Raw genomic sequence first — 144179 nt, forward strand, 5'->3', positions numbered from 1 at the left:
ACTCTAAAAATCCAGACTAACTGTTTATTTTGTTTTGGTTTGTAGTCTTTATATTCTTTTTCCCCAAAGATTTTGCAATGTATACATCTGTCAGGGAAACATGAGATCTAGTAGAAATCACAAAACTCGATTCTACTCCAAGAAAATTAGAGAATAGATGGAAAAAGATCACACTAGAAAGATAAAGGATCAAACAATCAAAACTGAGCAAAAATGGTAGAGAAATTAGAAAATAAGCATTAGCCTACTAAACTCGAGTTAAGATAATTGATGGCTTGGATAAATTATTCATTTATTATAATTTGATTGATACATGCATACATTCACACAATTCTGTGTGCACCAATTCGTATGCAAGCACACACATATGTATTTATTCTACTGCAATGAAACTGATGGCAGAGGATAGTTCTGTAAATGTGAAGTTTGAAACATACCCATTAAGTTTAATGTAGTTTATGACTTGCTTCATCTAAATTTGTATTAAACTGGGGTGGCTCAATTAGTTTGCCCATGCTATAACATCAGATGTTTGATGGCTAATCAGATTTATGTAAAGTAAAAATATTTGTTATTGGCTACTAAAAACAGGTTGTTTGCCATTCGCCAATACAAAATATGTTTGAGTCATCTAAGACTATGTCTTTTTATCTACTCCCACTTCTCTTGTTTTTCTATATTTATCTTTTTTTTATTTTTCTCATTTTGGCTGGGCTAAATTATGCTTTTTTGTCTAAGTCATTCTCTATTTGTTTGGTGGTTGTGGCCTAATGTCTCATAAGGGATAGTTAAAACATTTAACAAAACCAACAAGGATTGTTAGAGGTGACATTAATTGTGCATGATGTGGGGGGATGCATGCGATGACTTTGACTATGCGCACGATGTGGGGGGATACACATGAGCTGGGTGAGATGGGGTGGTGTACGTGTTTATATATGTGATAGAAAGTTTATGATTATAATATGTGATTGAAATGAATAATGAGAAACTTGATTATTGTCAATGTGTTCACTTTGATGTGTAATATGGTAGGAATAGATTTTGTGGCATGTGAAAACTCCTTAATTGTCATCTACCTTGAATCTCACTGCAGTGAGAAACTCTTGGGTGGTGGGGGCACAAACCAGCCCTGTTTCTCACTGTAGCAAAAAAGAATTCTTGTTATAGCGAAAATGGATTCTCGTTGCAGCGAGAAACTCTCGGGTAGCTCCAAATTCCTAGTGTAGTGCTTCCACTTTGACAACGATTTTGACCACCTTCCAATCAGAACTGGGCAAAGTGGTAAACATCAACGTTGTAGCCTAGCCTTTTATATTTCTAATGGTCCAAAAATCAGGTCAATTGGACATCTGTAGTAGAAGATATTTTGGAAACACCAAAATATATGCAAATTGAAACTGTTTCTCGCTGTAGCAAGAAACTTGCTGTCTTGCTTATTGCCTTGCTTGATTTAACTTCATGGATTGATCATCGGTTTTTTTAACACTATGGGGTTATTAATCAAAGTTTGAAATGAGGGGTTTTTAGTAAGAAATTAAATCAATTGCATTGTTTCTGAAACAAGTGCATCACGATTTCCAAATTCTCCTTATCGATTGCTTGTTCCTTTCTTATGTTCACTCACTGAGTTTTATACTCATGTTTTTGAACTTCATGTTTTCAGATATGTTGAGACTAATGTTCTGATCACAAACTTGTGATAGAAAGCTAGCTTTGCAAATTGTGGTTTTTATGACCATGAAATATATGGAGGTTACTAATATGTAAGCATACACTCGAAGTTGTATATCTTGTGATTCACATTCATCGCGTGGAAGAAGATATTCCATAAAAGGCCTAATTGGTGATTACATGACTATAAGCTTGGTATGAGATTGAGAATGCCCTAACATGTATGAGAAGTGTGTTGCGAAAAGCTGAAAGTCATTAAGACGAATGATGGGTGAAACATAGATGTTGTTATGACAAGCATAAAATGCTTAAGGATAATTAGTGCAATTATATTAAGTTAGTTTGGTTTGGTCCAAAATAAAAGTAAGGACATCTTGAAAGATCTTAAAATAATGTTCAATGGGGTTAATGAGCTAAATGTTATCGAATATATATTAAATTGTTAAAGTTATGCGTGGCTTTAAAGATAAGCCTTTGATTGTCTAAGCCCTTAACAGAATTCTATTAAAGGATGTGTTTAAGCATTTTGGAAGTGTATTGGAAAACATAAGAATAATATACTAGTTTGACTTGCTATAAGAGGTCGAATTTGGATGGCCATGAGTGGCTTGTGAAGAATCAAGCAGTGTAAAGTATGTGCTCATAAAGAGAGCTATGATTGGTAGATAAGGGTGGAACTTTAGAATTTCATTGTCATAGTTATTAGATTATATTTTGTATTATATGATATAGTGTAGAACATCAATGATGAGATTGTATCTAATGCTTTAGGCCTTGAACTATAAGTTATGGACATGTATCCACCTTGTGAATACCCTGATGAGATAAATTTGAAAGATTTTTCACAATGAGAAAACATAAAAACTCAAAAAGCAAATGGCTATATAGTCAAGTTGGGCTCGTGACTGATATGTCACATAAGTATGAAGATATGATACAAGCATAAGTATACTTGGAAATGCTGGTTTTAGGCAATGATTATCCTACCGTTTTGTGGACCTGATGAGGTTCTGGTCTCGACATAATTGTAGACGCAAGGCATAAATTGTGAAATGTGCTTCCCCCACAAGTTTCAATTTATTTTGAGTAATTATCAAGGTAAAGTGCTTGATAAGGATAGAAAAAGGTTGAATTATGCTTTAAATGTTTAGAGAAGGAGGGTGACATGGTTTGATTAAATGATACTATCCTTGGTAACGGAATAAAAATGTGCTACGAAAATTGTAAAAATCTACTTAGAAAAGATATGATGATTCAAGTATTTATATATGAGTAAAGACTTTGGTAATATGCTACGACCTAGAAGCATGATATTAGAATATGAATTTTGGCTAAGAAAAAAATTGATTTTTAAGACACGTGGTGCTTTGGGGATGGTTCCAATTAATGGTTGATTCTCGTATGAGAAGAGAATATTGGGATCAGCTTTGTATATTCACCACAAATGATGAGCATGATCTAACCAACTATAAGAAGAATTGATTCTAAACTTGATTATTGGTTATTTTAGTTTTACAGATGGCTTATTGTGCTTGATATGCCTAAGGTTACCCGAAGTTATAATTTTTGAAAAAAATATATATGTATGGATATATATGTTGCATATTGGTACAAAAAAAAAACTGATATGGAGTTGGTTATAATTTGATTCGATGATAATATTCGATCAATGGGTATAACACTAGACAATGATTAAGATGATTTATCAGTGATTTTGGCAGTGAACAAGTTGATTATAATGCTGTTAGCTTAAAAGTAAGTGTTTATACTTTTGGTATAAGTTCCTCAATTTTTATTATATCATGATCAAATTTGGTGTTTTGATACAACTTGAGAGGCTTGTCATATGAACTAGCTTAATTGTAAGCTAGAATTTGTTAGGCTGTTATGAAGTACCTAAATAGAGAAGTATGCCATAGATTTAATTCTCTAAAGGCTAATGGAATAGAACGTATAAGTACTAGTATAGCTTCAATATAAGGTTTTGACTTATGGAGATTTGAGTAAAAATTTATAGCTTATGCGTAAAGGTATGCATTTGAATTCTTTTAATTAAAAGTGTAAAATCTGCCTTGATTGGCATAGAGCCCATGATTCAAAATGAAAGATTATGGATTTAATTTTTTAAGGAAAAAGGGCTAAAGAAGTTCATTTCAGAAATATCTTAGTAAATGATTCCTTGATTTTAAAGTACACTTAAGGAGAGGTAAGTGTCAAATTTCATCTTCAGACTGATAAACTAATAAGGTCACAAGATTTAGCATTTGGAGTAAATTTGAAGAATTTCAAGTTAGATATGTTGTATGTGATTAATGATGACCAAATTAGCTACGACATTTGAAATATAGAAACGATTAGTAATCAAGATGAGACTTGGAAAGGAACCTTAAAGGAAAATTTTGAGCAACTTTAACCTTGAGAAGTTGAGTTATTGATTAAAGGGATTGGTTAAGATCATATGAGGTATGTGAATGTCATGATTTATTGAAATGCTTCGTGGTATAAGTTAAGATTTATCTAGTAAGCACTCGATCATGAAAGTACTGGAGTTTTGTTTTTAGGAATATGGTTACTAATAGTTACTAGATTTGAATCCTTCATGATGTTAAATATATCTGAAATAAATAAAGCTTGTTTTGATCCTTACATATTATGAAATGCTCGAATGGAATTTGTATAAAAGTATGTAAAATGGAATAGACATTGGTTGATGATTTAGACCCATAGTCAATGGTGGAATAAATGCTTGAATGTTGGAAGGTTTGATAAAAGGTCGAGGTAGAGGAATTGTGGATGGTTAAGTAAACATGCATAATTGATGATTTAAGGATGATTTGATTGATATGTGACCAGAATTAATAGCACATTTGAATTCTCTTCATAAGATGAAGAATGGTATCTTTTTGATCCAACAAGATTAGTACACATAATTATATATCTTATGTTAAGAATGGCCAACGAAAGTGATGTAAAAGAATTTTAGAATTCTGATTGTTCACCCCACGCTGATTCGAATTCGAGGATGTATTCATTTTAAGTGGGGGAGATTGTAGTACCTCGTATTTTGAGGTGGTGGCTAATAATGTTTACCGATTGCTAATTGAGGTTGATTACCGAGTAAAATGGGTAATTCAGAAGTGAACTTGTGAAACCTCGACCTCTATAGACATTTAACTAGAAGTAGACACGATAAAACGGACTAGGGGTAATTTCATCATTTTTTTTAATGAGCCCTAGAAGTATGCTTTCAAACATTATTAAGGCTTAAGTAGGCCTAAGGCACAAATGAATGATGAAAATAAGGACAAGATGATGAAGGAAATAGAAATAATGATGATTTCCAAGGTAAGGGCAAAATGGTCATTTTAAATCTCGAGTTTAAATTTTTAAGTTTTCGAAAACTCGAGTACTTCTAGACCATTATGGACTTTGCTTCAGTGCATAAAGAGTAAAAAGTTGAACCGAAGGAAAGAAGAAGACAAAGTCACCTTATGAAGGGCATTTCGGTAAATTACATGAAAAATTGGATAAACTTTAGAAATAAATATCTAAAGCTCCAACAATTTCCAGCAGCTTTCAGCCATTTCTTCTTCCCTTCCCATCTCACGTTTCTTCATCTCCATGGGAGCCTCCCTTAAAGCTTCCTTAGCTTTCTCAAATTAACTTCAATTTACATGCTTTGGTGCACTTTTTCATAGAACCTTTGGTGCTCTTTCACTCTCCCACCTTAAAACCCTAAAAAGTCTTTCTTCAGCACTTTCTTTCACTAGTTGGAAGTTTTAGCGAGGGAAAGAGAGACTTGCCATTGTAACTTGAAAACTCTTGAAAAGGAGTTCAACTACAAGTCCACAAGGTGAGAGAAGAGTTAAGGCTGATTTTTGGTGGTTAGAGATGGCTAATAATTAGAATTATGGGCTGTTATAATGTTTATGGTTATATTGTGTATGAGAGGTTCCAACGAGGCCTCACATGTCCGTTTGAAGCAATAATCGAAGTTAGAGTCGATTAAAGATTCAATAAATACTGGTAAGTGAACTTGCATCAAAGTGTTTTTGGGAATTACATATGTGTTAGGATGAAGCATTTAAATGATTTTACTTGGTTTTCATTAAATTATGCATGGGAACAAGCCCTTGATAAAATGTTTTGATGTTGTGAAAATGGATAGTGTAATGAATCCATATGTTTTTGTATAATGTTGATATATATATATATACTATCTCATAAATGGTACCATTGCTTGATAAATGCAACCGTGCATGTGCGGGGTGAGTGTGCACCTGCCGGTGATGACGGTGGTGAGGGAGATGGATGGTGATATTGCCCGTGTGCACGATGTGGGGGGATGTACATGATGCCATTAATTATGCACGATATGGGGGGATACACGCGATGACTCCGACTATGTGCACAATGTGGGGGTATGCACATGAGTTGGGTGAGATGGGGTGGTGTACGTGTTTATATATGTTTATATATGTATATGTCATAGAAAGTTTATGATTATAATATGTGATTGAAATGAATAATGCGAAACTTGATTATTGTCAATGTGTTCACTTTAATGTGCAATATGGTAGGAATGGATTTTGTGGCATGTGAAAACCCCTTAATTGTCATCTATCTTGAATCTCACTATAGCGAGAAACTCTCAGGTGGTGGGGGCACAAACCAACCCTATTTCTCGTTGTAGTAAAAAATAATTCTCGCTATAGTGAAAATGGATTCTCGCTATAGCGAGAAACTCTCAAGTAGTTTCAAATTCCTAGTGCAGTGCTTCCATGTTGACAACTAGTTTGACCACCTTCCAGTCAGAACTGGACAAAGTGGTAAACATCAAAGTTGTAACCCAGCCTCTTAGATTTCTAATCGTCAAAAAATCAGGTCAATTGGACTTCTTTAGTGGGAGATATTCTGGAAAAACCGAAACATATGCAAATTGAGAATGTTTCTCGCTGCAACGAGAAGCTTGTTGTCCTGCTTACTACCTTGCTTGATTTTGACATATTTTTCACCCATTTAACTTCATGGATTGATCATGGGTTTTAAAAAACTATGAGGTTATTAATCAAAGTTCGAAATGAGGGATTTTTAATTAGAAATTAAATCAATTGCATTGTTTTTAAAACAAGTGCATCACGATTTCCAAGTTCTCCTTATCGATTGCTTGTTCCCTTCTTATGTTCACTCACTGAGTTTTATACTCACGTTTTTAAACTTCATGTTTTCAGATTTGGAGGCAGTTGGGACCTAGATTAAGTTGTCCATGTATGCTTGCCTTCTTGGTAGGTACTATGACATCTTAGTAGTTGTACCTTCACCCACGGTCACTCCGCTAACGGTCAGGAGTCTATTATCTATGAACACGTATATGTGATGTAATCCGCTATTATCCATGTTATAAGTCAAATATGTATATTTGATTACTGATGCCACTAGGAGTTGGCAAATAGTTGAATTTATTTTGACATAATAAAATTAGAAGTATTGGGTCACTATAAAATGTTACTAAAATATTTTTAGTAGAGAATTACAATATGTGGTTTTAGAAAGGCTTGCTTGGGCTTAGTGGGCTATGCCCATTGGGCCCATGCACCGTTCATGGCCCCGAATTTGGGTTATGGCATGGCCTTTGGAAGACTTCTAAAACATTTAGAGTCCTGAATGGAAAGGGCTTAAGACTAGAAGTTAGGACAGTGGAGCTTCAGACAAAAAATGCTGGACAGTGCAAGAATGTGTATTCCTGAGCTAGACATCCCCAAATTTAGCTCTCCTTACCTTGAGGTTTTTATTTCCTCTTGTAGTATGTACATTAAGTAAATAAGCTGCATTATGGTTTATTGTTTTTGCTTTTAATATAAAAAATAAACACATTTCCCACAAAAAAAAAAAAGACAACGCAAAAGATGTGCAAAGGTATCCTAATTTGAGTCCAAATTAGTAAAATATTTTGTGATGCTACTTAAAGATAATAATAATATTGGTTATATTTTTCTATATTAATCTGTACAATAGAGGTGTTATATTTATAGACCTCTATCAAATTACAAAATAAAGAGATATTTAAAATGTACAGATAAATAGATTACAAGGTAAGATTTATTTAAAATTGAAATACTAATTATTCTATCTCCTATTCAAGTGCCTTTATTCTTTACATGCCCCTTCAATCTGGTGATACCATTGTAGACACAAAGCTTGGAATGTAATGGACAAAAGGAACAACAAGGGAGAGGTTTAGTCAAGACATCAGCCAATTGATCACGAGAAAATATGTGTGAAACTTTAAGATCTCTTTTCGCAACTTTATCGCGGAAAAAATGAAAATCAATTGCAATATGCTTCTTTTTGGAGTGGAATACTGGATTCACACAAACATATGTAGTCCTAACATTGTTGCAGTACACTGTGGGAGAACATGGAAGTTTTGGGCCAAGTTTTGATAATAGAGATTGCAACTAACTTATTTCAACTACAACAAAAGCAATGGCTCAATATTCTGCCTCATCAGAAGAACGAGCTATTGGCTTTTGTTTGCGAGAACTCCAAGAGACAAGCGAGGAACCAAGATAAATAAGATAAGCTAAAGTAGATTTGTGGTCATCAACATTAGAAGCCCAATTCGAATATGAAAATTTGCATTACGAAAAAGATGAGCTAGGAGTGAGATTGAAGAAAACAACTAACATTAATTTTACTGGAAAAATACTTGAAGGAAATTCAGAGAACTTGAGTAGAAAAAATAGAGAGGAAATTTTGAGCTCAAGATGGTAGATCCAAAAAGCACGGATCCAATTTTCAAATTTGTATTTATACTAAGCAATTACAACTTTTCCTCATAAACCGGATCAAAAAGAAAACCTCACTATAATCAAAGCACAGCTTCAATAGAAAAAAGAAAGCTTACACCGATGATCCTTAGCCTTGAAAACAAGAATGATAAACCAGACTTAAAATGACACTCAAAGGATGTGTACAAGACTTAACTAAAAACAAGACTTAACCAAAACGATAATATAACACTACATATAGCAACGGTAAAATAAAAAACAAGCTAAGCGACACTATGAACCATCATATTGCCCTTAGCTACTTATGTCTCGAATGGCAACGTTTTGTTCTTTGAAAAACTTCTTTAACATTCCAAATTATTACTTCCCGCTAATAACTCCAAGACACTGATTTCATAGATTAAGCATTAATCTTCCACACAACCCCTTAATTCTTAATTTGTTGAACTCCAATACAAGATCTTAGCCACTCAAATCTCTCCTTTCCAAGACTCTTGGTAAAAATATCAGCGAGCTGATCATTAGTAGAACAATGAACTAACTCTATCTCCCCTTCCTTTACAACCTCTCTCAAAGCATGATACTTTACTCTGATATGCTTTGTTCTACCATGTTGAACAGGGTTTTTAGTTATAGTAATAGCTGATAAATTCAATCTAAATCAGAGTTCCCTTATTTTGCTTAAATCCTAGCTCATCTAGTAGCTTCCTCAACCATAGAGCATGATTAGTAACAGTTGCACAAGCAATGTACTTTGCCTCAGTTGTTGATTGAGCTACAACTTGCTACTTCTTGGAACTCTAGGCAAAACAACATTTCCAAAAGAAAAGCAAAAACCTCTTATGCTTTTAGAATCATCCACAGACCTTGCTAAATCACTATAAGAAAATCCCAATAGCTGACTGCTCTCCTGCTTCATGTATACTAATCCAAAATCCATAGTTCCTTTCACATACTTGAATATCTTTTTTACAGCTATAAAGTGAGTCTTAGTAGAATCTTGCAAGAATCTTGACAACAAACTTGTTGCAAACATTATATCAGGCCTTGTAGGTGCTAGGTATAGTAAAGAACCAACAATACTTCTATATAACTGCCCATTTGCCTTCTTAGCACCATCAACTATACTAAACTTAGCACTAATGCACAATGGTGTACTCACTGCCATGCACATACTCATATTGAACTTCTTTAACAGATCCTAAGTATATTTACCTTGATATAGTATGGCTTTATCAGTAGTTTGCACCACTTCCATACTAAGAAAGTATGTCATTTCACCTAAGTCAGTCATTTCAAACACCTTTTTCATCTGAGTTTTAAACTCAATTAGATACTCTCCTTCAAGGATAGTGATAAGAAGATCATCAACATACAGTGCCACAATCAATAAATTAGTGCCATTTCCTCTTTTTACATACATTGTTGACTCATTTTTGCTCCTCTAAAACCCTTGATCTCTAAAATGATCATCAATTTGAGTACAGCAAGCTTTTTGAGCCTGCTTCAAGCCATATAAAGCCTTACAAGCTTGCAAACCTTCTTCTCTGAACCCTGCTGGACATAGCCTTCAAGCTGTTCTATATAAATGTCTTCAATGAGAATGCCATTCAAGAAAGCTGATTTGACATCAAGATGATAAATTCTCCATCCCTCCCTTGATGATAAAGTAGCAAGCATTCTTATTGTATCATGTCGAGCTATTGGAGCAAAAGTCTCCATATAGTCAACCCTATAAACTTGGGCATAGCCTTTAACCACCAATCGAGCTTTATATTTATTTACAGAGCCATCTGGACTAAATTGGTTCTGTAAATCCACTTAACTCTAATAATGTTCTTTTTCGTAGGTTTATCCACAAGAATCCATGTCCTATTCTTAGTTATCATCTGCATTTCAACATCCATAGCTAATTTCTAGTGATTTTCTAATTAAGCTTGCTTGAATGTTACAGGTTCAGCTAAAGCTACATTACATCTGCTGTAAATATCTGTTAAGCTCTTTGTACCTCTTATAGCCTTACTTTCATCCTCCAAATCCAATTCATCATCAATTATAGCCTGTTGTACCACTTTATTAGCTGTAGTAGTGAAATCAAACTGTCCAACACTCATATTAAGCCAATTCTAACTTTGACCCTTATCAAATATCATAACTCTACTAACAAAACCCTTCTTCAGCTCAAGATCACATAACCTGTAGCCTTTTGAGACTTCACTATAGCCAACCAACACTACTGTAACAGACTTTGGGTCAAACTTGGACCTCATAGCATTTGGTACCATAGCATAACAAATGCATCCAAAGGTTTTGAGATGAGACTCTCTTGGTTTATGATCAAACCACATTTCATACGGGATTTTACTACCCCAGACTCTGGTATAAGTCTATTTAGTAGATAATTAGCTGTGTTTACAACTTTTACCCAAAATGCCCTTGGCATATTCATTTGAAATAACAAGCATCTTCCCATCTCAGCTAAAATCCTATTCATCCTCTTAGCCTTACCATTCTGTTGAGGGCTATAAGGAATAGTTAGTTGATATTTAACTCCCAATAACTCGAGATAGTACTCAAATTCAGCTAAAGTATACTCCTTGCCAATTTCAATTCTCAAAGTTTTGACACATTTACCTGAATGATTTTCAGTAGCTACCTTAAACTTCTTGAAGTAGTTTAATGCGTCAGATTTCTTTTTCAAGAAAAAAATCCAACAGAACTTTGTATAATCATCAATAAAGATGATATAGTACCTGTTTCCATTGAGTGAGGCAGTCTTCATTGGACCAGAAATGTCTGTATGCATCAGTTCAAGCTTCTTGGTAGCCTTTCATCCGTTATGTTTATGAAATAGTTTCCTAGTCTGCTTTCCAAGTTGACAAGCTTTACAAAGCTTAGATGGTTTTGCAATTCCAAGTAATCCTTTCGCTAAATGATTTTCTAACATAAAAGACAAAGAACTGTAATTGACATGTCTAAACCTCCTATGCCACATCTTTGATATATCTAGCTCATTATACAAGGCCAAATGTGAAGCAGTATTAGCTAAATTAAAAGGATAACAATTGTTCTTCATTGCAACAGTTTACAATTCATCACCATTTGGATCAATTATTGTACAAACTTCATCTTTAAACAACAAAGTATAGTGATCCCTAGCCAATTGTCCCACACTCTACAAATTATGATTGGTACTTGGTACATAATGCACACTGTTGATGCACTTATCTTTTGAAGTAGTTTTTACATTAAAAGTGTCAACACCAAGTGTATCTAAGTAATTACCATCTTTAATCTTCTCTTTTAACTTAAAACTTGTATCAAGAGTGGAGAAAAGAGACATATTTCCAGTCAAATGATGTGAGCATAAACTGTCTAATAACCATATATTAGTTTTACTTAGACCTTCTTCACTTGTTGCCATAAACAAAACCTCCTCAGTTTCATCTTCTATCTGTTCAGCTACATTAGCTTTTTCTTTTCCGTTGGTATGAGTCTTACACATTTTTTCAACATCCCCTTTTTGACTCCAAGCCCTACATACCACGTTTGGTCTGTACTAACAAAACTTCTTAGTATGATTTGTCTTCTTATAGTATTGACATGTTGAAAACTCTTTCTTTTTCTCTCTCTGTCTCTTCTCTCCATTTTTCTTTCCTTTGTTTTTTCTTTCGACAAAATTACTTTTCAACTTTCTATCATCCTCTTTTTGAGTTTTCATCTTAGCAATCAAGGCAAAGTCAATTACACTCTTTTGCCTAAAAACTCTTTTCTGCTCAAGACCCTCCAAAGCATTAACTAATTCTTTTAAAGTAATCTGAGCCAGATCTTTAGAGTCTTCTAACGATGACACCCTAGATTCATATTTCTCAGGCAAACTCACTAACATCTTACTTACTAAACGTTCTTCAGTAATTTCCCTTCCTAGTAACCTTAATTGATTTACTAGTCCTATCATTTTTCTAGTAAAATCTCTAGTGTTCTCACTATCCACCATTCTAAGCATTTCAAACTTTTAAGTTAAGTTGAAAGCTTGAATCTGCCTAGTTCTTTCACTTCCAAAAAATTCATCCCTCAGATAATCCTAAATTTGCTTAGGAGATCTCAAATGCATAACCCGAGAAAAAATGTCATCAAATAAAGTTGAGTGAAAGCAAGACAGAGCTTTATACCTTTATGCTTTGTCTTCCTCAAATTGATTGATCTGAGCTATAGTCGGATTAGCTCTCCTTTGCACTGGCTCTTCATCTGTTTCCACTACTTCCCACAGCGTAAAGGCTTTGAGATATGACTTCATTTTCACACTCTGGAAAGAATAATTCTCTCCGGTGAACTTTGGTGGAGCTGATGAATTAAATCCAGAAATCATTGTATCACTACCTAGGCCTTTCAGATCGCTCAATGCTCGATACCAATTGAAGGAAACAACTAACATTAATTTTACTGGAAAAATACTTGGAGGAAATTCAGAGAACTTGAGTAGAAAAAACAGAAAAGAAATTTTGAGCTCAAGATGATAAATCCAAAAAGCATCGATCCAATTTTCAAATTTATATTTATACTAAGCAATTACAACCTTTCCTCATAAACCGAATCAAAAAGAAAACTTCACTACGATCAAATCACAGCTTCAATAGAAAAAAGAAAGCTTACACCTATGACCATTAGCCTTGAAAATAGAAATGATAAACTGAACTTAAAACAACACCCAAAGGATGTGTATAGGACTCAACTAAAAACAAGACTTAACCAAAACGACAACATAACACTACATATAGCAACTATAAAATAAAAAACAAGTTAAACGACACTATGAACCATGGTATTGCCCTCAGCTACTTAAGTATTGAACGGCAACGTTTTGTTCTTTGAAAAACTTCTTCAACTTTTAGAACTATTACTTCTCGTCAATAACTCCAAGAAACTGATTTCACAGATTACACATTAATCTTCAACAGAGATGTAGGCTATAAGATATAATACCCTTTAAATAATGCAAAAGACATTTTGTAATGCTCTAATGTTGTTCAGTCGGGGAATGCATGAACTGAGATAGTTTATTAATAGCAAATTCAATATCAAGCCGAGCAAAGCACAAATATTAGAGAGCATCCAACAACTGTCTATATTTTGTGGCATCAGTAACACCTATATGATCACAAGAAGACAAAAAACACTTTGTAGCCATAGGTGTTGAGACTTTTTTTGCACCAGTAATATGAGAGCGATCAAGTATATCATGGATATATTTCTATTGAGACAAAAATAGACCAGTAGTTGTAGGTGAAAGTATTATAATAACCCAAGATCTTTGACAGAAAACTATTGTGAGATAACATTAATGACTTCATCAGTAAAAGAGTTGTTCTTGCTAGTTAGAACAATAGCATCAACATAGATTAAAAGTTAGGCAATAGTGGTACCATCCGATTATATAAACAAGGAAGCATCGGATTTGGATTGAATAAAGCCAAAAAAAATAAAAGGAAGAACGTAGAGCTTTGTACCATTCTCTAGGTGCTTGCTTTTGGCCATAAAGTACTTTGTGTAGCTTGCACACATATGTAGGATGAATGGAGCCAACAAAACCAAGAGGTTGGGCCATGAAAACATCCTCAGATAATGTTCCATGCAAAAATGCATTTGCTTACATCCATTTGTCGAAGTTGCCATTCTCGAGATAATGTAATAGTAAGGATAGTTCAAATTGTTGTAGGCTTAACCATAGGATTAAAAGTTAGTGAAGTCAACTCTAGGTCTTTGGTGAAATCCTTTAATAACTAAACAGGCTTTATATCGTTCAACACTACCATCAAGGCGTCTTTTGATACGAAACACCCATTTACAACCAACAACGTTTTGATTACAATGATGAGGTATTAGTTCCCAAGTGCCATTATGAAGAAGAGCATCAAACTCATCAGACATCGCTTTATGGTAATTAGGATCGTTTAGAGCTTGAGACATAGAAGATGGTTCAAGTGATAGGGAAAGTGGATGCTTAGTGGTAAGGTTATCATGTTTTTGATTTGGTTTAGAAATATTATTTTGGGATCTTGTTGTCATAGGATGAGTCTGAGTAGGAATGGCAGTGAAAGTAGGTTGCAAGGGTGAAGTAGCAGGTTCATGTGATATTTCAGGTAAGATAGTAGAAGAAGAGATAAGATCTGATGAAGAAGTAAAGATCGTAGGAGGAGCTGCACTTGTCAAGGCAAAATCATTAGGAATCGAAGTAAAAGAATTTATGGATGGCACACATGCTTGGTCTTGTGCAGAACTCAAAGGAAAATTAGTATTTGAACTTGTAAATGGCACAGAGAATTTGGGAGGAGATGTAATGATAGATATCCATGAACTAGTAGTGGAAGGTTAGACATGTGAGAGAGTATTATCCAAGTTCTTGTATGGAAACCTACTTTCGCAAAAAACATGGCAAGATACATAAGTTTTAGAAGAGACAGAATCATAGCAAAGATAAGCACTTTGATGTAAAGAATATCCAATAAAAACACACTCTTTCGACTTTGGTTGCATTTTGTTTGTATTATAAGGATGTATCCAAGGATAACATGAGCAACCAAAGGTACAAAGCTTATTGTAATTAGGTAATTTGCCAAATAAAGCTTGAAAAGGAGAAACTGAATTCAAAACTGGAGTAGGCAAGCAATTAATTAAATATACAACAGTTTTAAAGGCAAAAGTTCATAATGATAAAGGCATTAAAGCTTGGTGAAGAAGTGTTAGCCTTATCTCAACAATATGAAGATGTTTTCTCTCAGCTATTCCATTATGTTATGAGGTGTGAGGAGGAGTTTGAAAATGTGAGATACCAAAGGTGTGGAAGTTTGGAAGTAATTTCGTATATTCACCCCCTCCATTTGTATAAATAGACACAATTGAAGTGTTAAAAAATTTTCAACAACATTTTTGAATTTAAGGAACACAGTAGACAAATGAGACTTGCATTACATAGGAAATAACCATGTATAACAAGTGAAGTGATCGACAAAAATTACAACGTATCAAAACTATCAAATGAAAGCATTGGGGCTGGTCCCTAAACATCAGAATAAATTAATTCAAAAGGCCTTTTTTTAGTCAGAGACGAATCATTGAAAGGGAGCCTATGGCTCTTATTACAAGCATAGGAATGACAGATAGAGGATTTAGGTAACTTGTTGGCAAAAGGTAAAGAACATGATTTAAGTAAAAAAATTAAGATGCGTAAAGATGGATGTCTTAAGCGATTGTGCCAATTTACTTGAGAAGTTTTAACACCAATCTAAACCATGGGCGGCTGCGTAGATGTAGAGATTGTAGTTAATTGTGGCCATTCACACACCTTGTGCTTGTTGAGGCCTTTAACAAATGGTGTTCTCCTATATAAATCCTTTACAAGAGAATAATGAGGAAAAAATTCAATGGAAGTGTCATTAGTTTTACAAAATTTGGTGACAAAAAGTAAGCATTTATGAATTGACAAAACATGCAAAATATTAGAAAAAGAAAAGGTTCTCGATGTAGTGTGTAAAGTGGTGATTTCAGTGTGGGTAATTGGCAAACCTGAAACATCTCCAATAACAATTTGATCGGTACCATCATAGTATGACTAGATTGAAAGATTACTCAAGCCACTTGTAACATGATGGGATGCACCTGTGTCAACTAACGAGTTAGATGACTGAGTTAGAGGAGCAGCAGTGAAATTTATCATTATAGGGTCTTGTGAGTGCAAGGCTTGAAATTGCGGACACCCTTTAGCAACATGACCAGGTTGATTACATAATTGGCAGAAAAATTGCTTGAAGTGACGTGATTGTTGTTGCAATGAGCGAAACGATTGCTGCTGCCAAGAATTGTTGTTGCATTTGTAACAGTTTGAATAATTACCTATATAATAATGTGGAGGTTGATTCTTGAATGAAGCTTTGATGTTCCTTTGTTGTAATTATTTCGCCCTTGTTGAGAGCGATTATTAGAGCTAGTGCATCCTCTTTGATTTGAATTATAAGAATGAGATGCAGCATTTGCAGTGATGATGGCAGAACGATTTTCCTCTCACTTAAGATAATCTTCATATTCAACAAGCTTTTCATAAAGTTTTTCAAAAGAAATAGTGGTTTCACGAGCTCGCACAGCAGCAAAAATTTCGCAATACTCAGAACCTATACCATTCAAAACATGAAGAACAAGATCATCATTAGATGTTGGAGTTAATGCTTGCATGTGTCAAGTGGACAAAATGACAAGTGACAGTCCACTTGGATATCCTGCATGTTTGTGTGTGTTTTGCTTAGTGTTGAAGACTACTAAGTGTAGCTATGCATGTCACTATGATAAACATGTTTTACACTTGTTTCTCATGTATCAACAAGTGTTATATCTGTTGATGACTTGTGTTAATAAAGCTGTGTATATATTTGTTGAATATGAATGAAACTAGTGTGGCCTTCTCTCTTTGTCTACTCTGTTTTAGAGATATAAAACAGAGGCTGCATCCAGCAGCCATTTACTGTCTTTCTCCCAAAATTATAACATGGTATCAAAGCACAATTTGAGTTCTTGAGGGACCAAAACTCTAAATATCACCAAAACCCTCCAAACAATAACCCACCGCTGGAGCATGGCAAACAACAGTATCTTCTCTCATCAAGCATCACCATTAAATGAGTTTAAGGTCCTTAAGATGAAGGACAATGAAGTGATGAAGGTCTACAGAGATAAGCTAATGCAAACAACAAATCAGGTGAGATTGTTGGATGAGAATATTCTACGTAAATTGTTGTGAAGAAAGTCTTTGAAAATGCTTTGAGTGCAAAATTCAAAGGCAAAGTCATGTTTGAGACAACACCAAGAAAGGAACATGGTGAATCAAGAGAGAAAGAAAAAAAGGTCATCAACACAACAAGTCTCAACTCAGGAAGAACAAGTTTCAGATTTGTTCACACAAGCAAGGAACAGTAGCACAAACTACTGTTGCAGCTGAGTATATGGTAGCTGTTATAGCTACAAACCAAGCCACATGGATAAGGAAAGTACCCCTCCATTTTGGAATGCCTAAGACAAAACCAACTGAGCTGTTCGTGGTTAATAAATCAACAATTACTGTTGCCAAAAATGCAGTCTTCTATGGAAGAGCAAAACACATCAGTGTCAAGTATTATCTATCGAGTGATACTAAAAAATGTGAGGAAGTGCTCATTCCTCACTTTAGTTTTGAAGAACAGTTCATTGACATGTTGACCAAATCACTGAGCAAGCCAAAGATCAACTAAAGATTCTCCATACAAGCATTAAGGGGGAATGTTGGAGTTAATGCTTGCATGTGTCAAGTGGACAAAATGACAAGTGACAGTCCACTTGGATATCCTGCATGTTTGTGTGTGTTTTGCTTAGTGTTGAAGACTACTACGTGTAGCTATGCATGTCACTATGATAAACATGTTTTACACTTGTTTCTCATGTATTAACAAGTGTTATATTTGTTGATGACTTGTGTTAATGAAGCTGTGTATATATTTGTTGAATATGAATGAAACTAGTGTGGCCTTCTCTCTTTGTCTACTCTGTTTTAAAAATATAAAACAGAGGCTGCATCTAGCAGCCATTTACTCTCTTTCTCCCAAAATTATAACATTAGATACTGATGACCCAATTAATGGAAGTTCATCTGCAATAGTTTTGAGATTTTTCCTATATTCTACAATAGATTTGTTGTCTCTTGGAACATGAAGCTTATCTTTCAATGTCATGACTCTGGATCGAGAGCTGTTAGCATAAAGCTGTGAAAGCTTCTGCCAAGCCTTAGAAGAAGTTTTGGATAAGGCTTTGAAGGGAATTAAGGGCTTTGAATCTGAAGTAACAATGGCATGAAGCAATAATTGATCCTATTGTGACCAATAAAGAAAGGCAGAATTTGATTCCTTCTTGTTATCTTTAGTGATTATTGATGGCGGACAAGGTTTTGAGCCATCAAGAAACCCCATGAGATCGTATCCAAATAAGAGAGAATTAAATTGAACTCTCCATGATGGATAGTTGAATCATGTTATCTGAACTGGTAATTGAGAAGCTACATTTATGGATATCAACGAATTTGAATCATTGAGTAGGAGTAAGTGACAAAGTTTGAGAGTTGTTGGCCATAAAGAACATGCTTGTTAAAGCCTTAAATGCTTTGATACCATAAAAGATAATAATAATATCAGTTGTATTTTTCTATAATCTGTACAGTAGAGGTATTACATTTATAGACTTCTATCAGATTACAAGAAAAAAAGATATTTAAAATGTACAGATAACTAGATTACAAGGTAAGATTTATTTAAAATTGAAATACTGATTATTCCATATTCTATTCAAGTGCCCTTATCCTTTATAGCTACAACACTACCATTCTTATATTTCCTAGACATTCCAAAGAAGTAATAGATCTGGATTTATGCACAATATCTCTTCTAGCAAGAAGAACGGAAATGTAATCCAATAAACAATAGTTTCAAAAGTATTGCTACCATAAATTTTTTGTACAATTTATCTAAAGCCTAAGTCGGGATCTGGAGGCAGAGTTATGTTTGATTTACTACTTCAGTGTTAACACTATTTTACAATATTTGATCATGTGTAAAATTTCTTTTGCATTCGATTTTGTTGGTGAATATTGTTGGGGTGAAAACAGACCACTTGACACTTGACAGCGCATACGCAATGAGCCCAAGATATATGATTGCAACGGAAATTGGACATTACTTGAATGCAAAGCTTTAAGTTTATAGAATTTGAATCCTCCATGGATATATCCCTAATAAATTCTAATGCTTTATGATGTGGGATTGCATACTTGCGTGTGAAGGGCAACCAAAACTCTTTCTACCTGCCCTGTTTTTAACAGAGAGCTACATGCCTGTTTTTTGGCTCAATTTTTTTATTTCCACCAGCATATCCTTCAAAGGGCTACCTCTTCATGTATGTTATTTTCTCCCTAAGGCTAGGATATGTAGAAGCATACTAGTAACAATACTCCTGCAAGTTCCTGAAGTTATCAACTGATTTACAATTGTGCTGTTCTCATTAGGTAGAAATATGTTTAAATGTACGATAAACATGTAAAATGTTACAATACTCCTGCAAGTTCCAGAAGCTATCAACTGATATACAATTGTACTATTCTCATACTATTATGCAGAAATGTGTGATAAAGATGTAAAATGTTATAGATAGCATTATGCCGGAATTTTTTTTCTTTTAATTTCATATTTGCAACAAAGATGTAAAGATGTTACAACTATTAGAATGTTCAAATCTGTTGATAGATGGATATGCGTTCCTTTAGTATCCACATATAGGTCATTTCACTCACTGGTGGGCATTGTGATCCAGAAAAGGCATGAACCAAACTCACATGGGAGACCCTTTAAGAATGGAAACACTTGATATAGGCTCATGCCAAAGCTAGCAAAAGTATGCAAGTAGAATTGAATTTTGTCATTTTATCAGAGTGCTGATTGCTGTACATGTTGAACATGGATTCTTCAACTAATGGTTTTTGGATGAGCTCAGGGAGCGATCTTCAAGCTGATGTAGCAGAATGTTGCTCATTGGGTGAGAATTATTTGGAAAGGTAATGAGCAATTAAGCAGCCCCTTTGGTACTTCAGAGTTTGTGGTGAAGTAAATTGTATGATTCAAATTTAACAAATAATAATGACAACATGAGACTGAAATGGGTTATCTACTCTCTCCTTATTGGAAGGGTGGTCATTGAAGCATTCATGATTCAAACAGTTTTTATTCGCAACTCAGTCACTCACTCTCCTTTGATACATCTATTGTGCTTGTTGATGAAAAAGAGAAGACATACCGCATTTGTTAAAGATATCTAGGTGGATACTATAATTTTCATTTTCTTCATTTGCTTTGTTTTTTTGGGGGGGCACTGCAGTGCACTCCGTAATGTTTGTCTTGTCTTACTGCTTTCTGAAGGCTATTCACTTTGAATTTTGATGTTTGCTGCCCTTATACCTTAAAGACAGTTCTACTATATTCTGTTTTTCCTCACCTGTCTCTTTTTTTCTTTTTCCAAACTCCCATTAATTTTTGTTGTGTTTTATTTCAAATAAATTCCGGTCCATAAGAAAGGTCAATGTGGAAGTTTCAACAACATGAAATTTGAAGGAAAATCATCAAAGTATTGAGTCACCTAATGCGATAGCAGAAAAGCAGCCCTGCAATGGCAGTTGCCCTGGGATGAGCAGTTCTGACATTCAAACATTAGGGCGTGGAGAAATGGTGAAGCACATGGTTTACCAACACTGTCGTTCATCATCCGTGTCAGGTCACATTCTTCACCACATGAAATGCTTCTTTACTTGCTGTTTCATTCGTAATTGTGCATTATCTTGCTGGCAGTCCAGATAAAATGGCTTTTGGGCTCCCCTTCTGGTTGACAAGGCTCCATTTGTTATTTTGTGAAATAATGTATAAGTAAAGAGCATCAAGGGCCTATATGCAACTGTTGATGATGGTGCTTATGTTACTATTCTCTGTAAATGTATGCATCCTTTGAAAGTCGACAAGACTGGTCAGAAGCATTTTTTATGTTCATGAATTTCTTCATCAATATTAGAAAAGGACACTGGCTAGGCAAGATTACCGATTGAACCTGGTTTCTTATTGCTGGATCATGAGCTTAGATAATCCTCTCTTTTCAAAACTTTAGAAAGATTCTTCACTGTTGTTTACTATGAATTGTACTACTCTACCTATGGTCCGTTATTAGAAATATTGAGACAATTTGTTATTTGTCACAGGAAAGGGAATGCCGGGTTTGCAGTTAAGGAAGCTCATTGTTGGGTAAATCTGCCAACATATCATTGTAAAAGGATTAGGTTACTAGATAAGTTCATGCTGTATTCGCTTTTGCATTATGTGGATATGATTAGAATTTCTGCTTGGTGTTTTCTTATACATGTTAGGAATTTGTTAATGGAGCTTGTAATGGAAAATCCACTGGCGTTTTGTCTAATTTATTGATCTTTGACTTTGGCAAGATTTCAGAGTTGTGGAGTACTGCATAATGAATTTGTTGAAGCTATTACTTCCTTTGAATTTAATAATACACCTAAACCAATGGACTGAAAACAGGAAAAATACAAATTTGCGAGAAGGAGAAGAGAAGGATGAGCGAAATAAAATTGCAGGAGATTTTGTTGAATATTTGTCAGCTGTAGATCAAAATAGTTATTATTTAAAACATTAGGTCCAAATTCTTGTGTGTCAAGGGAGGCTAGTTAGTTGTGTCCTTATTTGGTTGCAGCTCGTGCATCCAAATTTCTGTTTCAAATGATTGGACTGAACTACAAAGTTGACATGATTCAAGGGGTGATTATGTCCTTGTCTATACTGAAACTAGTTGATAATGTACTGTGCTTGGATCCCTACCTTGATGATACAAGCGCATGGTCTTTCTCAAATCATTATTGTCCTTTTGGATCCGATAAAACCATTATTAGCTTCAGAAAGTCTTTGATCCTAAATAAACTAGGGTCAGATGCATGCTATATATATATAATTTTCTGAAAACAGTACATTTCCAGAATCTAACTGTTTGTCCTTTCTTTATATTTTGGTTCGTATAGTCTATATCAAGAGCATTTTTCACATAGTAGAAAGTCTAGACATTAAATTGGCTGTCATTAATCTGTTCCAGGTTGGAACCGTATCTTTTGATTTTTCTGTCAGTACTCATTAGAATGCAGATTCAGCTCCCTGTAATTTTAAAATATGCTTGGTTTTCTTAAACAGCATTAATGCAGGCGCTTAAGCTATGCTTTTACACTTGATGCAACAGCTACATTGCATGTCCCCACTACCCTGTTTATATTCATTACGCCTTGCATGTAATGTAACTTCGAAATGAATGATTGGTTCATTATTATCAAACAATTATATATGGCAATGATGAAAAGATATTTGACTCGTGAATATAAACAGAAGATTCGAGTTACCATACACGTATGCGCGCAGGACGTTTAACAAGCTTAGAAGAAAATATAGGTTTACGAACAAGTTCATCCGGGCCTTGATGGGAAAGACACGACTTTCTGTTCTCTGCTTCTTATCTAACTAACTGGGTAAGTAAGGTGATGTACATAATTAACCAACAAAAACTGAACGAAGCTAACCTCTCATGGTCGTGGGTTAAAACATTTGAGTTGTGAAATTTATACAAATACGATGAATTATTAAATTTTATACAGACAAGATGAAGTTGTGAAATTTTTACAAGCAGAGTTGAATAATTATCATATATTTATTGCATAATTAAATAATTTATTCATAATATATCTTAATTATGGACGTGCACCAATTCAAGTATATCTAGTGTATATATATAGTATCACCTTATTCAGAAACTCAAAACTTATTCCCGATGGAAAGAATTTGAGGTGTATACTTGAATATACAGGTTTGGCAACTAGTGGATGCATCAGCGTATCTTGACATATGATTGGCCCAAAACCAATTACTTTTTCCTTGTTAATTCTCTCTTTAATTTTCTTTCCTGTTTTTTTGCTTTTTCATTTACTTGGTAGCTGGTAGACAAAGCAATATTTCATAGCACAATAAAGTTGCGTTCAATGCATGAAAAGGTTTCCCAATTTAGTCGGAAATCTAAAATTGACTCTTGGAACCTGCAGTCTAGCTTCCATTTTACAATTTGAAGTTTTTAATTATCCAAGCCAACAAAAAAACAAGGTATGGAAAGGGAAAGCAGCATTTGGGCCTAGGACAAAGGAAAAAAGTGTCCATATGTTTCTGATCCAAGGCCCTGGAAACTGATCAGTTGGAACTTCCAAAAGTCCCTCCCAACCAAAAAACAGCCCCTCATCAAGATTGAAAATGCTTGTAGCAATCAAAGCATGCACGTGTGCGGCATTCAAATCAGACCCCACGACCTCTTTCTATCTTTCACCCCACGCACATAACGCATTTATATCATCATTTCAATCTCAATCGCAATCTCAATCTCAATCTGCTGCATCTGCGCTAGGCTGTGCTTGTTGGCCTGTTTCGCATATCCCCCAGACGTTAGAAAACGACCTACAAAGTATCCATTTTACATGCATGCACGGCAGTTAGCTATTGTGACACTGACGAAAGCAAGAAGTCAAGCGAACGCCGTGAGGATCAGGCCCCCTCCAGACTACATCTTAAATAATTGACTCCTTGAAGATGATGGATCACTCATCTGTTTGCCTGAGTTTTTTGTTTCCAAACGACGGCTGCCCTTTATTTTCGCTGTGCTGCATAATTTTAATAATTCTCATCAGCACCTGATAAATGCTGAGCAATTTCGAACCACTGAAATTCCATGCATCCCCCCTTGTCTTTTTGATTTCGGTTTATCTCATGTGTTTACCAATTGGCTTTCTTCTCTCACGCTAATTTATTACCTTTTAAAGGAAATATTTTTATTTATTTATTTTTGTTACATATAATTTTAGATTATGAGATAAAAAATAATTCTCTCTTTATTTATAAACTTTTTTTTTGTTTGAAAATTCAAACTCAACAAATATATATAAAATTCTAGTTGTTGGTATAGATTTTTGGACCTTCTTAATATAACCAACCAGTATCATTATCACTTTGCACCAATTTTGTTTACAAAAAATAAAATTGTGTTTTTTTTTTCTTGGTAACCTAATGCCACTGGATTGCGAGGGAAATCAAGCATTGTTACAAAATAATGAGGTAGGTTGAATGAATGGTAAGCATCTATCACTGATTATCAGTACGGGGCGGCAACATGATTCGTGACATGTCGGCCAGTGAACAGAGAGAGTGGTGGGAAAAATGTGTTTGAGAAACAGTTTGAGAACTTTAAGCCTTCAAAAGACTAGTTTTGTTATTTATATGGTGCCAAAGATACCTGGGCTTACCATATAGCCAAAACCTTGAAGTAGAACCGCCATGGCTGGCCCTCTACTTGGATTTTTACCAAAAACGAATGCTCTTTTTGAGGATTAGAGACCCCGTCAGATCCTCAGCGAAGTTTCTAATTTCACAGCTACTATGCCTTATAATCATTTCACTATTTACCCCGTTTGATCAATTAACCTTCCTGATTGAACAATTGAAATTGATTTATTGACTGTTGCATTTTTAGAAAGTTAATTTTCATTGTTTCTGATTTGATCTATGAAATACGAGGGCGGCTCTTATATTTGTCTATTCATCCGAGAAGGATATGCCTTATATTATTATTATTGTTATTATAAAAAGGATACCTCTTTTTCTTTCTTTTAAGGCTTTCCTCCACACAAAAAAAAAGTTGGATAGTGTACCATTGTGACATGTATGGACCACAGATTTGCTGCTAAGTTTGACTGTTTAAAAGAAAAGAGAATTTGTTGCAATTTGCAAAGAATTCAACCAAATTTTGAGTAGTGATGATATTTTTGGAGAAAAACAAATTATAATTTAGGAAAGCAACAATTGTTAACCACAAATAATGGTATTGGATAAAGTAGCTTTGACTTAATTATTCATATTTGCTGCAGTGTGGTCTTTAATATTTTACATATTATAACAAATTTTAAAGACTCAAAAAAATGAACTATATTGCCCTTGTCTGAAAAAGGCCATAAGTATTTCAAAAATGAAGAACTAGAAAGAAACTGATTTGTTTTCCTCTTTAAAATGCGCGCGTACACGCACACACATATATATAATCAATAATGACCAAAGGAAAAAAAAAGTTACACCATTTACTATATTTATCATATTATTAAGCATTTTTTTGTTATACTATATATTTAAGACCATGATGTTGCAAAAGAAATAATATATTCTGGAAGAAAAGAGAGATATTGAGAAAATGCTCTTTATGTATTACTGAAGCAATGCTTGGAATGAAAAATAACTGTGATACAAAATGAGGGTGGGGTGATCCCTTATTTATAGTTGAAGCCCTTAATAGATCAATAGCTATCGAAATCTCGTAATAAGATATATCTCTAAATTATATTATCTTCTTGATAAATCTCACATTATCACTTATATAATATCCACATGTAGATGAATCTTGAAATATCTAGAATGTGACTAATACATTTATCATTTATCAAATTTACTTAATTTGAATTGGTCTAATGTGGTGTGATATGTCCATATTCCATAACACTCCCCCTTAGACAGAGCACCATTGTGGTGGCCTAGTTGGATGTGCTATTACTACCTCGTTAAAAACCTTAAGTTGAAAAAACCCAATGGGACAAAAATGGAACAAAAGGGAAAAAAAGTACAGTGCACTAAGTCCATAATTGCTTCCTTTCAATTGAACCATATTGTCACTTCTAGGGTCTACTGCTTCTGGGTCTTACCACTTTTGGGATAATTGATAGTTTGCCACTCTAGGGGCAAATTAATCTTTGACCGTATTTCAATGCCATATACTAATTTCTCAAATGTTGACGTTGGCAACGACTTGGTAAAAAGATTTGCAAGATTATTGGTGGAGCGAATCTATTTAACGTCAAGTTGTTGACTTTTTTGGAGTTCGTGAGTATAGAAAAATTTCGACGAGATATGCTTGGTCCTATCACATTTATTATAGCCTCCACTAACTTCTGCAACACAAGCAGCACTATCTTCATAAATTAGGGTGGGAGAATTTGCAACTGGTGTTAAACAACAAGAATTATGAACATGCGTTATAACGGATCTCAACCAAACACACTATCTTCTAGCTTCAAATAAAGTGATAATTTCAGAGTGGTTGGAGGATGTAGCTACTAGCCTTTGCTTAGTAAAGTGCCAAGAAATCGCGATGCTGTTATAGCAAAAATAAATAACCAGTTTGAGAGCGAGCCTTGTGCGGATCAAATTTATATCTTGTATCAGTGTATCCAACTAAACTAGAGTTAGTGGAATTCTTAGAGTAGTATAATCCCAAATCTATTGTTCCTTGGAGATAACGGAAGATATGTTTTTTCCTATTCCAGTTTTTTCGAGTTAGCTTAGAACTAAAAGGTGCCAACAAATTTATTGTAAAAACAATATCTAGTCTCCAACATTGTGCCAAGTACATCAAAGTTCTAATTGCATTGAGATATGGTACTTCAAGACCAAGTATCTCCTCATCAGGTTCCCTAAGATGAAACGGGTCCTTTTAGGGATGAAGAGACCTCATAACCATAAGGGTGCTTAATGGGTGACCCATGTCCATGTTAAAATGTCTAAGCAATCTCTAAATGTATGTTGATTGATGGATAAGTATTCCATTTGCTTTGTGCTCACGCTCTAGACCAAGACAAAGTTTGATTTTACCAAAATCTTTAACTTCAAACTCCTTTTTCAAATATTCGGTAGTTTTAGATAATTTTTCTATAGTTCTAATCAGGTTCATATTGTCGACATAAACTACTACCATAACAAATCCGATTTTTGATTTCTTAATAAACACACATGGACAGATAGAATTATTCTTGTACCCTTCCTTAATTTGGTAGTCACTCAAGCGTTGATACCTCATGTGACTGGATTGCTTTAACTCGTATAAAGATTTTTGTAACTTTAGTGAGAATAGGTTGCAAGAAGTGTATGCTTTAGGTATTTTGAACCCCTTGGGAATTATCATATAAGTATCGGAGTCTAATAAACCGTATAGATATGCCATCACAACATCTTTAAGACGCATTTCTAATTTTTCAAAAATAGTTAGGCTAATAAGGAAACAAAAGGTAATCATATCCATCACAGGTGAATACATCTTATCATAATCAATCTCATGTCTTTGAGAGAAGCCTTAGGCTACAAGTTAGGCTTTATACCTTACGATCTTGTTTTTCTTATTTCATTTTGGGACAAAAACCCACTTGTATCCAACAGGCTTTACATTGTCGAAGGTTTGAGCTACATGTTTGAAAACCTCTCATTTAGCTAGGGAAGCCAATTCAACCTAGATTACTTCCTCCCACTTAGGCCAATTTTGTCTTTGACGACATTCGATAATAGATCGCAATTCGTAATCATCGTTCATAATCTCATGAACACTTGAGAGTGAAAAAACATCATCGATAATTATCTCATTTTAATTTCAAATCTCATTACAATATGTAATAGAGATCTCAATATTCTCAAGGTCGTTGATCTTTTCATGGGTTCGTGCCTCTTCAAGAACAATAAGTTCTTTTGGAGCAATCTCAATACCAGGCTCTTCTGGAGCGGATTCCTATTTCTTCCCTTTAGTTTGAGAGGTAATGTCTTTGATCCTATCAATCTTTTACACTTTAGGTGTGGGCCATTTTGATCTATTTCAGCTTGTCCTTCAAGAACAACTATCCTAGCTAGAGCATTCACAGCTTGAATATGAGACTTCGTGACCTTGGCAGTATCATTAAATGCGTCAGGAAGTCTATTAGCAATAACGTATAAATAGATTATACAATGCACCTCATTTTCACATTCAAGATTTCTTGGGTCAAAATGGGATAGATTTTTCTCATTTCATGAGAAGTTCTCAACCGATTTCTACTTTTTAGCCATGGAAGCCTTAGGTATCCTAATTGATGGAAACACTATCTCATCGAAATGACAATCAGCGGATCTGATGTTAAAAGGATCACCCATCATTGGTTCCAAGAGCCTAATAATGGACAGTGAATCAAACCCATCGTAAATGCCCAAACGGTGTTGAGGACCCATTTTAATCCTTTTTGGTTGTGCTATAAGCACCTCATAAAGTAACCAAAGGTGTGTAAATTTGAAATCCCTAGTTCATAGCCTAGAACCAACTGCATGGGAGATTACAGGGTTTTAACGGTGAGACACAATCAATTACTGTTACCGCATGCAAAATAGCAAGACCCCATGTTGAATAGTTGAGCTTTGCCTTCAATAGAAGAGTACAAGCAATAATTTGGATGCGTTTAATCAAGGATTCTACTAATCCGTTCTAAGTATGATTACATGGAATCCAGTGCTCAACCTCGATTCCTAGTGCAGCACAATATATATCAAAGCTCTTTGATGTAAATTCACCAACATTATCCAATCTCATGCTTTTAATTGGATAATCAAGGAAGTGTGCTCAAAGCTTTATAATCTGCGCAAGTAAATGTGCAAAGGTGACGTTGTGCGTAGATAACAGGCAAACATGGGATCATCTATAGGATGTGTCCACTAATATCATAAAATATCAAAATGACCCACTTGCTGGTTGTCTTGGCTCACAAATATCATCTTGAATTCTTTGCAAGAATGAAGAGGATTCAAGATTAATCTTTGTCATTGAAGGTTTAGTAATGAGCTTTCTTTGTGAACAAGTTTTACAAGTATAATCCTTGGACAACAAAAACTTTTTATCCTTTAAAAGGTGTCATCTAGTATTTTGGATTATCCTAAACATCATCGTAGCTCTCAGGTGACCTATGCGATCACCCCAAAGTCCAAACTCATCGGGATTTACTAGTCTCTAAGACATGGTAGCGTAGTATTCAACAACTTTAATAGTGACACAATTGAAGCTTTCAACTTCTCATGGATGGTCTTTTGGCCTATTTTATAAGAGGTGATGTAGATACATATCTTATTTTACTCATAAATTGTCTTAAGATGGTACCCATTACGGCGTACATCTTTGAAGTTAAGTACATTCCTCTTCGATCTACTACTTAGCAATGCATCCTCGATATACAAGGTGGTGCCATTTGGTAGAACAATTGTGGCATTCCCAGAGCCATCAATAATCTCAACAGGACTTGATATTGTATGAACATTTGCCTTACACAAAGTCACACTCGAGAAAAAGTGCTTGCCACAAAGTATGGTATGTGTCTTTGCACTATCAAGAAAACTTACATCTTCCTTTTTCTCAGTGGTTCCCATTTGCATTTGTATTGACAACTTCAGATGTCAAGAATTATAAAAAATTGTAAATTAGTCATTCGATTGAAAATTTCAAATAATAAATATGGAATCCATTTCATAATAATTTTTTTAAATGACCATATTGTTATTCCTTGGGAAGAAACAACCAAGGGTAATACATTTAGGAAAAGAAAAAAAAATGAGGAAAATATTAAAATCCTCAAATCCTATGTCTAGGTTGTCCTCCATCATTTTGATGTCTTATCCTAGCTATTAAGGTCTTCGAAGAAATCAGAGACTTCCAAGGATGTTCTTGCTTCTACAGGAGCAATGAGAGTCATCTTAACAAAGGCATTGTTAGCTTCAACGTTGGTCAAAGTAGTAAAATTCTCAATAGCATGAATCTCAACACGCTTGCCGTTATCTTTTAGGGATGCCTGGTATAGATCAACAAAGTGCTTTAGTATACAACAAGTATGCTACCAGTGTCTAGCCATGCCTCAACAATGGCAAATACTTTCATCATGATCTTTCATGGGCTTCTTGCCTTAGCCATGATTCAGGCCAAGTTGGAATGTCTAAGGTTACTAAATCTTCTGCCACCCTTACGTGGGTTATGCCTTTGCCTACGTTCACAGCCCTTAAATCAACCTGTACTCTTACTAGAGCTAGCATTTGCTTCAAGTAATGCTTTCGAGCCAGTAAATCTAAAATCATGGTTCTTGAGCAGCAGTTCATTAGTCTGCTCTGTAATAAATAGGATAGAAATCAACTTTGAGTATGTCTTAAATTAACATTGCCGGTATTGCTGCTGGAATACAATATTTGAAGCATGGAAGGTGGAAAATTTTTTGTTTAATAGCTTTGATTTAGTGAGCTTAACACCGCATAACTCTAGTTGAGAAACAATATCAAATAAGGTTGAGTTATAGTTGGACATTGATCTGAAGTCTTGTAGCTTAAGATGCTGCCAGTCATACTATGCTTGAGGGAGGATAATTGTCTTGGTACGATCATACCTCTTTCTCAACCTTGTCCACAGGATCTCAAGGTCTTGAGTGGATAAATATTTTCAAGCTTTCATGCAAATGACTGTAAATGAAGATCAGTGCATTCGCCTTATATTTGTCATTTGCTTTCCCATCTATAATAATCGCATTAGCAAAACCTTGCCCTTGGAGATGTATCTTCACATAAAAGCACCAAGATAGAAAATTGCTTCCACTCACTTCTAGGATGTGGAACTTGGGCTTTTTGATATTTGCCATAATTCTACTCATAGAAAAATAGATTCATAAATTAATTGAGACAATTACAAGGATTCTCGGAGGCCCACTGCTGCTTTAGGGGTTGAAGGGATGCTCTAGGTCTGTTGTCGGCTTTAGGTCGACTGGACGGTATACAAAATCAAAATCTAATTGGTTGGTGAAGAACCAAGAAAATTATCTCTTCCTTTGGTGATCGTGTTGATAATGTGCTGTAAAAGAAATAATTGAAATAGGAAGAAAAGAGAGATATTGAAAGAATGCTCTTTATGTATTATTGAAGCAATGCTTGGAATGAAAAATAATTATGATATAGAATGAGGGTGAGTTGACCTCCTATGTATAGTTGAAGTCCCTAATAGATTAATGGCTATCACTATCTCCTACTAAGATATATCTCTATATTATATTATTTTCATGATAAATGTCACATTATCACCTAGAAAATATCCACATGTAGATGAATATTGAAATATTTAGAATGAGGATATTACATTTATCATTTATCAAATTTACTCTAATATGAATTGGTATAATATGGAGTGATATGACCATATTCCATAACACATGATAATTTTTTATTCAATGCATCTTACATTCACACATGGGTGCACGCACACGTGGTGGTGATGGATGTTGGCAATGGCAATATCAGTATAAATTAACGTCCCACCCTTAACCTTTGATAACCCCTCTCCATTCTCTCCACTCTCTCCACTCTCTTATCTTTCTCTCTAGCAGCTGTCCTCTCTCTTTCCTGCACAGGTGCGCGTGAGAATGAGATCAAAGCGTACTCCCCGCTGCAGAAGAAAGGTTTTGCTTATTAGAGGAAGAAAGCTCAGAAGGCAGAGTCTGTCTTCAGCTAACGATAGTTCTGCTGAGTCCGTAAGAACATCCATAGAAAGGAAGCTTCAGCAGCTCCAGAGGATCCTTCCAGCTGCTTGTTCTGAGATTAACATGGAAACCTTGTTTCTAAGGACTGCGGAGTATATCTTTCTTCTTGAAGCCAAAGTGAGTTTGCTTCAGAATTTGTCTACTTTCTATGGAGTCTAGTTGCCAATATTGTCATAAAGGAGCAATCTCGGATGTCGCAAATTGGAATGGCGTTTACTTTGATGATATAATAATATTCTTGTTCGATGTCTAGCCTGCAGATGGAAATGAATCCTTTTAGTCGATGTTGCGAAGAAAGTATTAATGTTTGTACTTCTCTTCTTTAGTAGAATAAAGTTTCCTGTTGACATTCATTTGTGCTTTATGGATATTGAATTCATAATCTTAAGGAAGTGGATATAAAATATATAAGGAGGGTAAAATGAAGAAACTTAATAGAATTATGCACTTCAAGAAATGATATATTCTTTTTTCTTTTCCATCTACTTTACAACCTGAAAAGGTACAAATTGTAATTAGGCTAGGACTATTATGTCATTTTTCAAAATAACAATTACTTGTCCAGACTAAAGAAGTAAAACGTAATTGATATATCCTCAGGGATGTTTCGACCTCTCAATCTATTTTAGCATCTGCTTCCTATGATAATTATGCTGTAATTAACTATATATGTTGGAGGCATTAGATTCTTGGCAGGCACAGTCAACAGGAATTCAGAAACATACACATGCATATGCACCCCAAAGTCAAGCTTCTTACGACCCCAAAGTCAAATTTTGGCAAGTAAAATTGTTATTTTGTGGCCGTGGCATTAAATAACAAACTGTCCATTCCAATGAATATAATTTGTGCTCTTCTTTTCAATTATTGGCCTACCTTATATACTGTAAAATAACTCTTTCTTGTATATCCCTGTACTGCTAATCATCTCACTTACATGTCAAGGTTGGAATTAAAAATTTTCTTTTACTTTGTTTCAATGAAACAAAAAACATATCATGACGACATTGTAAAAGAATATATGTTTGAACCATTAAATTATTCCAGTCAACAATCTTTTACAATTATTAATTGGTAATTTACAATTTTCATGATAAAGTTTTACAATAAAATATTTAGAGAAATTTTATAGATGATGTTTTGAGAAAAAGAGAAGGAAAAAATAAAGGCAATAAACTAGCTGTATTGCTAAGAGCTGGAAAAGTGAGTCTACCATTTGTTTCATCAATCGACTTCAAGTGGCTGCTAGATATTTGTATGTCATAACTAAAATTCTTATCAACGAGATTAATCCAAATGCGTGTATGCACATGCAAACGTCAAATTATTTTAAAAGAATAAGCCTTTTCGTTTCAGTACAAATAATTGCATAATAAGCTTAGAGGTTGAACAAGACTGCTCGAGAATTCTATACCTGCTGTTGTTGATATCATTAATTAAAATTATATGGCTAATCAAATGATTGATTTTGCCAATAGCCTGTTAGGTAGACAGTGCTTTCCGAAAGATTGATGGACATTAGTAATAATATAATCTTGATCTTTCTCTCAGTTACCTATTGAATTAACTCTTCCTTTTTTCTCCCATCCCTCATGGAATTCAATATACCCCTTGAGGTACCATCATGATAAAAAAGTTCATTTTTAACAAAATCCCAATATGAATCCCATGACAGCTCAACTCTAAAAGTAAGTTTCAAAAGAAATACAATCTTCAAGTCAACAACCACCAAATTAATATAGCCTGTGGTAGGCCTATATGCGTATCATTATTTTGCATAATTTTGCTGAATCCATACAAGCTTGCCTCTCCAATTATTCAGTAGACGCATCGAAGTTTGGAGTGAAGAGATCGATAACGAAGTACCTAAAGTGAATTTTGGTCTTCCCGGACCTTCAAAGTCAAAGACACTTTTTTGGTTAGCAAGCACATTGAAACCCTCAACTTCACATGCCGTACACATGGTATATTATTATTTTTTTCTTCAAAGTAGAAGAAAAATAAATAATTCTAACCATTAATCAGAGGCCAAATGGTGATGTGGGATTGGACCTCTTTTACGATTGTGTGTTTTCCAATCGTTTACCAGAAAATCCAGGTAAGACATGACATCCACATATATCATTTTCTGTAACTAACAACCAATTAAGAATGTCCAATGAATTGGATAAGAGCCATGCACTGTTAATGAGGAATCTGGCTATCATGGTCATAACAGCTCATTGTTCAATCATATTCACGTCCAAACAATGCAAGCCTAGCTCCTTTGGTTAGATGGCATTCTCATAGCGGCTCTTTTTGTCATTGTTTGAAACTGTGGATAGGAATTAGCAAATAGGTTTTTCAATAATTTTTTTTGAAAGGTTAGGTTTTTCGATGATAAGCACTTTGATTGAGACCAATAGACAATAGCTAACATGAGGAACCGATTATGAGATTAATGTCAGTGCTTAGAGTGAAAAAAAATAGATTAGAATGGCAAGAACCAGAGTATCAACACCTCTCTTTTGTCCTTTTCCAGAGGCAATGAGCTCTACTTAAGTACTTTGACAACTCCCGCGTGTGTTAATGAAACACCAATTACATACCAACCTTATAAGCTGTTGCCTAGCTAGAAAATTAATACCCAACGGTGAAAGCTTTTAAGAGTTTATATTATATACTAAGTCTTAAGTTCAAGTCTTGCAAAAAGAGGAGAGCTTTATAGGATAAAAGAGACTTAAAAATAACTTTTTTGTTATGACTATTTTTGTGAATATATATTTATACTTTGTATATTTAGATTTTGATGTAAATTAGATTGGATGAAGATTAGGATTTAATCCATCCATCTAATCTCTTAGTATTATCTTCATCTTATAAATTCTATCTACATAAAGAGTTATTAGCCTATAAATAAGCCCCTCACTTCATTTCTATCTATACACTTGAATAAGATCTTCTTACTCCTACTAAAAACTTTTTCTTATGTTTCTTTTATATTTGTTTTCTTAAGATTTATTTCATAACATGTTATTAACATGATCCTCCGATCTCTCAAGTTTTGAAATTATTTTATTTTCATCATCTCCAACTTTAAAAGGATTTCAGTGGTTGGTCTTTAATTTCTAGTTGTAACAAATTAGGTGAGTAAATTGATATCTCTTTAATATTTGAATTCTTTAAAAATCAACCTTAATATGAATTTTGCTATCATGTAGTATATATTTTATTTTGTCTTTTGATTGGAAAATGAATTTACTATTATATAGCTATTAATGAAAAATCATGAATGTTCATTCCTTGAAGTGAATACGACAAATGAGCAACTAATAGAAAATTATAAATCCATCCATTCCATAAAGAGAATGTGACATCATTTAATAATTATGGTCACAGTCATGAATCCATCCATTCCTTGAAGTGAATGCAACATCATTTAATAATTATGATTGCCATAATAATTTACATTATCACTATTTTAATTTTAAGGATAATTTTACTATAACAAGTGGATGGTTGGTTTAACCCACTAACCCACTAAAAATAGATAATCCACTAGAAACGGATAACCCGTCATAAGTGTATCACCCACCAAAAGTGGATAGATACTTGTAATTAATCAAAAGTGGATGAATACTTTCAACCTACCAGAAGTGGATGAATAATGAAAAGACAAAAATGGAAAGAATAAAAGGAATATAGAAAACGTATTGTCATTGATGTGGCATGAAAGACCATTGGTTACGTACCTGTTGTACATCTTGAATTATATCAAGCATCACTGAAAACTTTGTAATGATTTTAACTATAGCCAAGTTGATATAGCACATCAAAATGTTTGTCCACCCTAAAAGAGGAATTGATTATATGATTGGTAACGAAAATATCCATTGTTGATTTTTTTAACCTGAAAAAGGAATTGATCATTTGATTGGTAATGGAAATATCCGATAATGAACTTAATAGTAATTGGTATATTTTAGTATAACTATATTATGAAAATGTTTTAATATGTTCTTATTATATTTAAATGATATGTTCTTATTATATGTTTTAATTATGTATTTAATGTTCTTTCACATTAACTTGTAATTTTCTTATTGTATATATCTTATTTTAGTGAAAAAAAATATGTATATTCATCTTATTAGATCTAAAATCCATGATGTAAATATATGTCTTGCAGATATTGCTACAATGCACACTATATTTAAAGACAAGAAATATTTTTCCTTCTTGACAATGGAAAAAACCTATGTAAATACAATACCTAGTAATACAAGATTAATTGAAGGTTCCGGAAGGGTTAATATTTTACTACCTTAAGGAACAAAGTTTATAATAGAGGAATATTATTTTCAACATCTCAAAGAAATTTATTAAGTTTTAAATATATTCATTTGAATAGATATCATATTGAGACAACAAATGAAAAAAAACACTTAATATCTCTATATTACATCGATTATTTCGAGTAAGAAGTGTGTGTTGAAAAAAAAATTACCCGTTCTGTTCTATAGATTTTATTATATAAATATTAGAATGATTAAAACTTATATTATAATAAACCAGAAGTTTACTAATGATTTAAATGTTTAACATGGTCGATTAGACCATCCCAGATCAATAATGATGTGAAATATTATTGAAAATTAATGTGATTATCCATTGAAAAACTAGAAGATTTTTCAATCTAATGAATTTTCATATGTTGTTTGCTCTGAAGGCAAATTAATTATAAAGCCATCACTAGTTAAAGTTGAGACTGAATCCCCTACATTATTTGAAGCATATTCAAGGTGATATATGTGGATTCATACATTTACCATGTGGACCATTTAGATATTTTATAATTTTAATAAATACATCGACTAAATGGTCACATGTATACTTATTATTAACTCGTAATTTGGCATTTGCAAGATTACTTGCACAAATAATTCGTTTGCAAGCAGATTTTTCTAATTATGTAATCAAGACAATTTATCTTGACAATGTTGGTGAATTTACACCTCAAGCCTTTAATATTGCTATATTAGTTGGAATAATTGCTGAACAGCCTGTTACTTATGTTTATACACAACAGTTTAGCAAAATTATTTATTAAACACTTCCAACTGATTGTATGGCCGTTGTTTATGAAATCAAAACTCTCAATTTCTGTTTGGGGGCACATCATTTTGGATGCAGCAACACTTGTGTGCATAAGGCAAAATGAGTTATTATAAATTCTCATTTATACAATTGGTTTATGGTTAGGAACCAAATATTTTTTATATAAGAATTTTTGGTTGTGTAGTATATGTTTCAATTGCTCCACCACAATGGACAAAGATAGGTCCTCAAAGGAGGTTAGGAAATATATTGAATATGAATCTCCATCTATAATTAAATATCTAGAACCCTCAATAGGAGATTTATTTACTGCAAGGTTTGTTGATTGTCATTTTGATGAAACAATTTTTCCAATATTAGGGGGAAAAAATAAGCAACTGGAAAAAGGAAATTTCTTGGAATGAATTATCATTATCTAGTTTTGATCTTCGCACAAATCAATATGAACTTGAAGTTTCAAAGATAATTTCTTTGCAAAATATAGTAAATCAGTGGCTAGAAGTATTTACACACCTAAAGAAGATAACTAAATCTTATATACCAACTATAAATGCTCCGATTAGCATTAATATCCCTGTAAGACAAGGCACGCCAGAAGTGTGGAGACCAATCGGTTCCAAGATAAAATCCTTTAAAAAGAAAAAGAGCAAATATTCAAGATGGTTAGAAAAAGGAAGTAGAAACTCTAGAAAAGACCCCTAACATAATTGATAAAAATTTCAGAAGAAATTCAGGTACTTGAAATCATTGAAAATGAAGAGATCTCAATCAATTATGTCATATGGGAAAAGATGGAACTAGAATGAAATAAACGTCGGCAATATTTTGTATATAATATATCACTCAATATTATGAAAGAAAATGAAGATCTTGAACTTATATTTATTGAAGAATGTAGACATAGAAATGATTGGCCAATGTGGAATGACGCAATTAAGGAGGAATTGAATTTACTTGCAAAACGTGAAGTTTTTGGACTAGTGGTCCATACACCAAATTGTGTAAAACTAATGGGATATAAATAGGTATTTGTGTGAAAACAAAATGAGAAAAAGAGCTTATGAGATATAAAGCATGGCTTGTCAGACAAAGTTTTACCAAAAAACTTGATATTAAAGAGATATAACTTCTTATGGTGGATGCAATTACAATTCTATATTAATTAGTCTAGTAATAAATGAGAAGATTGAAATGCGTCTAATGAATGTAGCTACAACTTATTTATATGGCTCACTTGATAATGATATCTATATGAAAATCCCTAAAAGATTTAAGTTACCTGAAGTATAAAATTTGAATTCTCAAAAACTTTATTTGATCAAATTAAATAAATCTTTATATGGATTAAAGCAATCCGGACACATGTGTTATAGTCGTCTTAGTGAATATTTGTTGAAAGAAGGCTATAAAAATGACGCTATATGCCCATTTGTTTTTATGAAGATTCGGATTTGAATTTTTGATAATTGTTGCTTATGTTGATAACTTGAACATGATTACATTATTGAAACTCTTGAAGAGTTATTAAAAGCTGTGGATAACTTAAAAAGAGATTTTGAGATGAAAGACCTTAGAAAAATAAAGTTTTGTTTGAGTCTTCAAATTGAACACTTGATAAATGAAATTTTTGTCCATCAATCAAATTATATAGTAAAAGTGACAAAATGATTTTATATGGATAAAGCATGTCCATTAAGTTCACCAATGGTTGTAAAGTCATTAGATATGAAAAAAGACCATTTCCTACCTCTCGAGGATAATGAAGAACTTTTTGGTCTTGAAGTACCATATCTTAGTGTAATTAGAGCACTAATGTATGCCTAATGTATCTTGCTAGGCATACATGACCTGATATATCATTTGTTGTAAATTTATTTGCAAGATATAGTTCTTCTCTGACTCCAAGACATTGGAATGGAATTAAACATGTACTTCGAGGAACAATGGATATATGCTTATATTATTCAAACACATCATAAAAAATTTTAATTGGTTATTCAGATGCAAGATATTTATCTAATCCACATAAGGCTCAATTCTAGACATGTTACTTATTCATATGTGTAGGTATGACAATTTCATGGCATTCTATAAAACAAACTATAGTTGCTACTTCTTCTAACCTTGCAGAAATTTTAGTAATTAATGAGGCAAGTCATGAGTGTGCCTGATTAAGATTTGTAACTCAACATATTCGAAAAATGTGTGGCTTGTCAACCAAGAAGGAAATTTCAACAATGTTATATAAGGACAATATTGCTTGCATAGCACAATTAAAGGACGGATATATTAAGACGATAGGACAATACAAATTTTACCAAAATTCTTCTTCACTTATGATCATCAAGAACATGGTGATATTAGTGTTCAACAAATTCAGTCAAGTGATAATATGGTAGATTTGTTTACCGAAGTCATTCCTCCTGCAACATTTGAAAAGTTGGTACAAATGATTGGAATGCATCATTTTAAAGATTTCTATAATGCAGTTATCATGGGGAGTAAAATACGCACTGCACTTTTTTCCTTCATCAAGGTTTTTCACGCTGGATTTTTCTTGATAAGGTTTTTAATGAGGTAGTATTTCAGAAGTGTATTCTACAAAAAAAAATTATGTACTCTATTTTTTTCACTTGGAGTTTTTCCCATGAGGCTGTTTCCTTGTAAGGTTTTAACGAGGCATATTCTTGATACAATGGATATTCAACGGGGAGTGTTATGAATGTTTTTGTGAATATCCATTTATACTATGTATATCTAGATTTGGATGTAAATTAGATTGGATGAAGATTAGGATTTAATCCATTCATCTAATCTTTTAGTATTATCTTCATCTTGTAATTCTATCTAGATAAAGGGTTATTAGCTTATAAATAAGCCCCTCACTTTATTTGTAAATATACAATTGAATAAGATCTTCTTACTCCCCCTAAATACTTTTTCTTATATTTCTTTTATATTTGTTCTCTTAAGATTTATTTCATAACACCTTTTTTTTAATAATCAAGACCCCATAAATCTCTTCGTGTAAAAAAGAAAATAAATCTAATCCATATCTCAAAATATAGATTATGTGAACTAAACTTGTTCATGTTCGGTTACTCATCCAAGCCAACAAACTTAAACCATTTTGGGCGAGCTTGAACATAAATTTTCAAGCCCAAGCTTTATTTGATCCATGGTCATTATCTTATTGAAAAATCATATATTTTCATTTAATTTTACATCAGATTCATGAACATCTCTAACGTGATTCAAACAAAATATATACTCACTTGTTAGTTAAACTAATATCATCATATCTTTGTTTTAGACTTGTGGCTTCCTTTCTGTCAATAATGACCTAATGGATAGTAGGTTGCTATGGCTATAGAGGGAGAAAGAAAGGGAGTTATAGGATAGGAAGGTATGGAGCTTCAATTAGGGATGTAAATGGGTAGCTATTATTCGAGTATCCGTGTACATTTGACTTGATAACATAAGATTTTGAGTATCCTATAATTGATTATGGGACGAGTTCAAATATGACTTTTAATACCCAATTTGAGTTCGAGTAGGTTTCGAGTATTACCCTTAGTATATCCAAAATCCAAACCTGATTATATTAATTCCTAAGTATTATCGAGTACTCAGTACTCGTACGACTTGATTATGCATAATATTAAAATATTATATGTGATGTTTCAAACTTTTATGAATAATGAGCTTTGAACCTTTATCGTAGCCTTCAACACAATCTTAGCCATCTCAATCAACTTCCTTCTTGTAAACTAATAAATGTAAATATAAATCTAAATCATATTGCAAGGAATATAATTACTATTATATATATTGTAAAGTTTTATAGTTAATATGATAATATAGCAATCAATTATACCTGTATTAAGTATAATAGGTATTTTAATTTCCAAATTATAACAAGCATAATATGCTTTTATATTAAAATCATGAAATATGTAATTATAAGTAATATATTTTAAATGATATAAGTTATATATTGATGTTAATATATGATTATTAGATATCCTACATATTAATAGATTATAATTATTATACCTATATAGTAATGTATTGCGATATAAAATATTTTATATAACTGTATAATTATATATCTATTATATACTTTTAATATAAATATATTTACTTTCTTCTTTGTTAACATTATAAAATTATAACTTATAAAATTATTAGTTTTTTATTTATACTTACGTCAATAGAATATATCAAAGTGTTATTATTAACTATTAAGTAATAATAACTATTAACACAAACATAACAAAGATAACAACTATAGCTTGTAACAAACTTTATTTACATGACTACACTTAAGAACTTTATTAGTTATTATCTTTGTTTATATAACCATATTATAGTTACAAACTTTGTATATATGTATCATTATAATATATAAATTTGTGTTATAACATACATGATAAACTAATATAAAATAATATTATTAATGTTATCACATAATATATATAGTGTGTATATATTTGATATGCTATATAAAATTAATATATAACTTATATATATTGATATATAAGTAATAAATATTATTATATATTAATATAATATATATTATTTTATACATATATAACATATTATGTATAATATGTATAATTTATATAATAAAATTTATTATAAATATGATTTAATGTAATATTTTTTTATTCGTAATTTAGGTTTAGGTTGTTAAATAGGTATCCATATATAAAAAATTTGGCTTGTATAATTAGGTATTTAACAGATTAGGGTTATTAAACGGATATCCATATATTAATAGGGTTCAATTTCGAATAGTATTTCAAAATTTTAGCTAATTTTTAATAGGGTTTGGAAACTTGATATTAAATGTTTTCGGGTTCGTGTTAGTGTAAGCCCTACAAGCCAATCGATTTTGTACTTGTAAAACACTACATTAATTAGTCATATTTCATGTTAAATACATTATGGATATTTTATATAATGTATGAGGTATTTCTTTATCCATGAGAGACTTATGTAGATAAAGTCTTCGGAATATAATGGTCTTGCAAAGAAATTATAAAGGTTATGTAATATCCTGTATTTTGATATGGTGACTAATAAAGCTTATCGGATGCCAATTTAGGTTAATTATAATATTTAAAAGTGATGAAAGATGAAAGGAATAGTTTGGGATAAAATATTCCTTATGCGAGGAAATAATAATAAAATAATAATATTTTTATCGGGGAAGAATTTGCGAGATAAAAAATAAGTGATTTAGAAGTGAATTGAGGAATAATAAGGCATTTTGGGCACTAAGGAGACAAGAGGAGTGTGAGACCTCGACCTTTACAGACCCGAAACTAGCAATAGACGCGATAACACGAACTAGGGCCAATTTCATCATTTCTCATGGTGAGCTTTAAGAAGTAGCTCTCAAATGTTATTAAGGTTTAAATAGACCTAAGAAATAAATGAATGATGGTAAAATAAATGAAAAAGATAGAAATACTGATAGTTTTCAAGGTAGAGGCAAAATGGTCATTTTGCATCTAAAGTATAAATTTTTACGTTTTCGTGAACCCGAGTATTTTTAGACTATTATGGACTTTGTTTCAGTGTCAAAAGAGTAAAAAGGTTGCACAAAGGATGGGAAGAAGACAGAGCCACCATGTTAAGGGCATTTTGGTAAATTCAATGAAAATTTGGATTAACTTAAAGCATAAATATCTAAGTTCCAGCAACTTCCAGCAGCTTCTCCTTCTTCATCCCAACCCTTATCTTCATTTTCTATGGGAGGAAACCTTGAATCCTCCATAACTTCTCATAGAAAGCTCAAAATTTCATGTTTTGCCCACTTTTTCATAGGGTTTTTCATGCTCTTCCACCTCTACACCTCAAGGGCCCTTCCTTAATACTTTCTCTCATTAGCTGGACGTTCTAGAGAAAGAGAGAGAGAGATTTTCTATAATAATTCAAAAGTTCTTGAAAAAGATTTCAACTACAAAAGCCCCAAGGTGAGTAATAAGTTAAGATTTATTTTTTTAAGATGTTGATAATGGCTAACAATGGGATTTGTGAGTGTTTTATTGTTGAGGTTGTTTATTCATTTTTAGGGTGACTAGAGTAGTAAAATAAATAGCCACTTAATGGTGATTGGAAGCTAGTTAGGAATAAATAGCTGAACTTGAGTTAGAAAATAGCTTTTGGAATTATATTAATGCCAATTTGGGTGATTGAGATGCTATTGGGTGTGATAGGTTCCAACGAGATTCCACATCTCCATACCAAGCATTGGTTGAAGTTAGAGTTGATCAAAGCATCAACAAAGACCTGTGAGTGAACTTGCATTTCAAAATGTTTTGGGAAGTGCCTACATGTTTAAATATATATATATATATATGTTATTGAAAGTATATGAAAATATTTGTGATTGTGTTGTATGTTGGTATTGTTAATTGCTCCCAAATTGCTTTTCATTACAACAAGAAAATGGCTTTTTGATGTGACAAGATCCTTTCAACTAAATTACTTTATTTCTAGCTGCAGCAAGATTCATTTTCACTGTAGCGAGAAACTCTTGGTTAGGCAGCCTTAATCCATGCTTTGAATTTTGCTACAGCGAGAAACTCTCGGGTGGTTCCAAAATTCTAGTGTAGTATTTTCACTTCGACAAAGATTTTGACCACCTTCCAATTAGAACTGGGCAAAGTGGTAAACATCAAAGTTGTAGCCCAGCCTCTTAGCTTTCTAACGATCTAAAAATCATGTCAATTGAACTTTTTTAGTGGGAGATATGCTTGGAAAACCGAAACATATGAAAATCAAGAATGCCTTTTCACTACAGCGAGAAAACCCTCTATTTGCTTGTCTTGCTTGGTCATTGCTGAAATTTTCGTTCTATTCAACTTCATGGTTTGTCATGGATCTTGTAACATTAAGGGATTAAACATTCAAAGTTTGAAATGGGGGGTTTTAACCAAAAATTAGTCTAAATTGCATGGTTTTATCGTAAGTGCATCATGTTTTCAAAACATTCCTTATCGTTGCTTGTTCACTTCTTATGTTCACTCACTGAGTTTACACTTACGTTTTCAACTTCATGTTTTTAGATTCAAGGGTGGTTGGGACGTAAATTGAGGTGTTCACATACGTCCATCTTTTGGTAGGTATCTTGGCATTCAGTAGCCATATTCCCCATCTAGAGTCACTCCGCTGACGATCAAGGTCTTTGTATATGCTTAATGTGAATTGCTAAGATACATTTGACAAACTATCTATGTATATTTTGAATTATGATGCTAATGTGAGCATTCATTTGGGTTCTATGAATTGCCTTTGAAGGAATTGACATTTAAACACTATTAAGTATAGATGTTAAAGAAATATGAAAGATAGACGGACTAATATACAAGTGCATATAGAAAGGCTTGCTTGGGCCTAGTGGGCTGTACCTATTGGGTCTTTGCACCGGTCATAGCCCAGGAATTGGGCTGTGACAAAGGTAGTATTAGAGCCCTAGGTTTAGTCGAGTCCTAGGAACTCTTGTGTCAGTTAGCGGAGTTGTCGGAGTTAATGTAGAGTCTTGTTTATGGCTTGTGACTACAACACATGTCATAGACAGAAGGTTATATAAACTCCTATTCTTAGTAACCTACTCTTTTGCTCGCATCATATAAAGGTCATAAGTGGTGTCGTTGCTCAAGTTTGAGATGTCACCAGACATACAAGCTGTTATTGGAAGATTTTAAGTAAACATTCCAAATAAAAGGTTAGTGTTATGGTATATCCCTCCGATTAAGGATGGAGGAAAGTGGAGTTGGATTAATAGGTCTGAAATAACTTGTTCATTTGGTGGAGTTATAGGTTGAGCCCAAGATTGTCAATGGGAAAAATTTGATGACTATGACTTGTATTTGGGGTCAATATGAATGACCACTTGAGATAATGGAAATAAGGGGCGTACTTTGACTGGAATGACTAGTGATTGTTGTAAATGAGGTGTGGTCATCAAGAAAAAGGCTAGTAAACCAAACTACTTTAAAGATGAACTTGAATTTTGCTATGTTTAGTGTGAAGCTAAAAGATTAAAGGATTAGTTGTGGATTTGGTAGCTTGAAGTTAAATGATTTAGAAGCATTGATTTTAGTCTAATTGTTATATGGAGTTCTATGTTTGAGCTTAGTAAACAAGTTGCTTTAAAGATCAATTTAAAAGTTTATATGGTTCAATATACAACGTATGATGTAAATGATTAGTCTTGAATTTGAGTTCTCCAAAGGTAAGAGATTTAGAAAATGTTGACTATTGGATAAGCTCGAAGAGGGAGCTTTTGCATCTTAAGTTTACGAATTTGGAATCTTATGGCCGCCAAGGTGAGATGCAACAATTAAGTGAATTGTCCACCTTACCAATGTTAACGGTTAAGGATTGATGAGTAAAGTTAAACTCGAAACGCGAGGTGATGTAAACTTTGATATTTATGTACCTAAGAGTTATTTAGAGATCATTGCTTAATCAAATTTGCACTAAAGGACGTGGTAATGGTATGTGAATGTTAGTAGTGAAATGTGTCCAAAGGGTGATTTTGACATACCATCAAATGTGGGATAGATATGTTAAGATTAATGTTCCGATTGCGAACTTGTGATAGAAAGTGAGTTTTGCAAATTGTGGATTTCATGATCATGAAATATATGGAGGTTATTAATATGTAGGCATATACTTGGAGTTGTACATCTTGTGATCCCCATGCATCATATGGAAAGAGATATCCCATAGAAGGATTTAGCCTAATTGGTGGTTACATGACCATAAGCTTAGCATGAGATTGAGAATGCCCTAACATGTATGAGGGGTGTGTTGTGAAAGGTCGAAAGTTATCAAGATGAGTGATGGAAGGAAATCAAAGGGACTATAGGTGACACTTTGAATGGTCAACGTGATTAAGTCAAGGATTGTAAACTTAAGAATGGAGGGAATTATAAAATGATGCCATAGCAATATTAAATGATAATCTGACACAAAGATAGCTCATTGGAGGCAAATTATGGAACTTCGGAAAGATGAATTCTTGATTTAATAAAGATTGTGAATGTAGAATGTGGAGAACGATGAACTATTTTTATGGCCATTTATACTGAAAGTTAATAACTATTTGAGTTACTAGACAAGAAAAATAATTAATTATGGATGGTAAGAATTGTGGGATGCCATAAATAATGAATAATTATGTGCGTAGTGATATGAATGTTGTGAATTCATTACACCATATGGAAAGGATATCCTAAGGTGGGACTTAGTGATTAATGATAAGAATTACAAGATAATATGAGTTAAAGTAATCAACTTGGCCTAAAGCATATGATAAGCAAAATGAAGATATACATGTTGATGGAAACTGTGGTTTAGGCTTAAGAGAAAGCTATGCGATTGAGAATTATTAGTGTAGTAACCTTAAAGGCAGAAGAATCAATTTGATAAGGTAAATTCCAGCAGCTGCAACGTCACAGTGCTGACTACCCAACGCTGTTGCGTTAAGACCCTCTCATGGCTGGAAATCATGAGCAAATGGTGAGTGGCATGAAGATAAAACTTGCAAGTTGAACTACGGCCATTGATCTTAATGTTGAGCTTTATCATTGGGAGTTTCAAGTGTGTTGGAAAAGTGTTTGTACGAGTAAATTGAAAAGTTTCCTTATTGCTTGATATGTTGGCATGTCAATAAAAGAGGAATTAGAGAGTTCTTGAGATGGCTATATTGAGGTAAATTACCACGTGAAGTATTAAGACAAAAAAATATAATAATAATAATAATATATGTTGACTAAAGTTAAATCCCAAGAAGTGAAGGAGACAAGAGATTAAGCCTTGTTAAAGGCTGATGAGGAAGTGAGTGAAATGTTAGATGAGTGTATGAGACATCAACAAAAGACGTCAATACCAAGTAATGAAATTGTGAATCAAAGATTTCAAGGGTGGCATAGCAAATGAGTTAACATAAGGTATTACTATAAGCATTCACAAATCTTGTCTTAACTCAGTTGAATGAAGGGGATTAGTAACAACACAAGGCCGATTATGTGGCATGCTAGAAGCCCCTGAAGATAAATTGAATTATGAATAGTTGAGCATGCATCTAAATATTTTGGAGGATAAGTGCATGCCTTTACGAAAATGACATGCTCGGGATGTTAAAAGAGCAAATAAGTGACTTAGTGTTTCAGGAATGCATAAGCACCCTTAAAAAGAAATCACCAATCATACGCAGCCGGTATAATACGTGTGATTTTGAAACTTACTGAGGAGCCTAACAGCTAAACCACAGGTTTGGTGATCATATGTGGTGAGACATAAGTTTAAGATGAGTATCTGCAAGGAAATTCTTAAGAGGAATCTTGTTACGAATCTTGTGAAAACAAGCATTAAGTTATGGAGTTACAAAAAGGAAGCCGTAAGCTGAGAGTGGTACTCACAATTGTTGGTCCCGATAATATGTGCTAGAGGAAGGGTGAATCACACAATTTGGCTCTTGACAATATGAGGAACTAATTTTCAAAACAAAGAAAATAAAGACAGAGTATAAAATGCACAGCAATTTAGAGTGATTCGGTCCAAGACCTACATCCACTACTTTGATTATCCAACCAAGGATTTTCCCACAAATCCACTATGGATCGGTGAAATTCACAAGCTTTGACCAACATTTACAATGACTTTTCTCAAGTTCATCTAAAACCTTTACACTAGTTTTTTACGGGCTCAACTAAAACCCAAAGTGGTTTTCCAAGGCTCAACCACAACCTATAACACTCAAGCTTTCCCAAGCTTGAACAACCCCTTAGAGTGACTCCCTCACTCTAAGTATACAAGAAGAGAAGTTAAAGAAAGTACCTATGATCACAAGTTGATCTGAATGGTACAACATTGAGTGCTAAATACAATGGCAAAGAGTAGGCGTTTAAGTGCAGACAAGTTCAGTGAAGCTTTTTCGGTTCTTCAACTTTTTAAAGCTCAAGTCTCATTCAAGGCTTCAAAACACTTTTTTCTTATTGTTGGAAGACCCTTTTATACTTGAAGATGCAACTCTGATGACAGTTTGGCAGTTTATATCCGTTGGAAACAGTTGAGGATGAGTTCTAGCCGTTAATCTGTCTTGTAGTGCTCTGGTTTAAATTACAGACAAAGAGCTCTTAGTCGACTAACTTGGTTGACTAAGTTGGTTTTGTTTCTGGTTTGCAGATTCTAGCAGAGAGCATTTAGTTGACTGACTTGGTTGACTAAGTTGGTTCTATTTCTCAAACTCTTCAGCCCGCCATTTCTCCAATTTGAAATTTGGTCAACCAATGTTCTTCCTTGTTTCACTAACAAGCTTCCTCCTTGTTATTCAATTACATCTTATTGGTTTTATCCCTATTTTTTTCTTTCAAAAATACTCTTTGAAGAGTTAAGAAATTAATTTCATATATTACTTTCCTGCACACTTAATTAAAGGTATTAGACACAAATAAATGGGAATGTTTTATTATCATCAAAAACTAATAGAGCCAACAATCTCCCCTTTTTTGATGATGACAAAACACTCATTAATTAACAGCATAGTGTCTTTTTACTCTTTTTAGTTTTTTGTAAAAAATAGAGATTGTTCCCCCTAAGTATAAGCTCCCCCTTAGTTTGTGCAAACTTTGCTTACTTTTACTCCAGTCAATTTCATTTTTGTCATAAGAGAGAATGACATTTAACATTTTGAGTATGCATTTGTGCAGAAATTTGGAATGATTTACAGTAATGAAAGTTGATAGATTTTTATAAAAAATTCAGCAAAGTTCTATCAACAGTCATATAATTTTCAGATTTTATCTATTCCCTTCATGATTTAATTGACATTCTATGCACAACATCTATATCTATTGTCAACCAAAAATTATTCACAATACCATAAACAAAAAATCAATTATCAGCATATAATTCAATATCAAAGTAGTAGTAGATTTTGTCAATAGCAGTAAAAATACCAAGGATAGTAGATTTCAATTTCCATCAGTCAAGCATCATAATCATATCAACATCCATTTGTAAAACAACCATATAGATAACAAGATTAAAAACCAAGTGTTCAAGTGCCACCATGGCATAAATAACAATTAACCAACAAGTATTTTGAAACTACCCCTAGACTATTTTTGCTTTCTATCTCCTATTTTTCTATGTTCATTCATCTTTGATTTTGTCTTCTTCCCTTTCCTAGGTTCCTTCCTGATTTCTTTACCCTAACATTTTTTTTAAAATTTTATTCTTCTAGTTCTTAGTTCCTGCACCCATTCTATTCTACTCCCCTTTCTTGTCAGCATCAAAGGGATGGGCTTCTATTCATCTGATGTGTTGGAGGATGAGGATTTAGTGCTGTAGAAAGTAGGAAGAGGAAAAGGAGAGGGTTCTCGGAGAGGAGATGACTTTGTAGGAGAGGATTCTAGAGAAGATTTGTTTGAAACATGAATTGGATTGTGACGAGAAGAGGCTGAAACTGGTGTGGACTTCTTTGCCAATCTAGAAGACTTTCTTCTTTTGAGAAAAGCTGTATTGGTTGCCATAGTCTTCCTTCCCTTGGTTGGTTGTTTTGCCTCAGCTAGTGGTGCTGTGGTGGTTTCTGGTTTCCTCGTTTTTGCCTTTAGTTTGGGAGTTGAAGTAGGTTTCTTTCCTTTTCTTACATTTGCACCATCATTCTAAGTTGCTGTCTTGACAGTGGCTTTTTCAGCTTGTTCCTCTTTGACCATTTGGTGGAAAATGTCCATAATGGAAACTTCCTCTAAATTTGGAGAAAAGGCCTGATGTTTCTCAGTTTCTACACCAGCTACTTCAGTTCCTTGTTTTGAGTCATTTTTGCTTTGAGGTTCAAGGGAGGATGTTTTGGCTAGTTGATCAACTCCTTGTGGGGAGTCCTCAGTTTGCAGAACAAGACTGGAAGACTTGTAGGTAGATCCTTCATTTTGAGTGCTAGAGCTTCCAATATGAGGGGCAAACTTCTCTGCTGGCTCTACTGAACCTTTGCACCTTGCTGTGCAGGTGCAGTGCTGGATGTGGCAGAACTGTTTGCAACCACAGGTTCAAATGCCATGTTTTCCTTCTCCTTCAGCTTGTTTTCCAACTCAGTCATTTTATCTTCCATTTTCTGTAGCTTCACTCCTTGGTCAATAAGCTTACCATCAATCCTCATAAGCAAATTAAAAATCATCTCATTAAAAAATCTGGAAGGAGTTTTTTCAGGTTGAGCAGGCAGACTGTGATATTTTCTTGAGCTAGTTTTGGAAGTTTTGATAAATTTCTTTCCATCGAGTACATACCACATCTTAACCAAGCTGCCATAAGAAACGGCTTTGTTTCTGGTTTTTACCAAGTCCATATCATACCTTTTAGCCCATATTCCTTTCTTCTACACAAAAGATGTAATCACATTCCCATATGGCAGATTGACCTTGTCCAGTTTGCAGGCACTTCTCATTTTCTTAATCATAAATCTCCCCAGATTTATAAACACTCCATTAAAAACATGCTCCATCAGCCAAAAATCCTGGAGGCTGATGTAGCTAAGACTTCCACTCCTCCCTTGAATATTTGCTGTTATAAAGTAATGCAGTATCTTAATCTGTGGATTGATTATCAGACCTGAATTACTTTTAAGGGAGTATTTTTCTTTCCTTCTAGTGATGATCTCCCACAGTGAGGACGGATCATATTTTTCTGAAAGTTCAAATTCACCTATTTCACCCTCTATTTTTAGCAGGTTCCCTAAATCTCTAGCAGTCACAACAAACTCTTTTCCATTCAAATAGACATTCAAGCCATCTTCTACATAGTCATTAGAATCTATTAATTCTTGTTCTTTCAGAGCAATGCTAGAGTAAAATTCTTTAACCAGACTTGGACTATATGACCTATTCTTAAAGGTGCTGTAACCTTTAAGTTTCAGTTCATCAAAATACTTAAATAGACTGGTATGGATTTCTACATTTTCCTCAAAACTCTTCCAATCAATAAACTTTTCACAGGAGATTGGTGCATTTTCTATATTCTTGAATCTATACTTATGCAACTTATTTATAAATTTCGAAGAAGAAGAGGAATTGATACCTTTTTGGTGTGAGGGTTTTGTATCTTTCTTCTTATCAGATTTTTGATTCCTTTCCCTTAGTTTCTCGACCATTCTTTCACTGAAGCAGGCATGATTTTCTATATCTTTTCTGACTTTCTGTTCCAGTTTCTTCCTTCATTGGCCTTTTTCCTTTCTTATTCTCTGATACTTCTTTACTCTGAGATGTTTTAACCATTTTGGTTCTAGAAATTTCTGAAGGTCTGAGTCGATTTTAGAGGCAACAAGGAAGATTTAGGTTTTTGTTTTTAGAGCAACGGGTTGTAAAGGAGAGGGAATAAGAGGTTGGTAGCAGTTATTGCTCAGAAAACTTCTCATCTTCCTTTAAGAACTGTCCTATTTTTATTTCTTCATATTTTCAAATCTCCCTCTAAAATTTTGATTATTTACCTTTGGCAGCTCTGCTCTATTCCTCTTTACAACCGGTAAATCAAATTTTTACCACAATTTACTCCTATTTCTTTAAGCTCACTGAATCTTATTATTTAAGGATGTCAGGCCACTCTTAGTTGACTACAAATTCCTTAGTCGACTGAATGCATTCTGTTTTCAATGTGAGAGCAAAAGATTTTCTTATAATTCCTTCACATTAACCATCCCCAAATTTCTTCAAATCTCACAAAATCTATCTTCATTCAGTGGTTTGGTAAAAATGTCTACTAATTGATGTAGAGTATTCACAAAATCTATTTTAATGTTATTTTTCACTACATGGTCTCTAATAAAATGGTGTTCAATTTCAATGTGCTTTGTCCTAGAATGTTGCACTGGATTTTTTTATATATTGATTGCACTTGTGTTATCACAGTATATCGGTACATTATGCATAATTATTCCATAGTATTTTAATTGTTGCTTGATCCAAAGGATTTGTGCACAGCAACTACCTAATGAAACATATTCAACCTCTGCTGTAGATAGTGCTACTGAGTTGTGCTTTTTGCTGGACCAAGACACAAGCATCCTTCCTAAGAATTGGCATGTTCCACTAGTGTTTTTTCTATCAGTTTTGCTACCAGCAAAGTCAGCACCTGAATATCCACCTAAGATAAGAGTTGAGTCTCTAGAGTACCATATTCCTAGTTCTTGAGTGTCTATGAGGTATCTAAAAATTCTCTTAACAACTGTTAGGTGTGATTCTTTAGGTTGTGATTAGAATCTAGCACACAAGCACACACTAAACTGAATATCTAGTCTACTTGCTATTAAGTAAAGAAGAGAGCCGATCATAGCTCTATAGATCTTTTGATCTACATCTTTTTCTTTTTCATCTATGTCAAGTTTGGTATATGTACTCATTGGTGTGGAAATTGATTTCAGCTTCAGCATATCAAATTTCTTGAGCATATCATGAGTATATCTTGCTTGGTTGATGAAGATTCCTTCCTTACTTTGTTCGATTTGAAGACCAAGGAAATACTTTAACTCTCCCATCATGCTCATCTCAAATTCACCTTGCATTTCCTTTGCAAAGTTCTTGCATAAAGCTTCATTAGTTGCACCAAAAACAATATCACCCACATATATGTGCATAACAATTAAATCATTTAGATATCTTTTTATGAACAATGTAGTATCGATGCTACCTCTATCATACCCTTCCTCAACTAGAAATTTTGAAAGCCTTTCATACCAAGCTCTAGGAGCTTGTTTCAATCCATACAAGGCTTTATGAAGTTTGAAAACATGATCAGATTTTTTTAAAGTCTTCGAAACTAGGTGGTTGTTCTACATAAACTTCCTCTTGAATTAATCCATTTAAGAATGCACTTTTGACATCCATTTGGAACAATTTAAAATTCATGAAACATGCAAAAGCTAGCAATAACCTTTTAGCTTCAATCCTAGCAACCGGAGCAAAAGTTTCATCATGATCTATTCCTTCTTCTTGGTTGTATCCTTTTGTTACCAACTTAGCTTTATTTTTAACTACATTTCCTTGTTCATCTACCTTATTTCTAAACACCCATTTTGTACCAACAATAGGGTGATTTGAAGGTCCAAGTACCAATGACCATACATGACTTCTTATGAATTGATCAAGTTCTTCTTGCATGGGCATTATCCAACTTTCTTCTTTTTCATCTTCTTTAAAGTTTTTGGTTCAATTTGAGATATAAAAGCTGAATATTCACAAGTTTCTCTAGTTGCTTTCCTAGTTCTAACTCCTTGTGAAATGTCACCTATTATTTGGTTTTGTGGCTGATCTCTTACAAATCTCTAACTCCTTGGTAGATCATCATGCTGATTTTTTGCTCTTTGCAGATTTCTAGAAATAGAGTTTCATTTTCTCTTCTAGATGAGCTTTCTTCATTATTTTTATTGTTCTTTAAGCTCATTTCCTCCATTTGTTTTTCTAGGATTTCAATATCATCATCATCATCATGAATTTCATTTTGTAAAGCATTTGACTCATCAAAAACTACATGGACTGATTCTTCAACAGTTAGGGTCCTTTTGTTAAAAACTCTATAGGCCTTTGAGTTTAATGCATATCCTAAAAATATTGCTTCATCACTCTTTGCATCAAACTTCCTTAGGGGCTATTTTCCATTGTTCAATACAAAACATTTACAGCCAAAACTCCTAAGGTGAGACATATTTGGTTTCCTACCTTTGTAAAGTTCATATGAAGTCTTTGAAATCAAGGGTCTTATTGAGACTCTATTAAGAATATAAGTTGCTGTATTTACTGCCTCAGCCCAAAGATATTTCGGTAGGTTGTTCTCACATAACATGGTCCTAGCCATTTCTTTTAATGTTCTGTTTTTCCTCTCCACAACTCCATTTTACTAGGGTGTTTTAGGTGCAAAAAAATTGTGATCCAACCCCTTCTCATTGCAAAATTTTTCAAACTCATCATTCTCAAATTCTCCTCCATGGTCACTCCTTATGCTAACTATGGCTAGTCCTTTTTCATTCTCTACTTTCTTACAATAACTTAAGAATGCTTGTAGAGCATCATTCTTATGAGAAAGGAAGTACACCTAAGTATATCTAGAATAGTCATCAACTATTACAAAGCCATAAGATTTACCTCATCAACTAGTTGTGCTTATTGGACCAAATAGATTAATGTGCAACAATTCAAGAGGTCTCGATGTTGACACTATTTTCTTAGTCTTAAAAGATGTTCTAACTTGTTTTCCTAGTTGGCAAGCGTCACATATCCTATCTTTTTCAAATTTCAATTCTGGCAGTCCAACAACAAGATTTTTTTTTATTAATTTAGACATATTATGCATGCTCACATGTCCTAATCTCCTATGCCATAACCAGTTATCATTCTCAGCATTTGCAACAAGACATACTTCACTATTCACATCAAGGTCTTCAAGAAAAATTACATACATGTTCTTCAACCTTTTTCCTATAAATGAGATTTTATTTGTACTCATATCAATCACTTCACACTTAGTTGAATCAAAACATACTTTAAATCCTTTATCACATAATTGACTAATACTTAGTAGATTATGCTTTAAGCCTTTAACTAGCAGAACATGACTAATTTGAGTTTGGGAACTCTTACCAATTGTACCTATACCATGTATTCTACCATTTGAATCATCTCCAAAGGATACGGTTCCTCCCTTTCTTTTATCCAACTAAGCAAACAACATTTCATGTATTGTCATGTGCCGTGAATAGCCATTATCCAAGTACCAAGGCTGTTTCTTCTTGAGTTGAGCTCTTGAACATGTCTCTTTTAAGTCCAGCTCAACCTACAAAACAGAATTTCAATTTTTCTTTATAGGTACCCATACTTTGATGGGTCATTGAGTGTTAGTTGCAGCAAAGGATCCCTTAGGAACTCAAATTTTCTTAACTTTTTGTACTTTTCTTTTCTTAAAACAGTCATATGACAAATGACCATGTTTACCACAATTATAACATCTAGGTAATGCTTTAGCTAAATATTTATTGTGGTATGCATATCTTTTTTAAGATTCGTTTTTCAAACATTTAAGAGCTGTGTTTTCATCAAGAGTTATTTGCAAGGCTTCAGACTTGTTTTCCAGCTCTTGTTTTAAAAACTCAAATTCTGTTTTTGAGTGTTCTAACTTAACTTGCAAAATATTTCTTTGCTAAAAAACAGAGGTGAACTCTTGTTTGATTTGTTCCAAATCATTTTCAAGTAATACAATCTTTTTCTTCAATGATTTGTATTTTGAAAAAAGTTTTTCAAATTCATCATAAAGACATTCATATTCATCTTATAAATCATCATAAGACTTAATGTAGGGGGATGAGGATATCTTTCATTCATCCTCTTGTGCCATTAAACAGATGTTTGCTCTTTCTTCAGATTTTTCATCATCAGTTTCAGAGCTTGAAGTGTCACTGTCCGACCATGCAACAACCACCATTGCTTTCTTGGATTTCTTAATTTTCTTTGGGGTTTCATCTTTCAGCAATGGACACTCAAACTTGAAGTGACCAAGTTTCTTGCATTCGTAGCAGATCATTTCCTCCTTTTTGTTAGAGTCATTTTTGTTTCTTATTTTCCATAATGCACCTTGGTTTTTCCTAAAACCTCTTCTAGCTATCCTTCGGTTTCTTCTGCCCATTAGCTTTCTGAATTTTCTTGCAACTAGAGCTAATTCATCATCATCATCATCACAAGAAAGCTCTTTCAGCTCTTCTTCAAGGATGTTGGCTTTAAATGCAATACTCTTTTTCTTTTCCTTTGCTTCCCTTCGGTCTTCTTTTTCTTCTTCCTTAAGCTCTAGCTCATGAGTGAGAAGAGAACCACAAATCTCATCGAGAGTGATGATGTTCAGATCTTTAGCCTCTCTAATGGCAGTCACTTTTGGTTTCCAGGATTTTGGTAGGCATCTAAGTAGTCTCTTAACTAATTCATATTCAGGGATAAGCTTGCCTGGCTTACTTAATTTATTTGTAATGTTTGTAAACTTATCAAACATGCTAGTGATGTCTTCACCAGGCTCCAATTTGAACATTTTATAACTATGCGTTAATAAAGCAATTTTGGACTCCTTTACTTGAGAAGTCCCTCCATGAATTATTCTAAGTTTTTCCCACACTTGCTTTGCTATTATACAGCTTGAGACTTTGTTAAATTTAGTGGGGGTCAAGGCACAATGTAATGTGTTGATGGCCATAAAGTTTATTTGAACTTTCTTAGTTTCAGCCTCAGTTGATTCAGACCTTGGCTTGGGCATCAACTCATTTGTCACTACATTCACGGTTGAGGGCATAAAAGGTCCATCAGTTATGACGTCCCACATTTCATAATCTATAGCCTTAATATAGATTGACATTCTAGTGCTCCAATAAGGGTAATTAGAGCCATCAAACAGAAGTGGTCTGTTTGTTGATTGTCCCTCGACAATTGTGGTTTTTTGTTGAGCCATTTGGACCTTTCCAAAGGATATTAAGCCTTAAAAACAAAGAACTAGCTCTGGTAACAATTGTTGGTCCCGATAATATGTGTTACAGGGGGGGTGAATAGCACAATTTGGCTCTTAACAATATGAGGAACTAATTTTCAAAACAAAAAAAATAAAGACAGAGTATAAAATGCACAGTAATTTAGAGTGGTTCGGTCCAAGACCTACATCCATTACCTTGATTATCCAACCAAGGATTTTCCCACAAATCCACTATGGACTAGTGAAATTCACAAGCTTTCACCAAGCTTTACAATGACTTTTCGTAGGCTCAGCCAAAACCTTTACACTAGTTTTTCATGGGCTCAACTAAAACCCAAAGTGGTTTTTCAATGCTCAACCACAACCTATAACATTCAAGCTTTCCCAAGCTTGAACAACCTCTTAAAGTGACTCCCTCACTTTAAGTATACAAGAAGAGAAGTTAAAAAAAGTACCTATGATCACAAGTTGATCTGAATGGTGCAAGATTGAGTGCTAAATACAATGGCAAAGAGTAGGCGTTTAAGTGCAGACAAGTGCAATGAAGCTTTTTTGGTTTTTCAACTTTCTACAGCTCAAATCTCATTCAAGGCTTCAAAAAACTTCTTTCTTATTATTGGAAGACCCTTTTATACTTGAAAATGCAACTCTGATGGCAGTTTGGCAATTTATATTCATTGGAAACAGTTGAGGATGAGTTCTAGCCGTTAATCTGTCTTGTAGTGCTCTGGTTCAAAGAGCAGATAGAGAGCTCTTAGTCGACTAACTTGGTTGACTAAGTTGGTTTTGTTTCTGGTTTGCAGATTTTGGCAGAGAGCACTTAGTCGACTGACTTGGTTGACTAAGTTGGTTATGTTTCTCAAACTCTTCAGCCCACCATTTCTCCAATTTGAAATTTGGTCAACCAATGTTCTTCCTTGTTTCACCAACAAGCTTCCTCCTTGTTATTCGGTTACATCTTGTTGATTTTATCCCTATTTTTTTCTTTCAAAAATACTCTTTGAAGAGTTAAGAAATTAATTTCATATATTAATTTCCTGCACACTCAAGTAAAGGTATTAGACACAAATAAATGGAAATGTTTTATTATCATCAAAAACTAATAGAGCCAACAACAATCACTTTGAAAGGTGCTTGAGAAGAACCTTGTTTCTAGTCTTGTAATTTCAGGTACAAATTATGAATTGACTAATGGAGAATGATGTTGTATCAGTATAAGAGAATAGTACAAAGAATGGTTTAAGGAAATCTCGATAATGAAGTCGAATAATGAAAACCTCCTAATGTATTAGGGGAATTGGAATTCAGAAATGCATTAGCTATGCATGATTTGAATAAGTCTAAGTCTTAAGTGACTGATTAATCACGAATTGCAAAAAAAGATATAATTTATATGTTAGAGGCATGAAAGATAATTGAGAAATAAAGATAACCTTTGGGGATTGTGGTATTGCATAAGATGCAATGATCAAATAAAGATGAATCTTTTAAGGATAAATGAGGTTATAAAGCATATACGCATACTAGATTGCAAGATAATGAAAATGATGTTTAGTTAGTGAAATGTGACTAATGACATTGTGGTGCAAGGATATATAGTACACTGAAACTTAAGTGTGTAATTAGAAATGACAAGAAGGGAGTATAAGCTCGCAAATGATGTGAAGTTATGCGTAGGCATGATGAAAATTCGTATGGATTACATAGGAGATAACTTATGGTAAGACGTAAGTTGAATAGTAATTTAAACATCTAAAAAGGGTAATATGAAATTGATTATACCCCAATGTTTATAGATTAAATATGAGAATTATTATAACAAATCTTGGTTATAGAGGAGAACAAATAAAGGGAAACTTAGTCCGAAGGCACTTGAACAGAAAGATCCCTACACATAATGAAGAATATTGACATTTAGAAGTGCGTGTACATACGAATGTGTGGAATTGATGATGTGGCCAACTAAAATGAAGAACTAGTTTTAGAGATTCGAGATTTGAACTCGATATATTCGATGAGTTGTATGGATAATACAATGATAAGAAATCCCATAAAAAATGGAACTATATTGATATAAGAAATTTTGGAGAAATATCCAAGGAAATGATATCAAGGAAATGTAATCTATGGCGTGGTTAAGCCATATAAGATGGATTAGTATGATTACGAAGATTTAAGTTGCATAAATACCAAATAAACATGAAGAGTGAGGGAATGTTAGAAATATGTGTAGGAATGAATAGGGTGTGGTTATGATGCCATAAGTTATATAATGGTGTATGGGGATAAGGTGAATGAATGATGAGAGGTTTGGCAAAAATCGAGATAAAGGTATGTTTAAATTTAGTAATAGAATTAAAGGCATAGTTGGGATCTTAATGATAAGAAAGAATAATTGAGGAGGGTACCGTGGTTTGGACTCAAAGATGATAATAGATATAAGATACGTACCTTGATCTTGTAATGTGTTCTAGTCAAATTGAAGGTAATGAAGTGCATAAATTGAAATTCCCTATGAAGAAAGAAATGGAATAAAATCATTGAGGGAGATTAACAACCCGACGTTGAGGAAAATTCTAGGACGAATTTTATTTGAATGGGGGAGACTGTAATACCCCGTACTTTGATATGGTGACTAATAAAGCTTGTCAGATGCCAATTTAGGTTAATTATAATGTTTAAAAGTAATGAAAGATGAAAAGAATAGTTTAAGATAAAATATTCCGCAAGTGAGAAAATAATAATATTTTTATCGGGGAAGAATTTGTGAGATAAAAAAAAGGTGATTCAGAAGTGAATTGAGGCATAATAAGGTATTTTGGGCACCAAAGAGACAAGAGGAGTGTTAGACCTCGATCTCTACAGACCCGTAACTAGTAGTAGACGCGATAACACGAACCATTGGCAATTTCGTCACTTCTCATTTATGATGGTGAGCTTCAGGAAGTAGCTCTTAAATGTTATTAAGGTCTAAATAGACCTAAGGAATAAATGAATGATGGTAAAATAAATGAAGAAGATAGAAATATTGATAGTTTTCACGATAGGGGCAAAATGGTCATTTTGCATCTCAGATATAAATTTTTACGTTTTCATGAACTCGAGTATTTCTAGACTATTATAGACTTTGTTTCAATGTAAAAAGAGTAAAAAGGTTGCACAAAGGATGGGAGGAAGACAAAGCCACCATGTTAAGGGCATTTTGGTAAATTCAATGAAAATTTGGATTAACTTGAAGCATAAACATCTAAGTTCCAGCAACTTCCAGTAGCTTATCCTTCTTCATCCCAGCCCTTCTCTTCATTTCACGTTTTCTTCATTTTCTATGGGAGGAAACCTTGAATCCTCCATAACTTCTCATAAAAAGGTCAAAATTTCATGTTTTGCCCATTTTTTCATTGGGTTTTTCATGCTCTTCCACCTCTACACCTCAAGAACCCTCAAGGGCCCTTCCTTAATACTTTCTCTCATTAGCTGGACGTTCTAGAGAAGAGAGAGAGATTTTCTACAATAATTCAAAAGTTCTTGAAAATGATTTCAACTACAAAAGCCCCAGGTGAGTAATAAGTTAAGATTGATTTTTTTAAGATGTTGATAATGGCTAACAATGGGATTTGTGAGTGTTTTATTGTTGAGGTTGTTTATTCATTTTTAGGGTGACTAGAGTAGTGAAATAAATAGCCACTTAATGGTGATTGGAAGCTAGTTAGGAATAACTAGCTGAACTTTAGTTAGGAAATAGCTTTTGGATTTATATTAATGCCAATTTGGGTGATTGAGATGCTATTGGGTGTGATAGGTTCCAACGAGATTCCACATCTCCATACCGAGCATTGGTTGAAGTTAGAGTTGATCAAAGCATCAACAAAGACCGGTGAGTGAATTTGCATTTCAAAATGTTTTGGGAAGTGCCTACATGTTTAAATAAATCATTTGAAAGTTTGATTTGTTTTTGCTTTAAAAATATACCTGGGGAAGAAGCCCTTGATGAAATGTTTCTATCTTGTGAAATGTGCAATATGAATAGTTCATACGTTATCACATTATACTGATATGTATATTATACATTGGATGTTTTTTTTGTGTGGTAATGATAACCCAACTATGTTCGTGTGGGACTGCACATGAGCTGATGATGACCCAACTATGTGCGGTGTGGGAGTGCACATGAGCTCATGATGACCTGACTATATGCGAGTAGGGAGTGCACATGAGCTGAGTGTGGTGAGATGGTATGCATGATGATGTATGTATATATATATATGTTATAGAAAGTTTATGAAAATACTTGTGATTGTGTTGTATGTTGGTATTGTTAATTGCTCCCAAATTGTTTTTCATTTCAGTAAGAAAATTGCTTTTTGATGTGACAAGACCTCTTCAACTAAATTACTCTGTTTCTCACTGCAGCGAGACTCATTTTCACTGCAACATAAAATTCTCGAGTAGGCACCCTTAATCCATGCTCTGAATTTCACTGTAGCGAGAATGGATGCTCGTTGTAGCGAGGAATTTCGCTGCATCGAAAATGGATTTTTGCTGCAGCGAGAAACTCTCTGGTGGTTCAAAAATTCTAGTGCAGTGTTTTCACTTTAACAAAGATTTTGACCACTTTTCGCTTAGAATTGAGCAAAATGGTAAACATAAAAGTTGTAACCCAGCCTTTTATCTTTCTAATGACCTAAAAATCATATCAATGGGACTTTTGTAGTGGGAGATATACTTGAAAAACTAAAACATATGCAAAGCATGAATACCTTTTCGTTGCAGTGAGAAAACCCTCTATTTGTGTGTCTTGCTTGGTCATTGCTAAAATTTCATTCTATTCAACTTCATTGTTTACCATGGATCTTGTAACATTAAGGGATTAAACATTCAAAGTTTGAAATGAGGGGTTTAAACCAAAAATTAGACTAAATTGCATGGTTTTATCGTAAGTGCATCATGTTTTCTAAAACATTACTTATCGTTGCTTGTTCCCTTCTTATGTTCACTCACTGAGTTTATACTCATATTTTCTACTTCATGTTTTCATATTCAGGGGTGGTTGGGATGTAGATTGAGGTGTCCACGTATGTCCATATTTTGGTAGGTATCTTGGCATTCAGTAGCCATATTCCCTATCTAGAGTCACTCCGCTGATGATCAAGGTCTTTGTATATGCTCAATGTGAATTGTTAAGATACATTTGACAAACTATCTATGTATATTTTTAATTATGATGCCAATGTGAGAATTCACTTGGTTTCTTTGAATTGCCTTTCAAAGTATTGACATATGAACACTATTAAGTATAGATGTTAAAGAAATATGAAAGATAGATGGACTAATATACAATTGCATATAGAAAGGCTTGCTTGGGCCTAGTGGGCTGTGCTTATTGGGTCCTTGCGCCAGTCATAGCTCAAGAATTGGGTTGTGACAGGTTATAATTATGAGATTCTTATACATCAAAGCCTTGTTCTTAAATATGTTCTTGGTCATTGTATTGTCAAGAATAAGGACATTGATAATGCTCAAAGGCTGCTACATTCTAAGCCTCTTTACTTTGGAAGTAAGCAACTAATTTCAAAGGTTGAAGTGTGCGAGATACTTGGGGATAGTATGTGGGTGCTTGTTCAAGAACAAGTTCACTAAACATGACCCTTTATAAGAGTTCCATTTGGTATTTTACTCAAGTGTCTATGGAAATACTCTCATGTGTCAGTAGTGTAAGTAATCCTTAGACTTGTGATACCAGGTCATCTTATATGTGAATTGTCATGTTTTGATTTCACCTTTACGGGTCTGAAGGTGACTAGATGCCTAAACAGAGTGCTTTTGGGTATGGCATGAAGCATGCGAATATGAATGAGTAGTCCATAGAGGATTCATTACCCCAAATGATTTGAAGGGGACATATCTCATTTGCTAATGGCTTATATTGACTAAAAGTCCTTGGCCAAGGCAATCTTGATAGATTAATATGAAAGTTGCAAGACTAATATTGACAAGTTAGAAAGTAGACACTGAGCTAGGCTTGCTATCTATCCAAGATATGTGCTAAAAAGAGGGAATTACATTGAGATAATGCACACTGAAAGGTTAGTCAAACCATATTGACTCTCCTGACATTTGAGTGGTCATGATGTATTACTTGATGCCGCTCGTGATCTATAAATATAAATATAAATTCTTAGTTGAATTAATTTATATTTATTACCAATATGTTAGGTACTTAATGGGTCACACAGATAAGGTGAATTATTGAAATTAATTTGAGTTCAATTGGATGTGATCAAATTGATTTTATAAAGGCTTAATCCAATTAGATATTGGGCTATATCAAATATGATTTGATGGGGTATTAAATAAAGGCGTAATTAGCCCAAGACATTTTCTAATCCTTGTTGGATATGAAGTAGGTCAATTCACTCTATAAAAGAATCCTTTAGCCTCATTTTGAACGTATAGAATAGTCTTATTTTATTTTCTCATGTGTTGAGATAGGATCACAGCCCAAAAAAAAAAAAAAGAGAAACACAAGCAAGCTCAAAGTTGAGAGTTTGCTAGCACAAACTTTGGCTTAGGAATTCACACACTTTTAATGAAGAGATTTCGACAAATCACTTTGTGGATTATCATTAAAGGCAGGAAAATCGTGCTGCTATGGTTTGATAAGTCTTAGTTAGTGTACAAAAAGTCAAAACGAAAAGCCAAGGAAGACTTCACCAAAGAAAGCAGACATCAAACTTTTAGGTATGTCGAAATCTTTCTCTTGTAATTTTTTTAGATTGGTTTCAATTAAAGTGATCCATGGCTTAGGGGATTAAAATTTTAATAATATTCCACTGCGTATGATCACCTTAGCATGATTTGAATCCCATTCAATGGTATCAGAGCTTCCTTTAATTAATTTAATAAGTTTTATGTTTAATTGTTGAAGATTACAAAAAACTATTTTTAGTTATATGTCGATTTGATGCAAAGTTTGAAAACTTTTTTAGAACAATTGTGAATGGATTTTTGAAATCTGATTTATGTTTCAAAAGGCCTTTAAAGCCTTGATTTGTGGATTTAAAATCTAGATTTAATAAGTCCTTAAAGATTTTATAGATTTGTTTTAAGTGAATTCAAATATGAAAAATTTGGCAATATAATGTGATCTGTTTAGGAAATTTTTTTGAGGGACTTAGAGAAGGAGTTTGTCAAGCCCAGCTCTACAATATGTTTATTATGCCATTCTTATATAAGAATGCATGTTTGCTTACTTGGGTACCTCAAAAATCGTTAAAGGACGACAATGTACTAAATGGTACAATTAAGTTGAATTAAACCTTGAACTAGTCCAAATAGAGATTTTAAGATGAAATTGAGAATTTTAAAACCTCATAATGACTTAAAATGGTGATTCGGAGTTCGAGGACCGATTTGGAGTCAAATTGGAATTTTCATGACCTAAAGGCAAAATGGTCATTTTGCCACCCGAGGTTAAGATGTGAGTGTTGGATTAAATTTTTGATTAAGATTGATCATTTGGAGTATAATTTGAGTTTGAGAAGTGAAGAATTTTAATTTTGACATTTTTTCAAGCATAAAGGGTACAATAGTCATTTTGTCGCCCAAAGGCAAAATTGTAATTTTACACCACCCAACACTTGTCCAGCACATGGATTTTACCCAATATTATTATGGATAATTGAAGGATTTTATGTGGTGGAGAAAGAAAGCTTAATAGTTAAGAATTTAAAAATGGACCAATGGTAAGGTGACAAGTGTCAAGCTTTTATTTCTTTATTATTTTCCTTATAAATTAGCACAAAACCAGCCCATTTCTCATTCTTATGGCTGGCCAAAGCAAGAACAAAGGAAGAAAAAGGAAGAACAAAACCCTAGGTGGAAAAATTCAAGGGAAAAGTGTGAAAATTCAAGAAAACAAGTGATAAAAGGTAAGATTTTTCAATTCTAGCTTGGGATCTATCTTTCCTATGCATTATTTTGCATTTTCCATGGTTGAATCACATGATTTCATGATGGGTATCTTGTTGGCTGAACACTTAGAGAGAGGTTTTGATGCTTGATTTGGTTAGATTTCAATGTATTTTAGTGTTTTTAGTTGATTGGTGATGTGTAGCATGAAAATCAAGCAAGAAAAATTCATGTTCTTCCATCACCCATCATTGGCCGAATTCTCCATGTTGAATATTAAGGATGATTTTGATTTTATTTCAAGTGAATTGGTTAGGAAATGATGAATGATGGTGAGAAAATCAAGTAGGAGAAATCATAGTGTTGATGCACTCACCATGGCTGAAATTCTCAAGAAGAAATGTGAGGATGATTTTGCTAAATTTTATGCTATTTGACTTGTGTTTGATGGTTTGGAGAATTGGAAAAAATATGGAATTAATTGGAGTTAAATTGGACGTGTTGGCCAATTAATCCGGTGATAGATTGAATTAGGCCAATACCATTTTATTTAGGTACATAATTGAATTTATATTGAACATCGTATTTAGATAGTTACCCGAGTATTTCACATCCCATTTCATGCATTAGTATAAAGCCTAAACTTGTTTTATAACGGTTTAGCACAAATGTAGTAAACGGCTTATTGTGCATTATGTCTAGGTGGTGAGCTTTCTGGCAAAAGTAAAGAGATAGTACCCGAGGATCAAGAATCGAAGTACTCGAAATTCGACTCCCGAAATAGTGAGTAACCTTACTATCGTCTTAATTATCTAAAGTGGATTTTATCCAATTTTTTGATTTTATGGAAAATGAGCTTAAATGGTAAATCTTTATGTTTTATAAGCAAAATGTGATTGAAATGAAATTATTTTATAAATTGTCTTGAAATTGAAAGATGGTTTTGAAAATGGAGTAATTGGAGACTCATTGCTATGTTATAAATCATGTTTTGAATTGAATGGCTTATGATAATATTGGCATGAATGGTTGATTTGGTAAATGTGCTGAAAAAGTATGAACTGTTGATTTGCCTTGAGAGGCTGTAAAATAAAATAATTACCATGTCATGCTATTGCAAAATTTATTGTATGGTGGGTTATATATTGGTCGCTGCAGTGGACGAGTTCCGTGGACTAGCCTATTAAAGGGGCATGGTAACCCTATTATATTCTTACCTCAGTATGAGAGGCGCAGATGGATAACTCCTGAGGTTAACACTTTAGAGTTCACTTCACGCCAAACCACCACGTGAGGGTGAACTCAGCCAACGCCAAGGAACTGCTATGTTTTCAAAATAAAAACATGATTTATGCGTACATAACTTTTTAACAGCCTTGACGAACTCGGTTGGGATAGCCCTCGGCCAAGGTATCCTTGATAACTAAGTATGAGAATGATTTTGGCACGAGCCAAAATTTTAAGAAATTTATAAGCCATGTTGATTACTCGATTTATATAAATTGATTTTATTTGGTTGAAATGAGTTGAAAGGTGATGAATTACAGTATGTTTGTCAAGCCTGACCTTATAAAGTACTTGCCATGTGATTGACAATATGCTTGCATACTTGGAAAGCCCCGAAAAATCGTCAAAAGTCGATATTGTACCAAATGGTACTATTAAGATGAATTAAGCCTCGAAATAGTCTAAATAGAGATCTTAAGATGAAATTGAGAATTAAAACCCTAGAATGACTTAAAATGATGATTTGGAGTTCGAGGGCTGAATTGGAGTCAATTTGGAATTTTCATGTTCTAGGGGTAAAATGGTAATTTTGCCACCCGAGGACAAAATGAGAATTTTTAGAAAAGATTTTGATCACATTTGACTCATTGGAGTATGATTTGAGTTTGAGAGGTGAAAATTTTAAATTCTGACATTTTTGGAGTCTTAGAGGCAAAATGGTAATTTTACGAGTTTACGGGGGCAAAGTTGGAATTTTGGAATTTTACACCACCTAACACTTGTCATGCCCATGGATTTCAGCCATTAACATTTTACATTGTGGATAATTGAAACATTTTATGTGGTGGAGAGAGATTGCTTAATGGATAAGCATTACACATGGACCAATGGAAACATGCCATGTGTCAAGCTTGGATTATTCTAGAATTTCCTTGTAAAATCTATTTAAAACTCTCTTAGTCTCAACCATATGGCTGGCCAAAGCATGAAGTGAAGAGGAAAGGAAAGAACACAAACCCTAGGTGGGAAAATTGAAGAAAAAGTGTGGGATTTCAAGGGATTAAGCTAATAAAGGTAAAATTTTGTGATTTTATCTTGTGATTTACACTACCCATGCTTTCTTTTTCATTTTCCATGCTTAGAACTCAAGTTTGCATGATGAACCCATGTTGGCCGAATTTGAGAGGAGAGGTTTTAAGCATTGATTTTGCTAGATTTCAAGCTAATTAAGTGTTTTTGGTTGTTTGGTAATGGAAAGTATGAAAATCTAGCAAGGAATCACTTTGTTCTTCACAAACCCACAAGAGGCTGAATTTTCTAGGGAGCATATTGAGGCTGAAATTGATGATATTTCATGATATTTTGATGATATTTAATGATTGGTGAGGCTAGAAATTTAATGGGAAATTTTGGCATGAAAATATGAATTTTTACCTAATGTATAGACATGTGCGATTTATGGTTCAGACTGATAAATTGAATCATATTCACAGTCATTGAGGTATTTTAAGTATAATTGGAGTGTAGAAAGTGAAAGAAATCGATTTAGAGTTAAATTGAAGGTTTTAGCCAATTACACCGAGAATAATGCGAATTAGGTCAAATACTGTATTTAAACGGCTATTCGGACATTTTGCATCACATTTCGTGCATTCATATAGATTTATAGAGCTTGAAATAGTTTATGATAAATTGACATAATTTATTGAAATTCATGTCACGTATGATGTATAAGTGGTGAGCTCTCTAATAATGGTAAAGAGATTATGCCCGAAGATTGGGAATAAGAGTATATCGAACTCTTAGTACTGTGAGTAACCTTACTATCGTCTTAATTATCTAAAGTATGTTTTATCCAATTTAGTGAATTTTATGGGAAATGAAGTAAATGATTAATTTTTCGATTTTATAAACAAAATGTGATTTAGTGAAATGATTTCATAAAATTGTTTTAAAATTGAATAATGGCTTTTCAGATAAAGTAATTGGAGACCATTTGATGTGTTGTAAATTCATGGTTTGAATCGAATGGCTTATGATAATATTTGCATGAATGGCTGAATTGGTATTTGTGTTGAAATATATGAACTGTTTATTTAGCCTTGAAAGGCTGTGAATTACAATAATTGCCATATCATGTTATTGAATTTTATTGATTGATGGGATAATTATTAGCTTACTGCAGTGGGTGGGTTCCGTGGACCAACCTATTAGAGGGGCACGATAACCCCGTTATATCTTACCTCAGTATGAGAGGCGCGAGTGGATAACTTTTGAGGTTAACACTTTAGAGTTCACTTCACGCCAAATCACCACGTGAGGGTGAACTCGGCCAAAGCCAAGGAACGACTATGTTTTCAAAATAAAAACATGATTTATGCGTACATAACTTTTTAACAATCTTGGAGAACTCGGTTTGGGATAGCCCTAGGCCATCCCTGATGACTGAGTATGATAATGATTTTTGGCACGAGCCAAACTTTTCAGGAAATCATAAGCCTAGTTGTTTATTTGGTTGAAAGGAGTTGAAAGGTAATGAAATTACAATATGATGACTTATTTTAATTTTCTCCATCTACTCGACTTTAGATGGTTTAGATGGCATCTGTTTACTCACTGGGATTTAATAATCTCACCACCCTCCTTTTCAACCATTTTAGGCCCAAGGTAGCCTGTGGATAGCAAATATCGTCGAGGATTATAGTTGGCTTTACTACTCCAAAAATTGCAAGTTTACTGCCTTTGTGGACTTTTGTTCCTTGTGAGCCCACGAGTCACTGTAAAGTAAATTTCATATCCCGGTTATCTGTATTATAGTAAGTATGAATTTATTTAGCTTTTACATTACAAAAATGATTTACTGATGACTCTATAAATATTGTTTTATAAGAAATTAGAATATTTTATTAAATATTTTTACTTTATTCAAATAGTTGCAATATCATTTTTCATAAATGTTTTAGACACCCAAATTTATTTTAGATCATGAAATATGCGTTTTCCACTCATCTACTACATTTTTTGTCAGTTTCGAAAAATTTTCTAAGAAAAATGTCGAAAACGCTCCTGTGAGGTGAAAATTATTTTTTCACAGTTTTGAAAGGGAAAAAGCTTAAATTTCTTTACAAATGAGGTTTGGCGATGATTACTCACAGGGGAGATGAAAAAAATGGTACTAAAGCCTTGTAGGGTTCCGGTTGGCACTCTGGGTAACGAATGTCTACCGGGACATCACGGCGATTGTCATAGGCTCGAGGGGAGTATCGGGTCATGACAATGTTAAACTATTTTATCTGTCTCCATTTACTCAGCTTTAGATATTTTAGATGGTATTTGTTTACTCACTGGGATTATATAATCTCACCACCCTCTTTTCCACCCATTTCAAGCTTAGGATAGTTAGCAGATAGCTCACTTTTTTGAGGTCTACAGTTAGACTTGCATCCTAAAAAAATTGTAGGTTTACCGCTTTTGATACTTTTGGTCGTTCATAAGCCCACGTGTCATTGTAAATTAAATTTTATACTTTGGTTATCTGTATTACAGTATGTATACATTTATTTAGCTTTTATGCTACAAAAATTATTTACCGGTAACTTTATAAATATTGTTTTATAAGAAAATAGAATATTTTATTGAATATTTTTATTATATTTAAATAGTTATAGTTTCACTTTAAATGAATGTTTTAGACATCTAAACTTATTTTTGATTATGAAATATGTGTTTTCCACTTGCATACTACATTTTTAGCTGGTTTCGAGATTTTTGAGAAAAAATGACCATAATACCCATGTGTAGTTGAAATTTTTCTTTGATTGTTTTTGAATTGAAATTGGTTCATGTCACCTTAAAACATGATTTTAGTAACTAATACTCACAGGGGAAGTGAGAAAAACTGATGTTAAGCCTTGCGAGGTTTCGATTGGTATTTCGGGTAATGAATGTCTATCGGGACGTCGCGGCAGTTGTCACGGGCTCGATGCGAGTTCCGGGTCGTGATAAAGTTTGTGTGTAATTTTTGGTGGGTAGAAGGTTAAGAGGATGATTTAAACCTCTGAAAATTTACAGAATTAAATCAGCTCGTATAAGTCATAATCTGATGATGTTTCTACATAAACAGTTTGCTAGAATTGTATTCTTGTGTGACAAGAACTCTTGCAAAATCATGGCTGCTTGTACTCTAAATTTGCTGAGATTTTGAGAGCTTTTTGGCATGATGTTTGGGGCATGGGATGTCTCTGAATTGGTGCCAAAATCGCAGCAAACAATGAAGGATGGAGCTCCAAAGAATTTGGAACAGCATAAGAGATGCAAACCCAATAAAATTGCACTAGCTTGTGCGATTTCTTCTCTATATAATTAGGGGTTCTACTAATTTGGTTATGACGTGGATTTAGACTCCTAATTGTAGTGAAATATATCCTAAAGAGTTTAGGATTGTCCCAAATCAAATTCTAAAATTAAATTGGTAAAGAAATAGTACTCTTGTTCATAAAGATCTAATTCTATTTGGACTAGGATTGTAAAATTGAGGACAAAAAGGATTAAATTTTTTGATAAGATTAGAAAGCCTAATTGGATTAAGATTCCTTATGAATATTAAATTTCTAATATGATTAGGTCTTCTATTGAGAATAAGGATTAGATTTAAATTCACAATCCTAAAAGTTTTAGGATTACTAAATTTATGCTCAATTGAATTCCTAGTAGGACTAGGGCTTATAAATTAGCACAAAACTTGTAAAAGGATTAAGACATCAAATTATTTAGATTAATATTTTTAAAGGTTGAGTGATATTATTGCCAAATGACCTATAAGATCTTCAATTTGAATTAAACATAAGTTTTATATGTTCATTATATGATTATGAATGTAGAAGGATGATTATTGACTTAGACCACTATAATGTGTTATGGATGGTTATGGTTGAATGCATTTGGTATTTATTTTATAAACAGGGAGTGTGTACTTTGTCTTTCCTTTATTTTATTCAAGAGTTGTAAAATTCTCCTCTTATCTTACTCCCCTTAAATGTAACTTGAGGTTTCTTGACATATATGTAATTAGAATTCATAGGATTAGATTAAGAAAATTTTTTTGTAATTCCAAGAATGAAGGACAAAGGCGCGAAAGGGACATGAAGATTACAAGACTACAAGATATGGTGATATTTGTATGTAATCCCTTAGGATTTGACCAACAAATTTCCTTTGATAGCTCAAGGAAATTAGATTAGATAAAAGTCCATAATCATCCTCGTAGTACGCAAGATAGATTTATTTTATGTAATATTATAAATATTATGTATGCCAAATTCGATAGACCTAAATAACAAGATAAAAGCAACAACAAAAATCCCATATTAAAATATTGAATGACGTGCTTCGCATGGTTAAGTTGCCTTCCATCATATAACAAGATAACCAGGCTACCCTTTTAATTGGTGACTTGTTGAGTCACTCAATGTCAAACTTTTACACAAACACATTTGAGTTATTGGTGGGTCTTACTCAATTAAAACTATAAGGTTCAGATGTGTTACACTTGACCACATGGTCTTAGAGGCAGGGTTAGGCAAAATGCATGTGATGCATTTAGATAATGAGTTGTCACCTAACTAATCTAGGAGTTGCATGAGGATGCAATTGATAAGCTACATTATTTACCCAATTAGGCGTATTGTGATTTGTTGAGTCACTCAAGGTTGCAATAATTCGAAAAAGATCTTTGCCTGCTAGAAATATCTAGTAGAAATTTTTGTAGAATAGTGAAGGCTATTATTGCAAAAAATTAGTGAAAGAATCAATGTAAGATTTAATACTTCATCTTAAATTGGTTAATAACATGAAAGACTAATACAAATACTTGTTCTATATTTATAGGTTGTTAGAATGGGTATAATAATAATTGCTACTTTGCTTGGCATACTTGTTTCCATTAGCCTAAAATGTTTAGACTGGTATATCACTTTGGAAAAATGTTATTAATAAATGGAAAGGTACAATCTTGACAAGTAAAGAGGTAACTTTAAATATGATTGAGCTTAACCTTTTTACTACCAATCATAAATCTTGGATAACAAATTCAGGATGTGGATCACATTTATGTACCGACATAAAAGCTTTAAGGGATAGTAGAAGGCTTGGTAAAAAGAGGTAATCTTAAGAGTGGGCAATGGTGCAAAAATTGTAATAGTTGCCGTTGGGACTTGTGATCTTATTTTACCATCGGACTTAGTGCTAGAGCTAAAAGAATGCTATTGTGTACTAGCATTAACTATAAACATCATTTCAATTTCATACCTAGCTAAGAATGATGATTTCGAATTTAGTATGAAGGGTAATTGTTGCACTATTATTCTAAATGATATCTTTTATGGATCCATAAAATGTCATGGAAGACTTTATGTTATGGTTCTTGATTGCCTAATGCTTAATATGGATGTCAAGAAAGGCTAAACAAGATAATCCAAGTCAAACCTATATCTAGCATTGTAGACTTGGTCATATCAATACGACAAGGATAGCCAAGTTATATAAACAAGGTTATCTAGATCCATTTGATTATGAATCATATGGAACTTGTGAATGCTATCTCCTTGGTAAGATTTTTAAGACTTCTTTTACTGGAAAGGATGAAAAAGTAGGTGTGCTCCTAAAGCTAATACATTCGGATGTATGTGGACCCTTAAACATACCAACAGAGGAAGTTATTCGTATTTTATTACGTTTACAAATGACCATTCTAGATTTGGTTTTGTGTACTTAATGAAGTAAAAGTCGGAAGGTTTTGAAACGTTAAAAAATTTTAAAGCTGAGGTTGAGAAATAAACTAGGAAGAGTATTATCACTCTTAGATCAGATCGAGGAGGATAATATCTTAGCTAGGAGCTTTTGAATTATCTAACAAAACATGGAATTTTGTCGCAATGGACTCCACTTGGAACTCCACAAAGTAATAGAGTATTTGAGAGGAGAAACCGAACCCTGTTGGACATGGTTCATTCCATGTTGAGTAGGGCAGACCTTCTGATATTCGTTTAGGGATATACCTTAGAGATTATTGCTTAACTTTGTAACAAGATTCCAATCAAGTCGGTTGATAAGACACCATATGAGATCTGGTATGGAAAAAGACCAAACTTGTCTTATACAAGAATTTAGGGATGTACAGCTTATATGAAGTGTGCATCGTCAGATAAGCTTGGAGCTCGATCAAATAAATGCAAGTTTGTAGGGTATCCTACATAAACTGTAGGAAGTATTTGTCTCGAAACATGCTGCTTTCTTGGAGAAAGAGTTTTTACTTGAACGGACTAGTGTGAGTAAAATAATTTTTGAAAAGGTTTAAGAACCACAAACTAAAGTCCTTATGGACCCTGAACCAATGGTCAAAGCATTAGATACTCAAACCAACGCTCAAGAAACATAACTGCTCCATAGATCTATGAGACGGAGACAACCTCCAAATAGATATAGATTTATGTTGGAAAGAGATTCTCTACCAATTGGCAAAGACTCTACTACTTATGAGGAAGAAATATTTGATATCGATTTTGATAAGTGGCTAAAGGCCATGAAATCCTAGATGGATGCCATGCATGTCAACCAAGTATGGACTTTGGTTGATGCACCTGAAAGGGTACAACCTATAGAATGCAAATGGATCTTTAAGAGAAAGACTAACATGGTTGGTAATGTACAAACAAACAAGGCTAGGTTGGTTGCTAAAGGTTACAACCAAGTTGAAGGAATCAATTATGAGGAAACTTTCTCACCTGTAGCCATGTTTAGATCCATTAGGATTTTGCTTGCTATTGTTGCATATTATGATTATGAGATATGGAAGATGGATGTAAAGAGAGTATTCCTTAATAGGAATTTGAAAGAAGAAGTGTATATAACATAACCTAAAGGTTTTATATCCAAGGAGAATTTGCATAAACTATGCAAACTCTAAATGTCTAGCGTTTAGGAGTTAGAACATCAAATTTGATGAAACTATTAAAGAATATGATTTCGTCAAGAATCATGATAATCTATGTGGTTACAAGAAGGTAAAAGGACAAGTAGTTGTATTATTAATACTTTATGTTGATGACATACTACTAATAGGAAATGATACACTGATGCTACAAACTGTCAAGATACGGTTATCTAAACAATTCTCCATGAATGATTTGGGAGAAACGACCTATATTATGGGAATAAGGATCTACAGAGTTAAATCAAACAGGCTGCTAGGATTGTCCCAATCCACTTATGTAGATAAGGTGTTAAAGAGGTTTAGCATGACCAAGTCCAAGAAGGGACACTAGCCTATGTCACATGGCATTCATCTCTCAAAGGATATGTGTCCAAAAACACAAGATGAGAGGATGAGGATGGATAGGATACTGTATGCATCGGCTATAGGATCCATCATGTATGTTAAGTAATGTACTAGACTAGATGTGGTGTATGCTCTGAGTGTCATGAGCAAATACCAATCGAATCTAGGTGAGAGTCACTAGATTGTTGTGAAAAATATCCTTAAGTACTTATGAAAAATTGACAATGTTTTCTTGATCTATGAAGAGGCTAAACTCCAAGTTAAAGGATATGGAGATGCTGCATTCCAATCCAATAAGGATGACATCAAATCACAAAGAGGGTTTATGTTTACCTTAAATGACGGTGCTATCAGCTGGAAAAGTTTTAAGTAAGCAACGATGCAGATTCTACAACTGAGGCTAAATACATTTTTGCATTTAAGGCAGTGAAGAAGGGAGTTTGGATCAAGAAGTTCGTAACAGAACTTGGTGTGGTTCCTAACATTGTTGATCCTATAACTTTATACTATGACAACAATGGAGCCATTGCACAAGCGAAAGAACCAAGGTCTCATCAAGGGTCTAAACATGTATTGTAGTGTTATCACCTAATCAAGGAGATAATTGGAAGATGTGTTATTAATATAGAGAAAGTACCCACGGAGGGCAAATTAGCTGACTCTCTCACTAAAGTTTTGTCCCAACAAAAACATGATCGCCACTTAAAGGACTTTGGTATTAGATACATGGGCGATTAGCTTTAGTGCTAATGGAAGATTGTTAATGTAAGCCCTGTAAGCCAATCGATTTTGTGCTTGTAAAACAGTGCACTAATTAGTCATATTTCATGTTAAATACATTATGGATATTTTGTATAATGTATAAAGTAATGCTTTATCCATGAGTTTATTTATAAAGAGTTATGAGAGACTAATGTAGATAAAGTCTTTAGAATAAAATGGCCTTGCAAATAAATTATAAAGATTATAATTAGGAGATTTTTATGCGTCAAAGCTTTTTTCCTAAATATGTTCCTGGTCATTGTATTGTAAAAAATAAGGATATTGACAATGCTCAAAGGATGGTATACGTTAAGCCTCCTTACTTTAGAAGTAAGCAACTGATTTCATAGGTTGAAGTATGCAAGATACTGGGGAATAGTATGTGGGTGCTTGTCACCATCGCAACAAAGTCTTTGACATCACGTTCAATAAGCTTTACCTTGTTTCCAAAACTAGAAGCAGCAATATTGTTATCAAGATTTCTAGAATTCCTAAACTTGCACTACTTGATAAAATGTCCATTCTTTCCACAATGATAACACATTTGATCACTTTTATATTTCTTGGATTTCTTGAAGTCAATTTCTTGACTCTATTTCTTTTCAAATTTCCAAAATCCTTTTCTTTTTCATTGACGAGATTTATATTTGACCTAAGAATGGGTGCATTTCTAGCACAATTTTCTATCTCAATATGCAAACGAGTTTGAAACTCTTCAGTAGTAAAACTTTTTGGAGAGTGTAAAATTTTCTTCCTATATTCATTCCAAGAAAATGAAAGTTTGGATAGAATTGCTCCCACTAGAAGTGAGTAAGGAATTTTGATTTCTAGTTCACTTAATTTAGATGTCAAAATTCGTAATTGATGTACTTGATCCGTAATTGGTTTGGTATCTATTATGGTAAACTCTAAGTATCTCAATGCAAGAAATTTATCAGTACTTTTTTTCTCCTTTTTGTACATTTCCTCAAGTGTAGTCCAGATTTCTTTTGCTCAAGTCTTTTATCTAAAAAGATCATATAATCAATCAGTGAGAGAATTGAAAATGTATCAATGACATATAAACTCGTCATGTTTCCGTTTCTCTATGTTAACATTAGCAATGGTTGCTACAACAATATTTCAGAAGATGTTGCTTCTATTGACGTGATTTCTTTTGGGTTTGATGGTTGATCCGTTTCAAGAACATAATAAATTTTCAATGTGGTTAATAGGAATACCATCTTATCCATCCATCTAGTGAAATTTGTTCCATCAAATCTATCAAGTTTGATCACTTCCTGATTTTGGAAGTGAGCCTTCACACTTGAATCCAACCTAGTCTCCATCATGAAAAAATTGCAAAAATGTTTGAAAAAATACCTAAAGATTGTTAGAAAATTTTAGAAGAAGAAAAAGAAGAATATTTTAAGAAGAAGGAAGATTATGACTATGAGGGCGAGAATTGTCACTTTCCTTTAGGTATTTTTTCAACCTCCAAGATACAACAAAGTCTTTAAAACATTTATCAGAATTGTGAAATTAGCAGTGTAAGAACGTTATTTATATAATAAGCCAACGTATACGTCTTTTAATGAAAAGACGTGTATCCTTTCATAATCTGGCTTTTCAAATTGTACGAAAAGACTTGTTTCTTTTCATAATATAACTCTTCAAATAGTTGTTTCCTTTCATAATACAACTATTCAATAATTATATAAAATAACCTTTCAAAAGTTATATTTTAACAAGGTAATTATTTATAATTCTTTAGTCACAACTTTTCATTAATAAGTCCAACATTAACAAACTATCTAACAATAATTTGATCATTTTCACTTATATTTTAAGAAAATTTGATTAATTCAATTTTTAGAATTTAAAAAAGAAGCTACTATATAATCACCTCTAGACTTAGTCCTTTAACTTATACGTGGTAGGGTACTTGACAATTGAGACCAAGCTTCATGGTCTCTAAAGGGCCTAATTTAGTTTAATTTCGGTTTTTATATCTTTAGGATTGATGGGCACTTTGCTTGAACAGGAAGTAGATGTCCTTTGAGTACCCTAGAAGTGACCAAACCCTTGATTTACGGGCATGAAATTGGTGAAAAGAGCATTAATTATTGTGCTAATCAAATACACAGGATTCCTTATGGACTTTCTGGCTGTAAAGATCATACAAAAACCAAAACTAATATCTTTGAAAATGGGTTGCCCTTCTTAATTAATGCACATAATACATATATGTCTCACAATGACGCCATAGTCTCCCTCGACATGTCACTTTCCAGCCAAATTTTTTGAATGTCAGTTTCATGTAGCATGCATAATCTTAAGTGGAAACAGAGAAGTTTGAAAATGTTTCCAAATTAAAGAGTTAGAGAGAAACTTTGTTCCTCTTTTTTGTTACAATTTTTTTTTTTGTAAAATTGGGCTTGTCATTTTTTCTGAGTCAAGAGTATAATTACGAATTAGATTTTTTATAAAAAAAATTTTAAATTACATAATAAAGTAATGGTCGCCCATCCTATAAATCATATTTCTCTCAACCTAATGACTTGAACTTATAAGATTTCAAAGTTGAAATTTCATATTCTAGTGTTCGAGTGTTTGTAGCAGTTATTTCATGATTATCAATTAAATTATATATATTAATTCTATTCTTAAGGAAACTTTGTGCTTGATGCTTCAATCATCAAAATCAACTTCTTACTCTTTTATTCTCTTCTTTTTCTTTTCTTTTTGTTTTATACATACAAACAAACATATACCATACAACAAACATACAACATAAGTAAAATTTACAAATCCAACAAAGAGATATACCTTCGAAAAATGTATTTATTTCCCAAGAGAAAAATTTAGCAATTATAATTTAGTATTTCAAATTAAAACATTTAAAATGTAAACATAATCTTGTTTTTTTTTTTTTGGACTACAAGGAAAAAAGAAAGGAATAAAAGGGGCTTGATTTGATTCTTTTGGGTGACAATAAATTAAAGCCAATGGGATGCTTTGGTTTGATTGTTTGACAACAATGGGCAAAGGGTTTGACTAACTAGTTTTGCCTGTGGGGAGCATGAGAAAAGGCAAATTCTGGGACGGGGAAGCCCCATGATTCAAGGGTTGCGAGGCTGTAAACCTTTGTTAGAACATCGTGGGTCCCAACCATGTGTGCACATGCCTCTCGCCCCCTTCGTAAATGCCCATCCTATGAGCCCCTTCGCCCCCACAAATTCCTCACAATAGTTTGCTACTCTTTTTTTATTTTTTAAATGGGGTAAGGTAAAGTAGCTTTTTTATATGCGAAAAGATAATCTAAACCCTCCCTTTAAGCGTGGGATATACGCATAGATCATGGAGGAAAGACCCACTTATACGAATTTAAAATTTGTTAAGTTTTATATGATTTATATTTTGCTAATTCAAATTTTGAATTCCATATTCTATTCATAAAGATCATGCATGTCAATTTTTAAATTAATTAAAAATTACTTATTTTGACGATGCTAATAAAATTTGATTGTTTGATATAGTTGAAAAGACAGTAATCTAAATCAATGTGATATTAATACCGATTTGATTTGAAACTTTATGAATATGATGGGCATGAGTATATTGTTAAATCCAGCTGTTGATTTCTAAAATATTAATAGTATGTATACTTGTAGAAAAGTGTAAAACTTAATTAGCTTTACAAGTTTTAACTCCGACTTAACTTAAACCCGTTTATATATGTGTGCCGGTTTGGTCCGGTTAGAGCTTCTTTAAAAAGTGTTATTGGAGTAGAGCTGTTTCAAAAGTGTTGTAAAAAGAAGTTAAAATAGTTTTTAACAAATTTAATGCTGAAGTGTCATAATATCTTAATTTATTTTTGATAAACCAAAAAATGATAAAAACAAAACCATAATTTTAGAATGAACAAAACAAATAAAATAAAAGAATCTTTTAATAATTAAAAATAGTAATATAAATTAAATCAAAAGAAAAAATTTGAGTCAAATAAAAATGAAGTATATAATTTTTCTTATAAATTTATGAATTATTGAAGGATAAGTTGAGAATATAAAAGCGTCTCTTTGCATATAATTTGTTACTAAATATTAGGAATTTTGGAAGAAGTTTTGATATGCAACTTCGCCTAAAAACATAAATAGGCGTCCACGTAGTTCTTCCATACATTGGGCCGATAACCCACATAGTTTTACATGGGATGAAGTCTAGCGAAAAGAATGAGTTTCAAACCTTTAATCTCAGAAAATAAAACAATGAAGGAATGAAGCATATTGAAATGTATAGAAATAGTGTTTCTTACAAAATACAGAATAATTCTTATAAAGTATACAAAAAATTCTTTCCATTGGCTTGTAAGCATAATGTTGTTCAAAAAACACAGTGCAATAATTCTTAACAATAGCACTTGAAAAATCAAACTTGCTTTTTGATAACATTGTGCAAAATCAAAGTGTTTTGTCATAATAGCAAAAACCTGTTTGATAGGAGCCTTAGCCTGGTACACAATGTATAACGATAAATAAACTGCTAGTGTTTCGGGGAGCTCATTAGAAAAGTACACAGTCAACATTGAAACAACGCAAAATTGTTTCCATCAATGTGTAGCATGTTGTCATGAAAACAAAGCAAACTCAAAAATATGCCGGTTGTGTTTTAGACAACATTGCAAACACAATATGCCACATAACATGTAACAAAAACTCAGATAAATGGCAGAAATTTGTTAAGTTTGTTGAAGTAGATTGATTTATATACAGCTAGCACTGCAGTTCAATGAACATAAAATAGTTTAAAAATCAAATGAATAGTTTAGATATAAGTGTTCGGGTTATATGAATGTAAGAAAAGTAAAACTCAGCAAACAGTTCATCCGACATGTTAGCTTTAAAATTATTATAGTTTTGATTATGACAAAATGATTAAATTTGCTTGAACATTATTTGAGTAATCCTTGACAATTTCTTAAAATGATTTAACTTCCATACAATTGTTCTTACATAGACACAAGCTTGACTTTTGAAGTTATTGAACTATATCTATAAGCTTGTATGACTTAGGTGTATGAGTGCTTATGATTCTCATTCATTAATGTTTGATTTAAAGATTAAAGGAAAATCTTGATGCACCCATTAAGGGGGAGTTTTGAATATCTTTTTTAATGATGAAAAAGAAAAAGGAGAGAAGGAAGACTAAGTTAAATAGAGTTTGATAGGTCTTCATGTTTAATTTATGTGTGTGATGCTTAGTTACTTATGACATTCTGCTGTGATAATTGCTGATGGTTAGGATTTGACATTCTGTTGTGATAATTGCTTATGGTTAGGATTTGGATGTTGATAACTTACTTTTGTTATGCTTTTATGTTATCTTTGTTGGCTTGTTAATGACATTTGATTCTAGAATGGATATGGTTTATTGATGATATGCTGATGATGGTATAGATGGTCATAATATTGATAATATCTTGTTACTTATAACTAGTAGCTCTGTAAGCTCATAAGACAATTCATGAATATGCTCTGTCAAATGTCTGAATCAATGCTTGTTATTTTCATTAAGAAATAGATAAAAAATTAGCTAACCTGCTAAGTTGGATAACAAAATAACTTGAAAAGATCATGCATACATTAAGGGGGAGCACACACTCAAGGGGAGAAATTCCGCATCTTGTGCAGAACAAAAAGAACTAATAGACACTATGCTATTAATCAAGGAATGTTTTGTCATCAGAAAAAAAAAAGGAGATTGTTGGCTCCATAAGTTTTTGATGATAATAAAACATTCCCATTCATTTATTTCTAACTCTACTATTTAAGTGTGTAGGACAAAAATGTATGGCAATAATAAATTAATAACTCAAAAATGAAGATGGTTGGCTTAGAAATAGAGACAGCTTAATTAACTAAAAAGCATTATTAGTCGACTAAGATCTTATTGCCAGAAATTGGGTTCAGAAATAGAGATAACTTAATCGACTAAGAAGCATTGTAAGTCGACTAAGAGCTTACTGTCAAAAACTAGGTTCATAGACAGAGATGACTTAATCGACTAACAAGCATAGTTAGTCAACTAAGAGCACACTGTTGAAAAATTTGAATTTTAGCACAAAAGGACAAAATAATGATCAGAAATGGCTAGTTTTAATCTCCAACAGCCAGAATTGATTTTGCAAGTATTTAAAGCCTCTCCAACAATCAAAAACAAGATAAAGAAGCCATCCAAAGTGATTTTGAGCTTAGAAGACTAAAAACCTTTTTTTTTTCACTTGTATTTCACTGCTATCCTTTGAAAAAGTGTTTGAGCTTAGCTTTGTACATCTTAGATTAGTTAGGTGATCAATTGTACTTCATATTCTCTTCATTTTGTATACTTAGAGTGTGCGAGACACTCTAAGGGAATTTATTCAAGCTTGGATTGCTTGATTGAGTATATAAGTTCTAACTTAGCCTAGAAAAATTAGTTGTTGGGTTTTGGTTGATCTCGATAAAAACCATTGTGAAAGGTTTTGACTGAGCCTGGTAAAAGCCATTGTAAAGCTTGGTGAAAGCTTGTGAATTTTGCTGTTCATAGTGATTGGTTTGGAAAATCCTTGGTTGAACAATCAAGGTAGTGGATGTAGGTCTTGGACCGAACCACTATAAATTCTTGTGCGATTGTCTGCTCTGTTTTTAGTTTTTCATTCATCCTTAAATCTTTCTTTTATCATGCATTTGTCCCCAATTAGAAGCAATTTTTGTAAGAGCCAAAAAGTGTTATTCACCCCCCCTCTAGCACATTTACTTGGGACCAACAAGACATGTAGATTTAGATAATCAATTTAGACATAGGTATTTGGGTTGTCAAAATGATTACCGTGACAAAAATTTGTCTAGCATTGTTGACATAAGCCTTTCAAAAGTGTTTGGCCCTGGCGCATACAACATTGAAATGTTAGAAGAAAAGTTTTTTCAAGTTCTTTTATCAATACATATATAATATCAAAAAATATGATAAATATAAGTGAATTAAACAATATATGTTATTGTAAGTTAACATAAATGCGTGAATCAAATCTAAGATGGTATGCAAATTATCAAGGTAGATATCTAATTTCATGATGATAATACGCAACTTCTCAATGGTAAAATGCACATGTTGTGTGCTTTGCTTGTGTGATGTGAAATGTACTCAAAATTAAATGCAAAATATACAAGCAAAGACTACGTGCAAGTGTACGTGATCGTAACAAGTAATACAGTAATAAGTTGAGTTTATCGATTCCTCGAGGAGTTGGTATACTAGTTGTTTCTAATTACTAAAATTAAAACAAGCTAATTTTATCCAAGCACCAAATTTTGAGAAATGATTAAAAAGTAATCTAATTAACTAATTCTAATCTAAGAAGTGCAAATAACAAATTGATGTGGAAGTGAAGGTTTAATAGTCTAGGATTATGGTATCCTTTAATATTTCACTTGGAATGGTGTTTACTTAATTACTTAATCTTAATGTAAATTGATACTTGCCTAGAATCCTAAAGCATGTGTAATTCTCCGTTGAGATATTATACAATTGCCTAACTTAATTGAATTGCTATATGTCTATAGGAAGCAACTACATTAAGTTCTTTAATCCAAGGGTCTAAAAATTGACTATATGTGGCAACTAGGCGTATATCAACCCTAATTGCACATCCAAACACTTAAATTCAATCTTAAGTGTAGTGAATACACATTACCCAAATCAAGGTCTAATTTAGACTCTCTTAAGTATCATCTAAATACCTAGGCACATTTAAATGGTGATTAAGCAAATAAATGGGCAATAAATTCATATTTGAGTAAACATCTATGTTTCCATAGAAAATAAGTAATAAACTAACACAATATCCAAACTACATATTAAAATCCAACATAACCCTAGATTAAGACTTCTAGCTAAACATATTTAAAATGCAAACACAAATCTCAACAAAATGAAGTATTTCTACAAAAAAAGTTAGAGAGAGAAAATCAAATCTAGAGTGAGAAATTCTCTAGAGCAATTTTTTGATCTGTCAATCTCTTGATTTCTTTTCCTTTTTCCTTTTTAGTTCTAGCCTTCTTTTTTCCAAATTAGTGTCTAAATCCTCCTCCCCTTTGAGCCAAAAAAAATTATATTTATACCCTCTTTATTGTCAATTTGATGTAAAATCGAATGGCCCATAATGTGCAAATTCATGTGTTAGCCCCTAGGAGCCCAAGAGCTGATACCTAGGCACCCAAGGTTCTGTCCTTGGCCTTTCCAAGCATTGAGATGTTTGGTGCCTAGGTGCCCAAAGGTTGGGGCCCATGCACCTAAGCTACTGTCCATATTGCATGTAGTCTGTTATAGTCAATCAATTTCCTCTACATTTTTACAATGATCCCTTTTAAATTGGGTAAAGTACTGAACATCAAAGTCATTGCTCTTCCTTTTATCTTTTCATAAATCTAAGAATTGTGTTGATCGGAGTTTTGTAGCTCAAGATATGCTCCAACTATTGTAGCATAGTCTGAGGTCAACTTAAGCAAAAGTGCATGATCCTTTTCAAATTTGACTTCCAAGCTCTTTTGCAATTTCACTAACATATAGCACAATCTATAGAAGGTACAAACAAGAACTAAAAACATGAAAATAAACTCAAATTACTTAATTAAACTACTAAAGCATGCATAAAGTAAATACTAAGACAAATGTGAAAACAATGCCTAAATAAATTAAAAACAAGAGGACATTAGTCATTTTTAAGCTTAAAAGAATGCAAGATAACTCTATAAAATGGAGTTATCAGCACAACAAACAATAACTAATTCAAAACAAATGACATTGCTAACACTGAGTTGATGTACAATATCTAAATGTAAATCAAAGTTCTCATGCAATTTTGTTTCGTATAAGACTTTTGACTATATAAATTCATTTAACATGTGTCATGCACAATCATTGATAACAACGTACATTATGTTGTTAGATACTTGTACTATTGTTGACTAACCATGATACACAAACATAACACCCATAGCACATGACTCAATGTTCAACTATTCATTGAAGGAAGATAATTTGACAAGTTCAATATTCAACTATTCATCTCAATAGTGACAACATCATTTTATGTAAATAAGAAAAAAGGCCTATAAACTAAGTAATTTCGTAAACTCAACATAGTAAAGCATTTATAATGACAATGCAAATAATTAACTTTCAAAAAATCAAACATTCCTCATACAAATCTATTCACATAAGTTATATCAATATTAGAAAACATGAAATGATGTTGGCAGTCATAACACTATTTAATACATTGATAACACATAAGTCACATATTGATGATTATCATAAATTTGTAATCATATTATTTGATGGCATAACTTTAACAAAGTTATTGCAGTAATTTAGTTACTTGATTTTAAGTTTCTTATGGGGTGATTCATTTGGAAAGAGGTCTTGCTAGATTTGTGTGCCTGGTGGGGAAAGAAGGCATTTTTGTATGTTGAGACTTGTCTATGTGCCATGCAATGACAGAGTTCATTTATTAGTAGATGGCTTTCCAATTGCCAATACTAAATTGAGATATTCATTAGGAGGTGAGCAACTTTGAATTTTGAAGCTTAAGTCTCCTGTCTTCAATGATTTTGTGACCAAGGTCACATTGAAGAGCTTTTGTTTGTCAATAAGTTTTGCAATTGGTTTAAGCAACACATATTTATCCAACTAGTTTATCAAAGCATGCTTTGTTATCAATGCACCAACCACTTTTTCACCGTCATCCCAAATACCACAAACGTTGTGCTTCTTGTGTGGTCTTGTACAGTCATGATCAAAGGAAAAAAAAGAGAAACTGTTTTGTCAAATGTTGAAAATTTTTATGTAATGGTTTGTGCTAATCATGCAAACGATAGATATGATGTTTGTTCTTTGTGTTTTAGATTTAGGCACTAAAAGCTATCACCTATCTGCTGTAGTGTTTTCATGCATATTTTGCAGCCATTGTAGTGCCACCCTTCAGTACAATCAAAGTCTTTGATGTGCAACAAAAGTAAAAAGGCTTCTTTGTGGGAGGTTTTTTTCAAAACAAAAGTAAAGTGCTCATAAAAAAAGAAATGAATATAATTGATGTATTCACTATCAATCATTGGAAGATATTGTTACTTGGAGTTTTGAATGATCCATTTGCAAAAATTCCTCAAATGTCATATGATTTTGACTTTGTTGTTCATCAGTCAATATTTGCAGTCAATTTTGGACCTCGAGCAGTAGCACAGGGGCATTTTGTTTGTCAACTTTGAAAATGTATTAAACATGAGACCAAAATAGTTGTGGTTAATTTGAAGTCATACCTGTTTATAATAGAAATGTAAAATAAAAGAAATATAGTACATAAAAAATGTAACTTAAAATTTACTTGTTTATTATCTCAACGACGATAGGTATATCAAAATCCACATACACTTATGAAGTAAAACATGTTAGCTTTGAGTTACATCATGTTTTGATTTGACAAAAATCACATGTTTTCTTAAACTTAATGTCAAGCATTTGAAATTGTCTTAAATACCTTTTCAATCCCTTAAGGTTACATATTTCTTTGAAAAGTCTTACATCATTAGAAAACACCTTATAAGCTTTCAAACAATGCATATTCAGCTAAGAATGCAAAAGCAAACAAGCCTTGAAATGTTATTTGAATGTAAGAATAAGGCAAGAAAGAAATAGCTGGAGAGAAGTGTTAAAAAGCTAAGGAAACCTTAAGACACAAGTCAAGAGTTGATCCTAGAGAAGCTTGAGTCAATCCAAAGGCCAAAAGAGTGCAAAACTTGAAGATTATCAAGCCATAGTCGACCTTGAAGTGTTTATAGTCGACCCTATTCTAGAAAAATCAAGAAAATCAAGTTTTGAATAAACAAAGTTGATCTTGGACTAAGCATTGTCGACCCTGACAAGTCAAAAGTGAGGATAAGTCAACTTTACAAAGACATAGTCAACTATAGAGAAGGTATAGTTGATTATAATAGCTCAATTTTGCAAAATACATGCTCCTGGGAAAATGATTGAGTGGAGGAAGGTTATACTCAACTATAGAGCTCTACTTTGAGAAGTTTGAAGAACATAGTCGACCCTAAGAGCATTGTGGTGGACCCTCAAGCTTGAACAATTGTCAGATTTGATTCAAACTTATGTCTACTAGCTCCACACTTTGCCCCAGCTATAAATAGCAACATTTGAGCTATTTGGAAGCAAGAGAGTATTTGAACCGAAGCTTCAAACCCTAGAAAGACCTCTAAAAGCTCATTGTTACTCACTAGCATCATTTTAGTCTTCCACCAAGCATACAAAGTTGAATATTTGCTTCATTTGAGATGGTTTTTCTTCTCTCACTACACCCAAGCTAAATTCTCTAGCATCCAGCCTTTGTGAGATAAATCTTTACTCTTACTCCTTTGTACACACATCTTGTAAAGGTTTTACCTTAACCTTGAAAGCTATTTATGAGGGTTTGTGGTTGAGCCTTTAAAAACCATTGTTGGTTAGTTATCGCTTCATCTCGTTAAAAAGAAAGAATCCCTTTATGGATTATGTAAGGGTTATCACTTGATCTCGTGAAAACGACATTGTAAGGGTTATCGCTTGATCCCATTAAAAAGTAAGAATCCTTTTGTAGATTGTGTGATGGTTTTCACTTTGTCCCATTAAAAGCAAGAATCCTTGATAGTGAATTGAAATTCCTTGGTTACCAAAGGAGTGGTTGTTAGCATTGAAAAAGTCAAACCACTGTAAACTCTTGATGTCTCTTTTGATTTTCGACATCATTATTCATTGTCTATATTTGCTTGAGGAAAATGATTTTATATTGATTTATTGTTTCACATTTAGGAAAATATTCTTCCTTTTATTTTTCCATAGCTAGCATTTAAATTAGGAAATATATTTTATTTTGACTTATTATTTTTTATGCTTAGTGATTTATTGTTGGAAACTTGATTTTAATGCTAGAAAATATTTTTGGATGAAAAAGCTTTGATTTTTTATACCTAGATTTTCAAGAAATTTTTAATATATCAATTCACCCTCCTATTTTGTTAGTGGAGAAGTCTCAATGAACAATATCAGAATAGTTATTATTTTCTTCCTATACAATTTCTTTTAAAATTTTTAACTCTGAAAATAAATCTAAACCATCAATATCAAAATAGTTATTATATGTTAAGGAACATTCAAGATTAAGGCAATAACCTTTCAAACTATTATCATCTAATAACTTCAATTTTTTACTGCTATATAGAAAACTAAAAAAATAATTGGTTTTATATATAAGAAAAAAATATCTGTTGGAGATGATTAAATATATATAACCGTTAGTTGATTGGAAATAAGATAATATAGTTGAGAATTAATAGCATTCTAGAAATAAGAAAGTGATAGAAAATTGAGATTTATTAGGCATATAATTAGAAAAGTGAGAGAACAAATAATTTTATTAATTATTTTTTACTTTTATATATTGTTTTAATTTTTATATATTTTTAATATAATTAATTATATTATAATTATTATAAAATTATAAATCCTCTCGAAATTTAGGGCCTCCCCAAATTGAGGGCCTAAAACCCTTGCTTGGGTGGCTTCACCCAAGGGCTGACTTTGGTGAAGAGGAAAATGCTAAAAGAACATCTCAAAATCAAAACATGCCAATGATTGTTTGATATATCTTGTATCTCCAAGGCAAGTCATCAAACTCCATAAATTGAAAATAATTTTGTTGAAATTCAATGGTAGATGTTGAAACTTCAAGAATTCTTGTTTTAGGAGTGATCATAATAATAGTGTCAACTGTAATTGCACTGTAACTCCTTTTTGGTTTACAAAGTTTAAAGTCTAAGATTGTATAAATGAGCCTTTTCTTCAGCATTGATTGAAATTCTTTGATCTGCATCTAGTAACTAGTAAATAGTACCTTGAATCACATTTCCCTATGCATATACAACGTAATTAATTCACTTATGACAATTCTAGTATTATGATTTGCAGTAATGGTGAAAAGATAAAATATCAAACATTATGAGATGTTTACAGACCTTGTCATCAATACCAAGAAAATCAAGATTTATGACTTCATTTTGTTGCTTTTATTTGATGCTATGCCGAGTATACACAATGTAGATTTTAATGGTACCACTTACCTTGCCTATTTAAAGTTCAAAGATAGATTGATATGGCATGATTTTATTGAGTGGAGCCTTGTGAAAACTTGAGAAAATGACATAAATATAGTCATTAGTTGATAATAGTAATGAAATTGCAAAATTAGAATAAGTTACAAATAACAAGTGCAATAAATGATAGCGAAAAAGATTAACAACATCAAACATCCACAAATATGTGAATGATGACAGTGATCAAGATCAAAAGAACGTATTATATAACACTAAGCAGCTACATGATTGTACAAAATTATAAAGGATATAATTATTCTATAATATAAAGAAAGAGAAATATGAAATTATTTTCAAATTATGAAGATGTACGATTTGAAGGCATATAATTTTTGATACTTAATATAGGTTGACATTTTAGTTGTTGATTATTAGTTTCTATTTATTTCCACTATATTCATATGCTACAATATTGCAGGCATGGATTTTTTTTTCAAAATTGACATAGTATTTGTTAAACTTTCAAGAATTATGAGAAACTTGATAAAATCTATGAAAAGTATGCATTTTTTTATTGGTATGTAATTAAGATTGACGAGAAGCAGTACATCATGTTTTGATTGAATAGTATAACGTCATCATTCCGTTGCGATGATGCTTATTTTTCAATTTGCTCAATAGCAGAGTTTTTGAAAATTTTTATTATATATATTTATATATTTATATATATATATATATATATAGCCCTTTCAAAATTTTTGAAATTTTTATGTATTATATATTTTTTTAATGGTCTTCTTCAAAATTTATGAAATTATTTATTTATTATATTTTTTTAATGGTTTCCTTAAAATAATTTTTTTATTTAATATTAATACAAATAAAAAATAATAAAATGACCTCATAAACCCTACTTAACTTTATCCTAATTTAAGTTTTTTTACCTCTTTCTCCCTCTTTCTTTTTCTCTTTCTCTTCCCTTTTGTGCTTTTATTTTTACTTTAGTCTTTTCTCTGTAACTCACCATTAAAACACACTTCATTCCTTAAAAGAGATTTTTGAGCTTTTGAGCTTGAACAAGGAATGGCGAGGAGTACTCACCACCATTGCGTCAAATTAAGTGAAGGTAAATTTTTTGTTTTATCTTCTTCTTTCTATTATATTATTTAATTATTTATATATTTAATCATTGTGTGAAACCCTATATATATCATATTTAATTATTTATATTTTATACATTATAATTTTATATTTAGTATTTTAAGTTTAAATAGAAATAAAATAAAAATATTAATCGTTCGCTACACATTAATTAGGATATGGTCTTTGGAATTTTTATGTTAGTTGTCTCATATGTTGCCTTTTTTTTTTGGGCATTTTTGTTGTCTTTGAGCAGCCATCAAGTTTTTCGAGTGGCCTTTTCCGTGTAATTGTATACGTTTTCACACCCATATCGAGTTTAGGAGTCTTTGATCAATTAAAGGTTCTATAAAAAAACTTTTGAAAATAAAAATTCAGGTTTGATTAAAGCATGAGTAAGTTGAAAACAATTGACAAATTCTTTAAAAGAAAATATGCAAGTCATCCAATTTTTCCAACCAATGGTTAAAGTCGAACAGGCTTCAATCCCCAATTTGTTTCTTCCATATTCAATGCAACTAGGTTATGGTCCGATATAGATCGTGGTAGGCATATCTGGTGAATATTGAGGTAGGCTTCCAAAATCTCAATAGAAAGTAAAAAACAATCCAACCTACTGTAGGAATTAGTCTCCTTATTACTCATCAATGTAAAATTCCCACCAGACATTGGCAAATCAGGAAACCCACACTCCTCAATAAACTCAGCAAATTGTTTCCATGGCCTTCTCATTCGTGGTCACCCCTATTCTTTCATCACCTATCTTCACAACATTGTTGTCCCCCTCTATGCATGCAGGGATGTTCTTTTCTCTGAAAAGTCTTCTCAAATCCTTCCGCAGTTGTCTTCTTTCCAAATTTACATTAGGACCATAGGTGTTACCTATTCCACATCTTAAATTGAGACTCTTAACAAAACTCATTATCAAAATGAATCTCTTATCTATGACCATTTTCTTTATAGAAAAGAATGAATTGTCCCAACAACTCAGAAGTTCACTTATTATGCCTATCATTGGTGAAATTGTCCACCTAAACTGCAAATTACCCCACATACTCTCAATTGTCCTTTAGGTAAATTCTTGGCATTTAATCTCTTATAAAAGAATAAATTTAGGCATATGGTTTGAAATTAGATTATGTACAACTTTCTTCTTCTTTAGCCTCCCAATGACTCTATCATTCCATGAAGTAAGCCAATATTAGTAACCAAAAATTTAAACTCGATAGAATTACATACCTCTCCTACACTTTTCTGCCTTCGCATTGTAGCCCTTCATACTCCATGCTTGTGAAGGTCCTGATGACAGTTTGATGGTCCTACTTATAGAGCATCCCTAGCTGGATTCCCATTTCATATGTATCTTTCACTTCTTTCATAATAACTTCATTCTTGTGCTTAATATGATCATCAGTGAGCCATTCCTTCAACATATTGATAACCACCATAAAGCCCTTGCTTGTATTGCCTTTATTAGCTGATTTTACTCTTGTTTTACTACGACCTTGCTTTATACTAATTCTAGCCATCCCAAATCTGACATAGTTGTTATTTTACTTCTTTCGAGTTTCGTTAACTAGCTGTCTACCCCCACCTAGCTCCATGTTTGCCACGTTTGTTTTGTCTTTGTCCCATAACTTCACTTGCTTCTTTTTTTCTTTTTTCCCTTCTTCTTGATTATTAAGATGCCCCAAAGATTGTTCTTCCTCTCCTATGTTGATATTTCTAGCCAATTTTGCCTTAGTCGCCATAACTCTTACCGCATTGACCACCTTTTAAGTCCCGTGATACCCATACCAATGCCTTCTTCTCTTTTTCTATCCCCTACCACTAAATTGGATAATGGTTTGCCACCTCTTCCTTCCATTCACAAGTTAACTAGGTTTTTTCCATTCTCTAAATTGATCAAATCCCAAGACTTGACCTTTTTACAAGGTGTTCTCCCTTAATTAACTCTGCTAGGTTTGATCCATTTTTAGTTTTAATCCCAACCTCATTTGATTAGGCCCATAACCTACATGCCTCTCTATTTTACTTGGGCTCAATAACATTAAGTCTTTTCTCCATATTCTTTGGGCTTGGCCCTATTTGCTCTTTTGTCCCCTTAGATTTACTACTTCTACTCTCCACTCAGTTTGGATCACATCCCTCTTCCGCACGTGCCGTTATTATTCTAGCTTCTTTCTAAACATCCTCTAATTCCCTGATAACCCTCATATTTGATGATTCAAATTTGAATTTTTTATTGACCAAAGATGCTTTTGCCCCTACATCTTCGCCTCCTCTATCCTTGCTTTGGCAGTCCCTCACCTCCACTCTAAGTTTGGCTTGGTAGTTCCCACTAGAATCCACACTTTCATCATGTAATTGTTCTTGCTAAACTCCTTTCCCTAGATCATCTATCTTAATTCTGAGGTTAAACCTTAGTCCATTCAACTCCACCTAATCCAATTGGGGAAAGACTTGTTCCTGGGCAATATCAATTAATATTCGTGCGCCATCGAATCTTTCAAGCCAGCTTGTTACCCTATCGAGCCAAATGACTATCCCTCATTCAACCCCTAAGGCTTTGAAGAAAATCCAGTGCTAGAGATGAAAAGGAACCCCTTGAGCCACGATCCACACTTTAATAGATTCTTGCTTTCTAAATCAAGGTATTTTGTAACTGATGCAAACCATTCATCAAAAATCTCATAGTACAATTTAGGATATGTATAGTAAAGGTAATAATGTGCCACTCTATGAGTTTATAGGCAACTTTCAGAAGCTTAGAGAAAAATCAGTTGAGTCCTTGGAGAAACCTTTCACTAAACAAAAGATATGGCATACAATTGAGAGATGTGATGGTAGTAGAGCTCTTGGTCTGGATAGTTTCAGCTTTGGTTTTTTTAAGAAATAATGGGAGAGCTTAAAAGAGGAATTATGGAGATGCTTGAAGACTTCCATAAATCTGCAACTTTTGATCATAAGATCAATACCTCTTTTATTACACTTGTCCCAAAGAATAACAACCTCATTGCCATAAATGAGTATTGGCTTATAATCTTGGTAAGTGGCCTATATAAGATCATAGCTAAAACGTTCACCAATAGAATGAAAACAGTTATCAGTGAGTTAATTAGTGAAAACCAATTTACGTTCATCACTAGTAGATAGATGATTGATTGTTACCTCATCGCTAATGAGGTTATTGATTATCTGAAAAAAGAGGGGAATGGAGAACTATTGTTGAAGGTTGATTTCGAAAATGCATACGATAACATCAAATAGGAGTTTTTGGATCTTGTTCTGGGAAAAATGGGGTTAAGAGTTCGATAAAAAAGGTGGGTCAAAACATGCCTTGTTACTACCTCCATGTCAGCTTTAGTCAATGATTCCCCATCAAACTAGTTTTCAATGAGACAAAACCTTCACCATGGCTACTAGTAATCACCATTTCTTTTTAACTGCGTTGCTAAAGCATTTAGCATTATGATAAGTAAAGATTTTAGTTTGGGGTTATGTCAAGCAGTTGAAGTGGGTAGAAATCAAGTGACAATCTTGCATCTCCAATTTATGGATGATACAATAATCCTATGCCTTGATATCAATAGCTTAATTAATACTAAACATGTTCTTAGATGTTTTTAGGCTGCTTCTGGACTTAAGGTTAACTTCCATAAGAGCTGTTTGTTTGGGATTGTTATTCATCAAGATATTGTTGAGGAGTGGGCTGGAAGAATTGCAAGAAAGGTTGGTAAATTGCCTATTACCTACTTAGGACTACTATTGGGTGTTGTGATGAATTCAATAAGATTGTGGAAACTTGTGGTTGATAAATTTGAAACAAGATTGTCTACTTGGAAAGCTCAATCTTTGTCGTTGGGAGGTAAAATTACTTTACTATGTTCTGTCCTCAATTGCTTACCAATGTTCTTTATGTTGATGTTTGCAATGCTAATAGGGATTAAGGAAATGCCTGACAAACTTCAGCAATGATTTTTATGGGGAGGCACGATAAAGAGGAAAGAATTCATTATGTTAATTGGGATTCAGTTTGCTTGTATAGAACTATGGGTGGAATTGGCTTAGTGGACCTTAATGTGAAAAATAATGCTCTATTAAATAAATGGCTTTAGTGATATAGTAATGAAGAAGGTAGTTTATGGAGAGAGGTTGTGGATGGGAAAATGAAGGATGACTCGAAAATAATTTTGCCCATTAATAGCTACTTGAGGAAAATTTTTAATATTTGGAAAAATAGTATGAAACCACTCATTGAAGGCCTGGAAAGCTTTGATATGGCGAGAATCACATAAGAGGGCATAGGCTTGATGGTTGGAAATGAGAAGTGGATTAATTTTTCGAAAAAGCAATGGATCCTAGGAGTTATTCTTAATGTATGATTTCTACGGATTTATACCTTGGCAACCAACAAAAATGGCATCATTAAGGAGTTTGGGAAATTGGAGCAAGAGCAATGGGTTTGGAATATTGATTTAAGGAGGAATGTACTAGGTTGGCGAGAGTAGCAATGGCGGGAATTCATTTTGCTGTTGATGAATCAAGTGCTGAGCAGAGAGTTCAAAGATAAAATTGTGTGGAAGTACAACACCAAGTCTTTCTTTTGAGCTGTTATAATGCAAAATCATTCAAAATTCGATGTGTGGAATCAAATATGGGAAGGATTGGCACCCATAAAGTAAAGGCATTTTGTTGGCAAGTAATGAAAGGAACATTTGCTGTGAGATAAAAGCTTGCCTATAGGGGCATCATTGGCCAAGATGCGACATTATGCTTGTTGTGCAAAGTAGGTATTAAACCTTTAAGTCATTTATTTTCCACTTGTCTTGAAACATGGAAGCTATGGTATCGATGTTGTGACTGTTGGAACATTAAATAGGTTATGCACAATGACCCTTTTATTTGTTTTCAATCATGGAATGAAATGAGTGGTGGCCTAGGGAATTGCAAAGTGTGGAGGATGGCCTTTTATGCCATTGCATAGTCAATATGGCTTTCTAGGAAGGATGTTCTGTTCAAAGGAAAAATGTGGAGTGACTAATGTATTTGATCGTATTAAGATACGACTTGCTTGGTGGGTGAAGGGCAAATGTACATGATTATGTATGGGCATCACTTGTATAGGTTGATGGCTATTTTGTGTATTCTCCCCCCAATATTCCCTGGTAAGGGTAAGTAGAGACATTTGTGTTTGAAGGTGTAAAGGAAGGCTAACTTAGCCACCCGATTTTTTTTCTTTTATAACTGGTTCCAAATTATTTATACCATGAGAATGCCTTTCAAAAAAGATTGATGGATTTGATGGTATAGTTATTTCAAAATTGTTAAAGAAAATCAACTTAAAAGTAATCACCTTTGTTCTAAATGAAGCACATATAGAAAAAAAACAAATCAATGTAATGTTAAACATATCCATAATCCAATATAATATCAATGAACAACATAAAACTATAGTGCATAAACTATTATGGAGAAAACAAAATGAATTGAAAGAAACATGAGCCGAACTATAGTTTGAATAGCAAGAAACAAAACATGTCAAACTTGTGAAAATAACAACAGAATTAAATATGTACAAATATGTAAAACCAAAGATATGTAAGCATTAATAAAGAAAAAATATTGCGATTATCATATATACAAATAAGGTTTGTCTGAATTTTAATATTAATTACCTATAAGGAGTAGTGTACTAAATAGTTGGCCAAACAGATGATCCTTCATCTCCCTTTCTTGAATAACCCAGTGATGAAGAATTGTATAAAGTTGTGAAACCCTTGATTTCCATTGAGAGAACATTAGTGTAAATTAGGTTGCTGAGCTTTTGAAAAGTGTTTTCAAACTAAAAAGTGGAGGCTTTATATTATGGGAAACCTATATTTTGTTAACTAAGAAGCTCATATGAAAGGAGAGAAGCTATAACACCAAAATGAGTTGGTTTTGGAAGAAAAATAGCTTTCTGTTAAGAAAGTATCGATACCTACTAATGAAGTATCAATACATGTTCATCATAATGAAATTCTTAGAAAAAGTATCGAAACTTATCTCTCAAGGATTAATGCTTTGACCTAAAGCCTTTAAGAAAAACCTTTTTGCTTCGAAAATATCAATATGTACACCCCAAGTATCGATACTTCTGTTATGCTATGCAAAAATAAAATATTTTTAAAAGGTTGAAGAGTCACTTTACAAGGGAAAACTTCCTTTTTTGTAACCTAACCCGAAACACTCGACCCCAATCGTTTACCTCTCATTTTCTTTCTTTTGAGCACTTTTTCTCTCTTTACTCTCTCTCTAATCTTTCAAACCTATTTCCTCACCAAACAACCTCAGATTTTTGTTTTCAAGTCTCTTAGAGGTAAGATTTTAACATCCTAAACATCTAATCACTTGGTTTTCATTCTTAAATTCAATGATTTGTTGAAAACCCGTTTCTCTCTCTAAAACTTTAGGTTTTGGTTGATTTTGGATACCACAAGCTCACTAAGGAAAGATTACTATTAGATTGTTTACATTGTTTATATATGGTTAGAACAAAGATTTAGGTTCTATTTTAGAGAATTAGGTAAAGATTATTAAGACTATTTAAAGGAAAATGAATATTTCGAGATTCATAGAAACATAAGGAGTTGTTTATATTGGATAAACCTTTTAAGTACAATTGAAAGTTCAATACTTGATTACAAACCAATTGGTGTTTGTCAGAATAGTTGGATGAGTGGCATTTGTCGAGCTCGTGAGTGGTCCTAGCATTTTAAAAATTTATTTTGATAATTATAAAAGCAAGCGCGTTTGATGACCAATATGAATTCTTAGAATTTGGTACGAGCATGGGTTTGATGAAAAATAAATAATTTTTTATTCCATGGTTTAGATGTGGATTTCTATGTGATTAAGCTATGTAAATGCATATATGTTATATGTAGTTTTGCGCATGGGGAACAAGAACCTTAAATGTTTTAGCTTCACAGATTACGAATTTGATTATGAGTGATGAGTGTAATTACCCTATTGCTTTGTAAGTAATAGGTATGTAATTTGCACTTAGCGGCTGTTGCATTAGTCATTATGCAGAGGTTGGTCTCCTGGCATGTAGGGAGTGAGTACTAGTCATGTGGTTGGGGTATGACATATGTTTGTTTATTGAGCAAGCATGCTCTTCTGATGTTCGAAGTAGTGGGGAGTTGAACACTACTCCATGGGTGGACACATCTTCATTTTGTACATGCAACAATGTTTGACCTCATATCTAGTAGGGAATGAATACTAGCCATGTGGTTGGGGTATGACACATGTTTGTTATGAGCATACATGCTCCTATGGTGTCCTAGGTAGTGGGGACCAATAGTTCTTTTGTGGGTTTAATCATCCTCAATCTTCTTTTGGTTGTTTTAATAAAGTCCTATAAGGTTACCTTGGGCTATCTTGTGGTTTAAAATCCTTGAAAAAAACTTAATTTAACGAGAACTTACACTTGGAAATTTAGTTTATTTGAAACTTTGTATTTTGAATGGATAATTCTATATTTGAATGAGATCAATGGTTTATTCTAAATTCATAAATTGATAATTGAATGTATGGAATGATTTGGTCCTTGGACTAGGGTCAAAATTGATGTTTTAGTACATGAAATTTGGAAATTTTGAAGCAAGTATCGATACCCTATGAATATGGTATTGATACTTTGCTAATAGAATGCCCTAAAAGGCATTGTGTGTTATAAGTATCGATACTTTCGTGTAAGTTAGTAAGCATTTTGTTTCAAAGGTATCATTACCTTTGGTCAAAGTATCGATACCTATTGTATATATATATACAAGAATATTTTCTCCTTTGGAGAGTTTATGAGTATCTATGATCTTGCCACTTTAGTTAGAAGTTTAAGATGTTATCTAAATTGTATTGAAATCTCTTATATAATGTGATTCAAACAATTTGATTATGGTTTCTAAGATTACACATTTGATTAAATTGTGTTTTATGCAAAAACCCAACCATTTAGCTAGTTCCTCCTCCCTATGTCTACTCACTAAGATTTCATATTTCACACACAAAATGCACTTGTTTGTTTCAGATACCTAGCATGTGTGGTCAGTTTTTATGGGAAGGACACCATACAAGATTTTGGTAGGTCCATGGCATTAGTCAAGCTTACCCATTTTTAGTCAACTTCGTTGAAAGACTCAAGTTTATATTTTGCTTATTTTAGACATAGTTTATGTTGGCCAATGTATGGCTCATACTTACTGATATTGTAAATAATTATAATGTCTATTTGCTTCCACATCCGAGGTTAAGTCTATTGGTGTATTTTCAAAATTAAAGGTTATGTGACATAATGAAAAGCTATATTAGCTCAAAGGTTATGTCACATAAAGTAACATAGTGTGACTATTTGATTGTTGGTAGGTTTTCATGTGAATGGTTATGTCTATTGGTAAAATGACATCCAAAAATTATGAGACAAATTGAAAAAACACCATAGCTCAAAAGTTTAAATATGAAAAGTTATTGTTTCAAATTATAACTCAAAGATTATGTTTAATGGAATGAATAGTTATCCTTTCATAAGATGATTATCGAAACAATACCTTTATCTAAAAGTTGTGTTTGGCAAAATATAAAGATATTTTTTAAACAAAATGGTGCCTTAATGAAAAGTTTGTGTCCTTGAAGAAGAGACACTTGCAAGCCTATGTAAAGGGCTTGTTGCCAACCATTTTGATACATAAAATCAAAAAGAAAACAAGAGAAGAAAAATCAAGAGTAAGAAAAGTGTTGTGTTCTATTAATATAAACACTTAAATTCCCATCAACTACAAAAGCGTCCAAACTCCTTATAATCTACTTACTGCAGAAAGTAGGCTCTAAGGCCGAATAATTTTGCAAATCCTTTAGTGTATTTAGCAGTCTACTCTCGTAAAGTGCAAGACGAAGTTAGACGTTAGCTTCATTGTATTCCTAAGGCTATTCGCATTATTCCCTTTTGCATACCTAGTGGTGGGGGCGAAATAAGTTTTAAAGATAGCGTTTATTGGAAGGCTTGCCTTGAATTCAATTTTGCCAATTCTTAAATTCTATCTAAACCCCATTTGCACCAACAAAGTCTACTCATTCGACGAGAAAGTACTTTATTGATCTCAATATATATATAGATGAAATGGTTTCATGCACATAAGTCTGATTCTCTTTTAATTATTTGTTCATAGAAATAATTATTTGAGACTTGCTTGGATTAAGTGAGCTTACCCATTAAGTCCTCACGCTACTCATGAACCTTAAGTTTGGATCATGAAAAAAGTAACTACATGGAATCAAAGAAAAAGCAAAGTGAAAAAAAAAAAAGCAAAAGATTAAAAGTTAGATAATGAAATGCAAATATTTAATAAAGCTGTTTATATTAAAAAATCAAAGAGAAATAATAAATTCATGGAATACAGTGGATAAAAAAATTAATAAACAATAGCATTGATTAAGAAAAAAAATGAACATCAAACAAAACATAGAACATTAATTACTTGTATGCAATCATAATTTTGAAGAAAAGAACGGACAAATTATTCGTGTGATGAGAGCAGATCAACGCATGGAGAATTGTAACAAGTGATGTAAAGCAAAAAATTAAAACATTCATAATAATGAATAATCAATAGCAAGTAGCATTTCCATTATGCATAAATTGATGAGTAATCCATCAAAAGCACTTGCATCCTCTAAGTTGCTGAATTATGAATCTAATAAAAAATTCCCAACAAAATTAACGATGTTATGCTAAAAAATAAAAAAGAAAAAAGTGAACATTTTCAGTACTTCACGTAATCATCTGCAAAACCATTGGTTTTAGATTACATCATGCATGAGATTCTACAAACGCAGGGACAGAGCTAGCCAACTTTTGTTGAGAGGGTCAAAGATGAAATATGTATGTGGGTTAAAAATTTTTAAAACTAATACGTTGAATTTAAAGAATAATTAAAAGATTCATAATAGATAATAATTTTATATAATATGTAAATCAAAAGAAATTAGAAAAAAAAGACTTACAATAGTTTTATAAGGATCGGGTTATATTTGAAAAGCATCTATTTCTTCAAGATTAAGCCTAGTATGTTTTGATTCATATTGCTCTTGTTTATGATGTGAAGCATTAAGGCTTGATGGCTCAAGTGTAGGAAAATTATTTGGATGATTTGCATATTTTCTTTTAAAGAATTTGTCAGTTGTTTTTAACTTATTCATACTTTAATCAAACCTGAAAATTTTTTTTAAAAAAAAAGTGTTTTTATTGAACCTCTGATTAACCAAAGATTTCTAAACTCGATATGAGTGTGAAAACTTATACAATTACACAGAAAAAGCCACTCGAAAAACTTGAAAGTTGCTCAAATTGAACAAAAACACCCAACAAAAAAAAAAGGCAACACATGAGACCATTAACATAAAAAACCCTAAGACCACATCCTAATTAATGTGTGGCCAACATCTAATATTCTTATTTTATTTCTATTTAAACTTAAAGTACTAAATATCAAATTATAACATATAAAATATAAATAGTTAAAAACGATATACATGATTTCAAACAATGATTAAATATATAAATAGTTAAATAATATAAATAGAAAGATTAAAAAAATTACCTTCACTTAATTTCACACAATGGTGATGAGTGGTCCCCGTCATTCCTTGTTCAAGTTCAAAAGCTCATAAATCTCTTTTAAGAAATGAAGTCTGTTTTAATGGTGAGTTACAAAGAAAAGATTAAAGTAAAAATAAAAACACAAAAGAAAAGAGAAAAAGAAAATGAAAGAGGGAGAAAGAGGTGTGAAAAAACTTAAATTAGGAAAAAGTTAAGTAAAGTTTGTGATGCCATTTTATTATTTTATTATTTGCATTAATATTAAAAAAATTATTTTGAACAAGTCCTTAAAAAATATAATAAATAAAAAATTTCTCAAATTTTGAAAAGGACCATTAAAAATTATATAGCAAATAAAAATTCCAAAAATTTTGAAGGGGCTATATATATATATAAATAAATAAATATATATATATAGAATAATTTTTTTAAAAATTTTAGGGTTTGCATTACCCTCTGCCCCTGTACAAATGTCCAAGTCGACTAAAAACTGAAGAATTCGTTTTTCCTTTAGTGGATACCTTGATTGAAGAATTCGTAAATACAAAAAAGCTAAACACATATCTGTCATCAATGATGAACACCATTAGCCTCATGATGCACAAAGAAGACTAAAAACTGAAAGCAAACATGAAAAAGAAATACCATCATCATATATGAGTTCCCTAAAAACTTAAAAATACCTTTGGCAAACTCAAAAATGACAAACTCATGTGTTAAGCTTCAAGGGGGTGTGCATGTTAAAATCATTATATAAGAGTCATCTATAACAATATGTAAAGACAAAAAAGCTGAAATTATATATCAGTAATCAACGATAAACATCATTAAGCATCATGATGCACAAAGAAGACTAAACCTGAAAGCACACATGCAAAGGAAATACCATCAACATATATGGGTTGACTATAAACTCCAAACTACACTTGATAAACTCAAAAATGACAAAATCATGTGTCAAGCTCTAAAACGGGGGTGATAAGTTAAGATGACATAAGATAAGATAAGATAAGATGAAATTCTACAGTAGTGAATAACAAATTCAATACATGAAAAGATGGAAAAGAAGATTTCATAAAACTACATAAAACTCAATGGGAAGATAAGAGCAAATCAGAAAATAAAATTCAAATAAAAATTTTCAAAAAAAAATTCAAATAATGCCCCTGAGGAAAAACCAACAAATTCGATTCATTTCAAGGAGAAAATCTAAAGTCCTACCTACGTAGGTTGCTATGTCCAAAAGCCACAATCCCCTTAGTGAATACCCAACAATACCATTGACAATACACAAATCATAATGATAAATCAATGAAGTTCATTAATAGGCAGAACCAAAAGTTGTGAGCCAAATAGTCTAAAAACACTTGCTAAAATAGATGAATTAGTAACACTGAAAAAATCCACTCCAAATAAAGGTACACCTACTTTGAGTCAACATGAAAAAACATGTTTTAATACAATGAAAATCAAATTCAATCAACTTATAATGTACTTGCCATTTTGAATATGTTTTTCACATACAATATGTTTTTCATCTGTCATGACCCAAATCGGGCAACCGTGACTGGCATGCACGAGCCTGGCAAGCAATGCTCGCAAGACTTGAGAAAGCCTTAAGATTCGCCTATTCAATGTTCAATCCGTGGTATCAAAAACAACATGAGCTTATTTGTATCTTAATGCCCTTTGGCGATACATATATCAAATACACAATATCCATAAGTCATACATTGGTTGTCAATCGGGTTTCGTCCATGCAACCCTTAACTCAACAACGCATCGCACTCAGTGCCTATAATATCTAAAATACAAACTTTCTAAATTTTACAATCAGAATGCAGAAGCATTTCATGACTTGGACTTAGTGGAGTGGACACTTTGGGAAAGTACCTATTGGATGCCTAAATCTCGTCCATCCAACGACAATGCTAAGCCACGTAGAAATCTGTGGTGTCACTTATCTGCACATGGTACACAAACGAGGTGAGTCATCTAATACTTAGTGACATGGGGATGCTAAATGTAGCATATTATAACACATATTATAACAGTAAGGGAGACACATTTATTATATAAAGCCTACATGGCTATTCATCAAACATTTCCAAAGGTGAAAGTGCAAGGATTATTCTAATATCCTGTATGCACATCACATTAATTTTCCCTTGTCGTGATCTTGTCTCAAACAACACACTCGTATTCGATAATAAACCAACTCTATGTCTCCAACCAAACATTAAATCCTAGGCTTACAATAAGCCATTATCAATCAATTCCACCAATTGTGAGTGTTTTTTCCTAGGCACTATCAAATCTCATCCAGTAGTAAGCCAACGGAACCAATTCACACACAATATGATAGCGACTGGTGAAAAACTAAATCATCATCCAGAATAATCTACCAACAGATGGTATCATCAACATAATCATCATCTAGAGTAATCTCCCAACAAATGGTATCGTAAACATGCTCATCACTTGGAGTAGTCTCGATTAGTGGCATCACAATATAATTATCATCCAGAGTAATCTCCCAATGGATGATAACACAACTTTATAGGCAAAAATTACAAGCAAGACTACAATCACTACCCTTGCTTACCACCATCCCTTCAAGCACTCAATCCTCAAATTCACATGAACATCCGAAATTCATCCATCAGACAAAACATAATTAGTCATGGTCATTGATGGCTCTATGACTCATCAGTCCTAACTTACACATCGTTAAATCTGGTTCTCGTTCCATTGTTGACATATGCATGTCACATATAATTTTCTCATGAAGCATTCATCATACCTTCATATTTAATCAAAATGCCACATCATGGCTTACAACACAACATATGTAAATATCATCGCACAATATAAATATTTTGACCTAGGCATACTCATCTAGGTACAAATACATCTAATTATTTATCAGCTCATGCTTCTTAATAACAGGGCATATATATTCATATTTTCTCGACATGTATAATCAATATACTAGCCTAGGCACACTGATCTAGGCCTAAAATAATGAATCAATGTACCATGGTAGTGCATAACATTATGCCTGATGCATCCACATGTATTTAACCATAAAGCCCGATTGACCTCGACAATCAGGTACTCTCGCAACTCAATTTTATGCTTGCTGCTCACTTATGCCTTAACTCCAACTCAATCAATCTCACCACTCAACAAATGGGCAGAATTCTCACTCCCATTTGAAGTCTACCATTCTACAATTATACATTCATCATTATTCACACAATTATTCACTATCTCTAACCCAAATCCTGGCTTTCAAATTAATTACAGCTTCCAAAATACCATAATTCTACACCAACAATTTAAATCTCTATAGTTCCTTCATAAGGGGGTTTAAATCTTACCTTAGTTGCTGATTTGGCTTACTTTAATCCTAATCTCCAGTAACCTACCAGCTTTAACTTCCTCTAAATCTGAAACATAGGATTTCTAATTATTTAATTATTTAAATTGAAAACCAATTGGTGAAAACTTTAATCTTACTTCTAGATTGGTTTTCTAGGCTCAAATCTCCTTCAGATGGCCTTTAAATTCTACTTGGGAGTGTTAGGTTTCTAAAGGGGTAGAGAGGGAGAGTGTTTGGCTTTACTTTCTAAATTGGTGGACTACCCAAAGCATTTTATTTTTGCAAGTTTTCACGCATCTATCGATAAATGACATGTAGATATTGATAGATCCCTCAAGTTTCCCCATAATTGGCCTCCATCTATCAATTGATTTTTTGAGTTTATCGATAGATGGTGCACTAGACACTTTTCCATTGCTTTTACATGGAAATCTATTGATAGTCTCCGTAGATCTATCGATAGAGCATACCCTTGTTGTTTAAAAGTCATTCTCAAGCGGTCATCTATCGATAGATATCCTTTGGCTGCCTTCATTTTACTCCTAGGTGGACATTTATAGATAGTTACCAAGAGTCTATATCGACAGGTATTCTTCAATCCTTGCTATCTTTAGATTCTAACTTTTATCTATCGATAGACCATACTTAAACTTCAATTCTTCATATGTTTATCTTCTCAAATTCATTCTTTTAAGTTCTTATTTCATTCTCATCCTAATAATCCTCTTAATCTACCATACTTTTGTACATAATTTGTACATTCACATTACAATCTAAGCGTCATGCTTAGTTATCCAAGTGCCAAACATATGCACTACATCATTTAGGTGCCAAACGTGTACACACACATCATCAAGGCCTTACAACAAGCCAATTTTCATATCCAGATGTTCCAAATTAGCCTATCATTTGGATTGGTTCCCTTACATGTTTAATGTCAAAAATCGGGAGTGTTACACAATCATTCTGAGTGATTTCACAAACGTAACATAGCAAACCATTTATAATCACAATGCAAGAAATCAACTTGAAAGAAAACAATTCACTTTCACCAAAGTAAACATTTCTTGTACAAATCCATTCATCCCATGAAGCCATAAATGGTCTCTAACATGGGATATAATCACATAACCAAGTGAATATCAAACAGCATAGTAAATAGCAAATGAACCACTACCATCATCCACTCCATTTTCATTATTTTTTAATCAACCAATGAAGACACAAATCCAAAACCACAACAATCAAAAGTAAAAAATAAATGCTTTATTCGAACAGCCTTAATTGAAGGAAGACAATTAGACGAGTTTAATATTAAATTGTTCATCTCAATAGTGACATAATCATTACTTAAACAACAACAAAAACTTGTAAAGCTAATTAATTTCTTAAACTTAACATATCAAAGCATTTATAATCAAAATGCAAATAATCAACTTCAAAGAAAACAATTAACTTTCATAAACAAACCACTACCCTCATCTGTTCCATCCTTATTATTTGGCAACCATCTAATAAACAACACAAATTCAAAACCACAGCAATAAAAAAATTAAAAACTTTATTTTGTCATAATTCATTAACAAAAGATAATTCGACAAGTTCCATATTCAATTGTCCTTGTGAACAATGGCACTATCGTGTTTTGCATGCATGCCTAACTTATTCCCTCTAATAACATCACCATTTTTTTGGAAGTCCAACATCTAAAACGGAGCCCAACCCATTACCACTTTCACTAGAAGTAAGCAACCCATCCTAAGTTTCTAGGGTTCTACATTCACATTATTTTGTATGCATGGATTAAAGAATAGAAATCAAAGCTTCATTCATGGAAAACTAATATATACCAAATAAGTAAAACCAACTGTCAAACACAAAGTCCGTGCCACCTTTACAAAAACTTGGGAAAGAGAAATACTAGAAAAAAGAGAAACACTTATCATCAGGGAGAGAAAACCTTTGCAAAAGCTACCAAAAAAGACATGGTAGAAAAGAGAGCCATTAGCCAAAGAGAAGCACAACTATTAGCAAAGAAAGAAAATGAGTGCCATTAGCACAAGGCATTGAAGATGTGGCATTAGTAAAGAGAAAAAGAGAGAAGGAGCTTAATAGTAAGGAAAACCCAAAAACAAATATGAAAATAAGGGAAAAAAAGCCATACGCGCCTTAATTAAAGATAAACAATAGATGGAAATGACTGCCAATGCCTTGAAGGTTGAGGAGCAAGAGCACGAATCTAGCTAAGAAAGGCCTTGCATGAAGAAACATCTCTACTAAGAGGTACTTAAAAGTAGAAACAAAAAGAAAGGAAAAAAACCCTAAGTATTTGATGAGAGAGAAAAGAAAAAAAAAGGAAAAAGAAAAAAAAAAGAAGGAAAAAGAGGAGTGAAAGCCTAAAATACCTTCCCATTTTAAGATAAAAGGCAAAAACAACCTCGACATTGTAAAGGAAAAGTCATGAACACCCTCAAGATGTAAGAAAATCCTACGCCACCCATTAGTTACTAAGAAAACTCAAAAGTGCCCCTAAAAAACTCCAAAATGACAAAGCTACACGTTAAGCTTTGAAAGAGGTGTGTATGTTAAAATCATGATATATAAGATAAGATAGTAAGGAATGTTTTCTAGTTTTTGTTGTGTCTTAAAAAGTTCTCTAACTTGGTTATTTATAGAGATTTTTCCTAATAAACACATATCAAAATGAGAAGTTACTTAATCAACAATTTGAATATCAAATTTTACCATTTGAATATGTCTTTTGAGTTTCCACAAATGCCTTTGGCACTCCTTTTTGAAAGAAAGATGACCCTTGGAATCACTTGGAAAGAGAAACCAATAGTTAAAGTCTTGAAATTCATATTTCGTCTTGTTAGTCGATAGATTGCTAAAGTTAGTTGACTAACTTACTCTTTAAGCAAATTTCATATTTGAATTTTCTTCTTTAGTCAATACATAGCTGAAGTTAGTCAAGTTATTACTCACTTTAGAAGCAAGATTTTACATTTGAGTTTCAACTTTTGTTAATAAATATGGAACATTAATAGATTAAACGTGCCTAGAGTTTTTAATTTTGTCCTTTTTTTCACATTAATTGATTTCATTACATATACATTAGTCGACTAATCATGCTACTTAATTGATTAACTTATCAAATTAATCAATTAATATTACCTTTCCTTTATATTATTTTGAAAATATTCCAAAAAAATATAACAAAATTTGATAATTTCAAAATCTTATGCATAAATGAAAGTATCTTTTCAATTTAAAACCTCCACCGTAGTGTAGAGTGTTGTCAAGCTAATCAAAATTACATGGTTGACTTTGAATCTCTGAACAAAACAATTTTACATGATTAGTTTTGTACTAATCACACATATGACTTCAAAACTCATCAACAAGTAGTTTATCATTCATCGGAACTATATATTCTTGGCCAAGTGTCATATATCCTTTTCATGAGTGCAATAACAACCAAGCCTTTGAGCTTCTAGAAAAGGCACCATTTCCATTAATATATGTTAAATGCATAAGAAGGGCCCCTATAACAAGCACTTCAACTTATTTTATTACTATTATGGGTTCATTAAGAGGCATGATAGTTTTTGTCATAACGTAAACTCGAGGGCCATGATCGGCGCAAGGGTCTAATGGGGAGGTCCCACTTGACCCAAGAAATCCTTAGAACTATAGACAATATCAGATAACCAAATAGGAAAAAACTATGGGATGCATCACCATGTATTCATATATAACCATTTTCAAAAAATATCCATATGCATTATCTTGTGATTAATATGCGAAAACAGAAACATTTGTCAAACATCAGAGTATAAGTCTTCTTGAGGCAAAACCAAAATATAAACATTTATTACGAAATGTAAATAAAGTCCAAATCCATAAATAGGTAAACAAGACTAGCAGCGTACAACTCAAAGTTGAAGGATTGACATCTACTAGATGCCTTATCAATCACTTACCAAAAACAATAAAGGTAGCTTCCCCCTCAAGGACAGTGAGCCAAGCAATCTATTGAATAGAAAAAAAATGAGGAAAACTAATAGGTGAGTCACAAAGAGTCCGTCAGCAAGTATGGGAGGGGGAATAAGCTAAGCAGAAGAGTGTTTTAAGAAACTACACTCTTCATAAAAAAATGTAAAAAAGTAGATTTCAAATCTTTTTATGTTTCGTTTCTCATGTGTAATCAAGTCAATTCAGAGTGTTCCAAATACAGACAAAATCCTTAGAAATCATATTTGGAATTATCAAAGTCAAATGTATCTTAAAATCCTTTTAAGAGTGTGAGAAGATCACAAATAAGCCTTAAGTATCAATACTTCCTTTTAGAGTATCGATACCTTTCAAATAGAACGGTACCCAAGGCTTCTTGGACTCAAGGTATCGATATTTATGCCCTAAGTATTGATACTTTTAGCACAGAATGTCTTCGAAGTTACAAGGATTGATATTCCTTAAAAATATCGATACTTTTCAAGCAAAATGAAATTTTAAGAATTTTTTAAGAATAAGTATTGATACTTTCTCTTGGGGTATCGATACTTTCTTCCAAAATCCAATTTTCAGCCAAAAATCTAAAATTTGAAGTTCTAAATAAGTCCATAATCGTTTCATTTCAATTTCTAAGAGTTCAAGTACAAATAACAAAGTAAGTATCAAATTCAAATAGGTGTTCCTAAAACTAGTAACTAGATCAATCATGATCAAGGTTTCAAGTTTCAAAATTAATGCATATCTAATTCTTTCAATCTAAAATTCAAATAACAAAGCAATTGTGAAGCACAAACTTAAAAAGGACTAACATAGACAAAGGATAGGGTTTCATCCCCATTATCTGGACACCAAAAAGTATAGTCTTGTACATAAAGTCATTAACTTTCAATAACAAAGGGTAAGGTATTAAACTCGCCATCTGAATCATATGGAGTTGTGTTGTAGCACCAATATATAGTCTGACGCATTTTAGCCACCAACTTTCCAAAATAACAGAGGGTGTTGTCACATCTAAATGGTCCGGTACATATAGTCACCGACGTTAAAGTATACAGATCATTATGCACAATATGTAATGTCTACTATCACTAGCTACAGGTCCTTAACTTAATAAACTCCATTAAAACATTTTTAGAATCTGAGTTTATACAAAATTCATTTTAGAAACAAAAGGTGAAATCAATCACCAACAAAATCAAAGGGTTGAAACAAGATTTCTTCCATTGTCATCAACCTAGTTTATCATTTCAAAAACTTTGACCCGATGCTAAGCTCAATTCCAAAATCATTTTAAGCACAAATTTTCCAACATAAATTATCATGTCAATTCACAAAAAAAAAAGGTTCAAATTTTGAGATATTGAAACATTTAAAGAGTATGTGCCCCATGCACAAAACTAAACACATAATAGGCATATTTACATAGTATATATAGCTTTCATCAAACTCGTTTAAAACTTATCATACAACATCACAATCCTTAATATAATCCATGATTCATTGAAAATATGTTTAAATGTAGAATCATAGACAAGGCATGCTTAATTATATCAAAATAATTAAAAACGTCATATTCACCCACTTATTTGAAGTGTGCCTATCCTTTTAGCACCTTTTGACGAAAGCTCAACCTCTTCCAAAATACCAACTTCTCCAACAACACTTATCCATGATTAATCTATTGTTAAGACCTTGTTCTCTAGGCATAACTACCAAAAATAACCAATAACCCTTTCACTAACTTTTTCACATAATCTTTAATCCAATTATAAGTTACTACATCTAACCTAACTATTACTATAAACTTCAACTAGTTAAGGTTTAAAGCAACTTTACCTTTGTGAGCTTAAAAGTACCAAAGTCAATCCAAACACTTAAGTTTTAGAGAGAGAAACAAATTTGTTAGTACCATAAATTCTAAAAATCAAAAACACAAGTTTAGATGTTTAGAATGAGGAAACCTTACATCCAAAAATCTTTAGAATCAAAATTTGAGCCTAGGAATGGTTTTCAAATACTTGAAAATGCTTATAATTGATGACAGAGAGTAAAGAGAAAAGAGAGAAAAGAGTGGTTAAGACTAGTGAGAGAAAGTGTTTTTGCCATTTTGGGAAAATTCGGAGTATTAAGGCTTTAAAATTTTAATACAAAGTTTATATTACCCTTATTCTTTTCAAGTCTATGATAGAGGTATCGATACTTATGTTCTGGGTTTAGAAGTGTTGATAATTATTCATCAAATATTGCTACTTTATTCATCAAATGCATTTCTAGGTTGCAAGTATTGATACCACGAAAAAATGTATTGATACTTTTAGTCCAAAATGCAATTTTAAGTTTAAAACAAAGCATTTTGACCCTCTTTGAGTCCCACCTTTCAATTCGACTCATTGGATTATCAAAACATACATTTTCTAAGTTATAATTGCTCAAAAATCTTATCCAAAAATATTAAATCAGTTGCTCACCAAGTTAAGTTACATTTCTAACCTTAAGTAAAGGTTAGAGTTTCACATTCTCTCCCTTTTAAGAAAATTCATCTTCAAATTTCAATTAGAGAGTAACTAACCTCTAATTCTAACAAATGTGGATACTTCGTCTATATCTCGTCCTCAGCCTCCAAAGTCACCTTTGTTTTAGAGTGGTTGTGCCAAAGAATTTTCAGCAAGGCTATATTTTTGGAATGAATTCTCTTAACTTGTTTATCCAAGATCTCCACTAGCAACTTCTCATATGACAACTCATCTCCCAATTGAATCTCCTCATGTAAGATCATGTGAGATGGATAGAGGTTGTATTCATGAAGTACAGATACATGAAACACTAGGAAAATGCTAGAAAGGTTTGAAGATAGGGCCAATCTATAAACTACTACACCAACTCTTTTTAGGATCTCAAAAGGTCTAATATATCTAGGGCTCAACTTGCCCTTTTTGTTGAATCTCAAAATCCCCTTAATTGACGAAACATTCAAGAACACATGATCATCAACCTTGAAGTTCAAAGCTTTATGCCTATGGTCGGCGTATGACTTTTATTGACTTTGAGCTGCCAACATCCTCTTTCAAATCATTTGTATCTTGTCAGTGGCATCTATAAACTTTTTTAGTCCAAAGAGCTTCCGTTCACCAACCTCAAACAATGCAATGGTCAATCTCCACTTCCACCATTATTTAGCCTAATTAGGAGCCATCTCAATATGAGCTTGATAACTACTATTGTAAGCAAATTCCACCATAAGCAAGTGTTGATCCAAGTGACTTCAAAGTCGACAACATAAGCTTGTAGCATATCCTCAAAGGTCTATATAGTCCTTTCAGACTATTCATTTATCTGAGGGTGGAATGCTGTGCTAAATTAAGCTTAGTTCCCAAAGACTTCTAAAATTTACCTTAAAATCATCTAGTAAACAAGGTACCTCTGTCAAAGACTATAGTGACAAGAATTCCATGTGATTACACAATGTCATTAATATATTATCTACCATACCGTGCCACTTCATAGGTGGTTTTCATAGACTAAACATGTGTAAACTTAATCAAGTTATCCATAATCACTCAAATCGAATTGCATTATATACTTGTGTAAAGTAATCTCATCATGAAGTCCATCAAGATGTGTTATCACTTTCACTTGGGTGCAGGTAAAGGCTATAGTAATCCTGCAAATCTCTTATGCTTTGCCTTAACCTATTGGCTCACTAGGCACTCAGCCACAAATTTGGCTGCATCTTTCTTCAAGCCTTCCCAACAATATACTTTTCTCAAGTCATGGTAAATCTTGGTGGTTTTCGGGTGCACAACATAGGCAAATAAATATGCCTCCTATAAAATCTCTCGCTTATGACCAGCCATATTTGACACATACACTCTCACTCCATAGAAGAGTAAATCATCAGAGTCCATTACAAAGTTATGTCATTTCCTCCCTCAAGTAACCTGTAGCCTTGGTCACCTACTTATCTTTATCTTGACCTTCCTTGATGCTATCTAGTAGCATCGATCTAACTCAAAAATGCATTATTAAAGCATCGTTCTCATTAACTTAAAAATGTAGTCCCAATTTGCCAAGATCATGAATACCTTTCATTAAAATTCTCCTATTAATTGATATATCGATTAAGCTCCCCATGAACTTCTAGCTTAATGCATCTGCCACTACATTCACTTTGCTAAGGTGATAAAGGATAACATAATCATAAGCAACTCCATCCATTGACATTGCCTAAGGTTAAGGTCTCCCAACTCAAAGATATACTTAAGACTCTTATGATCTGTATAGATTTCACAAGTTTCTCCATAATGATAATGCCTCCAAATTTTCAATGCAAATATGATGGTTGCCATATCTAGATCATGAGGAAGGTAGTCTTACTCGTGTGTTTCCAACTATTTTAAGGCATAAGCTATCACCTTGCCATGTTGCGTCAACACCCACTTTAACCCAACATATGAGGCAAGATAATAAATCGCATATCTGCCCATACCCTGTGATAAGCTAAGTACTAGAGCTAAAGTTAGACAAGCCTTAAGCTTTCTAAAGCTCTCCTCATATGCCTCAGTTTAATGGAACTTCACATTTTTTTGAGTCAATCTAGTAATAGGTGCAATAAGCTTACAAAAGTCCTTAATGAACTATCGATAATATCCTTCTAACCCTAAAAAGCTACAAATCTTAGTCATTGAGGTTGGCCTTGGCCATTTCCCTATGGCCTCTATCTTCTTTGGATCCACCATAACTCTATCCTTGGAAACCACATGGCCCAAGAAACTAATATTATAAAGCCAAAACTCACACTTGGAGAACTTGGCATATAGTTGGTGATCTCTCAACATTTAGAGCATAATCCTTAGATGTTGCTCATGTTCCTCTTTACTCTTTGAGTACACCAAAATATCATTAATGAACACCACCACAAAGTTGTCCAACTATAGTTTGAACACCCGATTCATCATGTCTATAGAGGCTATTAGAGAGTTCATAACCATCAGAATGCATTCTTAGTCACATTCTCCAGCCTAGTCGTGAGCTAATGGTAACTTAAACGAAGATAAATCTTAGAGACACAGTAAGCTCCTTACAATTGGTCAAACAAGTCATCAATTCAAGGAAGAGGATATTTGTTCTTTATCATTACCTTATTAAGCTATTGGAAATCGATGCATAGTCTAAATGATCCATCTTTCTTCCTCAAAAATAATACCGGTGCATCCTATGGTGACATAATAAAACCTTTATTCAACAAATCCTCTAGCTAGTCTTTGAGCTCCTTGAGCTCAACTGCTACCATACGATATAATGCTATGGATATTGACCTAATATCCTACACTAAGTCTATGCAAAACTTGGCCTCTCACTCTAAGGGTAAACCTAGTAACTCTTCTGAAAATACATTAAAAAACTCCCCCAACGATGGGTATTTTGGCCACACTTCCAACCTCCATCTAAGTCTTTCTAATTACAACCAAGAATCCTAAGCATCCACGTCTCAACAACCTTTTCACTATCATGGCGAAACTATGTCGACTGGAGTAATACCTTGGATATTAAAAGATGGCTCTCCTAAGTAGTCAAACCTCACTAACTTGTGGTGGTAGTTCACACAAGTATAAATTGGAGATAGTTGATCCATACCCAAAATAACATCAAAATCTAGCATATCAAGTAGTACCAAGGTGGATTGAGTTTCCTTATCCTTGATTTCGACTACACAAGACTTATAATCAAACTAAGCTATAAATACCTCATTCAATGGAGTAGTCATAATCTAATTCAATTCCGTCAAAGTACACTATACACCTAATTTTAATGCAAAATGTGGAGACATTAAGACTGATTGGATCCAAGATCATATAAAACATGAGCTTCAACATCACAAATAAAAAAAATACTTGATACCACTGCATTAGACATCTAAGCATTCTAAGGTGTCAAATCATAAGCCCTGACTTGTCCTCTACTAGTTACTCTCTAGTGCATGGACTTAGAAGCTCTACCTTGTTAAGAACTATTTGCACCTCTAGCCCTAGCTCATGTAATTGCTTTGACAGGTTAAGATGCTCTACGAGGTGATGGCAATGTAGATTAAGATGTGCAGTGTTAGCCCTTTTGAGATTATGGTGCCTTAGGACAATCCTTCTTCATGCGTCCAAGCTAAACCATAATGGAAGCAAAGCCTTAAGGCTTGGTATCATACTCTTTAATGAGTCTTCCTATAATTGGGGCAAAGTGATACTGAATGGGTGCTTAGCCCTAAGATCTATTGCTTCAGCATAATAAACACCCTCCTCTTATAATGAGACCCTAAACTGACTGACCCATTCCCTTACCAAAAACTATGCGATTGAAAGGCTCTATGTTGGTCTTGATGGCCTATGGATAATAATCCTCGTTCAGTGTTAACATCTCATTGGTCCTAATGGCCTTCAGTCACAGCCTTTTTAGTTTTGTTTCAAGTTGCCTTACTCTTATAGTCCCATCTTAATCCTTTAAGCACAACCAACTATTGAGGCATAAGTACCAAATGTTTGTAATGCAACAACCATGAACAATAGCTCAATCAAGCCATCCACAAATCGTCTAATCCTTATATCTTCATTCGAGACAAGGTACAATGCATACCAAGATAACTGCATGAACTAGATGTTATTCTTAGACATAATCATAGCAGGCATTTGGACTAACACCTCAAACTCAAGTGCTTCGGTGGCACGTGTGCTATCTAGTAGAAATTGACTCTAAAAAGCTATGCAGATGTCCTCCCATGTTAGCTAGTCAACGCCAGTTGGTCTACCCCTACATAACGATTGATACCATAAATGTGCCACATCCTTTAGCTTAAAGTTAGCCAACTCCATTGATCAGACACTAGAAAATCCTAAAGTATTGCAAATCTTTTCATGTCATCTAAGAAATTATGGCGATTCTCCACCACATGCAACCTAAAAAGAATGTTGTTTCAACTAAAGGACGTTTGGTAATGAAAGCTGTGAAAAACACGCATAGGTTATGGCCTCTCTATGCATAGTTGGATATCATCTATGCAAGTACCATTGCCTCCATGACCCTATTAACTCCTTATAAATTATAAACCACATCTGTCAAGGTCATTTCTCTAATAGGTATCTAATCTCTCACTTTCTAAACTAAACATTAATGGGTTTAGCTATGGGTGTCACTACATTACCAAATTTGGTGTTCTTATCATGCTTACCACTTCCCCTAGCAATGGGAGTTTATGGCCTCGTAGACATATCAATAGAAACATCCAGTTTTACTGTACCCCTAGTAGTGGCTTGAGTTTAAAGACGCATCCTAACCTAGACAAGAACAAACACTGAACTTAACAAAAGCTGAACAGAAAGGTAGGTTTTGAAACAAATAACGGAATCTATGTAGTCTCTCATTCGAGATTTATGCCATGGTATACAAAATACAAACAAGACTCCACATAAAGACCTAACAACTTCATTGTCACAACAAAAAAGCCTAAAAGTTAGTCAAAACTAGAGCTTTGATACCAACTTTGTCACAATCCAAACCCAAAGACCATGACCGATGCAAGGTCTAATGGGGAGATTCAACTCGACTCAAGCAAGCCTCAGAAATACAAACAATATTAGATAACTAGATAGAAAAAAGCCAGGGGACACATCATCAAGTATTCATATATAACCATTTTTAGAAAATATCCATATGCATTATCTTGTGCTCAATATGCAGAAATGGAAACATTTGTCAAACATCAGAATATAAGTCTTCTTAAGGCAAAATTGAAGTATAAACATTTATTACAAAATGTAAACAGAGTCCAAATCCATAAATAGACAAACAAGACCAACAAAGTACAACTTCAAGGTAAAAGGTTGATGTCTACTGGTTGCTTTATTGATCACTTACCAAAAATGACAAAGGTAGCTTCCTCGAAAGGAAAGTGAATCAACCAATCTATTGATTTGAAAAAAATAAGGGAAACTGATGAGTGAGTTATGTAGACTATGTGAGTAGATATAGAGAAAGGGAACAAGCTAAACATTTTCAACACAAATTTTCCAACATAAATCATTATGTCAACCACTGCTAAGTATCCTTGACCGCCCTATCTCAACATTTTCCTAGCAACTATAGCTGGTACCATACTTATTAGAGCTATGTTGCAATCTCCATAGATACAAAATGAAGGCTCACTAGGAAAATCAATCCTAACTAGTTTGATTTTCCTATCCATACTAGTGTAACAAGTCGATAGCCAGTCCATTCTAAGAATGACATCATAATCTAGTTTGTTCAATAACACTGAGTCTACCAAGGTGTCCTTATCCTTAATCTAAACTATACAAGACTTAAACTCAAAACCCATAATAAATATCTCTTTTAGAAAAGTCAACACAATCAATCTCTCTTTCATATTAAGGCACTCTCTACCCAAGTTTGGTACAAAAAATGTCGAAATAAAGGAATATGTTGACCTAGGGTTACATAAAACATTAGTCTCATAACTATAAAGAAAAAGTGTATCTACGATCACTATGTTAGAGGCATGCACTTGTTGTGGCGTCAACGCAAAAACTTTAGCTTGACCACCGCTAGTGGCACCCTACAGTGCCGGCCTTGATGGCCTAGTTTGAGAAGTGAAAGTTATTCCTTTAGCTTTATCCATACTAACATTTCTCTTTGGTTGTCCCATGGTGGTTAAAGTAGTCTAAGTATAATGTGAGCTTCCTTGAGGCATCTTTTGTGCTTGTCAAATGTTTAAGCAATCCTTTTCATGTGCCTGGGTTGCCCACATGCATAACAATTCTTCGTTCCTCAAACACACTTCCTTATGTCATCCACCATAAGTAGTACAAGGGGGAATAATGTCACGACCCAAATTTCGGGCCATCACTGGCATATGGGCCTAATGGACGTAGTCCACTAAGCCCAAGCAAGCCTATTAATATAACCTTTTCATCATTCCATTAAAAGTTGCTAAGTCACGTTTTATAACTTTTAATCAAAATAATACTAAACATTGCCGTCTCATAGTGGCATACCAATCAAAGAGTACATATATTATCTAAACATAATTTAATAATTTACATCGGTTTGTCTATACATAACAAAAGAGTACTCGACTTCCAGCAGAGAGACTCGGACGAATGTATAGCTACTGAATGCCGAGACACCTACCAAGGGGTCGAATATACGAAGACACTTTGACCTAGTTACCAGCTGCCTCGTGATCTGAAAACATGAAGTTGAAAACGATGAGTATAAACCCAATGAGTGAACAAGAAAAGGAACAAGCATACCATAAGGAATGTTTAACGAAATCATGAAACATTCATTTTTCAAAACAGTGCAATTTGTTTTAGTTCTTATTAAGACCACTCATGTAAACCTCACATGAGTAAATAACTTTATGAAAAGGGTCCATGCTCAACAAAGGATTTGGAGAGTGAAAACTTTAATAGCATTCATGTGAATTAGGTCAAATAAACGACGGGTCCTAGTTGCAGCGAAAAGGCATTCTCGCTGCAACATAGCTACAGTGAGAATGAATTTTTGTTGCAGTGACACTTGATTTAAATTATCAACTAACCGAGAGTTTCTTAACTGGCCAAGGGTTTTTCACCAAACCTCCTCATTTTAAACTTAATTCATTTATTCCTTAATGTTGGAAGTCCATGCTCAACTATGGTACCAAAGAAATGGAAAATAAGGTAGTAACCGAACCAAATGAGGAGAAAAACAGAAAGTTTTTCACTGCATCTCGCTGTAGCAAAATTTTTGGTCACAAAACAGAAAGTTTCTCGTTGCAGCAAGATTTCTAGCCAACCTTACCCCTCCAACCCGAGAGTTTCTAGCTGCAAAAATTTCCCATTCCCTCAAGCAAAGGCCACCTTGTTCACATGACCAACACAACATGAAACTCATATAATTTCCCAAAGTTTAACATGTCAAATTTTACATGCATTTCAACCATTTACATATTCATGAACATTCTATAACACACATATCTATACATGTACATATATATATTCATCATCAAGCACACTCTTCCAACGTCATCAGCTCATGTGCATTCCCTACTAGCACATGGCTGGGTCATCATCGGCTTATGTGCACTCTCACTCGCACATAACCGGGTCATCATCGGCTTATGTACACTCTTACTCGCACATAACCAGGTCCACATCAACATACAAAGAAGCACCCAATGCATATTATCATATTGTGATAACATATAAACCATTGTATAGCATATTTTCACAATATAAAATCACTTCACCAAAGGCTTGTTCCCAAGGTACATTTTCAAAGGAAAACTGGATAAAATCTTTTAAATGTTTGTACAATTGCATTCACATTCCCAAAACAAATTTTGAAATGCAAGTCCACTCACCAGTATTTGTTGAGCCTTTAACCGACTCTATCCTCTTTAATGGTCCAATTGGGGCTGTGGGACTTCGTTAGAACCTATCATCACATTAGCATCACCAATATGTCAATTCACATACTTAAAAAGTCCAAAAGCTATCTTTTAGCTAACTTTCAATGTCCATTTAAATGGCTATCTATTCTCTCTACCCTTATCACTTTAAAATGAATGAACATCCCAACTACCAATTCACCCACAAATCTAAACACTAATTATTCTCAACACCAAAACTCAATTCTAGTGTACTACTCACCTTGGTAGCTTGTATTTGAAATTCTTTCCAAAACTTTCAAGCTATTTTTAAAGCTTTCTCTTTCTCTCTCTAAAACACCTAACTAATGAGAGAGAGTATGTAAATAAGATTTTTCAAGGGTTTTAAGGAGAGAGAGAGTGGAAGAGCATAAGGGTTTATGGAAAAGGTGCATCAAAAGCATGAAATTTAAAGCTATTTAAGGAAAGTTGTGGAGCTTTCTTATCGAGATTTCATGGAGGTTGGGAAGCAACGTGAAAAAGAAGAAGAAGAAAAAGAAAAGCTACTGAAAAATGTAGAAGCTGTTGGAAGAAAAAGATATTTATAGCCTATGCTTATCCAATCCACTTAAATTACCAAAATGTCCCTCCACAAATTTGCTTATTCTCCTCCAATCTTTTATGCAATCTTTTTACTCTTTTGATACTAGGACAAAGTCCATAATGGTCTAGAAATGCTTGGGTTCATGAAAACTTAAAAATTCTAACTCGATGTGAAAAATGATCATTTTGCCTCTGCCGTGAAAATTATTGAAACTTCTAGTTTTCTTCGTGTTTTCATCATTACACATCATTTGTGCGATCTTATGCCTATTTAGATCTTAAAATATAATAAAAATTTCTTCTGGGAGCTTATTAGAGGAAATGATAAAACTACCCCTAGCCCGTGTTATGGCATCTATGCCTAGTTACAAGCCTATAGAGGTGGAGGTCTCACAAATAACTTGGCTACCCTATTTTAATGTCTAAGATCAAAGGGGACTAAACATTTTTAACTTAAGCCTGGCATTAATATTGAACAATGTACTCCTTCTATGGGGCATCCTTGGACCTCTATGTGGGCCTTGATAACCTACTAGTGAGAAATTCTTAAATTAGAACTCATACAACTCTACTTGTTGGTCCCAATAATATGTGATAGAGGGGGGGTGAATAGCACAATTTGGCTATTTCAAAAATTGTCTCAAAGTCTAGATAAGGGCAAGACAAATGAAGGAATGAAAATACAACAAAAACAGAGTAAACAAGATAACCCAATTTAGAGTGGTTCAATTCAAGACCTACATCCACTACCTTCATTATTCAATTAAGGATTTTCCCAACAAATCCACTAATAACCGGTGAAATTCACAAGCTTTCACCAAGCTTTACAATGCCTTTTACAAGGCTCAGCCAAAACCTTTTTACACTAATTTTTCACGGGCTAAACTAAAACCCAACACTTAACTTTTAAAGGCTAAGTTAGAACCTTAACACTTTCAAGAATCCTAGCTTGAAACAACCACTTAGAGTGACTCCCTCACTTTAAGAATACAAGAAGAGAAGTGAAAGAAAGTACCTATGATCACAAGCTGATCCAAATGGTACATGGTTGAGTGTTGAGTACAAGTACAAAGGATGGGCGTTTAAGTGCAGTGAAGATTTTCTGGTTTTTCAACTCTCTATAGCTCAAATTTCATTCAAAGCTTCTAAAAAACTTCTTTCTAATTGTTGAAAAACCCTTTTTATACTTGGGGAAACATATCTTATGGCAGTTTGACAGTTTTCTAGCCGTTTGAGATAGTTGGAAATTGGTTCTAGCCTTTACTTTGTTCTTTAGTGCAGCTTTCAAACTTGCCGGCAGAATGCTCTTAGTCGACTACCCGATATCTTTGTTGGCTAATTTTGTCCCTATTTTTCCCTTCCTGTCTCTGGCAGTTCTGGCAGTAACCACTTAGTCGACTAATTAATTCTTGGTTAACTAAGTTGTCTCAGTTTCTCAAACTCTTCAGCCCGTCATTTCTCAAATTTGAATCTTGGCTAGCTAACATTCTTCCTTATTTAACTAATGAGCTTCCTCCTTGTTAATCAGTCATGTCTCATTATTTTTATCTCCCTTTTTCTTTTAATACATACTTTGAAGGGTTAATTTCATGCATTAATTTTTCTGCACACTTAAGTAAAGGTATTAGACACAAATGAATGGGAATGTTTTACTATCATCAAAAACTAATGGAGTCAACAATCTCTCCCTTTTTTGATGATAACAAAACATTCCTTGATTAATAGCATAGTGTCTTTTTACTCATTTTAGTTTTTTGTAAAAAATGAGGATTGCTACCCCTAAGCATATGCTCCCCCTTAGTGTTTACATATTTATTCCATCCAATTTTATTCTTGTCATATAGAAAATGACATTATACATTTAGAGAATACATATGTGAAGAATCTTGGGTGATTTAGCAATGAATGTTGATAGTTTTTCAAAGAACATTCAGCAGGGTCTGTCAACAACATATAGTCAGCAGATTTTGTTTATTCCCTTCATAATTCAGTCAACACTCTATTCACAACATCCATAAATATTTGCAATCCCAAGTTGATCAATTATCAACATACAGTAGCAGTTATCAGCATGCAATTCAATATGGTTTAGTAGCAGATTTTGTTAACAACAATTAAAATATCATGGATAGCAGAGTATCAGCAAACATTCAATTTTCAGCAAACAAACATCATAGATATATCAGCATTCATGTCTCACACTACCAAATAAACACCAAAATTAAAACTGAGTATTGAAATGCCACCATGGCACAAATAACAGATAATCAAAAGATGTTTCAAAATTGCCCCTGAATTGTTTTTGTTTCTTATCCCCTATTTTTCTAAGTTCTTACTCCTAATTCATTTTTGCTTTCTTTTCTTTTCTAAGTTCCTTCTTGGTTCTTCCACCCTAATAATTTTTTTTATTTATTCTTTGGTTCCTGCACCCTTGGTTCTGCTTTTTTACTCCCCATTTTTGTCAGCATCAAAGGAAGGGGATTCTATTCGTCTAATGTGTTAGAGGGTTAGGACTTAGTGCCATAGAAAGTGTTTAGAGGAAAATGAGAGGGCTCTCGAAGAGATGATGACTTTCTAAAGAGAGGTTCTAGTGATGGTTTATTTGAGACAGGGACTAGACTTTAAGGAGAAAAGGCTGAAACTGGTATGGATTTCTCTACTAACGTGGAAGACTTTCTTCTCTTGAGAAAAGATGTCTTGGTCGCCATAGTCTTCTTTCCCTTGGTTGGTGGTTTTCCTTTTGTTGGTGCTACAGTGGCTTTTTCTTTCCCAGATTTTGTCTTTACTTTAGGAGCTGATGTAGGTTTCTTCCCTTTTCCTATATCTCCACCGTCCTTTTGAGTTTCTGTCCTAGTGTTGTCTCTTTCAGTTTTTCGCTCTCTAACCATTTGATGAAAATATCCATAATGGATATTTCTTCTGAGTTAGGAGGGGAGGCCTGGTGTTTCTCAAGAACATGTTCATCCTCGAAAGCTGTCACTTCTGTCCCTTGATCAGATTTGTTATTGCTCTAGTGTTCAGAAGATGGTGCCTTAGTTGGTTGCTCCACACCAGAATGAGAATCTTCTGCTTGAATGCCATGACCATGAGCAAAAGACCCTTCTGATTTCAAGGCTGTGCTTTCAGCACCTTTTTGTGTTGGTGCAATACTTGGAGTTTCAGATGTGTTTGCAGTAGTAGGTTCTGAGGACACTTTCTCCTTTCTTTTCAATTCATTCTCAAATTTAGCTATCCTTTCCTCAATCTTCTGTAATCTCATTTCTTGATCAGTGAGCTTACCATGTATCCTCACCAAAAGATTAAAGATCATTTCACTAGAGAATTGGGAGGATAATGCCTCGATTGGTACTAGTATAGCAGAGACTTTGGGTGTTCTAGTGAATTTCTCACCATCCAGCTTGTATCCCATTTTGATTAAGCTGCCATAGTAAATGGCTTGATCTTTGGTCTTCACCATATCTATTTCATACCTCTTGGCTAGACTCTCTTTTTCTGGACAAGGGATGTTATGACATTTCCATAAGGCAAGTTGACTTTATCAAGTTAGCAAGCTCCTCTCATCTTTTCTATCATGAACCTGCCTATATTCAGAGCAACCCCATTAAAGGCATGTTCCAACAGCCAAGGATCCTGAAGGCTAATGTAACTCAAACTTTCACTTTTTCCCTGAATGTTTGCTGCTATAAAGTAGTGTAAAATCTTAATCTGGGGGCTGATAATCAGACCTGAATTGCTCTTTGAAGAATACTTTTCCTTTCTCCCGATGATGATTTTCCATAATGAGGATGAATCATACTTTTTTGGGAACTCATGCTCACCTTCTTCACACTCGATTTTTAGTAAGCTTCCTAAATCTTCAGCAGTGACAACAAATTCTTTCCCATTCAAATATACATTCAGACCATCTTCAACATAATCATCAGAATCCTCTAATTCCTTTTCTTTTAAAGCAATGCAAGAATAGAATTCCTTTACCAGACTTGCACTATAAGATCTATTCTTAAAGAAGCTATATTTTTTCAGTTTTAGTTCATCAAAATAGTCAGATAAACTAGTCTGAATCTCTAAGTTCTCATCAAAACTTTTCTAGTCAATATATTTCCCACAGGAAATTGATGCATTCTCAATATTTTTGAACCTTAGTTCATGCAATTTATTTCTAAACTTGGAAGATGAGGAACTAGTACCTTTTTTTAGTGCAGGTTTCTTGTCCTTCTTCTTTTCCATTTTCTTCTTCTTCTCTTTTAGTTTCTCTGATATCTCTTTTGCTGACGAAAACATGATTTTCTGTTTCTTCTTCAGACTTTCTATTTCTATCCCTTCTTCCAATGGTCTCTTCCCTTTCTTATTTTCTACAATTTCTTTACTATGTGGAAATCTCCCCATTTTGATTCAAGAATTTGTCTGACAGGGGTTTTGTCTAAATTGTAAAGGGTTTGAATAGATTTTACAAGAAAATGTGAAGAGATGGGTTTCAATTTCAGAGCCTCGGGTTTTAGGGGAGAGAAAAGTGAAGAAAGAGAAGTTGTCAACCATTTTTAATTCCTTTTAGAGAAATCGTTCAACTCCCCCTTAAATATTGCCCTATTCTATTTGCTCAATATTTCAAAACTCCCTCTAAATTTTAGTTATTCACCTCAAGCAACATTTCTCTTTTCTTTATTACCCGGTAGGCAGTTTCTTCCCATTATTTTATTCTTCCTGCCCTTATTTTAACTAAGTTTTATTATTTAATGCTACAAGAACACTCTTAGTTGACTAAGATTCATCTCAGTCAACTAAATGCATTCTGTTTCATGTACATGAACCAAAGATTTTCTCACAATTCCTGCTGACTAATCATACCTAAATTCCTTCTAATTCCACAAAATTTATCTTCATTCAATGGTTTAGTAAAAATATCAGCTAGTTGATATAAAGTGTTGACAAATTCAATCTTAATATCATTTTTCATTATATGGTCTCTAATAAAGTGGTGTCTAATCTCATGTGCTTTGTCCTAGAGTGTTGCACAGGGTTTTTTGATATATTAATTGCACTTGTATTATCACACTATATTGGTACGTTATGCATAGTCATTCCATAGTTTTTCAATTGTTGCTTAATCCAAAAAATTTGTGCACAGCAACTACCTAATGATACTCTGCTTTAGCTGTAGATAAAGCTACTGAATTTTATTTCTTGCTGGACCATGACACAAGCATGCTACCTAGAAATTGACATGTTCTACTGGTACTTTTCCTATTAGTCTTACTGCCAGCAAAGTCAGCATCTGAATATCCAACCAAACTAAAAGTTGATTCTCTAGAATACCATATGCCTAAAGTTTGAGTTTCTAAGAGGTATCTAAACATTCTCTTAACAGCTGTTAGATGTGATTCTTTAGGTTGTGACTGAAATCTAGCACACAAACACACACTAAACTAAATATCTGGTCTGCTTGTTGTTAAGTAAAGTAGTGAACCGATCATACCTCTATATAGCTTTTGATCTACATTCTTTCCTTTTTCATCAAGATCAAGTCTTGTGGATGAACTCATTGGTGTTGAGATTGGTTTTAGTTTCAGCATATCAAACTTTTTGAGCATATCTTGAGTGTACCTTTCTTGGTTGATGAAGATCCCTTCCTTATTTTGCTTAATTTGAAGACCAAGAAAGTACTTCAACTCTCCTGTCATGCTCATCTCAAATTCACCCTGCATTTCTTTAGCAAAGTCCTTGCGTAACGCCTCATTAGTTACACCAAATACAATATCATCCACATATATTTGTACAACAATTAAATTATTTAAATATCTTTTAATGAATAATGTAGTATCGATGCTACCTCTAGTATAACCTTTTTCAACTAGAAATTTTGAGAGCCTTTCATACCAAGCTCTAGGCGCTTGTTTCAATCCATACAAGGCTTTATGAAGTTTGAAAACATAATCTAATTTTTCAACATCTTCAAAACCTAGAGGTTGTTCAACATACACTTCCTCTTGAATGATTCCATTTAAAAATGCACTTTTTACATCTATTTGGTACAATCTGAAGTTCATAAAGCATGCAAAAGCTAACAATAACCTTATGGCTTCAATTCTAGCTAGGGGTGCAAAACTTTCATCATAATCTATTCCTTCATCTTGATTGTAACCTTGTGCTACTAATCTAACTTTATTTCTAACTATACTGAAATTCTTGATTGCTATAGCCCATTATTAAAGTGATTATAAGTTGGAATTATGAAAGGTGACTTGAGAATAGTTGATGGGATGTTAAGCAAGATTACATAATAGGCTTGCTTGGGCTTGGTGGGCTATGCCTATTGGGCCCATGCATCGGTCATGGCCCAAGAATTTAGGCTGTGACAAATTTTGTCTCTGTTTTTCGCTCCCTGTCACTGGCAGTTCTGGTAGTAACCACTTAGTCGACTAACTAATTCTTGGTTGACTAAGTTATCTCAATTTCTCAAACTCTTCAGCCCGCCATTTCTTCAATTTGAATCTTGGCCAACCAACATTCTTCTTTATTCAACTAATGAGCTTCCTCCTTGTTAATCAGTCATGTCTCATTATTTTTATCTCCCTTTTTAATATATACTTTGAAGGGTTAATTTAATACATTAATTTTCCCGCACACTTAAGTAAAGGTATTAGACACAAATGAATGGGAATGTTTTACTATCATAAAAAACTAATGGAGTCAACACTACTGGCCCTTTATCTTGGCCTTTTTAGACCCCTCTGTAATAGCTTTACCTCCATACTTCTTGTCTCAATCAATTTGGCATAATCTACTATTAAGGAGTATGTAGTAAATCTTTATGGAGCAACTACCTTAAACAACAACTCCACCAGCCCGTTAACAAACCTCTAGATCTTCATATTCTCCATGGAGACGAGATGTGGGGCATACCTTGATAGTTTCTAAATTGGACATCATGCTCCACCATTATCATATTAGATGTTTGAGTCAAGGCCTCAAACTCGCCAGCCTTAGCATTTTTCACACTCGTTTGGATAAACCTATCCATAAAGGCTATGCAAAACTCTTCCAAAGTTAACAAAGCCGACCTAAGTGGTCTCCTTATCAAATACAAATCAATCCATAGCTAAACCACAACTTCTAATAAAAAATTGACTAATTTAACTAATCAAGTGCTAGAGTTGCCAGGGCTTCACAAATCATGTCCATACTATCTAGAACCCTCCATGGATCTTTTGTTGCATCAGAACCCGAGAAAGTAAGTGGCTTGAGTTTTACAAACTCTAATAATGGCACATTTTCATCTTCTTACACTAGGCCAACTAATGGCATAGCATTCATACTCAGTGCACTAGTAGCTGTCGTAACGTGCGGGTCCGAGAACCCGACCGCTAGACGTGGGTGAAGATAAAATATCTTAGAGTCGCCACCAATCTTTTTTATCTAGGTGTGATTGGCCACCTAATAAATTTGCTTTATTCGACAAAATCCTAAATTAACTTAGGAATCATTGAAAGAACGATAAACCGGCCTACATATTTTTTAGAGCTGGGTTCGGGAGTAAGGTTACACATAGGGAAGGGTTAGCACTCCCGTGACGCCCGTTCTACGAACGGTACAATTTAATCATATATTATCCTAATCCATTAATTTTATTCTTATGTTTCCTTGATTGTTATTTATTTAATTTGTCTTTTATTCTATTAATCAAGTCAAAATATTTTACGAGTTTGGCGTACACATGATGCAATCGTGAAATACATGGCATAAAATCGAGATAATGTCAAACGAAAATTTTTTATTGAGCGAGAATGCTTTTTCGCTGCAGCGAAGATTCGTTGTCATATTTGACTTACTTACGTATCATTGAAGCTTTCATTCTTCAAATGGTTCGTTGTGTATGGATTCATGATTTTCAAATGATCAATCATTTAAAGGCTTGATGAGGGGTTTTTAGTAAGAATATAAAGAAATTGCATTGTTTTGAAAAAGAATGCATCATGATTTCATTAAAGATTCCTTATGGTATGCTTGTTCCCTTTCTTGTTCACTCACTAGGTTTATACTCACCTTTTTCAACTTCATGTTTTCAGATCACGAGGCAACCGGTAACTAGGACGAGGTGTCGTTATAGACTTGTACACATCTTTTGGTAGGTGTCTTGGTATTCAGTAGCTGTACATTCATCCAAGTCCCTCCGCTGGAAGTCGAGTATTCTTTTGTTGTGTTTAGACAAACTTGATGTAAATTATTAAGACACATGCTGTAGATGATGTATGTATATTTTAAATGAGTAATGCCAATACGAGTTGGAAATGTCTATTACTATTTTGATTTAAAGTTATAATTCGTGACTTAGCAATATTTGATGGAATAAAGAGTAGGATAAATCGATAGGCTTGCTTGGGCTTAGTGGACTATGTCCATTGGGCCCATGCGCCGGTCATGGCCTGGATTTTGGGTCGTGACAAGCTGACCAAGTCAAGCTATCTTGGAAAAAATGGATCAGTAGCTTGTCATCATGAGACTGTGCAGCCATCTTCTGATAATACATGGTAATATGTGGCATGGGACACTTTGTTCCGTCATATTTTTCAAATTCGAAACCTTCAACTTTGCAGGGATTAATACTTCGGGCACTAAGCATAATTCGGCCGCATCCATGGTACCAAACCTATCAACTGATTCAATAACATAAAGACGTTCTTCTAACAAATCGTACTTTTTTTATCTTTTTCATTTTCTCTTGTTTGTGATAAGCTCTTTCTTAGTTTCTCTTGCTCTTTTGGATCGTCTAAATCCGAAACGTGTATTGGTTCAACAGAATTCATACTGAAATTCGACCCAAATTGCCCATGAGTCGGTTGATGGCCTATTGGGGGTGGTACATTGTAATAAATGGATGGTGTTACTTGAAGGTGGATCCTTTGAAAGGTTTAGGCATGGGGTGGAGTGAACCTTGGGGGATAAGGTGGATCATCTTTTTGGTTTTTAGTGTCTTCTACTGGTGGTTTTCTGACGAAGCTAACTCTTTTGCAACCCTTTTTCCTTTACTTAAGCTTGTCATCAATTCCATCATCTTTGCTAACTGTTCTCTCATTTCTTCTTGAGCTCTTTCCATTCTATCCATCTACTCCTTTTGTTCTTCTTCCATGATCCTTGCTCGCTGACGCGTATTATGAACACGCTGGTCACTTGGCTTAGGTGGTCGAGCTATTTTTGAAACCTTATTGTTTAAACCATAAACATGAATTAGATGCATTCTTGTTTTATGAATGTAAAAAAAAAATTATTATTATTTTTTTACTTGTTTTCGAAGAATGACAAGAATTAAATTGTTGTGCCTTTTATGGAACAAATTATGCACATGTGATGCAAATGAAAAATATTGGCCATTCAATAATAATTGCTATGGGGAATCTTGATTCATAAAAGTTAGGCATCCGATTACATCACTACTTAGACATTTACATTATTGGCCTCAAAAGAAATAGCCAACTCGATCATACTGGTCTCGTACTAGCTTGAGGTGGCTTATCAGTCACTCACTAAGCTCATCTTTTAGAATAATCTCTCTCCTAACTCTTCAGTCTTGTTTGCCATTTCCCTTGCTTTGTAGGCTACCTCCCTCATTTGCATTAATATCCATTCAATCTCAGACTGTTTCCTTCGGAGGTCTTGCTCGTACGAGCTTCTCACTTCTCGCATTCGGAAGCATTCTTGCCTACTGGCTTCATATTGCTCTCTATAGCCTTCCATGGCCGCTTCCAATAAGTTGCAATCACTCCTAAGTTCTTGTATGGTCCGTTCTTGCAGTTGTATCTTGTTCTGCAAAGAATTATTAATGGTTTGCATTCCTTGGACCCTGGTGACTAAAGATGAACATGTCGTATTCGAACTTTCAAACTTGCTTTTCCACTCGTTTTGTTCATCAAAAGCCTTTTGAACTTTCCTTGAGGCTTCTTTCTTTACTTCTTCAAGTTCTGCTTCATATCTACGCTTCATATTCATCATTTCGGTCTCCAGTTTCTTTCTTGCTAGCTCACTTTCTGAAAGGATATCTTGAGGTTTTGGACCAATAAAAAATTTGGATGCTTTTTTTGGAGGACAAACAACGTCTTTTATTCATTGAGCATGCCAAGCTAAGTATCTGATGGTGACCTCATTAGTGAACCTTCCTTGATCCACTCGACTTGTTTCTTTCTATGCCTGAATAATATCTTGGATCTTCTTAAGGGTTCCCGGCTCTCCGTATGTGAACTCTAGTTGGTTGAGCCTATGTGTCATTGGTACAAACTGTTCAGACCCAAATTGCCTCCGTACCATTATTGGGGCATAACTAATGACTCCCTATGGTCCCATCAGTGGTACCCACGATTTGTCCCCACATTTGTACATTATTTGCATCCTAGGCATCCAAGGAGCCCTCCAAGTCACCTCCACACTTATAAGCCTCCGAAGTCTGGTAATCATTCTTCTTTTCTCTTACAAACTGGCCATTCGCTTTTGCAGAATTCACGAATAGGGCAACTTGATGAGAAGAATGGCTTTCGAAATCTATCAACTTTGCATTCGAAGTGGCTCTTTATCCATATCGTGAGAAGTTGGGCACATCCGATGAAACACCCTTTACTCTTTCGACGGCAATAATTTAGAGACCTCAATGTCTCGACTATGATGGCTGGAGCTGGATTGATGTTCCTTGTTACTTGGTCAAAGAAATCAATGATTGAAACTTCAACATGCTCTAGGATTTTTGGGAAAATTACCAACCCATATATTGCCAAAGCAAAGGCAAGATGACCTTGCTCATCTTCCTTGTGTTTCTTACTGTATCTATTCAGGAAAATCCATGGAAGGGATTCAGTATCTCCTTTTTTCTTCAAGTTCTGATCGATCTCTTCGGTAGTGACATCCAATAACTTGGCCAATTTTCTCCGATGCCCAATCTTTTGAGCCCTCCCATATACCTTGTTGGGTTGCATTTGATCTATGTGGAGCAATGATGAATACTCCTCTATTGTCGGTGTCATATCTACCTCATTGAACACGAAGCACCGGTAAGAGGGATCCCAAAATTGAGTGATTGCCCTAAGTAGCTGATTGTCTACATGCACATAGAGAAGCCATGCGATGTGCCCATACTTGGTGCAGAAACTGTCTTGACTATTACGCCTCCATTGCTCCCAAATATCTGTCATTTCTAAAAGGTCATTTTGTTTGAGATCAAGATGAACCTTTTCTGGGAGAGTCGGGATATACCCTTTAGCCAAACAGTCCCCCTCGGTTTGTTGAGTTTCTCTCATTTATAGTTCAACCTCATAGTCATTCCTGTATTTATTGAGTGAGCTCGCAGATGACGATGCCATGTAATCAAGACTCCTTTAGTCAATCAGTTGTTGTATAGCCAATGTTTCCCTATATGCAATAATGCGAATGGATGCATGACAAATGAAAGAAAAAGAAAACAAATATTCAAGTTAGCACAGTGGATTACATTTACTCTTAAAAAATAAAATAGTAACCATTGCCATGGGTATTTATTACATTGTTGGACGTAGCCTGCTCCACGACTTTTATTATTTTTGGTGAGAATTTAAAGCAGAGGATGTAAAAGGAGTTCCTTCACGTGTGCTTAATTCACGGTCATACTCTTTAACACATGGGTGAGGCTCTACCTAGGTAAAAGGTACTTACGGCACTCTATATGCTGGGCTTGGTTTTGAATTCAGCTAAAGGTTTCCAAATTGTTCCTCACTATCATCCATTCAAAATAGTAAGGCACCCTGATCCTCACCCATTGTAGGCTTGAAATAGACTAGGTTCAATTTGAGTGGGAGTGTTCACTAGCCCATGGGGAGGTTATCACCTCACGAAAGTGTAGCTACTAAACTCCCTCCTAATAAAAGACAAAGCTTGGGTAGAAGGCTTATGCATGAATGCAACACGTGTCATGTGTGTGAAGGAGCATACCAACTTTTGATGGACAATCTCGCATCCCTCTATTCTAAACCCCCCACAATTTCAAAAAATTAATAAAATAATGATTATAAAACAATTAATGCACAAAATCGAATGCATAAAACAAATGCTCAAATTTAAAGGAAACACTAAATTATTTAGGGCTCAAGATAACCTATGATTAATTATGGCTCGACTCTCTTTTATCCCCAGTGGAGTCGCCATCTGTCATAACGTCCGGGTCTGAGAACCCAACCGCTAGACGTGGGCGAAGATAAAATATCTTGGACTCGCCACTAGTCTTTTTTATCTAGGTGTGATTGGCCACCTAATAAATTTGTTTTGTTCAATGAAATCCTAAATTAACCTAGGAATCGTTGAAAGAATGATAAACCGGCCTACATATTTTTTAGAGTTGGGTTCGGGAGTACGGTTACACACAGGGAAGGGTTAGCACCCCCGTGACGCCCATTCCACGAACGGTACCATTTAATCATATATTATCCTAATCCATTAATTTTATTCTTATGTTTCCTTAATTGTTATTTATTTAATTTGTCTTTTATTATATTAATCAAGTCAAAATATTTTACGGGTTTGGTGTACACATGATACAATCGTGAAATGCATGACATAAAATTGAGATAATGTCAAACGAAAATCTTTTATTGAGCGTACTTTTCGAATCCGCCCATCATACTGGTGGGATCCGAGAGTATTCTCTCACCTAGAGAAATACCTTAAAAACTCGCCTTCGCAAGCTTACAAGATAAATCCCATCATTGAGATAGTCGTTTGCAAATAAAAAAATAGTGTTTTCATGAATGCAAATCCTAATGTGGGCAAAAAGCTTTTTATCAAAAGTATCTCTCCGAACCCTCCCATCGTACTAGTGGGATTTGGGGATACCTTCTCACCTAGGGAATTTATCGAAAAAACTCATCTTCGCAAGCTTTCTCGGAAAGTCCCATCATCGGGGCTACGCTTGTATACAAAATATGTTTATATGCCATGACATGTAACAATGCAACAATGATACGCTACGTACTGGTAAATTCAATGTTCGTTTCTTATTTAATACTTTTCTTTGAGCTTATTTATTATGAACAAAATATTTTTACATTTATTTATTGTTTTTGTATAACTATTTCAATTTCATCATATACTTTATTTATTTATATTTTAGATCACGTATTTTTTACTATACGTAATTATTATTATCTATGCATATGCATTTTATTTTTATTATTATGATTAACAAATTTATTGTTATCATTGGTTTCTCATTTCTTTATATTTTTTTTGATTAATTGGTGATTAAGTATATATAATTTTTTATTTATTTAAAATTGGAAACGTTAGAATTTAGAATTAGGACCCTCCCATCATACTAGTGGAGTCTTAATCAAAATTCTTAACCTAAGGAAATTCTTTTGGAATTGCGACTTCTCACGTTCCGTACGAATATCCCATCATCGGTATTGATTCCAAATCAAACATTATATTTTATATTTAATAATTCCTTACTTGGTCTTATCTTTTTATTTTATTTTATTTATTTATTTATTTATTCATTTATTGATTGATATTTTAGACCAAACTTCGAATCTTTCTCAACTATAAATATTGATCCCAAAATATATACTATATTATTATTATTATTACTGTCATTTTCTGATTAATTTTTTCTTTGTTTTGATTTTCTGACACTAAAATAGACATTCAAGTTTTATATATATATTCCTCCCTAGAAAAATAAATACATTTTAATTAAACAAGATGGGCTAGACCCAATACCAACTATAATAAACCCAAACAAAAGAGAAAAGTTATACCTTATGGGGCTGAGATTAGCCCAACCCACGAGCTCGTAAGAAGCCTAAGACCACAGCATCAGATCTGCTCCCCAAGCCCACAATACTATGCCCAAAACGCACCGTTTGGTACTTGTAGGGCTCACTAGAAACGGCGCCGTTTAGGCCTTGAAATCTGGGTATATAAGCCTCTCATTTTTTCTTTTCTCTTATTTTCACCTTCCACTTTCTCTCTCTAGTCGATCACCCTCTCCCTTCTCTCTAAAACTTTTCTTCTTCCCTCTTTCACTCCGACGGTCGGATCTCACCACCGGACCTAGCCGTAATCGAAGTCCTTTTTCCCTAATCTTTCTTCCACTTCCGCCAATCTCTCTCTCTCTCTTTCTCTCTCTCTTACTCCTTGCCTCAGATCGGCAGATCTAGACCAAATCTCCCCCTCTTGCACCGTCGGCCACCTAAAATCTGAACTTTCCTCTCTCTCTCTCTTTCCACGCCGATCACCCAGCCCTCAAGACCCACTAAAAAAAAAGCTCACCAATCTCCCTTACCCAAACGTCTCCAAACTCAAAAATCCTAAGCCACCGCCACCTCTCCCATTTTCCTTTTTTTTCTTTTGTATATATATTTTTTTGTATTCTTTTTTTGATTGTTGTTGATTGTGGTTAGGGTAGACTCCTAATAGTCTTAGGATTTTTTTTTAATGGCTGATTTATGGTTTGAATCTATTTTTTCTTTTTGTTCCTGGTTTCTTTCTTTGAATCCCGATTTTCTTTTCAAAACACCCTCCTCGCTCCAAAGTTTTTTAGGGTTCTTATAGAACCCAGTTGTCCAATTTTTTGGACAATCAAAGAGGGCAATCGTGCTTTTCAGCACGAATCTCGGATGGGTGCCTTCAAGTCAAAAACAAATCTGCCGAAAGTGATCTTCAAATCCCGATCGCTAGGGGAGCATTTAATGTTTCGTATTTTGTTGACAATGAAGGCCAAACGTGTTTTAGCCTCTTCTTATTTTTTATTTTTATTTTTATTTTTATTATATTATACCATTATTTATTTTTATTTTTTTTTGGTTGATTTTGAATGAGAGTCTACAATAGCCACCTAATCTACAGGGCGTCCATCTCCCCTCCTTCGTAACTCATCTAGTCTAATGGCTAACTCCTCCACCGCTCTACTAACTCCCTATCACTCAACCTTTAGCCCTTCCAAGGTAGTGCCTCTTGTCGGGTGGTTACTTCTCATACCCTGAGAGTATGCTCTAGTCTAACTACCTTCAGGAGTTTCTGCTTCAGCAAGCCCAATGCTTCAACCTTTACTAATTCTATTGCCATGACTTTTAGACAAAAAGGCCCATGGTCCCACTATAGTATCATCGATGGCTTCCTTCTCCCCAATATCTTTAGTGGCGGCTTATCGTCTAAGCAGCATTTATAACCTAGAAAAGAGCAACACCAGTCATTATTCACACATACTTAACCATACGCAATCATAAGGGATGATTTCTATTAAACATGGAATCCTATGTAGCCTTCCATTTGTAGGTTGTGTTGTGGAACACAATCCAAAAACAAGACTCTACATAGTGTTTCAACTACTTTGTTGGACTCTTAACTCCCTTAGGACTCTCTAACCTAGGGCTTTGATACCAAGCTCATCACAATCCTATCTCGAGCCATGACCGGCATGAGGTCTTGATAGAGGTAATCCACCAAGCCCACGTAAGCCTCATACATTACTATCATTTCTTAACTTATCATTTGGAACCTTATATACATGCATAACGTTACATAAGTCATATTTTATAGCATATCATTTCACTTATATACAATAAGCACGATTTTGTGCTAAAAACATTTGTCGTTACTTAGAATTGACATTACATAAATAGTTTCTAGGTTTGCCAACTAGTGGCTACCTTGCTTTACACTAGGCATTTGCACTAACTCATAATCCGAGTATACATATAAACAAGGTCAAATGACTAGCATCTAACCACAACCATCTACTGATTATCAACTACCGGTTGAGTGACTCAAGTGTGGAGCACACTATCATATGCCATGGTCATTGTAACTATCAAATTAAACTCACAAATCCTTCATGTGTTTATGTTTTAGGTGGCTCTAGATCTACAAAACATGAATTTGAAATGGCAAGTACAATTACTCAATGAGATATAAAGGGGGAACAAGCAACAGCAAGGAATTGATTTCAAATCAATGTACATTTAGTCAAAAAGATGCACATTTTCCCTATGTAAAACAATGATGCAATTAAGTCTTACCCATCAAAACATACATATACATTACATATATAAATTGCAATTTCATAAAAGAATGCATACATAACTTTCTCTAGTGGTATTATGTACCCACCAAGGCTAAATGTGCATTGAGGGTACTTAGACCCTTACTTTATTCAGGTACTTTAACCCATTGTTCTCTGGTGGTATTTTTTTGCCCCATCAACACCATACTATGCATCATCAAACATAACAATCACATGACATATCATTCATATCAATTTAATGCATACATGACATAACATTCAATCACAAGTCATTTATAGCTCAAAACATAAACTTGAGTATACAAAACACTCACCCTATCTTAGGGCTCATACAACATCATAAAGAAATCAGCTTGTCCCCATGCAATTATTTTCGGTAAAAACCTTTACATTGTAAGATACATAAAACTTATTTTATGCATTTCCAAAACCGTTTGGATGCAATATCTACTCACCTTGCAATTTACCTATACCAAAACTCTATTAGTACAACTGATTGAATTTTTTTTTTTCACAAGACTTGGTGCTCCAAAGATAGTTTATCATTGAGCCAATGCATAAACATTAGTAATGTACTTAATTCTTTATCATTTTTTCTAACTAAGTTTCTCCCTAACATTCTCCAAATCATTTTTATCGCAGTTACTCTTTACTTGAAATTGAGGTAAGTCAAGTGAAACTCACCTTGAATCAACCCATTTCCAACTCAATAGCCCCTAAAAAACCTTACTTAATTGAATTCAACTTGATCTTTGAATTAAAAACCAATAAAAACTCCAACTCAAAGTTCCTCAATCTTCTTGGAATTCATTGCATGCTTGGTTCACTGGAAAAAATAGAATGGGAATAAAATAGTTATTCCAAGGGAATAGAATAGAGGAAGAATGGCTATTATGTAGATTGGTTCATGGGAATGGAATAGGATAGAAATTGTTATTATTACTTATTCAATTATTTGGTTGGCAGGAATAATTTTAAGAATGGTTAAGGAATAATGGGTAAATGATAAAAATACCCTTTATTAAAATTTAAAGATTTTTTAATTAATAAATAAAAAAACTATGATGAGAAATAAGTTTGAAATTGAATCCTGGTTTTGAAAATTGAGTAAGTGGAGACTATATACTTGTGTTATATATATGTTTTGACATATGGTTTGAATTGATGGCTTATGACAATGTGATGGCATGAATGGCTGGATTTGTGTTTGTGTGGAATAGATGAATTGTTTTGTTTTACCTTGACAAGCTGGGTAATATCATATTAGTCATGTCATGCTGCTGAAATTTTTATTGATTTGGTGGGGTAAGTGATTAGTTTACTGCAGTGGGCGGGTTTCCGTGGACCAGCCTAATAGAGAGGCATGGTAAACCCCATTATATTTTACCTTAGTATAAGAGGCGCGAAAGGTATCTCTTAAGGTAATTTAGAGTTCACTTCACGCTGAACCACCACGTGACGGTGAAACTCAGCCAACGCCAAGGAACGGCTATGTTTTTAAACGTAAAAACATGTTTTATGTGTATATGTTAATTTAACAGTCTCGACGGACTCGGTTGGATGCCCGACGCAAGGTGTCATCGAGTACAAGTTTTGGGGACGAGTCAAGTTTTAAGAGAGTCATAAGCCTTACTTATTATTTTTGATGAAATGTAATTGTTTTATATGGTTGAAATGAGTTTTAATGTTATGAATCATATTATGAAGAGATGTTTTAATTATCTCCATTTACTCAGTTTTAGATGTTATAGATGAACTTTGCTTACTCACTGGGTTTATAAAAACTCACCCTATTCTTTTCACCCATTTCAGGTTTAGAGCAATCTGTAGACAGTCTATTTTGTAGAGGGTTTGCTTTTGGATTTGCACCTTTAGAAATCTAGGTCTATAGTCCTATTTATTTTTGTTATTTTGGGGCTCACATGTCATTGTAAAATATTTGTGTATACCTTGGCGCTATGTGCTATTATGTATATGAATTTATTTTGTTATTTCGCTACAGTAATTGTTTACGTAGAATTTTATAAATATTGTTTTATATGAAAATGGAATATTTTATCCAATATTTTTATTTTGTTCTATTACATAAAAATTCACTTTAAATGGATGATTTAGATACCTAAATTTAGTTTTAGATATGAAATATATTTTTCATTTATATATTATATTTTTAGCAGGTTTTGAACTTTTTAGGTAAAAATGACCAAAATACCCCTGTGTAGTAGAAATTACTTTTTGATTGTCTTTGATTTGAAAATAGTCTATATTCCTTTAAAACATGATATTTAGTAACTGTTGCTCATAGGGGAGGCGAAAAACTAATGCTAGAGCCTTGCGAGGTTTCGGTTGACATTCCGGGTAAGGTATGTCTATCGGGACATCGCAACGGTTGTCACGGGCTCGAAGAGAGTACCGGGTCGTGGCACATCGTTTTAAAGATCTCAAATAATGCAGTCATTAGGAAGAGTAAAATACGCATTATACTCTTTTCCTTTACTAATGTTTTTTCTGCTAGGTTTTTCTTGGTAAGCTTTTTAATAAGGTAGTATTTCAAAGTGTATTCTTGTAAAACGTTATGTACTTTTTTCTCTTCACTAAGTGTTTTTTTCCATGAACATTTTTTTCCTAATAAGGTTCTAACAAGATATATTCTTAATAATAGAAAATCAAAGGGAAGTGTTATGAATATATATGTGAATGACTATTATGTCACACTTAAGAGTTCAGACCAGGCCAAGTAGTCTAGCAAATAGTAGCCCAAGCATGTCAAGTAGCCCAAATTGGCCAAACAACCCAATAAGCCAAACATAGGAGTATAATATGATTTGAACTCTTAGATTTGATTATATAAATCTAGATTAGATTAGATTAACATTAACATTTGCTTTAAATATTATCCATCCAAATTAAATCTCTTATCATTATTTTTATCTTGTAAATTCTATCAAAACAATTGGCTATTAGCTTATAAATACCGCTCACTTCATTTGTAAATATATACTCGAATAAGATCTTTTTACTTTTTTTTTAATATTTTTCTCTCATAATTGTTTTTTCAAATTATATCTCACAACATAAACTATAATTTACAATAAAAATTTTTATTATTAGGCCTCCGAGAACGTATTTCCGTGGACTGCTCCTTAGATATCTTACTCTTTATTACTAGTACTATACTATTTCATGTGATTATCATTTAATTTTCTCTTTCAACGTCCTTATAAATTAACAATTGAGTAATGTTATTATGACTTATAGTTTTTTTTTTTTATATATTTGAAAAAAAGGGATTCGAACTTTATTATTTTGAGAAGAAAATCATGCATTAACTAATGAGTTAAATAGTTGAGTGTTTATTATGATTGATAGTAGAATTGTTGGATTATACGTAAATGGTGTATATAAAAGTAATAAATAATAATTTTATAAATATTTTATTTGTTTTAAAAAATCAAACAATCATGCTATTGAATACTTCTACATTTTTTATTGACAAGTCGTAATATCTGACTTTTCAATATTTATCGTTGACAAATTAATATGGATGCAACTTACCAAAGGCGCGTGGAAGAAGGGTTGTCCATGACATGAAAGTGGAGCCCAATGGCGTACAACAATCTTAAAAACTTTCATGTGTGAGTGTGTACTGCTGCCAGCCACAGATCAGTCCCAGTGGCAATGTAAATGTAAGAATACCCGTAAATCACGGGGGGTTGACCCCCTCCGCTATTTTGGTTGGACCTCAAACCTCATGCCTCATGCTTCATGTCCTTTGCTTTCTTTGATTCTTTCATCATTTTGGTCTTCTCATTTTTCAACCCTTTCACAATCTCGATTTAACGTTTGAATGCTAAAAATCTTTGCTTTTCAAAGTGATTTTCTCTTCCATCTTGCTTGTTTCGCTAGATCTTATGATCTTGTCACATGGTAAGGATAATTAGAATGTGAATGCGTATTTGCCTTTTTACAAGTGTTAAAAGTATTTTACCTCCTTTTTAAAGAGAGGTTTCAACAATTACAATTTTTTAAAAACAGTTGAGATTTATAAAATTAGAGAATGAGACTCTTACTTCTGATTTTGTCAGCCAAATTCAATGAACTTTCTCATATATCAAAAATGATATTTTTATTGTTTTACCTAAATTTCTAGTGCGCTAGGACAAGTACCTAAATTTCTCTAGTACACTATTATTTTACGATTGAAGGAGAAATGACAGGAGCAAACTCTAACTCTTCAAGATGGACTTTCTTTTCTACAAATCCTCCTCCACACAACTCTAGTTTAAATTACCATATCATGACCTCGACGTTAATGCTCGTAAATTTTGGAGTGTATATTATTTGGTCAAAACAAGATTTAACCGAAATTGCTCCTGAGTTTCACTTCAGTTAATGTCCATTTTTTAAATATTTAAAATTTAAGGGGATCATTCTTCTTATAAAGAAGTTTCTAATTGAAAATTTGCCTTTGAAGTGTAGATTATTTGGTCAAAACCAGATATACTTGCAATTGAACGTTAATTCTAAGTTTTTAAATATAAATAATTTCATTCACTACTCTTTCTAAATTTTATTAAATTCAATCTAAACTACTAGAAATATTTAAATATCTTTATATCATGAGATCGACTAAGAAGGATTTTTTTTATAATATATATAATCTGATAATAGTATAGTTTCATAAATTTATAATAGTTAAACCTTAACTCAAAAAAAAAAAATCCAAATTTCAATCTGATACCCAAATATAGCAAAGCAAAGAGGTAAGAGACAACGTTACTTTTTCCCCATTTGAATTGATCAATTAAGTTTGTACAAATTATATGATTGTTGACTATCATTTTGAATTTTCTTTTCACAAAAATGGGAAAACATATATGCCTCTTCGTGTGTGAGAGAGAGAGAGATCGTCTCTTTCTCTGTGTCGAGGATTAATTTTTATTTAACCATCTTCATCATCTTTTGTAATGAACCTTAATGAACTAGATGATACGAATGATGGCTTTTATATGCCATTGACAATTGAACTCAAGAAGTCCACGGACGACGAACGTGTATCACTCGATAATCCTGGGTTCCTGTCTGTGGCATGCCACACCTCATTTCCCAAAAAAAATCCCAAGGCTATTCGTAAAAAGGAAAGTGTTAGAAAATGAAGAGAAAAATGAAGTTTTTGTTCATTAAATAATAAAATTTTAAATCAATTTTTATTGAATAGATTATGTATATGATTACAAATTGAATAAATTATTTTTTTGATCACCTAATTTTCTGTTTTGGTTACTGAATTTTGAAAAATAAAATTTTGATCACTAGTGTACTAGTATTTATAAGTGTTTTAGACAGTCATATTATTTAAAGATAATACATCTCTCACATGACGTTGCACATCACCGTACCTTAATCAAGTGATACATTCATGTAAGCTACTCAAACACATAATCATGTCTATGTGATAATTAAAAAATTAAAAAAAAAAGAATTTAAAAAATCATCATGTGGCAAAATAATTGAAGTGGATATGTTCACTTGGTCTAGAAACAATGGCCATTTATTAAAATTGAGTGATCAAAATAAAAAATTTTAAAAAGTTAAATGGTTTAAGAGTAATTTTTTCTTATTTTGGTCATCTTTTTCTTATCTAGATATGCAAGCAATTTTAATAAAATTTATCATTTAATAGGTTTCTATTTTCAGTTTTTCCTTTAGTTTAAATAGTTTTTAATACAAAAGTTTTAAGAATTTCAACTAAAGGAACTGTAAAAGTTAATAATTCATATATATATATATATATATATATATACATATTATATGTATAACATATGTTCGGAATTAGCACACATTGGGATAAATAAAAAGAGTGTGTTCCTTTAATCATGTCATGTGCGGGACAGATAGGACAGTCACGAAGACTCGCTTAGGTCTCTGACAAAATTCTGTCGAAAGAAAACATTCAACAAGCGTTTGAATATCAATCTTAATCTATGTAAATGAGATAGAAAAAGGGGAGAGAAAAATGGCATGGAAAACGGAAGGAAGGACATGCGCCACTACCCAGCTGGTCTCCCCTGATTTTCTCCTCAGCACCCATTGAAAAAGTAATCATTTATTCAACCTGGTCCTACACCCCCAGAAAGCTATACTTCTCTATAAATCCATCACTGTACGTACGGCTACGATAACTGTTCTTTTTAAAGCAACATCTAAATTCTATTACTCAATTTCGATACCCCTTTATTTCTATTTTGTTGTAATTAGAGTTCATATATATAGCACGATGTGCCGTATTCTCAAGCATTCAAGATTAATAATATCAATGAAAGACCACAAATAAAACTTCAATTGAAGATTTTAGACTGTCATGGTAAAAATAGGAGACAGTAACAAAAGTAATTACTATAATTATTTATTTTCATAAGATCCTTAACCAACATGTTAATGATAAATATATCAAAATATATATCATAAATTAATTTTCGATACGAAAACAAAAAACTAAATGTCAAAAGCATTAGAGGGTATATGAAAAAACAAAAAAAATATCAGTGATATGAAAGCAGGGGGTATATGTATACAATTAAATATATATATATATATATCTATATAAATAAAGTATGAAATTGTAATAACGTAATAATTGATGGGAAGATGTGTACTTTGAGAGAGCCCTCGCAAGGCCATACTTTTAAAACCCCCATGTGGAGACCATGTGCGGGGACTTCTTCGCGCCCAAAGCCAAGACCCGTGCCCTAGAATTTTTCTTCTTGTGGGTCCCTTTGGCCTCTCAGCATCACCATGTTTTCCGGATCCTGCCAACTCTCTCCCTCTCTCTCTAAATCAACATCCTCAAATAGATAGATAAAGCGATTAATTGTTAGGAAATTATTTTTGCTTTTTATTCATTCACCATGTAAATGGGATGAGAATATGATGGTAATTTGATTGTTTGACTATTCATAAAAACTAAATATTTATCATTTGTGATTATTTGCACACTTGAAAGTCAAGTAAAATAATATTAATATGATATGTGTGCTTAATTAAATTTCAATGTAGACCTAAAATCTCTTTAAAATAGAAAATATGGCAACATTACAATTTCGTCATATCTGGTAAAATAATTTTACTCATGAAGATATGTTTGAGTATATTGAAATCTATATACTTTTCATCCAAAGTGATCAAGAGGGTTAAGCTTTTCCTTTTAAGTTATCGATTCTTTTGTCCTAAGATCTCACTCTTTTTAATCAAAGTTGCTCCTCATCTTCTATCATTACTACACGACTCTGTTCATGATGTTCTCGCGATCTTTTTCTCACTTCATAAAGGAATCAAAGGTATCAATAGAAAATTTTCAAATTTAGAAAAACTCAAATGACCTAATAACAATTAATCAAGACATCTGTAATAATGCGTTTTTAGGAAAAAAATACATCGATAATAAAGAGGGAAACTTTTGAACAAACACTAATTAGTTAAATATAATCTTTTTTAAAAAAATAAATGTTGGCCATTTTATTTATCATCGTTTTTCTTAAACAATTGCACGGATATGGCAAGATTATTAGCACTTAACGTTGGATCTAATAATGAATAATGAATGTTAACAGATTTTTTTTTTTTTGGAAAGGTAAAGAAAGATTTTTATTAATAGAATGAAAGAGGTGGAAGATGGAGATCTAGAGGTGAGCAAAACTAAACCAGACCAATTACTCATCCAAATTAAATGTGATTTGAGTAAAACGATTTGGTATCTTTAGTTAATTGGATCAATTGGTCTAAAATGTTTGGTCTAATTAGTTTTTTAGTCGGTTCTTGGTTTAAAATTTTAATACCAATCCACCCAAAAAACCAAACTAAATTTTTATATATATTTGATATAAATATTAATATATATAATATTATATATATTAAGAAGAATTGATAGTAAACTTAATTAATAGTATACTTAAAATATATTAGTTTATTATATGTACGTATACAAATCATAATCATAGCAATTTAATTTTAGTTTTATTTATTTATTTATAAATATGCATTAATATAAAATTACAAGTTATATGTTTTAAATGATGTAAATTATATGTTAATTTTATAATATATGATAGTAAATATCCTACATATTAATATGTTATAATTATTACACTTTAGTAATGTTTTGTAATATAAAATGTTATGAATATATGTAATTGTATATATATATTTAATTTATACATAAGCATTACTATAACTTATAATAAACTTAGTTTATATGATTACACTTAATAACCTTATTAATTATCACCTTAGTATTTATAACATATTGTTTATAATTAGTTATTATTTACACAAACTTTTATATAAAACATTATAACATATAAATTATGTCATTGATTTCATATATACATAATAAAGTAATATATTATATATATATTGAATTTATACATAAGAATTACTGTAACTTATGATAGACTTTATTTATATGATTACACTTAATAATTTTATTAGTTATCGCCTTAATTTTTATAACATATCAGTTTGTGTCATGAATTTCATATATATAATAAAGTAATATATTATATATATACGTATATTTAATTTATACATAATTTGTATATTTTATAATTGTGGATGAAGTTTATAAGTTTTAATATTATAATTTGTAAAAAAAAAGTGATAAAATTTTGGTCCATTGGTCCAAAACCAAACTGTTTAAACTAATTCTATATTTGGTTGGTTTGGTTTTTTTTTTTATGTTTGATTAGTTTTGGTCGATTTTTTAAAAATGTTTGGTTCATTTGATCCTTAGGTAAAGCAGACCAAACCACACAGTCTATCCATTTGCTCATCCCTAGAAAGATCCACCCATAGAAGGTTAAGAGACTAATAGGAAGTCATCCAAGAAAGTCAAGTGACTAGGGCTTTTACAAAAAAGCAAAAAGATCCCTTATGTGAAACACCCTCTGTCAATCTGTTAATTCTTAAGTTTGACTCTTTAAAGCTGTGCTTATAAGGAATTCTACTTGTAACTCTCGATGAGATTGGAGGTGAATTTCATCATCCAAGGAAGTTAGGGGTGGATCTTCCTTAGTACAACCTCTCTAAATTTTTAAAATTTTTTCAATATCATATAAAATTTTTAAAATTTTTTATATATTCTCTTAATGACCCCTCAAAATAATATTTTATTTAATAATTAAAACAAATAAAGAATAACAAAATGATCCCACATGTCTCACTCAACTCTAAAGTGTTTTTTTATTTTTTTCAATTTATATTATTATTATTTATTTATTTTTCATTTACATTCTATTTGCTCATATTTCTAAGTTTCTATAGATTTTCTTCTCCAAATTTTTATAAACCATCAACCATATTCTTTTTCTTCATTTTCTATTATGTCATATGTCAATTCTATCTTCTAATTGTCATGTTCTTTTTTCTGTTATGTGAATTTTATTTTTTATGATTTTAATATTTAAAAATTAATAAATTATTATGTAGTTTTTAAATATATGTTGTTGTATTGCACTGTTGCTTAAAATTTCATCAATGTATTATTTTTTTATTAATGTTGATTATATAAGAGGAAATTATCTTGATTATATCTTTTTTATGTGTTTTACGTTTTATATTTAGTTGAAAAGAAGTTATCTTGAATATATAGTTTTCAAACAATCCTGATTATATAAGAGAAAATTATTAATCTTATATATCGTATTTAACTATTTATATATTATGAATTATAGTTTTATATTTAGTATTATAAGTTTAAATAGAAATAAAATAAGAATATTGGATGTTCATTACATTAATTAGAATCTTCATTGCTCAGCAAAATTAGAATATTCAATTTTGATGGATTTCGAGAATACCTTTTCACAAAATGGTTACGTAAGACACTGCCCACAATTGTTGGGCAAGATTTCCCTACAATCGACCCATCCACATTTAGTTTCATAGTTCCAACAGAGGGGAGACCAAGGCATTGGGATTGTGAGTTAAGCTTGGATCCACCAAAGAACATTGATTAAGGATCCAAGAGGCATTCATCTGAAGTTTTATCTAGGATACGCTTTTTCACTAATTTTTTTCCTTAATCACTACCTTGCCCTTTAGAACTTGCGAATAGAATATTTCAACCTTAGGTGGTGCAATACTTAACCATATTGACTTCCAAATACTTTGAAGTAGGAAAGTTGCAGCATAAAAGGCTATAAAAGAAGAGTTGGTAGAATAACGACCAATAAACCTCCCTTTCCTAACAATCTTGTCAAGCTTAGTTTTATTAGGGCATTTTCATTTTTTATCAAGGACATAAAGTTATCCACTTGTCGTAGTTCCCAACCAAATAGTTTGCTTTCCAAACTGATATTATGAGTTAAAGAATTACTAGACTAAAAGCCATAATTCATGACGAAACTAGTTTTGATTGTGGCAAAGGTAAAGATCCAAGGGAAACTTGAGACGAACTATAGTTTCCAAGCCATTGGTCCATCCAAAA

Source organism: Theobroma cacao, chromosome 9 (genome assembly GCF_053813885.1).
Source record: "Theobroma cacao isolate CCN51 chromosome 9, ASM5381388v1, whole genome shotgun sequence".
In the NCBI taxonomy this organism is placed as follows: Eukaryota; Viridiplantae; Streptophyta; class Magnoliopsida; order Malvales; family Malvaceae; genus Theobroma; species Theobroma cacao.